General features: G+C 39.6%; 1 protein-coding gene and 1 pseudogene across 2 annotated transcripts; both read right to left on the bottom strand.

Annotated features, from left to right (window-relative positions):
- Positions 1 to 6118: 6118 nt before the first annotated feature.
- LOC110909359 (nuclear transport factor 2) lies at positions 6119 to 11019 on the bottom strand. Of its 2 annotated transcripts, none has more exons than XM_022154384.2 (10): positions 10860 to 11019; positions 10696 to 10759; positions 9207 to 9344; positions 8808 to 9096; positions 8491 to 8720; positions 7741 to 7915; positions 7531 to 7652; positions 7389 to 7454; positions 6749 to 6815; positions 6119 to 6636 (listed from the first exon to the last, which is right to left on the bottom strand). In XM_022154384.2, the coding sequence occupies exons 2-10, from the start codon at positions 10744 to 10746 to the stop codon at positions 6377 to 6379; spliced, it is 1398 nt and encodes a 465-aa protein (XP_022010076.1). In that variant the 5' UTR covers positions 10747 to 10759; positions 10860 to 11019; the 3' UTR covers positions 6119 to 6376. The 2 variants fall into 2 exon arrangements, with proteins under 2 accessions (XP_022010076.1, XP_022010077.1); XM_022154385.2 differs by having other exon boundaries at positions 10696 to 10768; positions 10860 to 11004.
- A 4385-nt stretch (positions 11020 to 15404) lies between these two features.
- LOC110944513 lies at positions 15405 to 111636 on the bottom strand (annotated as a pseudogene).
- Between the last annotated feature and the right edge of the window lie 3923 nt (positions 111637 to 115559).

Genomic DNA, 115559 nt, shown 5'->3' with positions numbered 1-115559 from the left:
TGTTTATCAAAAGATCGACCTGATTGTTAGGGTTTAAGTATTCAACTTTATTTTTGCACAAAACATAATTGATGAAAGTTAAAAGGAATTACTTGTGTCAGTGTATTGCATGATGAGAGGATATGCTGATAACTGTGGGATCCATAGGATTTGTTGTTCTAAGAAACTACTGAATATCAATAAACATTGCGAATATGGATTGTATGGGTTTAGGTGGACAATAATATTGACAAGCTTTGTGTTTGTTTAGAACAACGGTGTATCTCTCAGTAAACTAATATGACCCTCTTGTACGTTTTCTCACAAAAATATATTATTTCTTTAAATATTGTTGCTTTACATTTACTTAGCATATTCAAAACTCAAAAATATTTTATTATTAGCTTGTGTGTAAATCTTCTGTATTAAAATGATAATATTTGAGTGTGAATAGTACTAACGAGATTTTCAAGACATTGTTTGTGTGTGTGAACAAGTGATTGACCTCAGAAGTTGTTAGAGTTAAATCCCAAAGAGATAGAAACTATTAAAATGCATAATATTTTAATATTCTTTCCTTACTCTCGACCATTGCACCATGATATTGTTATTTCCATATTTTTGTTGCTTCCTTTTCAAGGCTTTCCTTTCTTTATTTTTGTATTGCCTATTTAGGCTTATTTACTTGTATTCACAGAATCATGAATTATTATTGATGCCAAAACTTAAATGGTATCAGAGCGAGGCTACTACCCTGCTCGACAAACAAATCCAAAACTCTACTATCTCACTCTGATCGACATCCATGGGAGATAACTCATCCAACGATTGGATAGTTGATTCGGGTTGTACCGAATACATAACGTATCAAGCCGAATGGTTAGAAGACATGATGACATCCACTTGTGAACCTCCTGTCATGATCCCGAACGGTGATTCCATACCTGTCATGGGTAAAGGAAGTTGTTGTTTACCAAGTGGAAAGAAAATTATGGAGGTGTTGCATGTTCCAAAGTTTAAGTGTAATCTTTTATCGGTGAGTCGTTTAACGAAGGATCATCAATGTGCAGTAATTTTCCTTCCCGAATTATGTTTCATACAAGACTTGCGTTCAAGGGAATTGATTGGAATGGGTAAATGTGAACGTGGACTATACCGGATCAAGATGGTGGAGAATAAAAGAAAGGCTATGATGGCTTCGGTGGAGGTATGGCATAAGAGGCTTGGTCATACTTCTAGTAATAAACTTTCTCATTTTGATTTTGCCAAGAATGCTTCTTTTAAAACTGTTGATTGTGATTTGTGTGCTAAAGCTAAACACACCCAATTGCCTTTTCCTATAAATTCTATAAAAAGCAAAGAATGTTTTGAATTGTTGCATTGTGATATTTGGGGAAGATATAGAACTCCCTCGCTTTCTAGGGCAAACTATTTTTTAACAGTTGTGGATGACTATAGTCGATCCGTTTGGGTTTTCCTACTAAAAAGCAAATCTGAGGCGAGTGACCGTCTAATATTTTTCCACAAAATGGTCAAAACACAATTTGGAAAATTGATTAAAAGAATCCGTTGTGACAATGGGGGAGAATTTGTTTCAAACCGAATGCACAACTTTTATGCCGAACAAGGTATAATTCTCGAGACCACTTGCCCACACACACCGCAACAAAATGGTGTTGTGGAACGCAAGCACAGACACTTACTCGAGACTGCACGAGCCCTAAGATTTGAGGCGAATCTGCCAACAAGGTTTTGGGGCGAGTGTGTCATAACAGCTGCCTATATAATCAACCGTCTCCCGTCGAAAACCATCGACAACAAAACACCATTTGAAATTTTATTTGAGCAAAAACCTGAGTATGAAAATATGAAGGTTTTTGGTTGCCTCGCCTATTTTCGAAATACTGACATGAACGGGGACAAATTCGAATGGAGGGGGAAACCCGGAGTGTTTTTGGGTTATCCACCAGGAACGAAAGGATACAAAATATACGATATTACTTGCAATAAAATGGTAGTGTCAAGAGATGTGAAATTTGTTGAAAACGTCTTCCCTTTCGGGAGCTCAGATCGTATTGACAAAGAGAAAAATAAGAAGCTTTTTGATTTCCCACCTTGGTATTACAAGGAAACCGATGAAGCCAATCAAGAAATCTTGGGCCAGACTACACATATGAGTGGGCCTGAACCACTGGACCCGAACAACACAACCCTGGTTGAAAGTACAAATGGAATAAATGATAATGGGCCGACTGTTTCTGACGAAGCCCAAGTGCAGCAAAGTAACCAAATAGTGGACGATCAGGTTGAAGCCAATACTGAATCAAATCACCATACTGAAAACCAAATGGAAGATGAAACAATCCATACAGAACCACAACCAATCAGACATCAAAGAGTCAGAACTCAACCAAAACGACTTGGTGATTTTGTTGTTGATCTCCCACCATCCATAGATCATACCATGTCCACTTCCAGTCAAGAATCCTCAATGGTACACCCTTCATCCAATTATGTCTCTTACGAAAAAATTTCTAGCTCTCATAAAGCTTTTTCGGCGGCCATTGATTCCCACGATGAGCCAAAAACTTTTAAACAAGCTGTGCAGGACGAAAGATGGAAAGACGCAATGAAAAGAGAAATACGTGCTCTTGAGCAGAATGGAACTTGGACACTCGAAACTTTACCGAGTGGAAAAAGAGCCATTGACTCAAAATGGGTATACAAAGTAAAGTAAAGTATAAACCGAATGGCGAAGTAGAAAGATACAAGGCAAGACTAGTAGCTAGAGGTTTTACACAAATGGAAGGTGTTGATTATCATGATACATTTGCCCCAGTTGCTAAGTTGGTAACAGTCCGAACGCTCCTGGCCGTGGCCACCAAACGAGATTGGATAATCCAACAGCTAGATGTGGACAATGCTTTCCAACACGGCGATTTAGAAGAGGAAGTTTACATGAAAATACCCCAAGGATTTGTCGATAAAGAAGAAACGAGAGTATGTCGGCTAAGGAAATCAATATATGGTCTAAAGCAGGCGTCACGCAACTGGTATAATAAATTTACAATGGCCCTCCTTGATATCGGTTACCGACAAACTAGGGCTGATCATTCCCTGTTCATATACAAGGCCGGGGACGTCTACGTTGCATTATTGATTTATGTCGACGATGTTATAATAGTGGGAAATAACAAAGATAAGATCCAGCAAACCAAATCCAACCTTGATCAGAGATTTAGCATAAAAGATCTTGGGAACCTGAAATATTTTCTGGGAATAGAAGTGGCACGCACGTCTGAAGGCTTGGTGCTCAGCCAGAGAAAATATACCTTAGACATTCTCAAGGATAGTGGTCTGCAAGGCTGTAGACCAAGCTCATTTCCTATGGAACAAAACTTAAAATTAGACAAAGGAAGTGAAGAAGACAAGGTTGATGCTAATCAGTATAGAAGACTTGTGGGAAGGTTACTATATCTTCAAGCAACACGACTAGACATAGCCTACTCAATTAATGTTCTTAGCCAGTTTGTGGCAGACCCAAGGAAGAATCACATGGATGCAGCCACAAGGGTCCTTCGTTATCTCAAGACCACTCCGGGACAAGGAATCCTTTTACCTAAAAACAGTGGTACTAATCTTGTCACTTATTGTGACTCGGACTGGCTTGGATGTCTATTCACAAGAAGATCCCGAACGGGTTACTTACTTCTTTTATTAAGAGCACCCATTTCCTGGAAGTCCAAGAAACAATCTGTAGTATCTCGTTCTTCTGCTGAAGCAGAATACCGAGCCATGGCAACTACGGTAAGTGAAATATTGTGGGTTCGATGGCTACTTGAAGAGTTCGAAATGCCACCGACGGGTCCAACACCTTTGTCCTGTGATAATCAGGCGGCTCGAGACATAGCCAACAACCCAGTTTTCCATGAACGAACAAAACACGTGGAAAGAGACTGCTATTTTGTGCGAGAACGGGTAGACTCAAATGAGATTCAACCAATGAAGATTGATTCAAAGTCACAAATCGCAGACTTATTTACAAAACCCCTTGGAACGCGACAATTAAAGAGTTTGCTTGTCAAGTTGGGCGTTCAAGATCTACACGCTCCACCTTGAGGGGGAGTATTAAAATGCATAATATTTTAATATTCTTTCCTTACTCTCGACCATTGCACCATGATATTGTTATTTCCATATTTTTGTTGCTTCCTTTTCAAGGCTTTCCTTTCTTTATTTTTGTATTGCCTATTTAGGCTTATTTGCTTGTATTCACAAAATCATGAATTATTATTGATGCCAAAACTTAAAGAAACCGCCAGAGTCAAATCATTGAAGATTGAAAGTTAGAGGAATTTTGAAAGCATCGGGCAAGGGGGAATTTGTTAGTACACTTGAAGATGTTATTTCGAATGATTTATGACTGATGATTGAAGATTTCTAGCCATGTCCAAGGGGGAATATGTTAGTGCATTTTATGTATGTCCATAACTTAGAAATCTTGCACAGATCATACAGTCGTGTGTTGTATATGTTAGGACAGAGTTTCGGAAAGTTTGTTAGGGTTAATGTAATCATGCATGAGAGATGCGTGATGTGCATAATGTATGAGACATACGCAACGCATGTCTCATGCGTGAGTAATAGTCATGCGCTGCTAAGGGAAAACATGTCCCATGCCCTATATAAAGGGGAGACATGCGCCACAGGTGTTATTCGTGCATCCAGAACCATTTTGTCAAATTCATCACGTGTAACGAAACTCTGTCCGATTGGAGATTGAATAAGATCAAAACGTTTATTTACATGATCTTTACACAATTACAAGTTACGATAATGGATTTCGCACTTTATTGTAACAAAAAGTAGAATCACGTGTTCTTAGAAGCCTCACGGTTTAGAACAATCTCCGCTCGACGGACTTTAAAAAACTTAAAATGTATTAAAAAGGCTTAAAATATATAACAAAAATTTTAAAATATATATAAATTCATTTAAAATCGGGCCCTAATATATATGTATATTAAAATATTTATAATAAGATTAAAATACATAATAAACATTTTAAAAATATAAAAAAATTATTTTTCTAAAAAAAGAATTCGGGCCCTCTAGAAATTTGGGCCTCAGGCAATTGCCCGACCCGCCCAACACAAAATGCCTCACTCTCCTCTCTACAAGAAAAGAAAACCCTAGGTTTTAATGCTAATGCTGGTTAGTGTTTTTTTTTTCTTTTTTTTTTTTCGTAATGCGTCTTTTTATCAAATCTCGAATTTTTTAACTTTGTGTTTCTTTTGATCAATTTTTTAATTGTTTTTTGATTCTACTTTGTGTTCTTGATATACTTGTGCTCTTACATTTGTGTTTCTTTTAAATTTATTTATTTATTTTTGTATGTAAAGATTGCCCCCCTTTGAAGTTGCCCCATTACCTTGGGAAGACACATGGTTCTTTCGATTCCCAAACCGATCCTGTTGTCTTGTGTGCTATGGCACTGAAAGATGATGTTGTTGCGTGGGTGTCTTACCATAAAACTATTGGTAATGGTACTTATGACCAGCTTCGATCAGTCCGACTTGGTGGCCTAAACAATGTTGTTGAGGTAAGTTTTGTGTACGATTATTAATACTTATCACTAATTGCAACTTTTGTCTTTTGAACAAATTTGTAATGTAATAAATTTGAGCTTGGACCACAAATAATTGTCATTGCTATGCAGTATTTTGATACGTTTTTTAATCAAAAACTGATGAGTCTTTTATGGTACCGCCGAGAGACCTTCGTGCGTGGAGTTCTGCATGTATCTGCGTGATCTACAAGGTTGTCAACGGGTTTGACTACCCTATCTCGAAATGGGCTGGTGTTTTCACCAAGGATACAAATCGTAGTACAATTGAAATCAACCTTGCAGAGCGGAGAACAACGCTAAAAAGCTAATGATACGCATCTTAAAAGGTTAGCATAAAAAACCATCAGATCCTTTTGGATTTACCCATTGGTTGCCCTAGCTATAACGTTATCGAACTGTAAATTAGATCCTTTCATCAAAGTGAGGTTAGATGCTTGACAAAAACCAAATGAGAATTGTTGGTAAGACGAAACAAAAAAAAAAAAAAAAAAACTTTCAACGAATCCGACAAAACAAAAACAATACAATTCACGACTACAACTATACTACAAAGTAAAAAATCATAAAAAAAATAAACCTCTTTTCTACCCATCTATTATCACCGTGAAAGAACATATGCCAAAACAAACGTTAGAAAAAAAAATCCTTAAATAAACCAATAAGCCGTTATTAATATATTATTTCTACTACCTAACCGCTGCAACTTTAAAACGTGAAGCCAAAAAACCAGCCATATGGGCATGAACCTGGTGAGGTAAAAGCAATATCTCACTGTGTTGTACTTCTGGTAGTTCCATTAACATCTCCACGATTCACACGACCGTAGTCTCTTTGATATCCATCACCACCGCGATTTGAAGCTGGTCCTCCCCGGCTGCCACCACCTCTGTTACCATAATCATTCCTGCTACCGCCAAAATCACCGCCACGATTGTAACCTCTGCCACCTCCATAGTTTCCACGATTTCTCATGCCATCGGTTCTGAATCCGGGTCCTCTTCCACCCACAAATCTTCCCCGATTTCCTCCTATAAACAGTCAGGTGGTTAAAAAATAAATTGATAGCACAAGATATTCCATACACTTGTTATTACACAAGATAATATTTTTTTTTAAATTCATTATCATCTAAAAACATACCTCTAGAGTTCGTGGATCGCTTCTCTTCAACAGCAGCATTTTTTCCATTGATTGTGATTGGCGAAGCCTGAACACATTAATACATCCGGTAAACTCATTTTTACCCAACCAAACTGACGATATATAAATGACCCATTTTGACATGACCCAGCCAAGCCGGTTTTGCTACGCTTAGTATAAACTAGGGGTGCAAACAAGCCGAGCTGAGCCCGAGCTCGACCAGGCTCGATATCGATTAACTTATGAGAGCTCGAGCTCGGCTCGGGCTCGGCTTATTTATTATCTATTACTTAATTAATTAATATATTAAATAAAAACAATATAAATAATATATCGTTTAGGCTCGCGAGCTCGATAAGTGAAGCTCGGCTCAGCTCATTTACTAAACAACTTTACATGCCAGGCTCGAGCTTGGGCTCGATAAATAAAGGAGCTTTATTTCAGGCGCAAGCTCGGCTCGGGCTCGTTTATTTATCGAGCCAATCTCGAGCAGCTTGCGAGCCGCTTGGCTCGTTTGCACCCCTAGTATAATCTAAACGATCACTTTTACAGATGGTGTAATAATTACGAAGAAACAAAGCATACAATAGGTGACCTTAGTTCTCCGTTAAAAAATGAAAAAAAATAACTACAAAAATACCTCGATGGCCTTTTGAACTGCTTCAGGTGTCTCAAATTCAACAAAACCAAAAGAAAATCCCTGTTGCTGCAAAATGAGTTTCAAGTGAGTAAAAAATTAAAAAGAAAAAACAAACATTTATACAGAATGAGTCATTACATACCCTGTTGCTTCGAACTTGGATACCATTAGGTTTAATAGGCCCAAACTTCTTGAATTCCTCTTCCAGCATTGCATGTGTAGCACTCACTGGGAGACCCTTGATATACACAGAATAACCTTCAACTGTAAAAACAGAAAATATATATTAAATAAAAGTATAAAACTCATGCATGAACACAGAAGAGCCCACAGGATGAAACCGTATGCATACCTTCTTCCTCATGAAGACCATTTTCGACAGCATCCCCGTTGGAAGCCGCTGGTTCATTAGCTACAGTAGTTGCAAGAGCATTATGCAAAGGTTGTTCTTGTTTCTTTGGTTGAGGTTTTCTGGGTGCAGGTGCTGGAGATGAAAAGGATACACCATTTTGCTTCATATCCATTACCTTAAACACAGCAGACATATCATAGGACATAAATGACTGTTTTTTCTTTGTTTAGAGGTAAAACATAAAAAAGTTCATACAACACAGTGTCCCTAGCTTGCTTAGATTAGGGTTTGTCTTTATCTCTAACGGGTCAAATGAAAAAAAAACGAGGGGAACGGGGGATGAATGCAATTTACAGGTCAAACGAGTTGAAAGTCGACAAAAGTTTAGATTTAAATGCATGACAAAACACGTGCCCTCTTGCTTACTCAGATATAATCCATATAAACTGTTTATAAGACAATTGTCTTATCTCTAATGGGTCATATGAAAAAAAGCCTAAAGAGAACGGGTACTGATGAATGGATTGAACAGGTCAAACAGGTTGAAAGTTGACCAAAGTTCAGATTTAACGAATGCAGCCTCCTAAATCGTTTTATTCGGAGAATTACACTAAAGGTTATGTTTTAGTAACAGATTTATTTAAAAATGAACGGAATTTAAACCTTCAAGCTGAACCCAACCAGTTTGAATTATGCCTATGGATGTGTGTTGTTTACTGTAACTGATAATATCAATAACAGGCAACTTACAATAGAAGCATATGACTTCTTTGGTGCTTTCTCAATTTTGGTCTGAGATTCAGCTTCCACCGGTGATGAATCCTGCACTTCATCAACAACCTTAAGAACTGGTTCTTCCTCCTTTTCTATCGGTACGTCTCCATTCTCCACAGGAACAACCTTTTCTGCATGAGATTCATCTGCCGATACACTAGCTTGCTCAGAAATATTGTTCTCTGGCACCGGAACAATTTCGGTAACTGCAGATCATTCAACTTAAAAAAATATATGAGAGAAAATTAATTAAGATAATTTCGTTAAGCTAATCATGTATAATTAGCAGTCACCTTGCTCGGGAGTTACAGAAGCCAGTGCATCCTCATCAGAAGCATGGTCTTCTCCATGATGATTAGCATTCTCAACGTAACGGAACATGTCATTTAACACAAAGTAGCCTTTGTCTTGAGGTGCAAGAAAGAATGATTGTGTGAAATTCTGAGGAATATCATCCTTTCCAGTCAGATATCCGGTTACCAGAACACTGACTCCACCGTTCATTGATTCTTGTGCATCAACGGTTCTGATTTCAGCCCTGAAGTCGCCGTAGTTAAGTGACAGTATTTTGTCATTGATTGCCTGCAAGTCAATACCAGCGAAAGAATCAGACAAGCAACCTGAAGAACTATACTAAAACACAGAGACTCGTCACTTAATATATGAATGGAAAAGATCGACGGAGACCATACGTCCATAGTAGTAGTCATGCTCATAGAACCATCTTCTTCGGGGCGACCAAGTTTACTGATATCCTGATAGAAACGATGAACTAGCTCAGATGACTGGTGCAGTACATGATAATACTGCTGAACAAACGCATTCCCGACCTGTTTATTGCCAAAGAGTTTGAAAGCATAGTTGTTAATGGCGATTAGCGACAAATAACGATAAGGTACCTATATGCTACATAGCGAATAGCGATAATTAGCGGGCGGCTATTTTATAACTAGCCATACACTAGAAAAAAAGTTTTAAAAATTTTAATATGTATATTATATCAAAATACCACGGTATATATGCTATTTTACATGTATATTTAACAAAAACCTAAAATCCAGCTATTTTATGGCTGTGTTTAATTGCTATTTATATTCAAAAAAATAAAAAAAAAAAATTGTCGCAATCTATCGCTATCATGGCTATCTATTGCTACAACCCTAATAGCGAGCCTAGACCTATACGCTACATAGCACACTATAGCGATCGCTACGCTCGCTATTGACAATTACGTTTGAAAGAACAATCAAATTCATTTACATACAAATTAAAATGAAATAAAGCAAGTTTAAACATCCAACGAATTGCAATATAACATTTTCCAAAATCAACTATCTCTTAGTGTACTATGTATTCCAACTAGCATAAAAAAATTCGGAGTTTCAGACTAAACTTTCAACCGGTTAGCTCTCCGTTAAACACGGCTAGGGATGTTCAAACGAATTAAATTTCAAATTTGCAACTTAACCGAATCGAAATTGGATTTTTAAACCTGGATTCGAATTCGAATTTCAAAATCAAATTCGAGTCCAATATGAGATTCGATTCAAATCCGAATTCACCCAAAGACATAACTTATTTTAAGACTACTACAAACTTAATGAAATTGAACACTATAAATACAAATCTATAAATACAAATCTATAAAACTAATACCATTGATATATCAAATAGCCAAAATCATAATTGTAGCATCCCAAATACATTAAACCAGCCAGTAGCCACATAAGAAAAAGTTCAAAATAAAGTGGCATATATAATAAGATATATTCAAATTCGGATTTCAAATCGAAAATCACAAATCCAGATTTCGATTTCAGACTTCAAATCGAATTTTAAATAGGTATTTTTTATTCAAAACGAATTAAATTTTAAGTTTTTCGAGCCAGATTCGAATAATGAACCCTCCTAAATACGAACAATTAATGACAGAACTCTAAATAATCACACAATTTCATACTTATATTACATACGTTAAAACTTTCTATAATTTGTCATAGATTTAATTCATTCATTCAAATTTAAAACAACTGAGAAGACATAATGCAGAATCATGAAATCTTCTTCGAAAACAGTACGGCTAAAATTTAATTCAAAAGCTCACATCAATAACAGTCATACACAAAATCTCAAACAGTCATACATAAATAAACATACAAAACTTATTAAATCGATACATACAACTTGCGCAGATACAGGTGCCTGCGACGCTGCTGCAGCCGAATCCGCCATTGTTAATCAACACCTAATCAACCTCAACAATAACACCACCAGTCATTACAAACATCCAAAACAACAGAATAACACTGAAACTATTAACAAAAACAGAAGAAGATAATCCGTACCGGAATCACGATCGATGTGCGTGCAGATCGATGGTGAAGTTAGAGAGAGAAAGAGAATCTGTAAGCTTTCTCTCTCTCTCTACTTCTTCGTTACGTTAGGGTTTGTTGTTGTTTAGGCGGATGGATCTCCAAAGAGTGCGTGAAGGGTTTCAGGGAGTTTATATATAGTACGGAGAATGAGATTTTTCTTTTTAAATTGCATTATTTTCTTCGAATATCTTCTAAAAATATAGGTAAATTACTTTTTGAGTGCATGTGTTACAGTGGTTTTATCAAGATCAAAAAGTTTAACGTCTTGAGTCTTTAAAGCCTCTCTTTTTTATCATTTGAGTCCAATTTTCTAACTAAGTTAGAATTATTTTGTTAAAATTTGTTAAATGACCAAATTATCCCTATTATTAAAAAATAAAAAAAAACTATACTTTTTTAGTTTTCTCTTACTCTCTCTCTCTTATTCTCTATCTTCAGATCTGCATTTATCTAAGTCACTCAGTCTAACCTCATCATCTTCTAGGTTTCTAATCAAACAATCTTGCAACAACAAAAAAAAATGGAAGAATCAGGAACCACCAATCAACAAACCGACTCAAAATACTCATTCAATTATCAAAAACTGGAATACGAAACACCTCGCTCATGGAATGCCGGTGATTTCGAACGTTGTCGCCCCATTACCACCACCATCCCACTAATCCTTGGTTCCTCACCGGCGCCGGAGCTTCTCGCAACGGGTAACCGAGTTCGCGAAGCTCTGGATCTGAATTTTGAATTCGAACGATGGAGGATAAGGAACGATGGCGGATAATGATGGAGGGTGCAGGGTTTGAGAAGCCATCGTCGCCCCCGAACAGATCTGAAGCCATCGCTACCCCCGATAACCACCAGAGCAACCGATGTTAATCAGTTTCGTTCAGTTGACCCGATTTTGACCAGGTTTGACTGATTTTTGAGATCGATTTTGGTGTTGGTTTATTTTTAGATCGATTTTTTTTTGTGTGTGTGAAGTTAGTGGTAAATTTTCTCAAACACAAGCAAAACTCCGGCGGCAGCGTATTAAACCTCGAATCATGTTTTCTGCAACTTGAATTTTGTAGCTTTCTGAGCATTTGAGCGGTGTAATTCATGTTATTGACATCTGTTACCATTGTGGTGATAGTGGTGTATGGTTGCAGCCTGCAGGTGAGGTGGTTGTGGTTGTCAGGATGAAGTGTTGTACGGTAAAGATGTGTGATGGCTAGGGTGGTTCTTGGTGGTGTTTAGAGAGAGATACTGATGAGTGGGTTTGAGTGTTTGTAAAAGTGAGATAAGGTTTATATTTCTATTTTTTTAAATACATGACTATTTTAGTCTTTTCATTAGAAACTAACAGAATATTCAAACGGAGTTAGAAATTTGGACTCAAATAGTTAAGAAATGAGGTTATAGGGACTCAGGGCGTTAAACTTTTTAATCTTGGACTCAAGTGGTTAAAACCACTATAAGACAGGGACTCAAAAAGTAATTTACCCAAAAGTATATATCAGATTTCACAATGGAAATTGAAATATCAAATTTACATGTTTTTTTTAAACTAATATGTGTTTATGGGTTGTGCACGGAAAGAATGAGGATGGGATATGGCTGGCAATCCTGATACGAACACAATAACACGACACGAATCTACAGTAAGTTAACAGGTTGCATGTTTAACCTTAATAGGTTTCGTGTCTATAACAGGTCGACATGATAAGACCTGTTTAATTTCGTGTCGTGTTCGTGTTTACTTGTTTCGTGTTCGTGTCTTATCGTGTTCGTGTCTTAACAGGTCGTGTTCGTGTCTTAACAAGTCATGTCAGACACAATATGACTTGTTAAGACTTAAGACCATTATACAACACCTGTTAGACCTGTTAATGTCTAAATATCAAACATATAGTAACAAGCCGTGTTCATGTCTTAACATGTCGTGTTCTTGTCTTAAAAGGTTGTATGATACGTCTGTAAATTTTTCGTGTCTTAACGGGTCGTTTCGTGTAACCTGTTTATTATCAGGTTCGTGTTCGTGTTTGAAAATTTTGACACGATAAGATTTCGTGTCGTGTTCGTGTTTACCTATTTCGAGTTCGTGTCTTATCGTGCTCGGGTCTTATCAGGTCGGGTTGACACGATATGCCAGCCCTAGGATTGGACTTTTTTAAGTCTATAAAACATGCTTTGTAACTATAGAACGTGTTTCGATTTAACAAACATCGAAAAAATGATAGAACAAATGCGTAGTGTTTTACACTAATTAGGTTTAGAGTTTTAGGCGATGTGTTTAGTTAAGACTTTAGAGTTTACTATTTGTGTTTGATTGTTTCAATCACCATTTATATGTATAAATCATTGATGGATTGGCTTATTTATGTATAAATCACTAGACTATGACCCGGGAACCTTCCGGGCAAGAAAATTAATTTTAAAATATTAAAATTGTGTTGTTATATTACATTAAAAATTATGTTTACAAATGCTTTACTGATTCATGTCATCTATAATTTAATTGACTTATGTAAGAAAAATTGTTCTTATTAATTTCTTATTTTTGCCATTTATTGATTAAGGATCTTCTCAAAGACGAAGGCATCTGTGTTACTTCAACGGTCTTGGAATAATTTTCCCCAAGTAATACAGATGTATCATCAAGTACCCTATATGCTAATAAAGTTAACAGAAGAAATCGTAAACTGCTTGATGTTTATGACTCGCGAACTTCGCGGGCAGGAAAATTCAATTTTAATCAATAGATTTATGTCATAAAATGACATAAAAAAATATGTTTTTACAAATGTTTTAATGAATTATGTTATTTTTTTAATTCAATTGACATATGTAGATGAGATAATGTCTAACAAAGGACGGTAATAACGAAACTATCACCCACGACTACCGCGCATTTTACTCTAATTTTTGTTTTATCTTGGGCTCTGATGAAACACTGGTTAACACGAGGTTATCCCAGCTGGTCGTCTCGTTAAGGGTGGTTCAACCTCTTTCTTCACTCGTCGTTTAGCTGATCTCTCAAGTAATATCTTATAAAACAACACCGGTGACTCGCCACAAGGAGGGGAATAGGGGGTTCTCCTTGTGACCACTCTCCGACGTGAGAATAAGTATTGCTCTGAGGATAATTTGTGTTAAGAGTAAGAGAAGGAGAAAGCGGATCCTTAAACCTGGAGGTGGAGTCCTCTATTTATAGCCGGAGGATGAAGGAGAAGGAGGAGGCCTGCTAGCTAGCCAGTGCTCGTCAGCTGTCAGACCATCTCACAAGGATAAAATGGTCATTTAGATGAAACGGGTCAAAAGGTGAAGAAGATATCACCATTTGACAATATCGACTAATGATTATTTGTCGAGTTATATGCTCACAACAGTGAATAGCGAATGGATAATTGTGTCGCTATTAATTAGCGGTTATTAAAGCAATGTATTAAAATGGGTTTATACTTTGACCCGAGTCAGGTATGTGTAAATAAGATTTTAACTAAAATGTGTGTTTTTGGTCAAGTATGTTATTGAAAGTCCTTCGTCGTAAAAGGAGGGACTAAAGTTGACCAAAACGCCATCGATCGATAAACCGGGCAAACGACCCTTAAGGGATGTTTGAAAATAAATTTGATGATCGAGTAAGTCTTTGATAAGCGTATAAGTAAAGGCATAAGCCCCTTTGGGTCAAATGCCTCGAAACAAGTCTTTTCGTAAAATTTCTAGACCAAAGGGTAAAATTTCTAGACCGCTTTGGTGCGAGATCTGGGACCATACCCCTTCAAATGGTTACATACAAGATGTTGACTATGACTTGGATTATCTTGAATACAACATTTAACCAATGATGCCAAGAAAAATTAACTTCGGAATTTTTATTTTATACCTTTTTACTTTAAAAAAATAAATATGCATGCATAATAGTGATACATTTATAATAACATTTTTTTGGCACACCTCATATTAAAATTGCCCATTTCTCGTCTCCGAACAGACCCGCATAGACCCAAACAACCCCTTTATTAGAACACCTCATATCTTCTTCAACAACAATAACCACCTTTTTGAAGAGTTTCTTGTTCTCGCGATTAACTTGATTCAAGAACGCATCAGTCAATTGAGTAAATCATTCGCTCAGAGAAATCAGTACCAACAGTCGTCAACTATTTATCCAATTGACATTCCAGTTGTTCATTGGGTCCAAAAGCTTGTAGTATATCCTTAAATAACAAAAAAATCATTATAAACCCTCTTTCATGCTTGCCAGTGCCAGATAAGGTTTAACTAATGATATAATCAGCTTAGAGGTGTCAATATCAAAGAAATGGGCTGCTGCATTTCATTGATAACAAGCCAAACTAGTTCAGTTTTGAATATATAAGCTAAAAGTGAAAAGATTCAAACGGGCCAAAAATCACTAAATTTGTCATTAAATGTTTACAAAATATTCACCAGTCAGCCTGACCTGTCTAGTTTGGACCTGCAACAACAACGTACATGTTTTAACCCAAACCCACACCCGACCAGTCCGTTTTTCCCACTTCAGATGTAGAAAGGAAAGAAGAGCAATACCTTATACTTCAGATGCTTTCCCCTCAAACCAATGACAATATTGCTGGTATCTTTTCTCATTTTTGCAGGAATCAAAGTAGCGGTTTCTGGTTCTACTGATTTAGCATCATCAGAGTCTTCAAACATTTCTTGATCCTCATTAACACGAACATCATTTGATTCATAGTCTTCTTTGTGAGAACCCGAACTCTCAAGGTTAGTACTGTTTAGTCTCTTGATTCTAACTCCTCTCATTATCCCTCTGTAACATTTCTCACTATGTTAAACTTGTTAAACGTAAATGTATCGGGTACGAGTGAGTGTGTACTTGGGTATTATTGTGTCAAGAGGTTAGTAGGGGCCGCATATATCCTTGAACTACCTCGGCTAGTGTCATGGCCCTAGCCCCGGTTTGACCCGGTCCAGAGCCGCGGGACAGGAATCCCGTGGTATTTAATTTAGGCGACAGCGGAAGTCTTTAATACAGGATCTTTTAATACTAAAATGCCCGTTTGATTTATTATATAATTTAGGGATAAAACCCTGTAATTTACAATAAAGTGATTTCACTGGGAAATCTTTATTTTTACAAAACATGTTTCTTTATTTTATTTTGAGCCACTTCCTTAAGCTTGTAGTGCTTCATGGCACTTTTTCCTGGATCACAACAGATCACTTGAAACATGTTTGAAAAAGGTTTTTGTCAGCCGGGAAATACTGAGTGAATCATTCTTTTTGTCTAAAACAATACTTAGTTATAATTTACAGTATTAAGAGCGATTACAATGTTTCTGTTTATCAACCATATACCCACAGTATTTGACACTCGACCACCTATTGGCTATCTCGTTGTCCAATTGGTGTCTGTGACTGTGGTCATATCACCCCTTGGCTAACTCGTTGTCCAATGGTGACGGTTATCAAGTAATGTATACAAAACCCCACATACCGGCTGTAACTTGGTGATTACAAAGACTTAATCCCTGTAATTATAACTTTGAAATAAATAGAGTTTTGTAAATAATTTGATAAAAAGAGAATGACTCACATTGCAGATTTATACGGGCAAGGCAAGGCTTAGCCTATTGATTATCCTGATAACCTAATTTAAATAACAATGCACACGAACCAGGTTAGTAACTAATACAGCATTTACGACAACTCACGAGATCAAACCCTCACAATAAATGACAAAGTGCAATACTTAAACATCCATCGAATTAACGACGAATGACAAAGTATAAACCCTAATTTGAGCAGCACTTAAACATTCATCGGATAGTTTTAATCGATCGGACATTGAATCGTAACAGCGATCGAGTTAATACCCGGTATCGTAGCAGTACCTCACTATACGAATTTATGATTTTGAACAGCCTAACTTCGTTTTTGAAAGTTTTCGTCGACACGGAATGAAAGCCCCTGAGCTAGGCTATTTATAGCCTGAAAATGGGTTTTACGCGGCCCGCGTAAACCCACACATACATCTTACGCGGCCCGCGAGGCCGCCTAGTCTAGGCGTAGGTTTGATTGGTCATGAGTAGGTCCCCAGATGGTCAACACGTGGCCCCGGAATACTTATCCGGTCAAACTTAAGTTGACGTGACCCGCGTAAACATACCTTTTGTTTTACGCGGCCCGTCTGGAAACCTTAAAACTTATCCGGTTAGTTATCGAGTTGTAGCGGCCCGCGTAAGCCATAGGCTTACCCTTACGCGGCCCGTCTGAACCCAATTTTCTTGATTTTTCTTGATTTTTCATGAACAGTAGGGTTTCAGGGTCCGATTTTGTATTTATGGGTTATTTAGGGACATTTTTGAAGATCCTTACATCCTCCCCACCTTAATTAAAATCTCGTCCTCGAGATTTATTGAAATAAGTGAGGATACTTTCATTTCATCTCTGATTCTATCTCACAAGTATATTCAGGTCCTCTTTTTGAATCTCACTTGACTTTGACCAGCACTAGTCTTTTGTGCTTGAGAAATTTGACTTTTCTGTCTTCTATCTGCAGTGGCTTCTCTATAAATTTTAACCTTTCATTTACCTCTACATCTTGAAGAGGTACTACCAGGGATTCGTCTGACAGACATTTCTTGAGGTTGGATACATGAAATACATCATGTACCCCAGCTAGTTCTTCTGGTAGTTGTAAACGATAAGCAACTGGTCCTATTTGTTGAATTACTGAAAATAGTCCTACGTACCTTGGACTCAGCTTTCCTTTCTTACCAAATCGTATGATTCCTTTCCAAGGAGAAACTTTTAAAAGTACCTTGTCTCCGACTTGAAACTCTAGCGGCTTGCGGCGATTGTCTGCATAGCTTTTCTGACGATCTCGAGGCGTTTTCAGTCTTTCTTTGATTTGAGTTATCTTGTCAGTGGTTTCTTGCACAATTTCAGGTCCTGATAATTGACTTTCTCCTATTTCTGCCCAACAAACTGGAGTTCGGCACTTGCGTCCATAAAGTGCTTCGAATGGGGCAGCTTCGATACTTGAATGATAACTATTGTTATAGGAGAATTCAATTAAAGGTAGGTGATCATCCCAATTTTCCACCGAAATCAATCACACATGCCCGGAGCATGTCTTCCAAAGTTTGTATCGTTCTTTCACTTTGTCCGTCTGTTTGTGATGATATGCAGTACTTAAATTTAGTCGGGTTCCCATTGCTTCTTGAAAATTAGTCTAGAAATGGGAAGTGAAATGACTATCTCTATCCGATACAATGGAGAGTGGAACTCCATGTAGGGATACTACTTCGTCTACATACAACTTGGCTAATTTCTCCATGCTAAAGGTTTCCTTTATGGATAGAAAGTGAGCTGCTTTGGTTAATCGATCCACAATTATCCAAATCGCATCATTACCTTTTCTGGTTTTGGGTAACTTAGTAACAAAATCCATTGTTATGAGTTCCCATTTCCATACAGGCATTTCTAATTGTTGTAGCAGTCCCGAAGGTTTCTGATGTTCTGCCTTTACTTGTGAACAAGTTAGACACTTAGATACATATCTAGCTATTTCCTTTTTCATACCTATCCACCAGAAATTATTTCTTAAATCTTGATACATCTTATTGCTACCAGGATGCATGGTATACCTAGATTTATGTGCTTCTTCTAAAATTTTATCTCTTAATTCTCCTTGCTTAGGTACCCAAATTCTTTTCTTATGGAATCTCCAAATTCCATCATTTCCTTGCTCTAGTTCCTTTATATATCCTTTCATTCCTTCAGCATCGTCCTTGATTGCTGTTTCCTGAACTTTCTTCAATTGTTCAATTAAATCTAATTGCAAATTTAATCTAAGCATACGAACTCGTCATTGCTTCTCATGATACTTCGACTTAAGGCATCCGCAACTACGTTTGCTTTTCCTTCATGATACTGAATATCACAGTCGTAATCACTTAGGATTTCCATCCATCTTCTTTGCCTCATGTTTAATTCTTTTTGCCCAAATATGTACCTTAAGCTTTTGTGATCCGTATATACAATAAACTTACTTCCATACAGATAATGCCTCCAAATCTTAAGGGCAAAAATTATTGATCCTAATTCTAAGTCATGAGTTGTATAATTTTCTTCATGCTTTTTCAATTGCCTTGATGCATATGCAATTACCTTTTTGCGTTGCATTAATACACATCCTAATCCTAACTCAGAAGCATCGCAGTATACTTCAAAATCTTTCGTTCCTTCTGGCAAGGCCAGAATTGGAGCATTTGTTAACTTTTGCTTTAGAATCTTAAAAGCCTCTTCTTGCCTGGGTCCCCATTCAAACTTTACTGCTTTACAGGTTAGCTTAGTTAGTGGCACAGCTATTTTAGAAAAATCCTTAATAAAGCGCCTATAGTATCCAGCTAATCCTAGAAAGCTTCTAACTTCTATGGCTGATTGCGGGACCTTCCATTTGGTAATTGCTTCTATTTTAGCAGGATCTACATGAATACCTTCGTGATTCACCACATGTCCTAAAAATTGCACTTCTTGCAGCCAGAATTCACACTTTGAGAATTTGGCGTAAAGCTTCTCTTTTCTTAACAATGTTAAGAGTGCATGCAGGTGCTGACAGTGCTCGTCCTGACTTTTAGAATAAATAAGTATATCGTCAATGAAGACAATTACGAATTTTTCCAAGTATGGTTTATAGATCCTATTCATCATATGCATGAATGCTGTAGGTGCATTCGTTAGTCCAAAGGGCGTGACTGTAAACTCATAATGACCATACCTAGTTCTGAAAGCAGTTTTAGGTATGTCCTCCTCTTGTACTTTCAATTGGTGATATCCAGAGCGCAAGTCTATTTTAGAAAAATATCTAGCTCCTTGAAGTTGATCAAAAAGATCATCGATCCTACGTAATGGGTATCGATTCTTAATTGTAACCTTATTCAGTTCCCTATAATCGATACACATTCTCATCGATCCATCTTTCTTTTTCACAAACAACACTGGTGCTCCCCACGGGGATGAACTAGGTTGTATGAAACCTTTGCTTAGTAATTCATCTAACTACTTTTTCAATTCTAGCATTTCTGTGGGTGCTAATCGATAAGGTGCCTTAGCTATTGGTATAGTTCCAGGAATTAGATGAATCCTAAATTCTACTTCCCTATCAGGTGGTAATCCAGGTAATTCTTCTGGGAATACATCAGGATATTCTGAGACTATTGGAATTTCCTTGAGTTCCTTATTCTTAGTGTTAATGATTACTGAAATCATATACACCATTGCATGTTTTCTTGAATAACTGGCCAACTTTATTGTTGAAATAAATTTCAATGGTTTTCGTGGCTTATCTCGTGTAATTGAAATTATTTCTCCTGTAGGGGTACGAATTTCTACGGAATTCTTATCACAAAGGATTCGAGCATGGTTGGCTACTAACCAATCCATTCCTAATACAATATCGAATCCGGCTAATTTCATAGGTAGCAGGTTTGCAGAAAATTTATGGCCTAAAAGTTCTATTTTCCCTTCTTGCAAAACCTTATCTATATTAACAGAATTTCCATTTGCCGTTTCGACTGTAAAAATCTGCCTAAGATTGGTTAAAGGTAACTTAAGAGCTTGGCAGAATGAAGTATTAATAAAACTTTGGTTTGCACCAGAGTCAAATAATACTTTTGCATACACACTATGCACTAGGAACGTACCAGCTATCACATCTGGAATGAGTTATGCTTCTTGAGTAGTCAGCTGGAATGCTCTGGCATTCTTCTTAGTAGTTCCGTCGGTCGTCTTAGCCTTGTTGTCTGCTGGTTTAACCAATTTGGGACATTCAGTTTTGAAATGCCCGGCTTCTCCACAGTTATAGCAGATCCTGGTCTTTTTCCTACAATCTTCCTTACGATGTCCTACAACTTTGCAAAAGTTGCAGGGTTCATTGCGTTTTCCAAAATGTTTCTTTCTGCAATTTCTGTAGAAAGGTGGAGTGAAAGATTGCCCGGTTCCCTTCTTCTTACTATTATTACCCATACGAAATCCTTGGGTAATTTTCTTAGCCAACACCTTCTTCCGGTTTTCTTCTCTTGTGCGTACCAGTTCATCAGTTAAGGTGTTAGCTAATTCTACCGCATCGTCAATAGTGCGAGGTCTCGCAGCTTTAACGATATTACGGATTTCACCAATTAATCCTCAAATATAGCGAGAAATGAGTACCGGTTCTGGCGAAGCCAGTGTTGGTACCACTCTAGCATATTCGAAGAAAGTTGACGTATACCCTCGACAATCTACACCCACCATCCGATGGGTTAGGAATTTATTTGCCATTTTTTCTTTTTCATATTCGGGACAGAATTTTCTTTCCATTAACTGCTTAAATTCTTCCTAACTTATGGCATAAGCCATATTTCTTCCTTTTGCTTGAAGTACCGTATTCCACCATTCTAGCGCCCCTTCTTTGAAAAGATGCGACGCATACATGACCTTATCTTCTTCGGGACATTTACTTATCATAATTACTGCTTCGGTTTTCTCTAACCAACGCAGTGTCGCAGTTGCCCCTTCGTTGCCTACAAATTCAGCTGGTTTACAAGCAAGAAATTCTTTATAAGTGCAACCAGGCGTTGCAGCTTTCATTTTCTTAAGAAGTGGGGCTTGCCGTGGATCATTGTTGTGATTATCATGATTGCCGCCTCCGTTTACACTATTACTGAAGTTATCTTCTTGAGTACATTTACTAGGTATAATTTGTTACGGTTCAGCAGGTTTCTGAGTAGCAGCCAGGATTGCTGGAATAGCATTGGCTATCCCTTGAGCAACAATATTCTCGATATCTTGCTTAGTCATAAATTGATTTTCCTGATTTTGCTCGGATTGGTTTACTTCATTAACTGGTTCATTATCAGCGTTTTCCATCTGATAATTATTATAGGTGTAAACTATTAGCGTCAAATAATTAATAATATAACAAAACAATTGCACATAATCACATAAATCTTTCCACACACGTATAATCAAAATTGTCGATTTCTCGACTTTCATTTTTATAGATTATGTTAGGCATCCGTACACACTGTTTATCTTACAATGTTTTATTTCTATTTTACGAAGTTATATTTTTGTTATTACTATTATTATACAAACACAACCTTCCAACCCCACTATTCCTTTGTCAGCTGGCATTTTAGTAGCGACGTTCCCTTTCGTCGTATTTCCAGGAGATTTGTTCTCCCATTTCCCGGATCCTATTCCCTGTATCTATCAGCTCTTCGCCAAACTGGCGGAGTTCGGCTAAGTTTTCGTTGCTCATCGGTGGGTTTGGTATAGGTTCTGAGTCGAACTGAGGGAGAAAGGTATAAGGGCTATTTAGTAGGTTTTGAAACTGCCAGTCGTTAGTCCACCACTCGTCCATTCCTCTTAAAGGTTGGGCGTGGATTAGAGGGTCTGGAATAGCTGGTTCAAAATTTATTGGAAGTTGGGTTTCAGCAGAATAAGGGTAGAGGTTATTGTTAATAGGCCTGATGATGTCACAGCTTGCCAGTATACGATCTAATTCTTCCTGTAGTGGCAATTCCTCGATTTGCCTAGAACTTTCCCCGATTTCTTTTCCTTTTCCTTTATCCAGAGGATTTTCTACTTTTGGAATTCTCCTAGTTGCTGGTTTCCTCCTACGTACTTTTCTCCAGCCTACATATCTTCTTCTTTTCTTAAGTTTTGCTTTCTCTGGAGGTGGAGCTTGAAATTCCATAGGTTCCTCCACATCGGCAAAGTAACCAGTGAAGTCGTTGGAAACTTCAATTAGCACAGGATAGAGATTGAGATTCTGAAGGGCTTCAGATAACTCATTCATGATGTTTAGGATATATGCAAAATGCACAAAAATGCTAAGTTAAAATTTTATAACAAAATTTCACAAATAAACATTTAAGTATTATTGTATACCGGGTAATTAATTTAATACAAAGGATAACTGAAATTTGAAACACAATAGGGTTTATCGTAACTTATTTATTTACGGGATAACTTTTCTTTAGAGTTTCTGGCTTGTAGGTAGCATAGGTACTAATACTGATTCAGGGTCCTAACAATTTTTTTTAAAGATCGGTATTTACTGCTACAGTGGCTAACATGTAAAGATCTGCCCATTTTTCATCTAATTTGTCTTTCCAAGGTGGATCATTGCCTATTTCCTGGGTTTCCGGATTAAACCTCACTTTCTTTGGTTGGGATTTCTTTCCTTTCTCCTGACTTTTCCTAATAATCAAATTTCTTTTATTGGGAGAAAGTGGCTTTTCAAACTGGGCTTTACGGACAAATATTCCTTCACCCATATCAGCTGGGTATTTTGAGGAAGTTCCTTTTTCCTTAGGTGAAGTATCTAATCTATGATAGATAGCCGAAAGTCTTTGTTTACCCATACTGTAACTAACAAATAATCAGTTAATAAAACACATAATTACAGAATTGGCAATCAGAAATTTTAAGTATTCCCCAAATACTTTAATAGGCTTAAATCAGTGGCTCTGATACCACCTTTTCCTGTCACGGCCCTAGCCCCGGTTTGACCCGGTCCAGAGCCGCGGGACAGGAATCCTGTGGTATTTAATTTAGGCGACAGCAGAAGTCTTTAATACAGGATCTTTTAATACTAAAATGCCCGTTTGATTTATTATATAATTCAGGGATAAAACCCTGTAATTTACAATAAAGTGATTTCACTGGGAAATCTTTATTTTTACAAAACATGTTTCTTTATTTTATTTTGAGCCACTTCCTTAAGTTTGTAGTGCTTCATGGCACTTTTTTCCTGGATCACAACAGATCACCTGAAACATGTTTGAAAAAGGTTTTTGTCAGCGGGGAAATACTGAGTGAATCATTCTTTTTGTCTAAAACAATACTTAGTTATAATTTACAGTATTAAGAGCGATTACAATGTTTCTGTTTATCAACCATATACCCACAGTATTTGTCACTCGACCACCTATTGGCTATCTCGTTGTCCAATTGGTGTCTGTGACTGTGGTTTATCACCCCTTGGCTAACTCGTTGTCCAATGGTGACGGTTATCAAGTAATGTATACAAAACTCCACATACCGGCTGTAACTTGGTGATTACAAAGACTTAATCCCTGTAATTATAACTTTGAAATAAATAAAGTTTTGGAAATAATTTGATAAAAATAGAATGACTCACATTGCAGATTTATACGGGCAAGGCAAGGCTTAGCCTATTGATTATCCTGATAACCTAATTTAAATAACAATGCACACGAACCAGGTTAGTAACTAATACAGCATTTAGGACAACTCACGAGATCAAACCCTCACGATAAATGACAAAGTGCAATACTTAAACATCCATCGAATTAACGACGAATGACAAAGTATAAACCCTAATTTGAGCAGCACTTAAACATTCATCGGATAGTTTTAATCGATCGGACATTGAATCGTAACAGCGATCGAGTTAATACCCGGTATCGTAGCAGTACCGCACTATATGAATTTATGATTTTGAACAGCCTAACTTCGTTTTTGAAAGTTTTCAGCGACACGGAATGAAAGCCCCTGAGCTAGGCTATTTATAGCCTGAAAATGGGTTTTACGCGGCCCGCGTACCCACACATACATCTTACGCGGCCCGCGAGGCCGCCTAGTCTAGGCGTAGGTTTGATTGGTCATGAGTAGGTCCCAGATGGTCAACACGTGGCCCCGGAATACTTATCCGGTCAAACTTAAGTTGACGCGGCCCCCGTAAACATACCTTATGTTTTACGTGGCCCGTCTAGAAACCTTAAAACTTATCCGGTTAGTTATCGAGTTGTAGCGGCCCGCGTAAGCCATAGGCTTACCCTTACGCGGCCCGTCTGAACCCAATTTTCTTGATTGTTCTTGATTTTTCATGAACAGTAGGGTTTCAGGGTCCGATTTTGTATTTATGGGTTATTTAGGGACATTTTTGAAGATCCTTACATCCTCCCCACCATAATTAAAATCTCGTCCTCGAGATTTATTGAAATAAGTGAGGATACTTTCATTTCATCTCTGATTCTATCTCACAAGTATATTCAGGTCCTCTTTTTGAATCCCACTTGACTTTGACCAGCACTAGTCTTTTGTGCTTGAGAAATTTGACTTTTCTGTCTTCTATCTGCAGTGGCTTCTCTACAAATTTTAACCTTTCATTTACCTCTACATCTTGAAGAGGTACTACCAGGGATTCGTCTGACAGACATTTCTTGAGATTGGATACATGAAATACATCATGTACCCCAGCTAGTTCTTCTGGTAGTTGTAAACGATAAGCAACTGGTCCTATTCGTTGAATTATTGAAAATGGTCCTACGTACCTTGGACTCAGCTTTCCTTTCTTACCAAATCGTATGATTCCTTTCCAAGGAGAAACTTTTAAAAGTACCTTGTCTCCGACTTGAAACTCTAGTGGCTTGCGGCGATTGTCTGCATAGCTTTTCTGACGATCTCGAGGCGTTTTCAGTCTTTCTTTGATTTGAGTTATCTTGTCAGTGGTTTCTTGCACAATTTCAGGTCCTGATAATTGACTTTCTCCTATTTCTGCCTAACAAACTGGAGTTCGGCACTTGCGTCCATAAAGTGCTTCGAATGGGGCAGCTTCGATACTTGAATGATAACTATTGTTATAGGAGAATTCAATTAAAGGTAGGTGATCATCCCAATTTTCCACCGAAATCAATCACACATGCCCGGAGCATGTCTTCCAAAGTTTGTATCGTTCTTTCACTTTGTCCGTCTGTTTGTGATGATATGCAGTACTTAAATTTAGTCGGGTTCCCATTGCTTCTTGAAAATTAGTCCAGAAATGGGAAGTGAAATGACTATCTCTATCCGATACAATGGAGAGTGGAACTCCATGTAGGGATACTACTTCGTCTACATACAACTTGGCTAATTTCTCCATGCTAAAGGTTTCCTTTATGGATAGAAAGTGAGCTGCTTTGGTTAATCGATCCACAATTATCCAAATCGCATCATTACCTTTTCTGGTTTTGGGTAACTTAGTAACAAAATCCATTGTTATGAGTTCCCATTTCCATACAGGCATTTCTAATTGTTGTAGCAGTCCCGAAGGTTTCTGATGTTCTGCCTTTACTTGTGAACAAGTTAGACACTTAGATACATATCTAGCTATTTCCTTTTTCATACCTATCCACCAGAAATTATTTCTTAAATCTTGATACATCTTATTGCTACCAGGATGCATGGTATACCTAGATTTATGTGCTTCTTCTAAAATTTTATCTCTTAATTCTCCTTGCTTAGGTACCCAAACTATTTTCTTATGGAATCTCCAAATTCCATCATTTCCTTGCTCTAGTTCCTTTATATATCCTTTCATTCTTTCAGCATCGTCCTTGATTGCTGTTTCCTGAACTTTCTTCAATTGTTCAATTAAATCTAATTGCAAATTTAATCTAAGCATACGAACTCGTCGTTGCTTCTCATGATACTTACGACTTAAGGCATCCGCAACTACGTTTGCTTTTCCTTCATGATACTGAATATCACAGTCGTAATCACTTAGGATTTCCATCCATCTTCTTTGCCTCATGTTTAATTCTTTTTGCCCAAATATGTACCTTAAGCTTTTGTGATCCGTATATACAATAAACTTACATCCATACAGATAATGCCTCCAAATCTTAAGGGCAAAAATTATTGATCCTAATTCTAAGTCATGAGTTGTATAATTTTCTTCATGCTTTTTCAATTGCCTTGAGGCATATGCAATTACCTTTTTGCGTTGCATTAATACACATCCTAATCCTAACTCAGAAGCATCGCAGTATACTTCAAAATCTTTCGTTCCTTCTGGCAAGGCCAGAATTGGAGCATTTGTTAACTTTTGCTTTAGAATCTTAAAAGCCTCTTCTTGCCTGGGTCCCCATTCAAACTTTACTGCTTTACAGGTTAGCTTAGTTAGTGGCACAGCTATTTTAGAAAAATCCTTAATAAAGCGCCTATAGTATCCAGCTAATCCTAGAAAGCTTTTAACTTCTATGGCTGATTGCGGGACCTTCCATTTGGTAATTGCTTCTATTTTAGCAGGATCTACATGAATACCTTCGTGATTCACCACATGTCCTAAAAATTGCACTTCTTGCAGCCAGAATTCACACTTTGAGAATTTGGCATAAAGCTTCTCTTTTCTTAACAATGTTAAGAGTGCATGCAGGTGCTGACAGTTCTCGTCCTGACTTTTAGAATAAATAAGTATATCGTCAATGAAGACAATTACGAATTTTTCCAAGTATGGTTTACAGATCCTATTCATCATATGCATGAATGCTGTAGGTGCATTCGTTAGTCCAAAGGGCATGACTGTAAACTCATAATGACCATACCTAGTTCTGAAAGCAGTTTTAGGTATGTCCTCCTCTTGTACTTTCAATTGGTGATATCCAGAGCGCAAGTCTATTTTAGAAAAATATCTAGCTCCTTGAAGTTGATCAAAAAGATCATCGATCCTACGTAATGGGTATCGATTCTTAATTGTAACCTTATTCAGTTCCCTATAATCGATACACATTCTCATCGATCCATCTTTCTTTTTCACAAACAACACTGGTGCTCCCCACGGGGATGAACTAGGTTGTATGAAACCTTTGCTTAGTAATTCATCTAACTACTTTTTCAATTCTAGCATTTCTGTATGTGCTAATCGATAAGGTGCCTTAGCTATTGGTATAGTTCCAGGAATTACATGAATCCTAAATTCTACTTCCCTATCAGGTGGTAATCCAGGTAATTCTTCTGGGAATACATCAGGATATTCTGAGACTATTGGAATTTCCTTGAGTTCCTTATTCTTAGTGTTAATGATTACTGAAATCATATACACCATTGCCTGTTTTCTTGAATAACTGGCCAACTTTATTGTTGAAATAAATTTCAATGGTTTTCGTGGCTTATCTCGTGTAATTGAAATTATTTCTCCTGTAGGGGTACGAATTTCTACGGAATTCTTATCACAAAGGATTCGAGCATGGTTGGCTACTAACCAATCCATTCCTAATACAATATCGAATCCGGCTAATTTCATAGGTAGCAGGTTTGCAGAAAATTTATGGCCTAAAAGTTCTATTTTCCCTTCTTGCAAAACCTTATCTATATTAACAGAATTTCCATCTGTCGTTTCGACTGTAAAAATCTGCCTAAGATTGGTTAAAGGTAACTTAAGAGCTTGGCAGAATGAAGTATTAATAAAACTTTGGTTTGCACCAGAGTCAAATAATACTTTTGCATACACATTATGCACTAGGAACGTACCAGCTATCACATCTGGAATGAGTTATGCTTCTTGAGTAGTCAGCTGGAATGCTCTGGCATTCTTCTTAGTAGTTCCGTCGGTCGTCTTAGCCTTGTTGTCTGCTGGTTTAACCAATTTGGGACATTCAGTTTTGAAATGCCCGGCTTCTCCACAGTTATAGCAGATCCTGGTCTTTTTCCTACAATCTTCCTTACGATGTCCTACAACTTTGCAAAAGTTGCAGGGTTCATTGCGTTTTCCAAAATGTTTCTTTCTGCAATTTCTGTAGAAAGGTGGAGTGAAAGATTGCCCGGTTCCCTTCTTCTTACTATTATTACCCATACGAAATCCTTGGGTAATTTTCTTAGCCAACTCCTTCTTCCGGTTTTCTTCTCTTGTGCGTACCAGTTCATCAGTTAAGGTGTTAGCTAATTCTACCGCATCGTCAATAGTGCGAGGTCTCGCAGCTTTAACGATATTACGGATTTCACCAATTAATCCCCAAATATAGCGAGAAATGAGTACCGGTTCTGGCGAAGCCAGTGTTGGTACCACTCTAGCATATTCGAAGAAAGTTGACGTATACCCTCGACAATCTACACCCACCATCCGATGGGTTAGGAATTTATTTGCCATTTTTTCTTTTTCATATTCGGGACAGAATTTTCTTTCCATTAACTGCTTAAATTCTTCCCAACTTATGGCATAAGCCATATTTCTTCCTTTTGCTTGAAGTACCGTATTCCACCATTCTAGCGCCCCTTCTTTGAAAAGATGCGACGCATACATGACCTTATCTTCTTCGGGACATTTACTTATCATAATTACTGCTTCGGTTTTCTCTAACCAACGCAGTGTCGCAGTTGCCCCTTCGTTGCCTGCAAATTCAGCTGGTTTACAAGCAAGAAATTCTTTATAAGTGCAACCAGGCGTTGCAGCTTTCATTTTCTTAAGAAGTGGGGCTTGCCGTGGATCATTGTTGTGATTATCATGATTGCCGCCTCCGTTTACACTATTACTGAAGTTATCTTCTTGAGTACATTTACTAGGAATAATTTGTTACGTTTCAGCAGGTTTCTGAGTAGCAGCCAGGATTGCTGGAATAGCATTGGCTATCCCTTGAGCAACAATATTCTCGATATCTTGCTTAGTCATAAATTGATTTTCCTGATTTTGCTCGGATTGGTTTACTTCATTAACTGGTTCATTATTAGCGTTTTCCATCTGATAATTATTATAGGTGTAAACTATTAGCGTCAAATAATTAATAATATAACAAAACAATTGCACATAATCACATAAATCTTTCCACACACGTATAATCAAAATTGTCGATTTCTCGACTTTCATTTTTATAGATTATGTTAGGCATCCGTACACACTGTTTATCTTACAATGTTTTATTTCTATTTTACGAAGTTATATTTTTGTTATTACTATTATTATACAAACACAACCTTCCAACCCCACTATTCCTTTGTCAGCTGGCATTTTAGTAGCGACGTTCCCTTTCGTCGTATTTCCAGGAGATTTGTTCTCCCATTTCCCGGATCCTATTCCCTGTACCTATCAGCTCTTCGCCAAACTGGCGGAGTTCGGCTAAGTTTTCGTTGCTCATCGGTGGGTTTGGTATAGGTTCTGGGTCGAACTGAGGGAGAAAGGTATAAGGGCTATTTAGTAGGTTTTAAAACTGCCAGTCGTTAGTCCACCACTCGTCCATTCCTCCTAAAGGTTGGGCGTGGATTAGAGGGTCTGGAATAGCTGGTTCAAAATTTATTGGAAGTTGGGTTTCAGCAGAATAAGGGTAGAGGTTATTGTTAATAGGCCTGATGATGTCACAGCTTGCCAGTATACGATCTAATTCTTCCTGTAGTGGCAATTCCTCGATTTGCCTAGAACTTTCCCCGATTTCTTTTCCTTTTCCTTTATCCAGAGGATTTTCTACTTTTGGAATTCTCCTAGTTGCTGGTTTCCTCCTACGTACTTTTCTCCTGCCTACATATCTTCTTCTTTTCTTAAGTTTTGCTTTCTCTAGAGGTGGAGCTTGAAATTCCATAGGTTCCTCCACATCGGCAAAGTAACTAGTGAAGTCGTTGGAAACTTCAATTAGCACAGGATAGAGATTGAGATTCTGAAGGGCTTCAGATAACTCATTCATGATGTTTAGCATATATGCAAAATGCACAAAAATGCTAAGTTAAAATTTTATAACAAAATTTCACAAATAAACATTTAAGTATTATTGTATACCGGGTAATTAATTTAATACAAAGGATAACTGAAATTTGAAACACACTAGGGTTTATCGTAACTTATTTATTTACGGGATAACTTTTCTTTAGAGCTTCTGGCTTGTAGGTAGCATAGGTACTAATACTGATTCAGGGTCCTAATAATTTTTTTTAAAGATCGGTATTTACTGCTACAGTGGCTAACATGTAAAGATCTGCCCATTTTTCATCTAATTTGTCTTTCCAAGGTGGATCATTGCCTATTTCCTGGGTTTCCGGATTAAACCTCACTTTCTTTGGTTGGGATTTCTTTCCTTTCTCCTGACTTTTCCTAATAATCAAATTTCTTTTATTGGGAGAAAGTGGCTTTTCAAACTAGGCTTTACGGACAAATATTCCTTCATCCATATCAGCTGGGTATTTTGAGGAAGTTCCTTTTTCCTTAGGTGAAGTATCTAATTTATGATAGATAGCCGAAAGTCTTTGTTTACCCATACTGTAACTAACAAATAATCAGTTAATAAAACACATAATTACAGAATTGGCAATCAGAAATTTTAAGTATTCCCCAAATACTTTAATAGGCTTAAATCAGTGGCTCTGATACCACCTTTTCCTGTCACGGCCCTAGCCCCGGTTTGACCCGGTCCAGAGCCGCGGGACAGGAATCCCGTGGTATTTAATTTAGGCGACAGCAGAAGTCTTTAATACAGGATCTTTTAATATTAAAATGCCCGTTTGATTTATTATATAATTTAGGGATAAAACCCTATAATTTACAATAAAGTGATTTCACTGGGAAATCTTTATTTTTACAAAACATGTTTCTTTATTTTATTTTGAGCCACTTCCTTAAGTTTGTAGTGCTTCATGGCACTTTTTCCTGGATCACAACAGATCACCTGAAACATGTTTGAAAAAGGTTTTTGTCAGCGGGGAAATACTGAGTGAATCATTCTTTTTGTCTAAAACAATACTTAGTTATAATTTACAGTATTAAGAGCGATTACAATGTTTCTGTTTATCAACCATATACCCACAGTATTTGTCACTCGACCACCTATTGGCTATCTCGTTGTCCAATTGGTGTCTGTGACTGTGGTCATATCACCCCTTGGCTAACTCGTTGTCCAATGGTGACGGTTATCAAGTAATGTATACAAAACTCCACATACCGGCTGTAACTTGGTGATTACAAAGACTTAATCCCTGTAATTATAACTTTGAAATAAATAAAGTTTTGGAAATAATTTGATAAAAATAGAATGACTCACATTGCAGATTTATACGGGCAAGGCAAGGCTTAGCCTATTGATTATCCTGATAACCTAATTTAAACAACAATGCACACGAACCAGGTTAGTAACTAATACATCATTTAGGACAACTCACGAGATCAAACCCTCACGATAAATGACAAAGTGCAATACTTAAACATCCATCGAATTAACGACGAATGACAAAGTATAAACCCTAATTTGAGCAGCACTTAAACATTCATCGGATAGTTTTAATCGATCGGTCATTGAATCGTAACAGCGATCGAGTTAATACCCGGTATCGTAGCAGTACCGCACTATATGAATTTATGATTTTGAACAGCCTAACTTCGTTTTTGAAAGTTTTCGTCGACACGGAATGAAAGCCCCTGAGCTAGGCTATTTATAGCCTGAAAATGGGTTTTACGCGGCCCGCGTACCCACACATACATCTTACGCGGCCCGCGAGGCCGCCTAGTCTAGGCGTAGGTTTGATTGGTCATGAGTAGGTCCCCAGATGGTCAACACGTGGCCCCGGAATACTTATCCGGTCAAACTTAAGTTGACGCGGCCCCCGTAAACATACCTTATGTTTTACGTGGCCCGTCTGGAAACCTTAAAACTTATCCGGTTAGTTATCGAGTTGTAGCGGCCCGCGTAAGCCATAGGCTTACCCTTACGCGGCCCGCCTGAACCCAATTTTCTTGATTTTTCTTGATTTTTCATGAACAGTAGGGTTTCAGGGTCCGATTTTGTATTTATGGGTTATTTAGGGACATTTTTGAAGATCCTTACAGCTAGGTAGAAAATGTTATTGAGCCAAGTGATTGTAATCAACAACTTTCCACATGCACATGCATTCAGATGGGAAATTGCTAACAAACTGTCCTATTTAACCAAGCACATGGGCCGCCATTCTCAAACCCTGTCGACTCGATTATTTATAACATTTCAAAAGGGATGACCAATTGTGATTGGGCCAAAGCATCCACTAACTTGTCTTGGATGAGGAGACCTTGTATAGATGGCCGACAACAAGCAAACAATTCAATTCACTCTGAAATATTATTGGGCCACCACTATTAATAAACAATCTCGGCCCACACCTCTAGTCGACGAAAAGCAATGGGTGTTTCGCCACCCTCACTTTGGACGAAAGGTGGACTTTCGTCAAAAAGGTGTTTCGCCATAGAGGGGCCTCGGCCCAAGTCTTGTCAAGCCCAAACACCCTTAACTTGTAACGTAGACATATGAGTATTTCACGATTTCGAAAATACACAGACGAAAACCCTAGTGCTAACCCATCCCTCTCTAGTCGGCGGCAACACATCTCTCTCATCTCCTTCGTTTAATATCTGGTATGTATATTTATTATGTGATTATATTAGTTATGTGATCGTAATAAACTGTGTATTAGATCTAGACTTGTTGGTAAGTAAAATCGATGATATGCATGCTGAATCCGATGCTAATTTATGATGATTGACTGCTAGTATTGTCACAAGATTTTGATTATATGAACACTAGTAAACTGACTTGGTATAATGAGTAGTGATCTGTGATGCATTGATGGTGCAACTGATTAAAGCATGATGATGAGTATTTGGTGTATAATAACGTAGTTTGATGTGTTGATTATTATGATAATGTGACTGCTAATGATAGATCTTAATGACGAAATTATCAGACGCTGGATTAGGGTTATTATTCTAATTTGCTGATGATGGCGATTAGGTTGATGTGATTGAAGCAGTAGCATATTAGGGTTTGCAGGTGCATGATAACTGTCTGATGTTACCACGACGAAACAGGGGGGTTTCGCCAACACTTGGACACGACAAAACATAGGGGTTTTGTCGTATGTGAACTCCATGAAACATGGGATGTTTCGTCGTGTAAGAATACGAACTGGACAGTAGGTACCTATAGTGCTGACTTCGGATGTGTTTGTAGGATGTAGAATTTGAGTTGTTCATGATGACTTGTGATGTGAATATTTGGTTACATGGAAACTGTTATTGATTAATGAGAATGACTGACTCACTGTTGAATGCTAATATGTGATATGCATGCTATGTGTTATACAGTAACCTTGTGATGAACAGTAGGTGTTGTGATGTAAGAATAATAGGTACTTACATGTGTACACTATCCATACTGCATGTCATTGATGATAAGAAACTTGGTGTGAATGATTGGTATAACAAACCCCACCTGTTATGTTCTGTTTGACTAGTGATAGAAACATGAGATGTAACTTGTATTGGAAAGATGTACTTGCTATACTTTGAACTGGTGTATGTGATGCAACCTGTATGGAAACAATAACTAGTTAATCATGAAACTGATGTTCATTGGTAACCACGTTAGGGTTGGTTGATTAACTTGGAAACTGGTAACTAAACAAACCGAGCAAACCAAGGTGAGTTCACTGCTCTTTTCCAAGCATGCATCCCGGGAAGGGATATTGGGTAACATTCCAGGGAGGAATGCCAGTGTAACACCTCGAATTTTTGTGTCCAATAATGTGTTAACACGTGTCATTAGTTACACGTGGCATTGATATTAAATAAAGGACTAATGTTGACAAACCTTGAAAGTATATAAATTCGAGGGTTATAAATGTCAAACAAGGGTAAATATACTGTATAGTAACCCTAAATAATGCTTGTACCTTCAAACGAATAAATCATAGATCGTACGGAAGCGAAACGCGGAAGAAAGTGAGAGATTACAAACCACAGGGGTTAACTGTGTCAACATGTTTAATTATACCTCTGAGTGACCCTTTAACGTTCCCAAGGCTTTGTAACAGTGTAATACACTCACTAGAATGCAATATATAAATTTCGCGAAGTTCCGTTATAAAACGAGAAAGTTACGATCGAACTCGTATGAGAAGGGTTAAAAGCGTTAATAATATAATTTAAGGTTTTCCGGATAATAAATAAATTAACCGGGGGCTTAACAATGCGGGTAAATAACGCGAGGTCCTTAACTGTAATTAACCGAGGGCCAATTCGCAAAGTTACCCCTTCAAACCCGAAAGGTCAGGTAATTAATTACCAAGATTTTCTAATCATTACAAAAAGATTTAGAAAGATTTATTTTTAACCCCTTATGGACCGTAAAGGGTATGCCTTACGGACCGTAAGGAGGGGGAATGATTGCTGATGATCCGCCTGTGGCTTACGGACCGCAAGGCCGAAGCCATACGGTCCGTAAGCTATGCCCAGCGACAGAAAGTTGGCTGTTGGCTGATTTAAACGGCAAAACAACTAAGGATGGGTTTCTCAGGGTCATGGCGGCCCCCTACTTGACCCATAACCCTCTAGGGCACATGCCATCCATCCATGATCAGTTGTAGAGTGTTGTGTAATGATCTAAGGGCTTGTCTTTGACTATAAATAAGCACCTTGTGCTCATAAGTTTCATCACAACCCAACAACACTTCTCTGGTCATTCTAAGAGCTCTCAAGCACTCTTCTTTGTTCTATAAGCAAGTCTCAACTTCTGTAAGTCGTTTAGATCTTTTGTAGTTCAATTTATACTTAGTAAATAGCTAAAAACCAAACCGTCGTAAATACGGTTTGACTTCAAAATAAATCCGTAATGGCTCAGGCTTATGACGGATCAAAAGTAGTTATGAGTTGGTGATGCGTGTCAGTGTGTATATGTTTTTAATAAATAATTAAGCCCTTTTTACACTTTTAACCAAGTTTTAAATTTATAAAACACGATATTTACTAACACTAAACACACATATGGGCAAGTGCACCCATCGTGGACGTAGTATAGTGTTGGTAAGATACCGAGGTCGTCCAAGGACACAAGAGCTTTTAATACCGGTTTATCCTCAACGTCTAACCAAATCAAAAAGTTAGAAAAATGTTTTAAACTAAGAAAAATAAAAACTAACTAAATGCTGAAAAATAAAATAAAAATAAAAACAGATAGACAAGATGAATCACTTGGATCCGACACGTGTATTAGTATAACCTTTGATTATTTTTGCACTTTTGCACTTGTTTAAGAGATTATCTTAGTTATTGTAGTAGGCCCCTCTTTTGAAGGCGACGTTACCCTCAACCCAGTAGTTTGAGTCAGCAAGGATACAATCCTAAAGGGTCGGATTATTGAAAGATAATGAATTAAGTTATTAATGCAAATTATGGTAGGCCCCGCTTTTGGCGGTGACGTTACCCTCGGCTAAGTAGTCTGAGTCAGCAGGGATACAGTCCTAAATAGCCGGGTTATAGTATTAATAGTAGTTAGCTTATGAGGGGGTCAAAGAGTTTGGATCCCCGCCATCCAATACCTATGGGCATTGAAGGGGATCCTACTAAATTTGACCCAGGTCCCAAGCAGGACCTCTAAACGCTGAACAAGGGCAAGACCCTTACCAAACCGTTCCCTTAACCCCCGACCAGGTAGCCAACATACCTCCATATAGACCGTGGAGATATGAATGGTGAAAATCTTTTATTTTATATAGACAGTAAAATAATGCCAAGACACCACGGACAAACGATAAGGAAAGATCACCTTCAACATAAGTAACTAGTTATTAAAGTCATTAATACAAAACCAAATAAAAAGTGCAAAAGATTAAAAATAAAAAGTATTATACTAAACACTTGTCTTCACCAAGTGATGTAAGAGACTTAGGCAAACATGGCCTTGATTGTCAAGAACTCTTACGATCAATCTTGGATCCCGAGACGACTCACACACTCTACGATGGACAATGGATGATGGTGGTGGATGATGGTGTTATGGTGGTGGATGAGGTGTGAGAGAGGTGGTGTGCCAAGGGATGGGAGAGAATGAAACCAAGCTCCTCTATTTATAGGCTGGACAGAACGCTGGACACGGCCCCGTGTCCGCTGGACACGGCCCCGTGCCCGTCTGACACTCTCTCTCTTCATTAATTGTAATTGCGAATTACAATTAATGCGCCTGCTGTTCTTTCAACACGCCCCCGTGCTCGCTGGACACGGCCCCATGCCCAGCAATGGAAGCTTCTACTGGTTTGTCTTATCTGCTGCTTCCTGGGCACGCCCCCGTGTTCGCTGGACACGGGGCGTGTTCAGGCTCTGTTTTCTTCTCTTTGTCTTGGGAGGTGCCCTTGAGGGTCCGGGCAGTCCACTTTTGTTCCTTTTCTCGTAATTATGGTAGAATTAGTGGTCTTTTTGCTTCTTTTGTGATTTTGAGCTCATTTCATCCTGAAAATACAAAAGGAAGACAAAAACACTCTTTTTCCAACATTAGTACTTAAAAAGGGTTAGTTTTATGCCTTAATTGATGTGTTTTATATGTTGCATTTTACACACATCAAATACCCCCACACTTGAACTTTTGCTTGTCCTCAAGCAAAACTCTTTTAATGTGGCTTACACTCCCAAATGGAATAGGTAGAAGAGAAGTTTTTTTTTTAGCTTGTCCTAGAGTGTCGGGAATCCAAGGTTTGTATAGGTTTTATTTTTATTTTATTTACAATCCTATTCGTCATGATTTATTTTGAACTTTTCATAAGATAAACTACTTATTTGGGCATAACATGCCTTTTTTAAAATTCCATTTATATACAAGTTCACATACCTCACGGGAGATCACTCAATCACTCGGCCGAAGGTGTATATTTAAGTGAATCGCTCGAGAGCGGCACGGACTTACGTTTTCCATAGGCTTGCCAAGCGATCAATCCTCCTCCTTTTTAACTTTTTACCTTTGTAAACATCAAGAGGACTTTTGGGGTGAAGGCTTGGGTTTAAAGGTGGGTAGTTGGTTAGTGGTTAGTAAAAAGGGCGAAAATCGTAACAAGTGTCGGTTTTCATAAAATACCTTGTTTTTAGTGACATTTATTTTTGAAGTATTTCTCCAAACAAGCTTTTGTAGCTTTTGTTTGTTTTTGACTTCATTATTCATATGTTTTTTTTTTTTTTCGTCACGTAAAGGGTATGTTTATGAAAAACCGAGCTTGTTACTAAAATAAGGGTGAAAAAATGAAAAAGGTTTTTGGTGGGTAAAAAAAATTGTTTTGGGGGTAATGAAATGAAAGGTTTAGGCTCAAAGGGGTTTTTCTAGGGGGATTTTGGGTAGGTAAAAAAAATGAAAAATAATGGTTTTGAAAGAAAAATAGTTAGTCCTAATGCCTCCATCATTTACTTACTTGGGTTTAAGTTGGTAAGGACCGGGAATGTATCGTCGTGGCAAGTTCTAGATTTGTAAAGACCGAGCGGCTATTCACACAAGAAACGAAAAATGAGCATTTAATCTAAATATGTATATTTTTATGCTCAATAAAGGCTCAAAACTCACTTTTGTGGGAATGGGTTTTTAATGTGACCAAGCATATATAATCGAATTTTTAACTAGACTTGTTATACCGTTTCATAATTTTCTTATGTTAGTTCTTTTTATCACGACGCTATCGGTTGTAAAAAAAAATATAACCCTTTTATAACTTGTTATTCCCAACTTAAACTAAGACAAGTAAATAAAAAAAATGAAAAAAGTTTTTGAAAAAAATTTGGGGTGTTTAGCGGTTCCAATAGAGTTTTGTGTAAGGCTTGTTTTAAGATTTTGCAAAATTTCAAGGTTTTAGCATTCCCCCCCACACTTAAATTACACATTGTCCTCAATGTGTCCAAAAATAAAGTTTTTGGTTGATTAGAATATGTAAAAGTGTGTTTAAAAACAAAGTTTTGTGTTACTGGCGCTCTGGACACGGCCCCGTGTTGACCGGGCACGGCCCCGTGGTCAAGTGCCAGTAACAAAAATTATAGAATTGAAACAGAAGCCTGGACACGGGGGCGTGTCCGCTGAACACGGCCCGTGTCCAGTTACCTGAACTGGGTGATTTCCTGCAGGGGGCTCAGCACGGGGCCGTGTTGGTTGGGCACGGCCCGTGTGGAGCCTTCTGTTATGGAGATTTTTGTCGGTTTGTTCTGTTTTTCTGCATGGTTCCATTTTTTCTCGTTCCCTTTTTCATCCATTACCACCATGAGTCCATAAATCATAAAAACCATCATAACATTGCCAATAGAGAGACATTACATAAAAAAAAATTACATAGATATTAAGCTTATGGAGTTCTAGCCCTATGTTTTATTTTAATGTAGCAAAATTTCCAAGAATCTACTGATCTTGGTTAGATAAGGCTTTGTAGAGCTCCACCTTTCGGGTGCATTTCTCCTCATATGTCGGCAAGCCACTCCTCTACCTCCCTTGGAAGGAGGAAGGAGGGCTCGTTTGCATTTGTTTGAGGAGTTTCAACTTCCGCTGGAACTTCTTGTGGGATTTCCATAGGAGGTTCCACGGGGAGGTCTCCCCACCCGGTAGGGTTGTTAGTACCGAGTGCTAAGTTCCAGTCTTGCTGTGGAAGAACTGGTTCCATAGGAGGTGCCACCAAAATGTTTAACCTTTGGTGCAAAAGGTTGATCTCTTGGAAGCTGCTTTCCAATCCCATTGTAAGATCGTTAATACGGTCAATGAGGACCTCCTCCACAGATGTCATTTCGTCGAGAGCTTCCCTTAGCGCTATCACGTAGTGCACAAGTGTAGCTTCAACGGAGGGCCTCCTTCCCCTTCGGCTGTTTGAGGAATGAACGGATGATGTTTCGCTGTTTTCACTCGCCATTCTACGAAAAATAAACCAAAAATAGTTTATAAGACGAAACAGCTTCTGGACACGGCCCCGTGCTCACTGAGCACGGCCCCGTGTTCATCTTTCTGCAGAATTTTGGAGCAAGGAATTTTGGTTTTTTAAGTTATTTTCTGAGTTTATGCAAGTTTTTTGACAGTAAATAACTCTAAACAATGTTACATAACATGTTTTTACCAAGATTCCATGACCAAAACTCCTTGTTTCCTACCATAAAGATTGAAAATTCAAACTTTTCATGGTGGCTTTTGAAGAAAGATGAAGAAGAAGGAAATGTCTAGAAGAGGAAAGGACAAGATGAGTTGTTGGAAACTTCTTTTAGACTTACCTAGGATTGTTTGAGAGAAGATTCCTTCAAATCTCTGTCCCTAAGTTGGTCCAAATGTGCAGGATTTTTGGCTGCATTTATAGAAAATGACAGCCTGCTGAACACGGCCCCGTGTCCGCTGGACACGGCCCCGTGTGCAGAGAAAATTCTGACACAGTTTGTCCGTATTCTGACGTCATGATCAGAGGGGAATCTTTTGATGGACACGGGGGCGTGTTGGCCGAGCACGGCCCCGTGTCGGAAAGCTGACTTATGAAGTTTTGTCTTTAAGGAGCTAATTTGTATCGGGTGGCTCCTGACTTGTTGGAACAACCCCAAAGTGCCTAAGATACCTTAATTGTCCTATACTAAGGCGAGAACGCAAGAGGTTGTCGGTGAGGGTAATTCCTATTTTTATTCTAGGTGGACAAGTCCAACCCTTTCCCGGGCTCTCGTTAAAGAAGGTGTATGCCGAATCGCTCAGGTCTATGTATGCACCGAACGAGGTCGATGGGGAGTCCTTCACGGCACAATCGGCACAGGGACGACTATCGTCCGTGTCTTGTTTATGAAGAAAGGTATTTTCGGGAGTAACGGGGTCGTCGGAATGCGGTTCCAACATTTCCTCATGGTCATCATCTTGGGATGGATCTAAGAAATCCTTCCTAAGTTCTTTTGACCAATTTAGAAGTAGTTCTTCTAGTTGAAATAGCTCGTCAAGGAGCATTTCTCCTAGAATATCTGGCTGGGCGCATTCAAGGGAGAAATAATGTTTATTTTTACTTTCGCCCCTCTTAAGGTTACAAGGAATTGGTGGGTCTATATAATGTGGCCTATAAGTGAGGAAGAAGCATTTTAATTCCTCATGTTCGCCTCCACATATTCGACACCACAAACCATAAGAGTGCCGAAAGTAAAAAGAATCATTATCACTCATGTTTGTATCAAAAATTACCAACCGCCGGGATCAAACGGTTCTGTTTTCAGCAACTGAATCTTGGGCACGGAGGCGTGTTGAGTGGACACGGCCCCGTGTTTAGCCTACTGTCTGATATAAAACAGGATTGCCAGTTCCAATGATTGGGCACGGGGCGTGTTCAGCGGGCACGGCCCCGTGCTGAGCTCTGCAGAAGCTGAAAAATCTAAAAAAAATCCTAAAAATTAAAGAAAAATAAAAAGATGATTAGGCCGTTGATTCCTAACTTTCTTAAAATCCTTGTGTCCCCGGCAGCGGCACCAAAAACTTGATGCGTGTCAGTGTGTATATGTTTTTAATAAATAATTAAGCCCTTTTTACACTTTTAACCAAGTTTTAAATTTATAAAACACGATATTTACTAACACTAAACACACATATGGGCAAGTGCACCCATCGTGGACGTAGTATAGTGTTGGTAAGATACCGAGGTCGTCCAAGGACACAAGAGCTTTTAATACCGGTTTATCCTCAACGTCTAACCAAATCAAAAAGTTAGAAAAATGTTTTAAACTAAGAAAAATAAAAACTAACTAAATGCTGAAAAATAAAATAAAAATAAAAACAGATAGACAAGATGAATCACTTGGATCCGACACGTGTATTAGTATAACCTTTGATTATTTTTGCACTTTTGCACTTGTTTAAGAGATTATCTTAGTTATTGTAGTAGGCCCCTCTTTTGAAGGCGACGTTACCCTCAACCCAGTAGTTTGAGTCAGCAAGGATACAATCCTAAAGGGTCGGATTATTGAAAGATAATGAATTAAGTTATTAATGCAAATTATGGTAGGCCCCGCTTTTGGCGGTGACGTTACCCTCGGCTAAGTAGTCTGAGTCAGCAGGGATACAGTCCTAAATAGCCGGGTTATAGTATTAATAGTAGTTAGCTTATGAGGGGGTCAAAGAGTTTGGATCCCCGCCATCCAATACCTATGGGCATTGAAGGAGATCCTACTAAATTTGACCCAGGTCCCAAGCAGGACCTCTAAACGCTGAACAAGGGCAAGACCCTTACCAAACCGTTCCCTTAACCCCCGACCAGGTAGCCAACATACCTCCATATAGACCGTGGAGATATGAATGGTGAAAATCTTTTATTTTATATAGACAGTAAAATAATGCCAAGACACCACGGACAAACGATAAGGAAAGATCACCTTCAACATAAGTAACTAGTTATTAAAGTCATTAATACAAAACCAAATAAAAAGTGCAAAAGATTAAAAATAAAAAGTATTATACTAAACACTTGTCTTCACCAAGTGATGTAAGAGACTTAGGCAAACATGGCCTTGATTGTCAAGAACTCTTACGATCAATCTTGGATCCCGAGACGACTCACACACTCTACGATGGACAATGGATGATGGTGGTGGATGATGGTGTTATGGTGGTGGATGAGGTGTGAGAGAGGTGGTGTGCCAAGGGATGGGAGAGAATGAAACCAAGCTCCTCTATTTATAGGCTGGACAGAACGCTGGACACGGCCCCGTGTCCGCTGGACACGGCCCCGTGCCCGTCTGACACTCTCTCTCTTCATTAATTGTAATTGCGAATTACAATTAATGCGCCTGCTGTACTTTCAACACGCCCCCGTGCTCGCTGGACACGGCCCCGTGCCCAGCAATGGAAGCTTCTACTGGTTTGTCTTATCTGCTGCTTCCTGGGCACGCCCCCGTGTTCGCTGGACACGGGGCGTGTTCAGGCTCTGTTTTCTTCTCTTTGTCTTGGGAGGTGCCGTTGAGGGTCCGGGCAGTCCACTTTTGTTCCTTTTCTCGTAATTATGGTAGAATTAGTGGTCTTTTTGCTTCTTTTGTGATTTTGAGCTCATTTCATCCTGAAAATACAAAAGGAAGACAAAAACACTCTTTTTCCAACATTAGTACTTAAAAAGGGTTAGTTTTATGCCTTAATTGATGTGTTTTATATGTTGCATTTTACACACATCAGTTGGTATTTATGTGGGTAATAAACCTCTAAAAGGGTTCCCTCTGATCACCACTCTAACTAGCTCAAATGTCGAGTCAAACGAATGCTTAAAAAGTCAATAGAAAGCTATTTTTGCGATTCTTACATAATCTGTAATGCATATGCTATGGAACCTGTTTAGACACTCATAAAACATGATATTAAGTATATAAACTTGTTTGCGCTCGTTTGAATCGACCATTTGCTATATTGACCCGGTTCGGAGCCGAATGTCGCAAAAGTTTGACTTTTGCTTTGACTTCAGTTCTGACCCGTTTTAGTGAGGTATAGATATGCCTTAGGACTCTCTTCGGACCAGGTTACATGATGGTATAACCCTCTGTGACCGGTTTATTGGTTGTCCGAGTCTTTTACGCATTTCCGTTAATCGCCTAAAAGTTGACCGTAACGCCCTTTTTAAAATAAAACGAGTATTTCGGACACGTGAACGGACCATAACCTTGCTTACTAAATTATAAGCATGTCCTTAAAGTTTCACGTCAATCCGAGGTCTAGAATGAGAGTTATGCTAAATGGCGCATTTATAAGAAACTTTTGTAATAAACGGCGCAATTAGCATAACTCCTATCTAAACCAAGATTTCGTCACCAAACCTTTTACCCACTGTTATAAAATAATATTTTGGGATTTTAAAGATTTTTAATTATTTTTACCTTGCTCATAACCTGCGGTTATGGCTACGGTTCGGTAAATACCGAATATGCCCTTTTCGGCCAAAACATGAGTTCTACAAGGTCTTTTGACCCGATTCCAGTTGCTACTGATTTTATATAATAAATAAAGTATTTTAGACTCTATAAACTGTTCGGGAAACTCAGATTTCCTGTAGAACTCGAAAAGCTCTTTAAAAGTCTTTAAAATGACCGAAAAACCCCTACGGGGCGTAATATTAACTTAAACTCGTTACGGGCATCACGAAAGGTATCCTACTGATACCACAACCTCTTTAAGGCATGTTGACTTAGGAAATAAACGTAGGACTCTCATGGTTAACCGTTTTGCCTATTGTGCGCACGGTTCGGCTTATGGAACTAGTTTTCATAAATTAGCCGACATGGGTCAAACCGTATTATTTTGACTCCGAAACCCAGAGTGTGAACCTTAAACCCATATAAAACAAGTCTCTAAACTTGTTGGGTCAGAATCACACTCCATTCTCGGTTTTTGCCTTTTCGCACGATTAAACCGTATTTATATTTCGGAACCAACCGGTCTAGGCTACGACCAATATAAAGACTCGTTAGGATTCTAATAGGTTAATTAAAACCTTCGTTCCAGAATAGGAGCCCCAGTAAAAGCTATCGGTGATTTAATCAAATTAAGGATAATACTTGCAAAGGTAAATACTTTTAACTTAGTTTCCCTATACGGGCTTGGGATACGGTATAATATTTACCGCTTGATTGAGCATCATATCTTCCATCGCTTAGGTGGTTAATTGAATAATATGATTGGCTCATTTAAACAGTTTTGTTTCTTAAAAGCCTTTGGGGGGTTAATGACCGTTGTCCCGGATATCCTTGGCATCATTTTACGAAATGGCCACGACCTCGACATCCCGGTGTAGGCGTACACCCGGTATATTATGTCGACATTATTATTATTAAAAGACGTAGCCGTTGGTTTTACACTACGGTTTTACGCAATGTGGTGTGTCTATTAATCTTTAACCCGGACAGGATCCGGGCTACTGAACGCATAAAAGGACATGTAATTCGTTCACAAGATTTTAATAATTTTCCCAAGTTATAAAAGAGTTTGTGCTTCGTGCATTCAAATCAATTTTAATAAACATTTTCAAATGTGTCAGTTGAACGTATTTACCAGTGTAAACTGACGTATTTTCCCAAAAAAAGATTAAGTGCAGGTACTATACGAAATTGGCTGGTAGTAGCTTCCTAGCATCGTGATAAGTCTCGCAAGCTTGATGCTGTATCTGACTGAACAATACTTTATTATTATTTTGATCCCCTGTGGAAACAATTCGACTTCTGTAATACATTTGATATTACATTCAAAGGTTGAATTATATTTATCTTTATGCTTCCGCTGTGCATTTATATAATTGTGTGGTTTGACTATATTGTTGCCAACTACGTCACGGTAATCCCCCACCGGGCCCACCGGTGATACACGTGGAAATCGGGGTGTGACAGGTTGGTATCAGAGCCAACATTGAGTGAATTAAACACTATCCTAACATGTTTAATCTCAGTGACACAATTGCACATACTTGAGTCTAGACAAGAACTTAGGACAAATTCGAATTGTTATTCCAATTTTGTCTTTTTCTTTTATTATTGGTATTTAAAGTTTTATAAAGCAGGAAACATGCCGCCAGTGATATTCCGAGGAAGAGGAAGGGGAAGAAGAGGTAGAGGAGAGATCGTTACTCATCACGATCACGAAGCCGGACCTTCAGGTACGCGAGCTCCTTCAACTACAAGGAGTGAAGAACCGCAGAGGCGAAGAGACCTTTACGAACCTGCGAGGCATTCCACCTCGCACAGCTCGACGCCATCATACCGGCACTCATTCGGGCCAAATTCCGAGAATGACTCCAACAACCCGCAACCCTCCTTCATACCGCTACAACGTTCGGTATCGCACCGGAATTATGACGACCCTACTCCATACTTCATAGGTCAGTTTAACCCAGCTGACTACATACAGGAACCTTCAGGCTTTGTTCCATTAGGGCCACAAGATCACTTCTCCGAAGATCATATGGACGAAGATACGGATCCGACAGAACCTGCTCGTGGTACGCCCACGCATCCGATAGAAGTCTCTGATGGGTCATCCTTCCATTGCACACCCTATCAGGGACCAGATAGTTTCCAAGCGTTGTTCGACCGACATGAGTGGTACTACACACCACCTCAACAGACATCACAACAACCGCCGACATCCACAGGATGCCTCTGAGGATTCACGCTTTGTGGCAGTTACGCCACCACCTCCGCCACCGGCGCAACCAGTAATGCCTGATCCGCCAAGGCGTAGGAGGTCAAATGCTCGTATATCCACACGAGGAGGAGGGGGTATCCACTTCAGCACCCCTCGACAGTCTAGTAGTAGCCACTATCCGCCACTACAAGAAGAAGGACCTTCAAGTCCTATACAGGAGGCGAACTCCGCACCAGCTGCGCCAAATTCGCCACCATTTGGGTATGACCAACCCATACCTGCTTACACGGGTCCAACGGCTTACAACCCGTTCGAACCGTCGCAAGCGCATTACAACTACAATTATGAGCGCGACCCATATGTGGTGTCAGCTAGATATAATGCACGCTATCCTGACGGAGCTCATGGGAACATGGGAGCACCGGACTACTCAGCTCATGGGTATCCAATACCTCCTAGACCTCCAGTTCCGCAACAAGCGCCACAACCACGTTTCTCTCCTCCTGAGCAGGTAGAGATACTCCAACGATTGGATCGTGTGGAGAGAGAGTTCGAGGAAGAGAAAAAGAGCCACCGAGGATTTCTCAAGGGCTTGGCGAACCTACTAAAGGGCAAAAAGAAGAAACGTGACCACTAGCCCTTAATAGTTGTACTAATGTAATTTCTACTTTGAAATAAGTCCCTGCGGGGACATTTATCGTATTGCAGTCCCTACGTGGACTTATCTTTTAGTCCTTGTATGGGCACTTATCTTGTATCAGTCCCTGCGTGGACTTGTCACTTATTTTAAAACCTCTAAGTAGGTATGTACTCGTTTAAAGTCCCGTTTAGGGCAATATGTAATAGTATTTGAGATTTTGGAATGTATGATATGAGTTTTGTTTTAATATATATGAAATAAATCAAAACCATTCCTTTTAAATTGATCTGCCAATATAAAGAATCTTAGAGTGAAACCTAGCCAGGTGTCTTTTAAGATCCGGCCAAGATGGTACGACCAAATTAAAAGATTCAGATTCCCTGATAACCTCTGCAAGCATGTTGACGATCATGGCAGATGTGATTCGTTAAAAATCACACACGTCATTCTTATACAATAATCCTTTAAAGGATTTCAAAGACCCAACTAAATGATTTATAAGTCATGGGCAAAGATCATCAATAAAGGTGATCAAATTATTAAAACATCCATTAGAGATGTAGTGCCTACGGGCCAACCATATTAAAACATCCATTAGTGGTGTAGTGCCTATGGGCCGTAATAATTGTCTTATAAGGACAGAAGACAGTGGTGATCTATGACTCTCTGTCAGAAGGAGATAAAAGAACTATGGTTCAAATCTCTATGCCTTTGATTCTCTGAAATCTCGGCTAATATTATAAAACATCCTCGTGATTAGGCTTTACGCCGCCAATATTATTGTTATAGCTAAAATAGGATATATTCAAATCCTAAAACTAAGTGAGTAATAAGTTAATCAGATATGGTCTCTGTTACCATGATTAACAAAATTGTCATAAGAGACAACTCCATAATAAGCTCTAAATAAAATTTTGTTATCTTCTGTAACAGATTCAAGTTACAATGGCGGATCCCAATGGAGAGAATAGCCATACAAATGAAGATGACTACGACAATGCGCCAGTGCATCTGACAGGCGCACAGTTAAAGGCTCTAATTGACAACGCTGTTCAGGCAGCTCTGGATCGTCAATATACTGAGTCTCAAGGCAGAACCGTATCAAAACCACCCTCCAAACCAAAGTCACAATCCAAACCACTCTCCAAACCCAAGAAAGATGACGATAATCACTCGTCCGCTGAAAATAGTATTCGTCGTGAACGAGAATATACTGATGCGTCCGGTGCCAAGGGTTGCACCTACAAGTACTTCGTATCTTGTAAGCCCTGGGAATTCACAGGGGAGAAGGGTGCTGTTGATTGTATCACCTGGCTGGATGAGATGGACACTATTGTGGACATCAGTGGGTGTGCGGAGAAGGATGTGGTGAAGTTTGTGTCACAATCCTTTAAGGGCGAGGCCCTAGCGTGGTGGAGAGCGTTGGTACAGGCATCCGGTAAGTCTGCTCTATACAAGATGACATGGGAGGAATTTATTGCTCTCATTAAGGAAAACTACTGTCCTCAGCATGAGGTAGAGAAGATCGAGTCTGACTTTGTGTCACTGGTGATGACAAACCTGGACTGCCAGGCCTATTTGACGAGCTTCAATACGATGTCTCGCCTGGTCCCGTACCTTGTGACACCAGAGTCCAGACGAATCGCCCGTTTCATTGGGGGCTTAGAGCCTGCTATAAAGGCGAGTATAAAGGCCTCTCGGCCGACGACCTTCAGGTCAGTAACTGACCTCTCCTTGTCTCTCACTTTAGACGCTGTCCATCTGAGGACGCTAAGGAGCAAGGAGGCAGAAAAGAGGAAACGTGAGGATGATACCTCACGAAGGTCAGGAAAGAAACACCGTGGAAACGGTGAGGGCAAAAGAGGGGCGGAAGCAAAGAAAGATGGCCAAGCTGGAGAAAGGCCCAAATGCAAAATCTGCCAGAAACCCCATTCTGGAAAATGTAGGTTTGGGTCAAATTCACAGTCCCAGCCAAAGTCTTTTGCCTGTGGACTATGCAAGTCCAAGGACCATAAGACGGTGGATTGCAAGAAAATCAAGGATGCAACATGCTATGGTTGCAACGAAAAGGGGCATATCAAGAGCAACTGTCCCAAGAATGCCAGGAAACCAGAAGAGAACAAGAAGACGAATGCGAGAGTCTTCCGTATGGATGCAAAGGAGGCAGTGCTGAACGACAATGTTCTTACAGGTACTTTTCTCGTAAATAATATATTTGCAAGAGTACTTTTCGATTCAGGCGCTGATAAATCCTTTGTGGACCAAAAATTTTGCGAACTATTGAATATGCCTATCAAGACCCTAGACGTAAAATACGAGGTAGAGTTAGCAGACGGCACGATAGAAACCGTCTCCACTATCCTAGAGGGATGTGAAATATCCATTAAGAACCATTCTTTTCCTCTATCTCTACTTCCATTCAAACTAGCGGGTTTCGACATTGTTCTAGGCATGGACTGGTTATCCCGTAATCAGGCCCAAATCATTTGCAACAGAAGGCATATAGTGCTAAAGACTCCGAGTGGTGAATCGCTTACCATTCGAGGTGACACGCAGTATGGATTACCCGAGGACGTATCTATGCTCAAGGCTTCTAGATGCTTGAACAAAGGCTGTGTCATTTACATGGCTCAGGTGATAATTGAAGAGCCCAAGCCGAAGATAGAGGATCTTCCTGTTATTTCTGAATATCTCGAGGTTTTCCCCGAAGAACTACCTGGTTTACCACCAGATAGACAAGTGGAATTCAGAATAGATATCATACCAGGAGCAGCTCCTATAGCTAGAGCGCCTTACAGGCTTGCTCCGACGGAAATGAAGGAATTAAGGACCCAGTTGGATGAATTGTTGGCAAAAGGTTTTATCAGACCTAGTTCGTCTCCCTGGGGAGCACCTGTCCTATTTGTAAAGAAGAAGGACGGATCGATGCGGTTGTGCATCGATTACCGTGAGCTGAACAAAGTTACCATAAAGAATAGATATCCTTTGCCAAGGATCGACGATCTGTTCGATCAACTGCAAGGAGCGAGCTATTTCTCGAAGATCGACTTGAGGTCGGGCTATCATCAGCTAAAGGTCAGAGATGAAGATGTGCATAAGACAGCATTTAGGACTCGCTACGGTCATTATGAGTTCCTAGTGATGCCTTTTGGGCTCACGAATGCACCGGCTGCGTTCATGGATCTCATGAATCGCGTCTGCAAGCCGTACTTGGACAAATTTGTCATAGTCTTCATCGACGATATCCTCATTTATTCAGAGAACCAAGCTGACCACGAGAAACACCTCCGTTGTATTCTCGAATTGCTACAGCGTGAGAAACTCTACGCTAAATTCTCCAAATGCGAATTTTGGCTACGAGAGGTTCAATTTTTGGGTCACGTTGTAAGTGAGCGTGGTATCCAGGTGGATCCCGCTAAGGTGGAGACAGTCATGAACTGGCAAGAGCCAAAGACGCCTACCGAAATTCGTAGTTTCCTGGGGTTAGCAGGATACTACAGGAGATTTATTGAGAATTTTTCGAGGATTGTTGCGCCCTTGACTTCCCTAACCAAGAAGAAAGAAAAGTTCATTTGGGGCCCAAAGCAGCAAGAATCCTTCGAAATCCTGAAACAAAAGCTGAGCAACGCACCTGTGTTGACCTTACCTGAGGGTACAGAAGAATTCGTAGTTTACTGCGATGCATCACACACAGGCATGGGGTGTGTGCTTATGCAGAAGGGCAAGGTTATTGCCTACGCTTCACGACAATTAAAGGTGCACGAAAAGAATTACACCACCCATGACTTGGAGTTGAGTGCCGTTGTATTTGCACTGAAATTGTGGAGGCATTACCTCTATGGTATTAAATTTGTGATTTATTCTGATCACAAAAGCCTTCAACATCTGTTCAACCAGAAAGAGTTGAACATGAGGCAACGCCGTTGGATGGAAACATTGAATGATTATGATTGTGAGATCAGGTACCATCCCGGCAAAGCGAATGTAGTCGCTGATGCCTTGAGTAGAAAGGAAAGGGTGAAACCTTGTCACACCCCGATTTCCACGTGTCTCACCGGTGGGCCCGGTGGGGGATTACCGTGACGATGTTGGCAACAATATAGTCAAACCACACAATTATATAATGCACAGCGGAAGCTTAAGATAAATATATAAACTTCAACCTCTGGTTGTAATATCAAATGTATTACAGAAGTTGAATATATCCACAGCGGATCAAAAAGTAATAAATATTGTTCATTCAGATGCAGCATCGAGTTTGCGAGACTATGTACGATGCTTAGGACGCCTATACCAGCCCATTACGTATAGTACCTGCATTTAATCTTTTTGGGGAAAATACGTCAGTTTACACTGGTAAATACATTCAACTGACACATTTGAAAATGTTTATTTAAAATTGATTTGAATGCACAAGGCACAAACTCTTTTATAACTTGGGAAAATTATAATAAAATCTTGTGAACGTTTTACATGTTCTTTTATGCGTTCAGTAGCCCGGGTCGTGCCGGGTTAAAGATTTATAGACACACCACATTGCGTAAAACCGTAGTATAAAAACCAACGGCTACGTCTTTTAATTTAATGTCGACAATATATACCGGGTGTACGCCTACACCGGGATGTCGATGGTCGTGGCCATTTCGTAAAATGATGCCAAGGATATCCGGGACAACGGTCATTAAACCCCCCAAAGGCTTATAAGAAACAAAACTGTTTAAATGAGCCGATCATATTATTTAATTAACCACCTAAGCGATGGAAGAATATAATGCTCAATCAAGCGGTATGAATATACCGTAACCCAAGCCCATATAGGGGAAATAAGTTAAAGTATTTACCTTTGCAAGTATATTTCCTTAATTGGATTAAATCACCGATAGCTTTTACTGGGGCTCCTAATCTGGAACGAAGGTTTTAATTAACCTCTTAGAATCCTAACGAGTCGTTATAATGGCCGTAGCCTAGACCGGTTGGTTCCGATATGTGAATATGGTTTAATCGCGTGAAAAGGCGAAAACCGAGAATGGAGTGCGATTCTGACCCAACAAGTTCAGAGACTTGTTTTATATGGGTTTATGGTTCACACTCTGGATTTTGGGGCTCAAATAATATAATTTGACCCGTATCGGCTAATTTATGAAAACTAGTTTCATAAGCCGAACCGTGCGCGCAATAGGCGAAACGGTTAACCATGAGAGTCGTACGCTTATTTCCTAAGTCAATATGCCTTAAAGAAGTTGTGGTATCAGTAGGATACTTTCCGTGATGCCCGTAACGAGTTTAAGTTAACATTATGCCCCGTAGGGGCTTTTCGGTCATTTTAAAGTCTTTAAAAGGGCTTTTGAGTTCTACAGGAAATCTGAGTTTCCCGAACAGCTTATAAAGCTTAAAATACTTTATTTATTATTTAAAATCAGTAGCAACTGATATCGGGTCAAAAGACCTTGTAGAACTCATGTTTTGGCCGAAAAGGGCATATTCGGTATTTACCGAACCGTAGCCATAACCGCAGGTTATGAGCAAGGTAAAAATTATTAAAAATCTTTAAAATTCCCAAAATATTATTTTAATACAGTGGGTAAAAGTTTTTGTGACGAAATCTTGGGTTAGATGGGTGTTATGCTAATTGCGCCGTTAATTACTAAAGTTTACTTTAAATGCGCCATTTAGCATAACTCTCATTCTAGACCCCGGATTGACGTGAAACTTTAAGGACATGCTTATAATTTAATAAGCAAGGTTATGGTCCGTTCACGTGTCCGAAATACTCGTTTTATTTTCAAAAGGCCGTTACGGTCAACTTTTAGGCGATTAACGGAAACGCGTAAAAGACTCGGATAACTCATGAACCGATCACAGAGGTTTATACCATCATGTAACCTGGTCCTAAGAGAGTCCTAAGGTATATCTATACCTCATTACAACGGGTCAGAACTGAAGTCAAAGCAAAAGTCAAACTTTTGCGACATTCGGCTCCGAACCGGTTCATTATAGCAAACGGTCGATTCAAACGAGCGCAAACAAGTTTACATACTTATTATCATGTTTTATGATTATCAAAACAGGTTCCTTAGTATGTACATTACAGATTATGCATAAATCGCTAAAATAGCTTTCTGTTGACTTTTTAACCGCACGTTTGACTCGATATTTGACATAGTTAGAGTGGTGATCAGGGGGAACCCTTTTAGAGGTTTATTACCCACATAATTACCTACTCAAAACTACTTTTGATCCGTCATAAGACTGAACCATTTGCAAGTTATTGTAATGACAACCGTTAGTTACGACGATTGTGTTTATAGGCTAAAACTATGGAATGTAAGACCAAAATGGGTATGAACGACTTGCAGCAGTTGTATCTTGCTTAGAGAGCAAAAGAGAATGCTAGAGAGCTTCTTAGAATGATCAGATAGTGTGTTTTGTGTTGTGTGAATGTTATGAGTTCAAAGTGGCTATTTATAGTGAAGTAAAGCTCTCTAGTTCACTACACAACAACCTACACTGATCATGATGATGGGTAGATGTCTCCTGAGTGATATGGGTCGAGTAGGGGGCGCCCATGCCTCATTTATTGGAGGTTGATCGTTCATAATGCTCAAAAGTCAAGAAAACACCAACTTTCTGCATCTGGGCGTCTCACGCGACCCGCATGGGAGTTCCCATGCACTTTTACGCGGGTCGCCTGAGTTTAAGAAATCAGACGCGTAATTGAGGTGGCTCGCGACCCGCCTACACTTAGGCTAATACTTAACGCGGGTCGCGAGAGGCCAGATTTCCAGAAACTTTAAATCTTTTGAAATGATTACGAAATCTGGTAATTAATAACGAAATCTTTCGTAATGATTTACCTGACCTTTCGGGTTTGAAGGGGTAACTTTGCGGTTTGGCCCTCGGTTATTTACCGATAGGGGCCTCGTGTTATTTACCCACATTATAAAGTCCCCGGTTAGTTTATTAATTATTCGGAAAGCCTTACTTTCATTATTGACGCTTTTAACCCTTCTCATACGAATTCGAGTATAACTTTCTCGTTTTAAGACGGAACTTCGCGGAATTTATACATTATATTCTAGTGAGTGTATAATACTGTTACGAAGCCTTGGGAACATTAAAGGGTCACTCAGAGGTATAATTAAACATGTTGACACAGTTAACCCCTGTCGTAATCTCTCACTTTCTTCCGTGTTTCGCTTCCGTACGATCTATGATTTATTCGTTTGAAGGTACAAGCATTATTTAGGGTTTCTATACAGTATATTTACCCTTGTTGACATTTATAACCCTCGAATTTATATACTTTCAAGGTTTGTCAAAATTAGTCCTTTATTTATTATAGATGCCACGTGTAATCGAATGACACGTGTTAACACATTATTGGACACAAAAATTCGAGGTGTTACATCCTCACCCCCTTAAAATAGATCTCGACCCGAGATTTACTCAAATAAATAGGGGTACTTTTCTTTCATTGTAGCTTCGACTTCCCACGTATATTCGGGACCTCTACGAGCATCCCATTTGACCTTTACAATCGGTACGTGCTTTCTTCGAAGTTTCTTCACCTGTCGATCTTCAATCGACACAGGTCTTTCTATGAACTTTAAGCTCTCATCTATATGCACATCTGTGTGTGGAATCACCAATGATTCATCGGCGAAGCACTTTTTGAGATTGCAGATGTGGAACACATTGTGAATTCCATTGAGCTCTTCAGGTAAGTTCAACTTATAGGCGACTGACCCGACCCGTTCAATGACCTCAAAAGGTCCTATGTATCTCGGACTCAGTTTGCCTTTCTTGCCGAAACGCATCACCCCCTTCCAGGGTGATACCTTAAGTAATACCTTTTCACCCACTTCGAAGTGAAAATCCTTACGCTTTGGATCAGCGTAGCTCTTCTGCCTATCGCGGGCAGCCTTGAGACGTTCCCGGATCTGGACAATCTTGTCCGTCGTCTGGAAAACTATCTCTGGTCCTGATAATTGGACCTCTCCTACTTCCGCCCAACAAACAGGCGATCTACATTTCCTACCGTATAATGCCTCGAAAGGCGCAGCCTTTATGCTGGTGTGGTAGCTATTGTTGTAGGAGAATTCGATCAGGGGTAGGTTCTTATCCCAGTTACCACCTAAATCGATCGCACATGCACGAAGCATGTCTTCTAGCGTTTGGATAGTACGCTCACTTTGACCGTCCGTCTGTGGATGGTAAGCCGTACTAAAGTTTAGACGCGTGCCCAGAGATTGCTGGAAACTCTTCCAGAAGTGAGATGTGTATCTAGTATCCCTGTCGGAAATAATAGACACAGGTATGCCGTGTAAGGCTACAATCTTATCAACATAAAGTTGGGCTAACATATCGGAGCTATACGTCTCCTTGATGGGTAGAAAATGAGCTGATTTAGTCAGCCTATCGACTATGACCCATATTGTATCGTTTCCTTTCCTGGTTTTGGGTAACTTGGTTATGAAGTCCATAGTTACGCATTCCCACTTCCACTCGGGAAGTTCAGGCTGTTGTAGCAAGCCAGACGGCTTTTGGTGCTCGGCTTTGACTTGAGCACAAGTCAAGCACTTTGCTACATGGGCGGCTGCAGACTTTTTCAAGCCTATCCACCAATAATTTGCCTTTAAGTCTTGGTACATCTTGTCAGCACCAGGATGGACTGAGTATTTGGAACTATGGGCTTCCTGGAGGATAACATCTCGTAGTCCTCCATAAATCGGGACCCATATACGTCCGTTCAGTCTAAGGATTCCATCCTTGCTAGGAGTCAACTGCTCCTCAGTTACTCCTAACTTTTCATCAGGATAATTAGCTTCCAACACAGCCTCTCGCTGTGCAGCTAATATCCTTTCAATCAAATTGTTCTTGACCTCAATGCTCTTGGCATTGATTCGAATGGGTTTTACTCTTTCCTTTCTGCTCAAGGCATCGGCGACTACATTCGCTTTGCCGGGATGGTACCTGATCTCACAATCATAGTCATTTAAGGTTTCCATCCAACGGCGCTGCCTCATGTTCAACTCCTTCTGATTGAACAGGTGCTGGAGGCTTTTGTGATCAGAATAAATCACGAACTTAATACCATAAAGGTAATGCCTCCATAATTTCAGTGCAAATACAACGGCACCCAACTCCAAATCATGGGTGGTGTAATTCTTTTCATGCACCTTTAATTGCCTTGAAGCATAGGCAATCACCTTGCCCTTCTGCATAAGCATACACCCCATGCCCGTGTGTGATGCATCGCAGTAAACTACGAATTCATCCGTACCTTCTAGTAATGTCAGCACAGGTGCGTTGCTTAGCTTTTGCTTTAGTATTTCGAAGGACTCTTGCTGCTTTGGGCCCCAAATGTATTTTTCTTTCTTCTTGGTCAGGGAAGTCAAGGGCGCAGCAATCCTCGAAAAATTTTCAATAAACCTCCTGTAATATCCTGCTAACCCCAGGAAACTACGGATTTCGGTAGGCGTCTTTGGCTCTTGCCAGTTCATGACCGCCTCTACCTTAGCGGGATCCACTTGGATACCATGCTCACTCACAACGTGACCTAAAAACTGAACCTCTCGTAGCCAAAATTCACATTTCGAGAATTTGGCGTAGAGTTTCTCACGCTGTAGTAATTCAAGAATGCAACGGAGGTGCTTCTCGTGGTCTGCTTGATTCTTGGAATATATAAGGATATCGTCGATGAAGACTATGACAAATTTGTCCAAATACGGCTTGCAGACGCGATTCATGAGATCCATGAACGCAGCCGGTGCATTTGTGAGCCCAAAAGGCATCACTAGGAACTCGTAATGACCATAGCGAGTCCTAAATGCTGTCTTATGTACATCCTCATCTCTGACCCTTAGCTGATGATAGCCCGACCTCAAGTCGATCTTCGAGAAATAGCTTGCTCCTTGCAGCTGATCGAATAGATCATCGATCCTCGGCAAAGGATATCTATTCTTTATGGTCACTTTATTTAGCTCTCGATAGTCGATGCACAACCGCATCGATCCGTCCTTCTTCTTTACAAATAGGACTGGTGCTCCCCAGGGAGATGAACTAGGTCTGATAAAACCTTTCGCCAGCAGTTCATCCAACCGGGTCCTCAGTTCTTTCATTTCCGTTGGAGCTAGCCTGTAAGGTGCTCTTGCTATCGGAGCCGCTCCAGGAATGATGTCTATTCTGAACTCTACTTGTCTATCTGGTGGCAAACCAGGTAGTTCTTCAGGAAAAACCTCAGGATATTCAGAAATGACAGGAAGATCTTCTATCTTTGGCTTCGGTTCTTCAATTATCACCTGAGCCATGTAAATTACACAGCCTCTGTTCAAACACCTTGAAGCTTTGAGCATAGATACGTCCTCGGGTAACCCGTACTGCGTATCTCCTCGAATGGTAAGCGATTCACCACTCGGAGTCTTTAAAACTATATGCCTTTTGCCGCAAATGATTTGGGCCTGATTACGGGATAACCAGTCCATGCCTAGGACTATGTCGAAACCCGCTAGTTTGAAGGGAAGTAGAGATAGAGGAAAAGAATGGTTCCTAATGGACATTTCACATCCTTCTAGAACAGTTGAGACGGTTTCTATCGTGTCGTCTGCTAACTCTACTTCGTATTTCATATCAAGGGTTTTGATAGGCATATTTAGTAGTTGGCAAAATTTCTGGTCTACAAAGGATTTATCGGCGCCAGAATCGAATAGTACTCTTGCAAATATATTATTTACGAGAAAAGTACCTGTAAGCACGTTGTCATTCTGGACCGCTTCCTTTGCATCCATGCGAAAAACTCTCGCATTTGACTTCTTGGTCTCTTCCGCCTTCTTGGCATACTTAGGGCAGTTACTCTTGATGTGCCCCTTTTCATTACAACCATAGCAGGTTGCATCCTTGATCTTTTTGCACTCCACAGTCTTATGATCCTTGGACTTGCATAGTCCACAGGAAGGAGTCTTTGATTGCGACTGTGAGTTCGAGGCAAATCTGCATTTCCCAGAGTGGGGTTTCTTGCAGATTTTGCAGTTGGGCCTTTCACCAGCTTGCCCATCTTTCTTCGTCTCCGACCCTCTTTTGCCTTCACCGTTTCCACGGTGCTTCTTCCCTGATCTTCGTGAGGTATCATCCTCACGTTTTCTCTTTTCAGCCTCCTTGTTCCTTAGTGTCCTCAGACGGACAGCGTCTAGGTAAGAGACAAGGAAAGGTCAGTAACTGACCTGAAGGTCGTCGGCCGAGAGGCCTTTACACTCGCCTTTATTGCGGGCTCCAAGCCCCCAATAAAACGGGCGATTCTTCGAGGTTCTGGGGTCACAAGGTACGGGACCAGACGAGACATTGTATTGAAACTCGTCAAATATGCCTGGCAGTCCAGGTTCGTCATCACTAGTGACACAAAGTCAGCCTCGATCTTCTCAACCTCATGCTGAGGGCAGTAGTTTTCCTTAATGAGAGCAATGAATTCCTCCCATGTCATCTTGTACAAAGCAGACTTACCAGATGCCTGCACCAACGCCCTCCACCACGCCAGGGCCTCGCCCTTAAATGACTGGGACACATATTTCACCACATCCCTCGCTGCACACCCGCTGATGTCCACAATAGTGTCCATCTCATCTAGCCAGGTGATACAATCAACAACACCTTTCTCCCCTGTGAATTCCCGGGGCTTACAAGATACAAAATACTTGTAAGTGCAACCCTTAGCACTGGATGCATCAGTATATTCTCTATCGCGATGAACGCTGTTCTCAGTGGACGAGTGTTTGTCGTCGTCTTTCTTGGGTTGAGAGGGTGGTTTGGAGTGTGTCTTTGGTTTAGAGGGTGGCTTTGACACGGTTCTGCCTTGGGACTCAGTATATTGACGATCAAGAGCTGCCTGAACAGCATTGTCAATCAGAGCCTTCAGTTGTGCGCCTGTCAGATGCACTGGCGTATTGTCGTAGTCATCATCATTAGTATGGCTATTCTCTCCATTGGGATCCGCCATGTAACTTGAATCTGTTACAGAAGATAACAAAATTTTATTCAGGGGATTATTATATAATTGTCTTTTATGACAATTTGTCAACCATGGTACAAAGACCATATTTGGTTAACTTATTACTTCATTACATATTAGGATTTGAATATATCCTATTTCAACTATATATAAATAGTATTGGCGGCATAAAGCCTAATCACGAGGATGTTTTATAATTTTAGCCGAGATTTCAGAGAATCAAAGGCATAGAGACTTGAACCGTAGTTCCTTTATCTCTTTCTGACAGGGAGTCATAGACCACCACTGCCTTTTGTCGTTATAAGACATTTATTACGGCCCATAGGCACTACACCTCTAATGGATGTTTTTAATATGGTTGGCCCGTAGGCACTACATCTCTAGTGGATGTTTTAATATGGTTGGCCCGTAGGCACTACATCTCTAATGGATGTTTTTATAAGGTTGGCCCGTAGGCACTACATCTCTAATGGATGTTTTAATAATGCTGGCCCGTAGGCACTACATCACTAATGGATGTTTTTAATAATACTGGCCCGTAGGCACTACATCACTAATGGATGTTTTAATAAGATTGATCACCTTCATTGGTGATTTAACCCATGATTTATAAATCATTTAGTTGGGTTTTGAAATCCTCAAAGGATCATTGTATAAGAATGACGTCGTGATTTTAACGAATCACATCTGCCATGATTGTCAACATGCGTACAGAGGTTAACAGGGAATCAGAATCTTTTCAATTAGGTCGTACCATCTTGACTGGATCTTAAAAGACACCAAGCTAGGTTTCACCTTTTAAGATTCTTTATCTAGGCAGATCAATATAAAAGGAATGGTTTTGATTTATTTTATACATATTAAAACAAAACTCATAACATACATTCCAAAATCTCAAATACAATTACATATTGCCCTAAACGGGTCTTTCAAATAGTACATACCTCCATAGAGGTTTAAAATAAGTGACAAGTCCACGCAGGGACTAATACAAGATAGGTGTCCATGTAAGGACTAAAAGATAAGTCCACGTAGGGATTGAAATATGATAAGTGTCCACGCAGGGACTTATTTCAAAGTAGATATTACATTAGTACAACTATTAAGGGCTAGTGGTCACGTTTCTTCTTTTTGCCCTTTAGTAGGTTCGCCAAGCCCTTGAGAAATCCTCGGTGGCTCTTTTTCGAACTCTCTCTCCACACGATCTAGTCGATGGAGTATTTCTTCCTGTTCAGGAGGAGAGAAACGTGGTTGCGGCGCTTGATGCGGAACGGGAGGTCTGGGAGGTATTGGATACCCATGAGCTGAGTAGTCCGGTGGTCCCATGTTCCCATGAGCTCCGTCAGGGTAGCGCGCATTATACCTAGCCGACACCACATATGGGTCGCGCTCATAGCCGTAGTTGTATTGTGCTTGTGACGGTTCGAATGGGTTGTAAGCCGTTGGACCCGTGTAAGCAGGTATGGGTTGGTCATACCCAAATGGTGGCGAATTTTGTGCAGCTGGTGCGGAGTTCGCCTCCTGTATAGGACTTGAAGGTCCTTCTTCTTGTAGTGGCGGATAGTGGCTACTACTAGAATGTCGAGGAGTGCTGAAGTGGATACCCCCTCCTCCTCGTGTAGACATGCGAGCATTTGTCCTCCTACGCCTTGGCGGATCAGGTATTACTGGTTGCGCCGGTGGCGGAGGTGGTGGCGTAACTGCCTCAAAGCGTGAATCCTCAGAGGGATCCTGTGGATGTCGCGGTTGTTGAGATGTCTGTTGAGGTGGCGTGTAGTACCACTCATGTCGGTCAAACAACGCTTGGAAACTGTCTGGTCCCTGATAGGGCGTGCCATGGAAGGATGACCCATCAGAGACTTCTATCGGATGCGTGGGCGTACCACGAGCAGGTTCAGTTGGATCAGTATCTTCATCCATATGGTCTTCGGAGAAGTGATCTTGTGGCCCTAATGGAACAAAGCCTGAAGGTTCCTGTATGTAGTCAGCTGGATTAAACTGACCTATGTAGTAGGGAGTAGGGTCGTCGTAATTTCGGTGCGATACCGAACGTTGTAGAGGTATGAAGGAAGGTTGTGGGTTGTTGGGATCATTTTCTGAGTTTGGCCCAAAGGAGTGCCGGTAGGATGGCGTCGAGCTGTGTGAGGTGGAATGCCTCGCGGGTTCGTAAAGATCTCTTCGTCGTTGTGGCTCTTCGCTCCGTGTCATCGAAGGATGTCTTGTACCTGATGGTCCAGCTTCGCTATCGTGATGTGTCACGACTTCTCCTCTGCCTCTTCTTCCCCTTCCTCTTCCTCGGAATATAACAGGTGGCATTTTCCTGCTCCAAAACTTATTAAAATCGAAATGAAAGTAATGACAAAAAGGAGCATTAATCCGAATTTGTCCTAAGTTCTTGTCTAGACTCAAGTATGTGCAATTGTGTCATTGAGATTAAACACAATAGGATAGTGTTTAATTCACTCAATGTTGGCTCTGATACCAACCTGTCACACCCCGATTTCCACGTGTCTCACCGGTGGGCCCGGTGGGGGATTACCGTGACGATGTTGGCAACAATATAATCAAACCACACAATTATATAATGCACAGCGGAAGCTTAAGATAAATATATAAACTTCAACCTCTGGTTGTAATATCAAATGTATTACAGAAGTTGAATATATCCACAGCGGATCAAAAAGTAATAAATATTGTTCATTCAGATGCAGCATCGAGTTTGCGAGACTATGTACGATGCTTAGGACGCCTATACCAGCCCATTACGTATAGTACCTGCATTTAATCTTTTTGGGGAAAATACGTCAGTTTACACTGGTAAATACATTCAACTGACACATTTGAAAATGTTTATTTAAAATTGATTTGAATGCACAAGGCACAAACTCTTTTATAACTTGGGAAAATTATAATAAAATCTTGTGAACGTTTTACATGTTCTTTTATGCGTTCAGTAGCCCGGGTCGTGCCGGGTTAAAGATTTATAGACACACCACATTGCGTAAAACCGTAGTATAAAAACCAACGGCTACGTCTTTTAATTTAATGTCGACAATATATACCGGGTGTACGCCTACACCGGGATGTCGATGGTCGTGGCCATTTCGTAAAATGATGCCAAGGATATCCGGGACAACGGTCATTAAACCCCCCAAAGGCTTATAAGAAACAAAACTGTTTAAATGAGCCGATCATATTATTTAATTAACCACCTAAGCGATGGAAGAATATAATGCTCAATCAAGCGGTATTAATATACCGTAACCCAAGCCCATATAGGGGAAATAAGTTAAAGTATTTACCTTTGCAAGTATATTTCCTTAATTGGATTAAATCACCGATAGCTTTTACTGGGGCTCCTAATCTGGAACGAAGGTTTTAATTAACCTCTTAGAATCCTAACGAGTCGTTATAATGGCCGTAGCCTAGACCGGTTGGTTCCGATATGTGAATATGGTTTAATCGCGTGAAAAGGCGAAAACCGAGAATGGAGTGCGATTCTGACCCAACAAGTTCAGAGACTTGTTTTATATGGGTTTATGGTTCACACTCTGGATTTTGGGGCTCAAATAATATAATTTGACCCGCATCGGCTAATTTATGAAAACTAGTTTCATAAGCCGAACCGTGCGCGCAATAGGCGAAACGGTTAACCATGAGAGTCGTACGCTTATTTCCTAAGTCAATATGCCTTAAAGAAGTTGTGGTATCAGTAGGATACTTTCCGTGATGCCCGTAACGAGTTTAAGTTAACATTATGCCCCGTAGGGGCTTTTCGGTCATTTTAAAGTCTTTAAAAGGGCTTTTCGAGTTCTACAGGAAATCTGAGTTTCCCGAACAGCTTATAAAGCTTAAAATACTTTATTTATTATTTAAAATCAGTAGCAACTGGAATCGGGTCAAAAGACCTTGTAGAACTCATGTTTTGGCCGAAAAGGGCATATTCGGTATTTACCGAACCGTAGCCATAACCGCAGGTTATGAGCAAGGTAAAAATTATTAAAAATCTTTAAAATTCCCAAAATATTATTTTAATATAGTGGGTAAAAGTTTTTGTGACGAAATCTTGGGTTAGATGGGTGTTATGCTAATTGCGCCGTTAATTACTAAAGTTTACTTTAAATGCGCCATTTAGCATAACTCTCATTCTAGACCCCGGATTGACGTGAAACTTAAAGGACATGCTTATAATTTAATAAGCAAGGTTATGGTCCGTTCACGTGTCCAAAATACTCGTTTTATTTTCAAAAGGCCGTTACGGTCAACTTTTAGGCGATTAACGGAAACGCGTAAAAACTCGGATAACTCATGAACCGATCACAGAGGTTTATACCATCATGTAACCTGGTCCTAAGAGAGTCCTAAGGTATATCTATACCTCATTACAACGGGTCAGAACTGAAGTCAAAGCAAAAGTCAAACTTTTGCGACATTCGGCTCCGAACCGGTTCATTATAGCAAACGGTCGATTCAAACGAGCGCAAACAAGTTTATATACTTATTATCATGTTTTATGATTATCAAAACAGGTTCCTTAGTATGTACATTACAGATTATGCATAAATCGCTAAAATAGCTTTCTGTTGACTTTTTAACCGCACGTTTGACTCGATATTTGACATAGTTAGAGTGGTGATCAGGGGGAACCCTTTTAGAGGTTTATTACCCACATAATTACCTACTCAAAACTACTTTTGATCCGTCATAAGACTGAACCATTTGCAAGTTATTGTAATGACAACCGTTAGTTACGACGGTTGTGTTTATAGGCTAAAACTATGGAATGTAAGACCAAAATGGGTATGAACGACTTACAGCAGTTGTATCTTGCTTAGAGAGCAAAAGAGAATGCTAGAGAGCTTCTTAGAATGATCAGATAGTGTGTTTTGTGTTGTGTGAATGTTATGAGTTCAAAGTGGCTATTTATAGTGAAGTAAAGCTCTCTAGTTCACTACACAACAACCTACACTGATCATGATGATGGGTAGATGTCTCCTGAGTGATATGGGTCGAGTAGGGGGCGCCCATGCCTCATTTATTGGAGGTTGATCGTTCATAATGCTCAAAAGTCAAGAAAACACCAACTTTCTGCATCTGGGCGTCTCACGCGACCCGCATGGGAGTTCCCATGCACTTTTACGCGGGTCGCCTGAGTTTAAGAAATCAGACGCGTAATTGAGGTGGCTCGCGACCCGCCTACACTTAGGCTAATACTTAACGCGGGTCGCGAGAGGCCAGATTTCCAGAAACTTTAAATCTTTTGAAATGATTACGAAATCCGGTAATTAATAACGAAATCTTTCGTAATGATTTACCTGACCTTTCGGGTTTGAAGGGGTAACTTTGCGGTTTGGCCCTCGGTTATTTACCGATAGGGGCCTCGTGTTATTTACCCACATTATAAAGTCCCCGGTTAGTTTATTAATTATTCGGAAAGCCTTAACTTTCATTATTGACGCTTTTAACCCTTCTCATACGAATTCGAGTATAACTTTCTCGTTTTAAGACGGAACTTCGCGGAATTTATACATTATATTCTAGTGAGTGTATAATACTATTACGAAGCCTTGGGAACGTTAAAGGGTCACTCAGAGGTATAATTAAACATGTTGACACAGTTAACCCCTGTAGTTCGTAATCTCTCACTTTCTTCCGTGTTTCGCTTCCGTACGATCTATGATTTATTCGTTTGAAGGTACAAGCATTATTCAGGGTTTCTATACAGTATATTTACCCTTGTTGACATTTATAACCCTCGAATTTATATACTTTCAAGGTTTGTCAAAATTAGTCCTTTATTTATTATAGATGCCACGTGTAATCGAATGACACGTGTTAACACATTATTGGACACAAAAATTCGAGGTGTTACAAACCTATTCGAATCAATGCCAAGAGCATTGAAGTCAGGAATAATTTGATTGAAAGGATATTAGCTGCACAGCGAGAGGCTGTGTTGGAAGCTAATTATCCTAAGGAAAAGTTAGGAGTAACTGAAGAGCAGTTAACTCTTAGCAAGGATGGAATCCTTAGATTGAACGGACGAATATGGGTTCCGATTTATGGAGGACTACAGGATGTTATCCTCCAGGAAGCCCATAGTTCCAAATATTCTGTCCATCCTGGAGCAGACAAAATGTATCATGACTTAAAGGCAAACTATTGGTGGATAGGCTTGAAAAGGTCTGTAGCCGCCCATGTAGCAAAGTGCTTGACTTGTGCTCAAGTCAAAGCTGAGCACCAAAAGCCGTCTGGCTTGCTACAACAAGCTGAACTTCCCGAGTGGAAGTGGGAATGCGTAACTATGGACTTCATAACCAAGTTACCCAAAACCAGGAAAGGAAACGATACAATATGAGTTATAGTCGATAGGCTGACTAAATCAGCTCATTTTCTACCCATCAAGGAGACGTATAGCTCCGATATGCTATCCCAACTTTATGTTGATAAGATTGTAGACTTACACGGCATACCTGTGTCTATTATCTCCGACAGGGATACTAGATACACGTCTCATTTCTGGAAGAGTTTCCAGCAATCTTTGGGCACGCGTTTGAACTTCAGTACGGCTTACCATCCACAGACGGACGGTCAGAGTGAGCGTACCATTCAAACGTTAGAGGACATGCTACGCGCGTGTGCTATCGATTTAGGTGGTAACTGGGATAAGAACCTACCCCTAATCGAATTCTCCTACAATAATAGCTACCATACCAGCATAAAGGCTGCGCCTTTCGAGGCATTATACGGTAGGAAATGTAGATCGCCTGTTTGTTGGGCGGAAGTAGGAGAGGTCCAATTATCAGGACCAGAGATAGTTTTCCAGACAACGGACAAGATTGTCCAGATACGGGAACGTCTCAAGGCTGCCCGTGATAGGCAGAAAAGCTACGCTGATCCGAAGCGTAAGGATTTTCACTTCGAAGTAGGTGAAACGGTGTTGCTTAAGGTGTCACCCTGGAAGGGGGTGATGTGTTTCGGCAAGAAAGGCAAACTGAGTCCGAGATACATAGGACCTTTTGAGGTCATTGAACGTGTCGGATCAGTCGCTTATAAGTTGAACTTGCCTGAAGAGCTCAATGGAATTCATAATGTGTTCCACATCTGCAATCTCAAGAAGTGCTTCGCCGATGAATCATTGGTGATCCCACACACAGATGTGCATATAGATGAGAGCTTAAAGTTTGTAGAAAAGCCTTTGTTGATTGAAGATCGACAGGTGAAAAAGCTTCGAAGAAAACACGTACCAATTGTAAAAGTCAAATGGGATGCTCGTAGGGGTCCCGAATATACGTGGGAAGTCGAAGCCACAATGAAAGAAAAGTACCCCTATTTATTTGAGTAAATCTCGGGTCGAGATTTATTTTAAGGGGGGTGAGGATGTAACACCTCGAATTTTTGTGTCCAATAATGTGTTAACACGTGTCATTAGTTACACGTGGCATTGATATTAAATAAAGGACTAATGTTGACAAACCTTGAAAGTATATAAATTCGAGGGTTATAAATGTCAAACAAGGGTAAATATACTGTATAGTAAGCCTAAATAATGCTTGTACCTTCAAACGAATAAATCATAGATCGTACGGAAGCGAAACGCGGAAGAAAGTGAGAGATTACAAACCACAGGGGTTAACTGTGTCAACATGTTTAATTATACCTCTGAGTGACCCTTTAACGTTCCCAAGGCTTTGTAACAGTGTAATACACTCACTAGAATGCAATATATAAATTTCGCGAAGTTCCGTTATAAAACGAGAAAGTTACGATCGAACTCGTATGAGAAGGGTTAAAAGCGTTAATAATATAATTTAAGGTTTTCCGGATAATAAATAAATTAACCGGGGGCTTAACAATGCGGGTAAATAACGCGAGGTCCTTAACTGTAATTAACCGAGGGCCAATTCGCAAAGTTACCCCTTCAAACCCGAAAGGTCAGGTAATTAATTACCAAGATTTTCTAATCATTACAAAAAGATTTAGAAAGATTTATTTTTAACCCCTTATGGACCGTAAAGGGTATGCCTTACGGACCGTAAGGAGGGGGAATGATTGCTGATGATCCGCCTGTGGCTTACGGACCGCAAGGCCGAAGCCATACGGTTCGTAAGCTATGCCCAGCGACAGAAAGTTGGCTGTTGGCTGATTTAAACGGCAAAACAACTAAGGATGGGTTTCTCAGGGTCATGGGCGCCCCCTACTCGACCCATAACCCTCTAGGGCACATGCCATCCATCCATGATCAGTTGTAGAGTGTTGTGTAATGATCTAAGGGCTTGTCTTTGACTATAAATAAGCACCTTGTGCTCATAAGTTTCATCACAACCCAACAACACTTCTCTGGTCATTCTAAGAGCTCTCAAGCACTCTTCTTTGTTCTATAAGCAAGTCTCAACTTCTGTAAGTCGTTTAGATCTTTTGTAGTTCAATTTATACTTAGTAAATAGCTAAAAACCAAACCGTCGTAAATACGGTTTGACTTCAAAATAAATCCGTAATGGCTCAGGCTTATGACGGATCAAAAGTAGTTATGAGTTGGTATTTATGTGGGTAATAAACCTCTAAAAGGGTTCCCTCTGATCACCACTCTAACTAGCTCAAATGTCGAGTCAAACGAATGCTTAAAAAGTCAACAGAAAGCTATTTTTGCGATTCTTACATAATCTGTAATGCATATGCTATGGAACCTGTTTAGACACTCATAAAACATGATATTAAGTATATAAACTTGTTTGCGCTCGTTTGAATCGACCATTTGCTATATTGACCCGGTTCGGAGCCGAATGTAGCAAAAGTTTGACTTTTGCTTTGACTTCAGTTCTGACCCGTTTTAGTGAGGTATAGATATGCCTTAGGACTCTCTTCGGACCAGGTTACATGATGGTATAACCCTCTGTGACCGGTTCATTGGTTGTCCGAGTCTTTTACGCATTTCCGTTAATCGCCTAAAAGTTGACCGTAACGCCCTTTTTAAAATAAAACGAGTATTTCGGACACGTGAACGGACCATAACCTTGCTTACTAAATTATAAGCATGTCCTTAAATTTTCACGTCAATCCGAGGTCTAGAATGAGAGTTATGCTAAATGGCGCATTTATAAGAAACTTTTGTAATAAACGACGCAATTAGCATAACGCCTATCTAAACCAAGATTTCGTCACCAAACCTTTTACCCACTGTTATAAAATAATATTTTGGGATTTTAAAGATTTTTAATTATTTTTACTGTGACAACTCGAATTTCCAAGATTCTTATTTCGCATTTATTGCACGTTCAAGTATTGTTTAGCTGTTTAAATTACACAATTGATTACTTTGGAATTGTTTACGTTTTGGTATAATGAAGTGTATTGTGTGACTGTGCATGACTATGTGTTAATTATGATAAACTTGTCAAATGTGTAAACTTGGTGGTGAAACTGTGTAATTAATTGGAATAGTGCACTATTGTAAAATATAATACTTGAGGATATAGAGGACAATTAGTGGAATTCTAGTAATACATAACCCTAAACTCCTTCACTAATCATTTGGCACAAAAACCAAAGCACGTACATTCATCTCTCTAGCAACCATCATCACCACCATCATTGGCACAAGGCATTCATCACTTTCGATTCCTCTATTTCACTAAAATCATTCAAGGTAATCGTTATTGATCATTGTAATGCATGTAAACCCTAAATGATTGTTGATTGTATCGATTCATGATTCTTGTAATTCTTGAAAAACCCTAGATTATCTTATGAAGGTTCTGCGTTTTAAATTGATATTGAATATTGTGATGATGATGATTATTTACATACTTGATAAATTGTTCTTGGGATTGATTGTTGATTGAATTAGAAATGGAATTGCCGTTATGCGTTGATACATAAGGAATTAGGGTTTTGAGTCGTATGAGAACGTAACTGATATGATGCTCTTCTGTATTGGAATTCATGTTATTAATTGTCTGAGTTATCATAATTGTCTGACTTTAACCCATGAAATGTTACCCGAATATGTTAATAGGTTGCCTGAGTATAATATAATACCATCCAGTCCGAGGTTATTAAATGAGAACATGTCTGAGGTTATCTAATGAAAACAAGGTCCGAGTTTAAGTAGAAGCAAAGGACCGAATTTATTTGATGAATAAATAAGAACCGAGTTTGATATTATGTCATTGGGCCGAGTTTATTGATTGTCACATAGGATCCGAGTTTATTAAAAATTGCATATGGTCCGAGTATAAGGAACACATATGGACCGAGTTTATCAAAACCACTTAGGATCCGAGTTTATTAAGATTGCATTGAGTCCGAGTTTAGTAATCAGCATGCTGTCCGAGTTTAGTGGTCATCATTTGTCCGAGTTTAATGGACTTCCCTGCCCGAGTTTGTCGATTAGAACCCCATCACCTGGTCCGAATTTATTGACATTTTGATTCCTGAGTTTAACTAATGGCTGGTCCGAGTTTATTGAATCATGCATGGTCCGAGTTTCTCATGATGCATAGGTCCGACTTTTTGTGTTGATGTAGCCTGAGTTTTTAAGGCTTCAAGCTGATGTCCGACTTTGTTAAGGGATCTATGAGGTCCGAACTTATTTTCAATACAAGGTCCGAGCTTTGTGTCCTAGTGTAGTGTCCAACCCTCGTATGCTTTTCATGATTCGAGTTCTAGTTGAGTATATAGTCGAGTTGTAATTGTGACAAGAATGCATAATCTGACTTTTACACAAGGATATAATATCAGACTTTCATTGATGTATATATATATATATTGCCTGAATTTCATATGTAATGTATGTCTGAGCCTCGTGATACTTGCATGACCTGAGTTTCATTCATGTACAACCTGTCTGAGTTTTAATAGAATATTTTACGGTCTTGTTTGAAGAATAACATGCTATCGTAGGCTGTATATGACTTGTATATAATTGATGATACCGTAAGACGCTGTATGTATGAACTATCTGTATCATATCATCCTACACACACAGTTATCACACGAATCACAACTGTTTAGACATCAATGATTTGCAAATCCTAATTTGATGCAAACACTTACATCGTATCATGTGCAACACATCCTAGGTCGTGTGTTACGGACTTAGAGATTTATAAACCCTAGAAGCAATAACATACCGAGCAAACCAAGGTGAGTTCACACAGCCAAGGCATGGGGTTCCCAGGGTGGGAATGGGATTTGATTATTTACTGGTACTTATCTATACTGGAACGTAGTGATGTGATTTGATGAACTATGGTACATTCTCCGCTGATTGAACTACGACTAGACTAGTAACACTTATTGAACTGAACTTCGCACACCTGCCAAGGGTTGGCCGCGATATTATGACTGACTTCGCACACCTGCCTTTGGAAGGCCGCGAACTGTAATTTACATATCTTCGCACACCTGCCTGGTAGGCCGCGATACAGATAAACCTAGTCTAGAACACTTGGGATGAACATCCCCTAATATCTTCGCATACCTGCCTGGGAGGCCGCGATGGAAACTAATACGATACGTGACATAACAAACGAACATACTACTACTCACGCTATACTATTACTGAACTGCTAAACTGTGAACTCGCTCAACTAGTTTGTTGATCCTCTGTTACATGCCTTGCAGGACATTAGGTACATATGGAGCTTGCACAGGGAGGAGCAGGTCGTTGTGGAGATTGGATCGTGGATGTTATGTTATACTTACAACATTTAAACTATTTGCATACACTGGATATCATTATTACGCTTCCGCTACTTGAAATATGTTTTGTTGGAACATCAATCGTATTGAATAATTGGTTTACATTTATTATACTTGACATTAACTACATGTTCGATATGATTGGTGGCTTGATCCTGGTCAGTCACGCTCCCAAGCGGTGATACTCCGCAGGTGGATTTTGGGGGTGTGACAGATTGGTATCAGAGCCATTGGTTATAGAGAACTTGGTTTTAATATGGGAAAACGATTTTATTAAAACCAGACTATAACCAGAACAGTGCTCTCAACGATCCACAACGACGCTTCGCTCCACGTGCAAGACTCGACATCCTAGGTAATAAGGTTTATGTTTATTACCTGCTTGCTAGAACTGCATAGAACTTTGCTCGTAGTATGCTTACATTACTTTGCTCACTACTTGTTATTGCTTGAGAACACCTATGTGCTTACACTTTTCTGTCATCGCCCTGCTCGCGAACCACTCTCACTTGCCTTACTTTTACTATGAAGATCATGTCTGGAAGAGTTAGCATGACACAAGCCCAGCTAGAGGCTTTCGTTCAAACTCAAGTTGCTGCAGCACTTGCAGCTGCTCAAGCAGGTCAACACGCGCAGCAGCCTGTCTGCACATTTAAGAACTTCATGGACTGTCGTCCAAGCTCATTCAGTGGCACCGAGGGGGCAGTGGGACTCCTCCATTGGTTTGAAAAGCTAGAGTCAGTATTCGAAATGTGCGAGTGCCCTGAGGCTCGCAAGGTCAAGTACGCCACAGGCACTTTGGAAGGAATCGCGTTGACTTGGTGGAACGCGCAAGTACAGATCTTAGGGTTGGCAGCTGCTAACGCCACACCCTGGAACGATTTCAAGGAACTTATCAAAAGGGAATATTGCACGCGTGAAGATATTCACAAGTTGGAAGACGAGCTGTATAATTTAAAAATGGTTGGATCTGAGATCGAAGCGTATACTAAACGGTCAAACGAGCTGGCCGTGCTGTGTCCAACTATGGTAGACCCTCCGTACAAGCGCATTGAGATGTATCTCAAGGGATTGGCGCCAGAGATCCAGAGCCATGTGACATCGGCCAATCTTGACAACATTCAGGCCATTCAGCGCCTCGCTCACCGTATTACAGATCAGGCAGTGGATCAGAACAAACTGCCAAAGCGTGTCAAGGCTACTGCTACTGCTGTCACTACTTCTACTACTCCCAGTGACAACAAGAGAAAATGGGAGGGGGATTCCAGCAAGGGATCGGTTTCTGTTCAGTCTCAGCAGCGCAAGACAAATGACTATCAGAACTCGAGTCAGCAACCATCTGGCAGTCAGGGGCAGGGTGGATATCGGGGAATTCACCCATTGTGTAATAAGTGCAACCGACACCACAGCGGAAGATGTCGCAGGGAACAATGTCAAAGATGCCTCAAGATGGGTCATGAGGCTAAGGATTGTAGAAGCTCTCGGCCAGCAAATCAGAACCAGCAACTTCCGCCACCAGTTCCTCAAAACCCGCAACAGCAGCAACCACAGCGTGGAAACCGGGGATGTTTCCAGTGTGGGGCAGAAGGTCATTACAAACGCGATTGCCCTCAGTTGAACCAGAACCAGAACCGCAACAATAACCAGGGAAACGGGAACAACAACAACAACGGGGGAAACAACAACAACAATGGCAACGAGGCAAGAGGTCAAGCTTTCGTGTTAGGACGAGGGGACGCAATGAACGATATTTGAACTTTTAACTTATTTTGGGTTTTCATTGTTATGTTTTCGCTACTCAAACAAAGTTTGGTTTGAACATTGATTGTATTGGGTTTATGAATTATTTTAACTTCTATACTTTATGTTTGATATGATGGATGGTTTGATATTATTGAGCGCACCTGCCGTATTTATGGACCTTATGAACCGGGTGTGCAAACCCTATCTTGACAAGTTCGTCATTGTCTTCTTCGACGACATTCTAATCTACTCCAGGAGTCAGGAGGAGCACGAACAGCACTTACGTCTTATATGCTGACACAGAAAGGTGTCACCTACCGTTGGGGAGATTCCCAAGAGACCGCTTTTCAGTACCTAAAGGATAGGCTTTGCAGTGCACCTATTCTCTCATTGCCGGAGAGCACAGATGACTTCGTGGTTTATTGTGACGCATCGATACAGGGTCTTGGTTGTGTGTTGATGCAACGGGATAAGGTTATTGCTTACTCTTCGCGGCAACTCAAGATTCATGAACGGAACTACACGACGCATGATTTAGAGCTGGGAGCTGTTGTTTTCGCACTTAAGATATGGCGACACTACCTGTACGGTACCTGGTGCACCATTTACACCGATCACAGGAGTCTCGAGCATATTCTTAAGCAAAAGGACTTGAACATGCGTCAATGAAGATGGGTTGAACTTCTGAATGACTACGAATGCGCCACCAAGTATCATCCAGGCCAGGCCAATGGTGTGGCCGACGCCCTCAGTCGAAAGGACACCCTACCTAAGCGCGTGCGAGCGCTACAGCTTACTATTCAGTCCAGTCTTCCTGCACAGATACGTGATGCTCAGATAGAAGCATTGAAATCCGAGAACGTCATGGCTGAAGCCTTACGCAGTTCAAGGCAACGAATGGAACAAAAGGAAGACGGCGCCTACTATGTAACGGGACGTAATTGGGTCCCACTTTATGGCGGTTTACGAGAGCTTGTTATGGACGAAGCACACAAGTCTCGCTACTCGGTACATCCAGGGTCGGACAAAATGTACCACGACATCGGAACTACTTATTGATGGCCTAGCATGAAGGCCCACATTGCAAATGTTTGACTGGTACTTCAGCAGCCTAAGATACCTCAATGGAAATGGGAAGAAATTTCCATGGATTTCGTTACAGGCCTACCTAGATCCCGGCGTGGGGAAGATACTATATGGGTGATCGTGGATCGACTCACCAGGTCTGCACACTTCCTGGCTATAAAGGAAACGGATAAGTTCTCCACTCTCGCAGACATCTACCTTAAAGAAGTTGTTTTGAGGCACGGGGTGCCCACCTCCATTATTTCGGATCGGGATGCACGATTCACGTCAGAGCTATGGCAAGCGAAGCACGAATATTTCGGCTCACGATTAGACATGAGCACAGCACATCATTCTCAGACGGATGGGCAGTCTGAGCGCACGATTCAAACTCTTGAAGACATGCTTCGGGCATGTGTTATCGATTTCGGCAATGGCTGGGAAAAGCACCTCCCTTTGGTGGAGTTTTTGTACAATAACAGTTATCACACCAGCATTCAAGCCGCTCCATTCGAGGCATTGTACAGACGTAAATGCCGGTCACCTCTCTGTTGGGCAGAGGTGGGGGATAGTCAGATCACGGGTCCAGAGATTGAAGTGGATGCCACAGAAAAGATTGCACAGATACGACAACGCATGGCGGCAGCTCGTGACCGTCAGAAAGCCTACGCGGTTAAGCGTAGCAAGCCTTTGGAATTTCAGGTCGGGGACCGGGTGTTATTAGAAGTCTCACCCTGGAAGGGTGTGGTTCGATTTGGTAAACGAGGCAAACTCAATCCACGGTATGTTGGACCGTTCGAAATCACTGAAAGAATAGGCCAAGTAGCCTACAGACTGAACCTACCAGCTGAACTCGGTGCAGTTCACAACGTATTCCACGTGTCGAATCTGAAGAAGTGTCTGTCAGATGAGACCCTCATAGTTCCTTTTAAGGAACTCACTATCGACGAGCGGTTGCAGTTCGTCGAGGAACCAGTTGAAATCACGGACCGGGATGTGAAGGTCCTCAAACACAAGAGAATCCCTCTTGTTCGAGTTCGTTGGAACTCCCAACGTGGCCCAGAGTACACCTGGGAACGCGAAGACCAGATGACAGAAAAGTACCCCAGTTATTCGAAAACAATGCAACCACTACTGAGGCTGAAGCTACTACTACTGAATTTCGGGACGAAATTCCAAATCAACGGGGGGATGATGTGACACCCCGGGAAAACCAGTGAACGATATAACTTACCTAGCTTCCTCAGTGAGTGCGTACCAAATTTCGGGACGAAATTTCTTTTAAGTTGGGGATAATGTGACAACTCGAATTTCCAAGATTCTTATTTCGCATTTATTGCACGTTCAAGTATTGTTTAGCTGTTTAAATTACACAATTGATTACTTTGGAATTGTTTACGTTTTGGTATAATGAAGTGTATTGTGTGACTGTGCATGACTATGTGTTAATTATGATAAACTTGTCAAATGTGTAAACTTGGTGGTGAAACTGTGTAATTAATTGGAATAGTGCACTATTGTAAAATATAATACTTGAGGATATAGAGGACAATTAGTGGAATTCTAGTAATACATAACCCTAAACTCCTTCACTAATCATTTGGCACAAAAACCAAAGCACGTACATTCATCTCTCTAGCAACCATCATCACCACCATCATTGGCACAAGGCATTCATCACTTTCGATTCCTCTATTTCACTAAAATCATTCAAGGTAATCGTTATTGATCATTGTAATGCATGTAAACCCTAAATGATTGTTGATTATATCGATTCATGATTCTTGTAATTCTTGAAAAACCCTAGATTATCTTATGAAGGTTCTGCGTTTTAAATTGATATTGAATATTGTGATGATGATGATTATTTACATACTTGATAAATTGTTCTTGGGATTGATTGTTGATTGAATTAGAAATGGAATTGCCGTTATGCGTTGATACATAAGGAATTAGGGTTTTGAGTCGTATGAGAACGTAACTGATATGATGCTCTTCTGTATTGGAATTCATGTTATTAATTGTCTGAGTTATCATAATTGTCTGACTTTAACCCATGAAATGTTACCCGAATATGTTAATAGGTTGCCTGAGTATAATATAATACCATCCAGTCCGAGGTTATTAAATGAGAACATGTCTGAGGTTATCTAATGAAAACAAGGTCCGAGTTTAAGTAGAAGCAAAGGACCGAATTTATTTGATGAATAAATAAGAACCGAGTTTGATATTATGTCATTGGGCCGAGTTTATTGATTGTCACATAGGATCCGAGTTTATTAAAAATTGCATATGGTCCGAGTATAAGGAACACATATGGACCGAGTTTATCAAAACCACTTAGGATCCGAGTTTATTAAGATTGCATTGAGTCCGAGTTTAGTAATCAGCATGCTGTCCGAGTTTAGTGGTCATCATTTGTCCGAGTTTAATGGACTTCCCTGCCCGAGTTTGTCGATTAGAACCCCATCACCTGGTCCGAATTTATTGACATTTTGATTCCTGAGTTTAACTAATGGCTGGTCCGAGTTTATTGAATCATGCATGGTCCGAGTTTCTCATGATGCATAGGTCCGACTTTTTGTGTTGATGTAGCCTGAGTTTTTAAGGCTTCAAGCTGATGTCCGACTTTGTTAAGGGATCTATGAGGTCCGAACTTATTTTCAATACAAGGTCCGAGCTTTGTGTCCTAGTGTAGTGTCCAACCCTCGTATGCTTTTCATGATTCGAGTTCTAGTTGAGTATATAGTCGAGTTGTAATTGTGACAAGAATGCATAATCTGACTTTTACACAAGGATATAATATCAGACTTTCATTGATGTATATATATATATATTGCCTGAATTTCATATGTAATGTATGTCTGAGCCTCGTGATACTTGCATGACCTGAGTTTCATTCATGTACAACCTGTCTGAGTTTTAATAGAATATTTTACGGTCTTGTTTGAAGAATAACATGCTATCGTAGGCTGTATATGACTTGTATATAATTGATGATACCGTAAGACGCTGTATGTATGAACTATCTGTATCATATCATCCTACACACACAGTTATCACACGAATCACAACTGTTTAGACATCAATGATTTGCAAATCCTAATTTGATGCAAACACTTACATCGTATCATGTGCAACACATCCTAGGTCGTGTGTTACGGACTTAGAGATTTATAAACCCTAGAAGCAATAACATACCGAGCAAACCAAGGTGAGTTCACACAGCCAAGGCATGGGGTTCCCAGGGTGGGAATGGGATTTGATTATTTACTGGTACTTATCTATACTGGAACGTAGTGATGTGATTTGATGAACTATGGTACATTCTCCGCTGATTGAACTACGACTAGACTAGTAACACTTATTGAACTGAACTTCGCACACCTGCCAAGGGTTGGCCGCGATATTATGACTGACTTCGCACACCTGCCTTTGGAAGGCCGCGAACTGTAATTTACATATCTTCGCACACCTGCCTGGTAGGCCGCGATACAGATAAACCTAGTCTAGAACACTTGGGATGAACATCCCCTAATATCTTCGCATACCTGCCTGGGAGGCCGCGATGGAAACTAATACGATACGTGACATAACAAACGAACATACTACTACTCACGCTATACTATTACTGAACTGCTAAACTGTGAACTCGCTCAACTAGTTTGTTGATCCTCTGTTACATGCCTTGCAGGACATTAGGTACATATGGAGCTTGCACAGGGAGGAGCAGGTCGTTGTGGAGATTGGATCGTGGATGTTATGTTATACTTACAACATTTAAACTATTTGCATACACTGGATATCATTATTACGCTTCCGCTACTTGAAATATGTTTTGTTGGAACATCAATCGTATTGAATAATTGGTTTACATTTATTATACTTGACATTAACTACATGTTCGATATGATTGGTGGCTTGATCCTGGTCAGTCACGCTCCCAAGCGGTGATACTCCGCAGGTGGATTTTGGGGGTGTGACATTTACCTTGCTCATAACCTGCGGTTATGGCTACGGTTCGATAAATACCGAATATGCCCTTTTCGGCCAAAACATGACTTCTACAAGGTCTTTTGACCCGATTCCAGTTGCTACTGATTTTATATAATAAATAAAGTATTTTAGACTCTATAAACTGTTCGGGAAACTCAGATTTCCTGTAGAACTCGAAAAGCTCTTTAAAAGTCTTTAAAATGACCGAAAACCCCTACGGGGCGTAATATTAACTTAAACTCGTTACGGGCATCACGAAAGGTATCCTACTGATACCACAACCTCTTTAAGGCATGTTGACTTAGGAAATAAACGTAGGACTCTCATTGTTAACCGTTTCGCCTATTGTGCGCACGGTTCGGCTTATGGAACTAGCTTTCATAAATTAGCCGACATGGGTTAAACCATATTATTTTGACCCCGAAACCCAGAGTGTGAACCTTAAACCCATATAAAACAAGTCTCTGAACTTGTTGGGTCAGAATCACACTCCATTCTCGGTTTTCGCCTTTTCGCGCGATTAAACCGTATTTATATTTCGGAACCAACCGGTCTAGGCTACGGCCAATATAAAGACTCGTTTGGATTCTAATAGGTTAATTAAAACCTTCGTTCCAGAATAGGAGCCCCAGTAAAAGCTATCGGTGATTTAATCAAATTAAGGATAATACTTGCAAAGGTAAATACTTTTAACTTAGTTTCCCTATACGGGCTTGGGATACGGTATAATATTTACCGCTTGATTGAGCATCATATCTTCCATCGCTTAGGTGGTTAATTGAATAATATGATTGGCTCATTTAAACAGTTTTGTTTCTTAAAAGCCTTTGGGGGGTTAATGATCGTTGTCCCGGATATCCTTGGCATCATTTTACGAAATGGCCACGACCTCGACATCCCGGTGTAGGCGTACACCCGGTATATTATGTCGACATTATTATTATTAAAAGACGTAGCCGTTGGTTTTACACTACGGTTTTACGCAATGTGGTGTGTCTATTAATCTTTAACCCGGACAGGATCCGGGCTACTGAACGCATAAAAGGACATGTAATTCGTTCACAAGATTTTAATAATTTTCCCAAGTTATAAAAGAGTTTGTGCTTCGTGCATTGAAATCAATTTTAATAAACATTTTCAAATGTGTCAGTTGAACGTATTTACCAGTGTAAACTGACGTATTTTCCCAAAAAAAGATTAAGTGCAGGTACTATACGAAATTGGCTGGTAGTAGCTTCCTAGCATCGTGATAAGTCTCGCAAGCTTGATGCTGTATCTGACTGAACAATACTTTATTATTATTTTGATCCCCTGTGGAAACAATTCGACTTCTGTAATACATTTGATATTACATTCAAAGGTTGAATTATATTTATCTTTATGCTTCCGCTGTGCATTTATATAATTGTGTGGTTTGACTATATTGTTGCCAACTACGTCACGGTAATCCCCCACCGGGCCCACCGGTGATACACATGGAAATCGGGGTGTGACAGCCAGGTTAATGGGATGTTTGTTATTACTCAGTTTCTATCATATAAGACCCCTTACATCTACCGATTGTTGCCGTGAAGGCAACGAGGTATTTAGTTGATAGCGCTATTAGGTTTGGCACCCTCACACCGGGCCGGAATGGACGGGCGTGAACTATTTACCTTGACCACTTGACCAATGCTTTGATAGAGGCATTGGGGTTTGGGCAAACACATCTAGTAGCCACTTACGGTAATCGAGTTAATAACAACATTAAATCAAACCGTTGAACTGTCTTGCGTCTTTAGCTTGTTGTTAATTACTAACCAAAGATGTAACACCTCGAAAATTCGTGTCCAATAAAATAAAGACACGTGTCACGTAAGACAAACGTGTCAGGAACCCGGATCAAATAAAAGATGTAAGGTAGGATTTACAAAGGGCGTCATGTTAATAAAATACCTCTGAACGACCCAAGGGCGACATGTTATTAAAATACCTCTGAGCAATCCAAATTATAAAATCCCAAGATACTTAAATCATTTGATAAACATCTGATATATTAGCTGGTTGTTTCTAAATAAATAAAATTCCATCTTTTATATGGAAATTGGGTCATTAGGAATGTTACTACAAAATTCTAATTTAAATTCTTCATTAAAGAAGTTGAGTTTAGTTAATAAGGCATGGTCAACTTTCATAAGAATCCAAGGTGAATTCTTGAGATTTTCCGTAACTTCAAACTTTCCACAAAAAGCCAAGAGGTGTAAGTGCATGCAAGGCATGCAAGGACTGAGAAAAAGGGGACCGCCAGCAGATTAAAGGACCCAAGATTCGGACTTGTAAGATTGCATGGTCAAGGCTTGAAAGTTTGCAAAATTTTTGTCCTCAGACCATCGGTTACGGACCGTAAGGGTCATAGCTTACAGTCCGTAAGGAGCATGTCTAGGCGATTTCAGCAAGGGTCGGTTATGGACCGCAACCGTTCAAGCATACGGTCCGCAAGAGGTGCATACGGACCGCCAGAGCTTAGGCTTACGGTCCGTAAGCCTGTCGCTGGCAGCAGAAATTGGACAGCTGCCTGTTCAGCCAGTTGCATCGCCTTAGTAATCTAGTTTTCGAAATCAGGGGCATAATAGGCAGTATTTAGCTACATAGGGGCACCTGGGATCATCTCTCAACACTTGTAGACCTACTTGGCTTGATCTTGTGGCATCTTGGTCACTATATAAAGGAGTGAATGTTGCAACATTTGATCATTCATTTTGCAACCCACTTGGAGCATCTTTGGAGCTTCTCTGGACAGCAATCAAGTTTCCCTTAGGTCCCTAATCCTATTTAGGACTCTTGTAAGTGTCCTTAATCCTTTCTAATCCATTTTAGCTTAGTTAATTAGCTAAAAGTCAAACCATCGTAATTAAGGTTTGACTTCGAGGTTAGTCAATAATTAGTCAGTCAAATCTCGAATTAAAAATACCTATAAGTAGGTAATTATGTGGGTAACAAACCCTTAAAAGGGTATTTCCAGACTCCCACTCTAACTATGCAAATTGTCGAGTCAAAGCTTACTTTAAAAAGTCAATAGAACGCTTTATTCAATATTAATGCATAATTAGCAATGTAGGATACACGCAACCTGTTTGATCACTAATATAACTTGGTAATTAATATAAGAACATGTCTAAACATGTTCAACTCGACAATTTTCAGTTTAGACCCGGTTTGGAACCGAAAGTCGCATAGTTTGACTTTCGCTTTGACTTTCAGTTCTGACCCGTTTAAGCCAAGTTTAGGATTGCCTTAGAGCTTCTTTTGGACCTATTTACATGTTAGTATAACCCTCTGTGATTATACAACTTGGTTCATTAGATATCCTATTCACATACATGTTTCCGTTAAATGCTTATATGTTGACCATTATGCCCAAATGACCTTAAAATATGATTTTTGAAAATGTAAAAGAGTAGATATCTTAGTTACTGAATTATAAAATTATACCCAAATTTTGACATCAGTTTGAGGTCTAGATTAAGAGTTATGCTCATTAGCGTAATTAGAAGCTTTCTTAGTAATTAATTGGCGTAATTAGCATATAGCCTATCTAAACCCAAATTTTTATATCAAACTTTATACCCACTGATATATAATAATATTTTGGGATTTTTAAAGAATTTTATTTATTTTTAGGCCGAGCGTAACTTAGAATTTTAAACTTAATTCGGCTATTGCCGGTTTTACCCTTTTAGGCTATAAAACGAGTTTTATAAATCCTTTTGACCCCAAACCTTTTTCTACTGATCTATTATATTAAATATATTATTTTGAGCCTTCTGGAATTATAAAAATATCAGTTTTTCTTTTAAAACCCGGAAATGGCTCCAAATCGCCTTTTTGGGCATTTTTACGTATAAGGGTTGATACCTACTGATATATTCAGTAAATTTTTATATTATAACAGTAAACTAAAGTTTTAACTCAGGTTTCTAGTTTTGACCTTTTATGCTTATGTGAAATTACCAAAATGCCCTTTCGGTGCATAGGATGGTTATAATTAATAAAATTCACATATATATGATACCCTACTGTTATAACATAATAAATTAAGTATAATTACTGGTTTATTCAGATATGTAACTCAGGTTACTAGTTTAACTCTTTTATACCCTTTAAAATGACTAAAATACCCTTTCGGGGCATAGTTTGAGTTAAAAACCACTTTGGGCATAATATGACCTATCTTACTGATATAACAACATATTTAGTGCATATTAACTCAGGAAACTTGTATATAATCATTATGGTTACTTGTTACGCACTTTTGCGTTTGGATCGGCTTATGTAACTAGTTTACACATATTAGCCGAAACGGGTCAAACCATATCATTTTTGTCTTAAAATCCAGAATGTGTTTGAGTTACAAACAAGCATGCAAGCTTGTCGGGTCAAAACCACATTCTAAACCGGTCTAAGCTTAGGCTAAATTAAAGACCCGTTAGGATTCTAATAGGTTATTATAAACCTTCGTTCTAGAATAGGAGATCCTGTAAAAGAAACTTGCACTTGCTTGTTGTGGTTTGTACTTGCTCAGGTAAATACTTTTAACTTATTTTCCCCTATACGGGCTTGGGGTACGGTATATAAAATACCGCTTGGTCGGGCATTTGACCTTAATCGATTAGTGGTTAAGTATTATCAAGATGACCCGTTTAAAAATTTGTTTTACGCCTTTGGGAGTTTAATGACCATGTCCCGGATATCCTTGGCATCATTCATGAAATGGCCACGACCTTGACACGCGGGTGTAGGCGTACGCCCGACAATGTGTCCATATTTATTAAGGTATAACCGTTGGTTTCCCGCCGCGGATTTATACTATGTGGTGTGTCTATTAACCTTAAACCCGGCACGAACCGGGCGACTAAACGCATAACAAACATGTAATTCTTTTACACGTTTAAATTTGATTAATTATCCCAAGTTATAAAAAGTTTTGTGCCATGTGCATTCAAATCAATTTTTAAAACGTTTTCAAAATGAGTCAGTTAAATTGTATTTACCAGTGTAAACTGACGTATTTTCCCCAAAAAGATTAAGTGCAGGTTCTACACGTAATAGGCTGGCCTTTCCTTAGCATCGTTTAGAGTCTCGCAAGCTTGGATGCAATAAATCTGTTGAACAATTTCTCCTTTTTATTTTGATCCGCCTGTGGATCTATTTCAACTACATTGTGATACTTAAACATTACAATAATCATTTGGTTGGAATAAATCTATCTTTTTGCTTCCGCTGTGCATTATAATTTGTGTTATTTGACTATAATGATATCAATTACATCACGATACTCCCCCGTCGGGCCCACCGGTGACACGTGGAAATTAGGGGTGTGACAGGTTGGTATCAGAGCCAACACTGAGTGAATTAAACACTAGCCTTTTGTGTTTAATCTCAGTGCACAAATTGCACATTCCTCGAGTTCTGAGTCTAGACAAAGAACATAGGACAAACTCTGTTTTGTTTTTGTTTTATTTGGTCTTTTATTTTTATATATGTGTCATTATATTAATTATGCTTGCAAGTAAGAATGCCGCCAAGGTTTTTGAGAGGAAGAGGCAAGGGCCCAGTTACGGGCCATGACCATGAAGCCGGGCCTTCACACCGGCGTACCCCATCTATCACAATGAGCACTAGCCCTCAGGAGCCATGGAGGGTATACGTAGAACCCGGGAGGCGATCGGTCTCCTTAAGCTCCTCACCGTCTTATTTGCATTCTTTCGGGCCGCAATCCGAAAACGAGCCCGACCACCCTCCGCCTTCCTTCATACCGTTGCAGCGGTCGAACTCGCACCATTCTTTTGGTGACCCTACCCCTGCTTTCCAGAGCCGGTTCAACCCGGTTAATCTTTTTCAAGAACCCGTGGGTTTTAACCCACTAGGACCCGATGATCACTTCTCGGGTGAAAATGACATGGATGAAGATACGGATCCCATGGAGCCTACCACAGGGACCCCGAACCATCCCATCGAAATCTCCGATGGGTCATCTTTTCATGGATCGCCTTACCGCGGTCCTGACAGCTACCAGGTGAGGTTTAACCAGTGGGACTGGTATTTCACGCCCTCTGAACACTCATCCCCATACCACCAGCAGCAGCAACAGCAGCGGGATCCTTCCGAGGATTCTCGATTTGTGGCAGTCACTCCGCCACCACCACCACCAGTGGAACAGCAACCGCCTCCGGAGCCACCGAGACGGAGAAGGTCAAACGCACGGATGTCCGTGCGAGGAGGAGTCCGCATCAGCACTCCTCAGCCCTCGAGTGGCAGTCATTATCCGCCACTCCAAGAAGAAGAAGACCCGCAGATGGGGGGTCCATCAAACCCCATCCCAGAGATCAACTCTGTGCCTATGGCGCCTCCATTGGGTTTTGATAACCCAATCCCTGCCTACGCCGGTTCAGCGGCGTATAACCCTTTTGAGCAGCCGGCTCATACCCATTACGACTATGCCAATGTGGACCCATAACAGGAGGCGTGGGACTACAACGCGCATCACCCAGAGGGACCCTATGGTGGTCTTTGGACCACTGGTTACCCAACTTATGGGTTCCAGCGTCCGTCACCTCCTCAACCTCTGTATCAGCCACCGCAGCCACAGTTGATCCCGCCAGAGCGCCAGCAAGAGGTCCTTGAAAGATTGGACCGATGTGAACAGGAAATTTGAACAGAGCGCAGTAACACTCGAGGCTTCTTCAAGGGGTTGTCAGACTTGATCAAAGGGAAGTCCAAGAGAAGGGGTCATTGAAGACCTTTGTAGTTTATTTTATTTAGTTGTAACCAAGTCCCTGCGCGGACTTTTGTTTCTGTACTCAGCCCCTGCGTGGGCTTATCTTTTTGTATTCTGCCCCTGCGTGGGCATGTCTTTTAGTTGACCCCTACGTGGGTTTAATTGTTTGTTTTTCGCCCGTGCGAGGGCATGTTATTTTTGTAGAAGTCCCGTTTAGGGCAAGATGTACTGTTTAAATCTTAATGAGACGTTTGATTTAAAAATTTTCATTTTTGCTTATTGATTATTATGTGCATAATCATGAAATATAACATAAATGAAATTAACTTTTTATTAAGAGATCTACCATTATACTAAAATGGCAAAAATCTAAAAAGGGACAAGACCTAGCCATATGTCATCTTAAGACAAGACCAAGATGGTAGTTCCATAATTAGATTTAGATCCAATTTAACATCTCAAATTAGGATTGCTCTGCGTTAATTATTAAAAGGATCTTGGGGGGTAAAACCTAGCCACGTGTCATTGTAGGCATGGCCAAGACGGTAGAACCTGTCCAAAGTATTCCAAATTTTATTAACATCTCTGAGTATGTTAACATTCTTGGCAAACTGTGAATCAGTAAAGTCACACAGGCCATCTTTTGAAAAGGTTTAATTTAAATTCCCTTAATTATGTAACCGCCCCTTGTGGACAAAGTGCCTCTGGGCAATAATTAAATGTCCTCTGGGACTAAGGACAGTGGTAGCTTACGACTCCCTGTCAAGAAAAGGTGATGAACTGTGGTTCAAACCTAAATACCTAGATACTGTAAAATCCTGGTTGATAATTAGATTAAATTGTCCTTGTGACTAGGCCTTATGTGCTATTATTAATTTAAAATTTAGGGTAATGATAAAGATCCAAAAATTGTAGCAAATTAACCTAAAATGGCAATTTAAAACCATGGTTAATAAAATATAAAATAATGTAAAAGCTCTTAAATAAAACCTTGCCCATTATTTTTATATTAGCAATTGAAGCTACATGGCTGGGTCGGATGAAGCGAATAGTCATCCGGCGGAAAACCACAATAACACTAGAATACAGTTAACTGGCGCGGAGCTGCAAGCGCTAGTGGATAATGCTGTCACAAAAGCTTTGGATAGACAGAACAGTGAGTCCTCTGGGACCCAAAGTAGAACCCTGTCTACACCACATTCTAAGCCTAAGACCCATTCTGAGGCTCACAACAAACCACTACCTACCCCACCTAAGTCTAAGAAGGGTGAGTGTAAGAAAGATGATGATCGACATTCTTCAAATGAGAACAGTGTTCACCCCAAGAAGATAGTGTTCGATAATGCACCTCGCGCTAAGGGATGCACATACAAGCACTTTGTTTCATGTAAGCCCTGAGATTTTACTGGGGAGAAGGGCGCTGTGGATTGCATGACTTGGCTGGATGAAATGGACACTGTTGTGGACATTAGTGGTTGTGCTGATAGGGACATTGTAAAGTTTGTATCCCAGTCATTTAAGGGTGAAGCCCTAGCATGGTGGAGATCATTAATTCAAGCTTCGGGAAAAGTTCCATTGTACAACATGTCTTGGGAGCAATTTGTTGCTCTTATCAAAGAAAATTACTGCCCTCAGCATGAGGTTGAAAAGATAGAGTCTGATTTTCTATCTCTGGTCATGAAGAACCTGGATTGCCAGGTTTATCTCACGAGCTTCAACACTATGTCAAGGTTGGTTCCTTATCTGGTGACCCCGGAACCCAAGAGAATCGCACGTTTCATTGGGGGTTTGGCCCCCGAAATAAAAGCAAGCGTGAAGGCCTCTCGGCCTGCTACATTTAGATATGCAGCTGATATATCTCTGTCCCTCACACTAGACGCAGTGAGACAGAGATCATTGAGAAATACTGACGCGGAGAAAAGGAAACGTGAAGATGATAATTCATGTCGGTCGAACAAGAAGCACAAAGGAAACCATGACCACAAGAAGGGGTCTGAGACCAAGAAAGATGGGCATCAATCGGGTGATAGGCCCAAGTGCAAGGTTTGTAAAAAGCACCATTTCGGAAAGTGCAGATATGAACAGAAATCCCAATCCCAGCCTAAGGCATGTGGGATTTGCAAGTCCTCTGAACACAAGACCCTTGAATGCAAAAAGCTAAAGGATGCAACTTGCTACAGTTGCAATGAAAAAGGGCATATCAAGACCAACTGCCCAAAGCTGGCAAAGAAAGCTGAGGAAGGGAAAAAGACCAACGCCAGGGTCTTTCAAATGAATGCTCAGGAGGCCATCCAGAACGACAATGTCATAACCGGTACGTTCCTCATTAATGATGTTTTCGCAAGAATATTGTTTGATTCTGGAGCAGATAAATCCTTTATAGATAATAAGTTTTGTGAGTTGCTAAGATTGCCTGTTAAAACCTTAAGTGTGAAATATGTAGGGATGACAAAAATACCCGAGCCCGACGGGTATACCCGAAACCCGACACAAATGGGACGGGTATACCCGATACCCGACGGGTATTGGGCCGGGTATGGGTTTAGTTTTAAAAAATTTTGCGGGTATGGGTCGGGTATGGGATTAGGTGATACCCGACCCGATTACCCGAAACCACATACCCGTTTACCCGAACTATATACCCGAAGTTTTTAATTTATATTTTTATTTTCCATTAACACTTATCTATTAGTGATTTATTTTAGTATGTTCATTATATGAAAAAATAAATTTTCTTTTAGCATATGTATTTGATGATAGTATTTATATTTTGTATGTTGTGAAGTATATACATATAAGTGTATAAATATTATAAAGTTATTATTAATTTATGCTAAAAGTTATATGTATGTAATGTATGTTTTAGTTTATAATAGTTGTTGCATAAATAAAATTATATAATAATCATAATAGTAAAAAATGTATTTAGAAATTCCAGTATATATTTTTTAACAAACTAATGGGTATACCCGATACCCGCGGGTATACCCGGTACCCGACGGGTAATTACCCGACATATACCCGACGGGTATTGGGTCGGGTATGGGACACGATTTTACAACCGGGTATGGGTATGGGATTACCAATACCTGACCCGAACCCGACCCATTGCCATCCCTAGAAATATGAGGTGGAATTAGCTGATGGGACCATGGAAACAGTTTCGACTATGTTAGATGGATGTGTCATATCCATTAGGAACCACTCTTTTCCCTTGTCCCTCCTTCCGTTTAGGTTAGCCGGTTTCGATGTAGTGATAGGTATGGATTGGTTATCGCATAACCAAGCCCAGATTGTGTGCAACAAGAGGCAAGTGGTGATCAAGACTCCGTCTGGTGAACCACTTACCATTCAGGGAGATACTCAGCATGGATTGCCTAAGCAAGTGACTATGCTAAAGGCATCCAGATGTTTGAAGAAGGGCTGTGTCATTTATATGGCACAGGTGACCATTGATGAGCAGAAGCCCAAGATTGAAGATATCCCCGTTATTTCTGAATACCCCGAAGTTTTCCCGGAAGAACTACCTGGTTTGCCACCAGATAGACAAGTAGAGTTCAGAATCGACATCATTCCAGGAGCAGCACCTATTGCAAGAGCACCATATAGGTTAGCACCAACAGAAATGAAGGAATTAAGGACGCTGTTAGATGACTTGCTAGCCAAAGGTTTCATTAGACCTAGCTCGTCTCCATGGGGAGCACCAATCTTATTTGTCAAAAAGAAAGATGGGTCGATGCGCTTGTGCATTGATTACCGTGAGCTTAATAAGGTCACTATCAAGAATAGGTATCCCTTACCCAGGATCGATGACATGTTCGATCAGCTACAAGGAGCAAGCTACTTTTCAAAGATTGATCTGAGGTCAGGCTATCATCAGTTGAAAGTTAAAGAGGAAGATGTACACAAAACTGCATTTAGGACTCGTTATGGTCATTACGAGTTCCTAGTGATGCCTTTTGGGCTCACTAATGCACCTGCCGCATTCATGGATCTCATGAATCGCATCTGCAAGCCCTATTTAGATAAATTTGTCATTGTCTTCATCGATGACATTCTCATCTACTCAAAGAACCAAGCTGATCACGAGAAGCAACTTCGATGTATTCTTAAGCTGCTTCACCAGGAAAAGCTCTATGCCAAATTTTCCAAGTGTGAATTTTGGCTTCGAGAAGTCCAATTTCTTGGACATGTTGTAAGCAAGCATGGTATCCAAGTAGATCCCGCTAAGGTGGAAGCTGTCATGAATTGGCAGGAGCCGAAGACGCCTACGGAGATTCGCAGTTTCTCAGGACTAGCAGGATATTACAGGAGATTTATTGAAAACTTCTCAAGAATTGCAGCACCCCTGACTTTGCTGACTCGCAAGAATAGCAAGTTCGATTGGGGGCCTAAGCAGCAAGAGTCATTTGATATTTTGAAGCAAAAGCTGAGTAACGCTCCAGTGTTGACGTTACCTGAAGGAATTGATAAGTTTGTGGTTTATTGTGATGCATCACACACCGGTATGGGATGTGTGCTTATGCAGAAAGGCAAAGTCATTGCTTACACTTCACGACAGTTAAAAGTGCATGAAAAGAACTACACCACTCACGATTTGGAACTGGGTGCCGTTGTATTTGCACTGAAGCTTTGGAGGCACTATCTGTATGGAACCAAGTGTGTGATCTATTCTGATCACAAAAGCCTTCAGCATCTGTTCAATCAAAAAGATTTAAATATGAGGCAGCGACGTTGGGTGGAAACTTTAAATTATTATGATTGTGAAATAAGATACCATCCAGGAAAGGCTAATGTAGTCGCAGATGCCTTGAGCAGAAAAGAGAGAGTGAAGCCAATAAGAATCAATGCCAAGAGCATTGAGATCAAGAACTGTTTGAATGAAAGGTTGTTAGCTGCACAGAAGGAGGCTGTGTTGGAAGCTAACTACCCCATTGAAAAGCTAGGAGTAACTGAAGAACAGTTATCCTATGGCAAGGACGAAATCCTGAGATTAAATGGAAGAATATGGGTTCCTGTTTATGGAGGACTTCGAGACGTCATCCTTCAGGAAGCCCACAGTTCCAAATATTCTGTCCATCCTGGAGCGGATAAGATGTACCAGGATTTGAAGACAAACTATTGGTGGATAGGCTTAAAGAAGTCTATAGCTGCCTATGTAGCTAAATGTCTGACGTGTGCTCAAGTCAAGGCTGAGCATCAGAAGCCGTCAAGTTTGCTACAACAGCCAGAAATACCCACTTGGAAATGGGAAATGGTGACGATGGATTTCATCACCAAATTGCCAAAGACAAAGAAAGGGAATGATACTATATGGGTCATAGTTGATAGACTGACTAAGTCAGCGCATTTCCTACCCATTAAGGAAACTTATAGCTCCGACATGTTAGCCCAATTGTATGTCGATAAGATTGTGTCTCTACATGTAGTACCAGTGGCTATTATCTCTGACAGAGATACCAGATACACGTCACACTTTTGGAAAAGTTTCCAACAGTCTTTGGGCACGCGCTTAAACTTCAGTATGGCTTACCATCCTCAGACGGATGGGCAGAGTGAGCGTACCATACAAACTCTATAAGACATGCTTCGTGCATGTGTGATTGATTTAGGAGGTAGCTGGGATAAGCACCTACCTTTGGTCGAGTTCTCCTACAACAATAGCTACCATACCAGCATTCAGGCTGCACCTTTTGAGGCATTATATGGTAGAAAGTGCAGGACGCCCATCTGTTGGGCAGAAGTAGGAGACACTCAATTATCAGGTCCCGATATAGTCTTTGAGACAACGGACAAGATTGTCCAGATTTGCGACCGCCTAAAAGCTGCCCGGGATAGGCAGAAGAGCTATGCTGATAAAAGGCGAAAACCTCTCAAGTTCGAGGTTGGTGATAAAGTTTTGCTCAAGGTATCACCTTGGAAAGGGGTGATGTGTTTTGGCAAGAAAGGTAAGTTAAGCCCAATGTATATAGGACCATTCGAGATCATCGAATGTGTAGGGTCAGTGGCTTATAAGTTAAACTTACCTGAAGAGCTCAGCAGTATTCATAATGTATTCCACATCTGCAACTTGAAGAAATGTCTAGCTGATGAATCGCTAGTCATACTACACACAGATGTGTACATAGATGAGAGCTTGAAATTTATGGAAAAACCTGTGTCAATTGAAGACCGACAGGTAAAGAAGCTTCGAAGGAAGCATGTGCCTATTGTCAAGGTCGAATGGGATGCCCGCAGAGATCCCGAATATACGTGGGAGTTAGAGTCCACGATGAAAGAAAAATACCCTCAATTGTTTCAGTAAATCTCGAGGTCGAGATTTCTTTTAAGGGGGTGAGGATGTAACACCTCGAAAATTCGTGTCCAATAAAATAAAGACACGTGTCACGTAAGACAAACGTGTCAGGAACCCGGATCAAATAAAAGATGTAAGGTAGGATTTACAAAGGGCGTCATGTTAATAAAATACCTCTGAACGACCCAAGGGAGACATGTTATTAAAATACCTCTGAGTGACCCAAATTATAAAATCCCAAGATCCTTAAATCATTTGATAAACATCTGATATATTAGTCGGTTGTTTCTAAATAAATAAAATTCCATCTTTTATATGGAAATTGGGTCATTAGGAATGTTACTACAAAATTCTAATTTAAATTCCTCATTAAAAGAAGTTGAGTTTAGTTAATAAGGCATGGTCAACTTTCATAAGAATCCAAGGTGAATTCTTGAGATTTTCCGTAACTTCAAACTTTCCACAAAAAGCCAAGAGGTGTAAGTGCATGCAAGGCATGCAAGGACTGAGCAAAAGGGGACCCCCAGCAGATTAAAGGACCCAAGATTCGGACTTGTAAGATTGCATGGTCAAGGCTTGAAAGTTTGCAAAATTTTTGTCCTCAGACCATCGGTTACGGACCGTAACGGGTCATAGCTTACGGTCCGTAAGGAGCATGTCTGGGCGATTTCAGCAAGGATCGGTTACGGACCGCAACCGTTCAAGCATACGGTCCGCAAGAGGAGCATACGGACCGCAAGAGCTTAGGCTTACGGTCCGTAAGCCTGTAGCTGGCAGCAGAAATTGGACAGCTAGCTGCCTGTTCAGCCAGTTGCACCGCCTTAGTAATCTAGTTTTCGAAATCAGGGGCATAATAGGCAGTATTTAGCCACATAGGGGCACCTGTGATCATCTCTCAACACTTGTAGACCTACTTGGCTTGATCTTGTGGCATCTTGGTCACTATATAAAGGAGTGAATGTTGCAACATTTGATCATTCATTTTGCAACCCACTTGGAGCATCTTTGGAGCTTCTCTGGACAACAATCAAGTTTCCCTTAGGTCCCTAATCCTATTTAGGACTCTTGTAAGTGTCCTTAATCCTTTCTAATCCATTTTAGCTTAGTTAATTAGCTAAAAGTCAAACCGTCGTAATTAAGGTTTGACTTCGAGGTTAGTCAATAATTAGTTAGTCAAATCTCGAATTAAAAATACCTATAAGTAGGTAATTATGTGGGTAACAAACCCTTAAAAGGGTATTTCCAGACTCCCACTCTAACTATGCAAATTGTCGAGTCAAAGCTTATTCAATATTAATGCATAATTAGCAATGTAGGATACATGCAACCTATTTGATCACTAATATAACTTGGTAATTAATATAAGAACATGTCTAAACATGTTCAACTCGACAATTTTCAGTTTAGATCCGGTTTGGAACCGATAGTCGCATAGTTTGACTTTCGCTTTGACTTTCAGTTCTGACCCGTTTAAGCCAAGTTTAGGATTGCCTTAGAGCTTCTTTTGGATCTATTTACATGTTAGTATAACCCTCTGTGATTATACAACTTGGTTCATTAGATATCCTATTCACATGCATGTTTCCCTTAAACGCTTATATGTTGACCATTATGCCCAAATGACCTTAAAATATGATTTTTGAAAATGTAAAAGAGTAGATATCTTAGTTACTGAATTATAAACTTATACCCAAATTTTGACATCAGTTTGAGGTCTAGATTAAGAGTTATGCTCATTAGCGTAATTAGAAGCTTTCTTAGTAATTAATTGGCGTAATAAGCATATAGCCTATCTAAACCCAAATTTTTATATCAAACTTTATACCCACTGATATATAATAATATTTTGGGATTTTTAAAGATTTTTATTTATTTTTAGGTGGAGCATAACTTAGAATTTTAAACTTAATTCGGCTATTGCCGGTTTTACCCTTTTAGGCTATAAAATGAGTTTTATAAATCCTTTTGACCCCAAACCTTTTTCTACTGATCTATTATATTAAATATATTATTTTGAGCCTTCTGGAAATGGCTCCAAATTGCCTTTTTAGGCATTTTTACGTATAAGGGTTGATACCTACTGATATATTCAGTAAATTTTTATATTATAACAGTAAACTAAAGTTTTATCTCAGGTTTCTAGTTTTGACCTTTTATGCTTTTGTGAAATTACCAAAATGCCCTTTCGGTGCATAGGATGGTTATAATTAATAAAATTCATATATATATGATACCCTACTGTTATAACATAATAAATTAAGTATAATTACTGGTTTATTCAGATATGTAACTCAGGTTACTAGTTTAACTCTTTTATACCCTTTAAAATGACTAAAATACCCTTTCGGGGCATAGTTTGAGTTAAAAACCACTTTGGGCATAATAGGACCTATCTTACTGATATAACAACATATTTAGTGCATATTAACTCAGGAAACTTGTATATAATCATTATGGTTACTCGTTACGCACTTTTGCGTTTGGATCGGCTTATGTAACTAGTTTACACATATTAGCCGAAACGGGTCAAACCATATCATTTTTGTCTTAAAATCCAGAATGTGTTTTGTAGGATCGTTTGCTGACCCGAACGAGTCGTTCAGAGGTTGTCTCTTGCGTTTCAGATGCGGAATAATAAGAAATGCATGTAGAAGTAGCTTAGTCTTCTCCCTAACTGCTTGTTTTATTGATTTGAAACGTTTTACAGCTCAATCTTCACACCGGCAGAGCCTCGGCGTGGAATTCGACAACAACGTTATGAGGTCCGCTCGAACAACCCCTATATATAGACATTTGGGTCCGCTTATGTGTCACATGACCATAAGAGCGAACCACCCAAGTTCACATAAGCGGACCAACATGTACCTTTAAGCGAACCTAGATCCTCATGTCCATATGAGCGGACCTAGCCTATAAAACACATACAGACTCCTGTTTTCTCGTATTTCGCGCCCTAAGCTATACAATACAATGTAAAACCTGATCCTAGACAACCTAGACGTAATCAACAGATGCAGTGCACTAACAGACTCCCCCTCAGATGTTGATGGAGTCGCCAATACACCCTGACTGCAAAACTGTGTCTTCACATCTTCAGTCTAGATCAGTCTCTGGGCTTTTTCTTCTCTCGTTCTTCAGACTCCCCCTCTCGATTTACTGGCATTCATTTGTTCTTTAATAATATCTTCAGGATCGTTGCCTGGCTTTAAAACACTCTAATTCACTTGATCAGATCTCTTGATTCCTTAAGTTCATCAGCGTCAGCAGTTGAAGTAATCTTCAAAATCAGAAACTGGCTCTACTCATGCTTTCAGGATTGATCAACCTGGCTCCAACAGAGATCTTCAGGAATCGAAACCTGGCTACCTGCACAATCTTAACCCAGAAATAAATTTTCTAATTTTATCACATATCAAATACCTGTGTACCAACACATGACTCCCCTCATAAGCACCAACTAACATATAACTGTGCACCAACACAATCTTTCTCTCAACTATCTATAATGAACCACTTGAAGAAGGTTAGATTAACAAAAATAGTTAGATTTACACAAACACTCCCCCTCAAATTCTGCTCATCATGTTTAGCACTCGGAATTTTGAAAATCAGTTTTCCAACATCAGTTGTCGAAAATCTTTTTGACTTTTTCAAAATTTATGCTAAAACACACTAAAATCTTTTTTTAGATTTTTCTGAGAGATATTACCAGACACCACTTGTAGACACAGACATGCAGAAATGTAATATTTACAAATCATATTTTTGAGAGTTCGTGTAAGAGGATCATATCAGTTTATGAGACATGTCACTAACACCGTTAAGCTGATTTCATTTTCAGTTCTAAACAATTTACCTAGATTGTCAGTATATCGGTCCACTGAATTTTTTACACAAAGTTCAATTGATCCGAGATACGACATTAATGTTTTATGCACTTAAACTTATCCGTGTGTCTCACTACTTGAATATACTCCCGTATCCAGATCCCAATATTCAGTCTTACAGGTGAGTATACCACAGCTGATATCTGTATAGGGGATAGGTGCGAAACCGTGAGAGCTCAGGTCAGAACTTCCGTTCAGCAGAGAGATGACGGCTCGACTTTTGGTGTGTCCCCTTTAGAGGATCTTTTTATTTCAACAGCAGCGACTATCAATTTTATTGTTTCATCAGCATGCTGAGGGTGAAGCTATGTTTCAAGCTTTTTGCGAAAAGCATTATCCGGGGACTAGGTCAGTACTTCCATACAGCAGAAGTCCCGGGATAATACCCCAGATATCACTGAGCATAAAGACCTAGTATCTCAGAATAAGGGACCTTTCAAACAAGATTTCAGGGGTTACCTATATATCCAAGTTTGTGTTAACCCACAGAACAAGCAAGTTTGAAATTTTAGATTTATATCTCGTCACAATTTACTAAATGTGTAAAAACCTACTGACATATCCACAGTAAGATTGTTTATCACATTTTATCTTTACATTTCTTTAGCATGTTGTGACAGCCTACTGATGTACTATCATTTCCTCTTTTCACAACGAAACTCATTTTTGATTTTTATCAAGTTTTTGGCTTTTTCAAATTTTCAAATGTTTTTGGATTTTCTGAAAAATTTCTTACTCCCCCTAAAATGCAAACACATTTCAAAGGAAAATTTGAAAACAACTAGACTCTGACCCAATTGAAACATAAAATGCAAAACAAATTGTACAGAAACTGACAACTGATATCGAATCACATCAAATCTCCATTCACTAGGCATAAACAATCAGAACTCCCCCTATCACAAACCATTTTCTCATTTTAGATCTCAAAACACTTAAGTTTGTTTTAATTAAAATGATTTTTCCGGAAGATGAATTTGTGTTGATAAAAACCACTTGTAGGTCTATCATTATAAAAACGGGGATGTTCTTGTTCATTTCTTGTCAGATATAGTAAATCAAGTACAATTTAATGTCCCTGATTTACCATTTGCATTTCAGAACCTTCTGTACCACTTGTAAAAATACAAACATCTCAAAATATAACCACAAATACCACTTGTAAATCAAAAGTACCACTTGTAGATTGTACTGTAGGAATGAGACGTCTACATAAACCTTTTTACCACTTGTCGAATAAGACAGAAAGATGCTGATTCCTGCTTCTCAATTACCAACCTGGAAGCTCCGGCGTAGTCCTTTCACCTGTAAAATTCAAACACTATTCAAAATCTTTCAAACAAACTTTTCAAACACTAGAATGATGCCGATTCCTGATCCACGATATAAACTTGGGATCTCCGGCATAGTCCTTCGACTATCATGGGAAACAGACTTCCATCCAAGTCTTCTCAGACTTGATGGCTTTCAGTTCTTGCGCAGTGGGGTTGTATGTTGCCTTTTTAGTTGCGTAAAAGTCTTTAACCCCCTTTGCTCTCCCGCTCAACATTTTCCCAAAAATCTTTTTAACATTCCCATTGAATGTTTTCTCGACATCAAATTCATCTTTTTCTTTGTAAAATTGATTCGAAATCTCAGTTTTTCCCACTTTCTTCTTCACTTCCTCAAACTTCAATGATGGAAACTCCTTATCATTCACTAAAATCTTCTTCTCAACCTGTGGCTCTTCTGGCTTTGTGGAACCAGATTCATCGCCGACATTCACATCATCCTTCTTTGCAACCCACACCTGGTTGTCTTTTCCTTTCTTTTCATACCTATTCTTTTGTGAACACTCCCAACCTCAAATTTTGAATTCTCAAAAATTTTAGGCTTATTGGTTGGTGATTCGGCATCAACAACTTTTTCTTTCATTTTCTGAGAAACTCCCTGTTTTGTGTTAGCGTTCTTTGTACAATTCCATGCAATGTGACCTACTTCATTGCATCTGTAACAAGTTCGAGTCTCTCTTTGGTAACAAATATCAGCTCCATTCTTCTTTTTCTCAGTAAGAAACTCCTTGTTTGACTGTCTCCAGAACGGTTTCTGCTGTTCTTCCTCAGCACTTCCACCTGACACAAATCCAATTTTTGTTTTAGAATTTTTCATATTTTTATCATTTTCTGGTGGAACAAAACCAAGACCTTTCTTTTTGTAGCTCCGATTCTGGTTAGGTTTCTTTTGAAAACCAAGACTAGAATTTTTGCCCTTTTTCTTATTTATACGTTGTTGAACTCTAGAAGTATATTTTTTAGGTTTTTCAAAACTTTTCAAAACTTTTAATTCAGGAATATTAATTTCTATTAGTTTGAACGTTTTGTTTATTAGTTCCGTTTTAATACTCATTATCGGGAACTCTTTATTGTAATACAATTTGTCAAAACCATTCAAAGTGTAAACAACTTCAAATGTTTCATCATTCAAATCTGCCTTTGATAATAAAAATTCTTTACTATAAGATCGTTTGACCGACAAATTTTCCTTGTTGACTGACTTTGACTTTCCAAACCCAGATTTCGACTCAGACTCCTCATCAGTATCCAACACCTGATCGACCACCTTTTTGATTAATTCAGACTTATGATCAGTATCGGACGAGGTATACGTGACATCAATGTTATCTGGTAAAACGTCAGTTGTGTCGGTTTTAAGCTTTATATTGACTATTTTTCCAATTGCTCCTCATTTGGTCTCCTAGGAGAATAACCATCCCAAATCGGAGGCGGACATTTGTTATAACTAACAGTCGATTTCTTACCACAGTCTTTCTTTTCTTTCGGCTTCTCATCTTTAAAAGCTTCCATACCTGCAACAGTTGGGTAAATACGGTCAATGAGATAATCAGAACTAGAATAACTTTGCAGTAAACGTCTAATTCTCTCATTCTCGATCTTTTCTGTCTCCAACTCTTGCTTCCACTTAGCACTCTCTTCGATGTAGAAATTGATTGCTTTCTGCTTTGTCATCATAACAGCATTCATCATCGTTAGTGCTTGCTCTCTCTCTGAGTTTGTCTTTTGGAGACCAGTTACTGTTTTGTTCAAGATATCGTATGATTCTTTCACATAGTTGAGATTGAACAGTAACTGCTCCTTCTTCTTCTCATACTCAGCAATAATGTCGTCTTTTGCAGCACATTCTTTGCATGCTTCTAAACACTTTTCGCAAGGCTTGAAGACTTCAACAATCTTCTCAACTTCAATTGTTTTAACAACCTCAATCACCTTTTCTTCTTCTTTCTCAACCTCGGTAATCTTCTCAGCAACACCTTCAACATTCTGAACATCACCTTCAGATTCCTTCTGTTGCTCTTTAGCAGCTCTTTTCTCTTTTAGTTTCTCTATTCGATCTGCAAAATAGAAATGAAAACTTTCAGGAGACAGATGAGATTTAGCAACATTTATATGTTTCTCTTCCTCATCATCACTGCTACTATGATCTGGTGATTGATCAAATTTTACCAATTTATCAGTATCACCCTCTGATACATCAGAAACAGTCGGTGTTCTATCAAACACAACTTCCTTTTCTGTAACATTTTCGTTTTGTACATTTTCATCAGAACTCTGGAAATCTTCATCTGAGCCCTGTAAACCTTCATCTGAACTTTCTGAAACTTCCCCAGAATGTTCTGAAAGTTTATCAGTACTGTCTGAATTTTCATCAGATAACACAAACTTTTCATCTTCTCTTTTCAAAGTCTCTTCAATTGATCTCATCCAAGTAGCAAACAAATCTGGCTCTCGGACGATCTTAGCAATGAAGGCTTTGAATTCTCCATTCTCATCCACAAACATATCCCAGCTGAAACCTTCTGGTAGTTTCTCATCATCTTGATTGATAATGCGTGCTGCTGTGGCTTCAGATGATATGTAATTACTCCAGCTGAAATCTACCAAACATGCTCTTTTGGGATATTCAATCTTTCTCCCGTGAGCTGTCTGTGGTTCTTGGGATTGACCGACTTGCTGATAGATAGCTTTGCGGTAGTAGTCATCTTTTCCGAATGGATTCTGTGCTCCGCTAGCTTCTCTTCCTTTGCACTCCCGTTTGAAATGGCCTTTCTCCCTGCATCGAAAACAAGTAACTTTAGATTTATCAAAACCTAAAGTTGATACATGAGCATCTAGAAAGTCATTTCTCCCGGTAATGGTTTTGAATTTCTCAGCTCGTCGAAGAATACTTGCAAGACACCATTTGATATCCATGAGTTCCATTTCCTCGGCGTCTATTTGATCGTAATCCTCTTTGGTAAGCATAGGATTTCCGATCCGACCAGCAACCAGACCTTCATAGGACAACAGAACAGAACCCAGAAGTGCCATGTGGTCTTTTGCAATGTCTTTAGAGAAGCTTTGACCTTCTGGAAGGTTGAGAGCTATGTTGCATTGAATCACGTATCCATTTTCGGTCTTTGTACTTTGAGACTGAAAACTCGTGTTTGTCTCTTTCGGATTCACACTTGGAAATGATGAAAACCCGCTGCTACTCTTATTCGAACCCTGATCAGCTTTATCTGATGAATCTCCAGCACTGAAAGCGGTTTGAATCTTCGGACTTCTTTCAGACTCAGTGGCTGGAATACTACCCCTGTAGTACATATTCACATCCTGTTGACCACTCGGACTATTCATCCTCGCGATCTTTTGCTGTTTAAGATCCTGACTTTCAATTTTCTCAATAAACTGTGAGATTGTTAACCCATCATACACACCAGTATTCTTCAAGATCATCAAATATGTTCCCCACTCTTTCTGAGGTAACGCGTCCGCCAACTTATCCACCCACTCCTCGCGACCTTTTTCCACTCCCAACATAGACAGTGATCGCACCAAGTGACAGTATCTCTCGATCAGTTTTTTAGTATCCTCTCCTGGCAAACTGCTAAACAGATCAAACTCTTTCTTTAATAAAGCTTTCTTGCTCTTGATCATGTTCTCACTTCCCTCAAATTTAACCCTAAGAGCATCCCATATTGACTTAGCAGTTTTGTCGTGCTGTAACAAGATGAATATATCTTCCTTTATCGCCTGCTGCAACAAACTGATCATCATTTTCTCGGCTCTATACATCGCTCGTTCTTGATCAATGAATTCGGATATCTCTTTAATAACTTGCAAATCTGTTCGAGGCAAAGTGTACTTCTTCAATATGCACTCCCACGATCTGAGATGGTTTGCCTGAACCCAGTTTTCAAACCGATCCTTCCATCCATAATACTCCTCGATACTCATCAACCTAGGGGGCTTTTGAGTCGTTCCCGTCTCATTTTCTAAGTTCATTGCTTGAGCAATTGCGGCTGGAGTAGTCGATGATGCAAACGCGTTGTAGAACTCGGAATCCATATTGACTTGGCACGTTTTTCAAAGCAAGTGACAGAAAAGCAAACTGAAAGTTTCAAATAAGCGAACTGATATTGACCACACAAGCGAACCACACTATGTTCTTTGGAGCGAACCAGAATGAATCTTTGGAGTGGACCTCTTTGGATAACTGTCTTTGGAGCGGACCAGAAATATACACTGGAGCGAACCTGAATGTGACCTGATAAGCGGACCTGGAATGTACTTTGGAGCGGACCAGAAGCAAAGTTGTACAATCGAGCGAACCAAACTACTAATCTGGAGTGAACCAGACTCAAACTTGTACCAATAAGCGAACCAACCACGACCAGAAAAGCGAACCAGACTGTGACCTAAGAGCGAATCTCGATGACGTAAGTACGAGCGGACCACCTTTCGAACCTGATTTGACCCATCATAAAACTGTATTTCGACCTGAAACTTTCAAGGGTTTGTCTTTGATCAATTTTGCACAATCTGTGAGCTTTTGAACGAAATTAGACCGTGAAATCTCCTGGAAATGAGAAACGAAGGTGTAGAAGTAAGAAGAAACGATGAAAAACAGCTACAATCTGCAGAAAACCTCCTCCCAAGCTCTGATACCACTTGTAGGATCGTTTGCTGACCCGAACGAGTCGTTTAGAGATTGTCTCTTGCGTTTCAGATGCGGAATAATAAGAAATGCAAGTAGAAGTAGCTTAGTCTTCTCCCTAACTGCTTGTTTTATTGATTTGAAACGTTTTACAGCTCAATCTTCACACCGGCAGAGCCTCGGCGTGGAATTCGACAACAACGTTATGAGGTCCGCTCGAACAACCCCTATATATAGACATTTGGGTCCGCTTATGTGTCACATGACCATAAGAGCGAACCACCCAAGTTCACATAAGCGGACCAACATGTACCTTTGAGCGAACCTAGATCCTCATGTCCATATGAGCGGACCTAGCCTATAAAACACATACAGACTCCTGTTTTCTCGTATTTCGCGCCCTAAGCTATACAATACAATGTAAAACCTGATCCTAGACAACCTAGACGTAATCAACAGATGCAGTGCACTAACATGTTTGAGTTACCCATATTAAACAAGCATGCAAGCTTGTCGGGTCAAAACCACATTCTAAACCAGTCTTCGCCTTTCATGCGATTAAACCATATTCATTCTTGAAAACTAACCGGTCTAAGCTTAGGCTAAATTAAAGACCCGTTAGGATTCTAATAGGTTATTATAAACCTTCGTTCCAGAATAGGAGATCCAGTAAAAGAAACTTGCACTTGCTTGTTGTGGTTTGTACTTGCTCAGGTAAATACTTTTAACTTATTTTCCCTTATACGGGCTTGGGGTACGGTATATAAAATACCGCTTGGTCGGGCATTTGACCTTAATTGATTAGTGGTTAAGTATTATCAAGATGACCCGTTTTAAAAATTTGTTTTGTTTGTTTTACGCCTTTGGGAGTTTAATAACCATGACCCGGATATCCTTGGCATCATTCATGAAATGGCCACGACCTTGACAAGCGGGTGTAGGCGTACACCCGACAATGTGTCCATATTTATTAAGGTATAACCGTTGGTTTCCCGCCGCGGATTTATACTATGTGGTGTGTCTATTAACCTTAGACCCGGCATGAACCGGGCGACTAAACGCATAACAAACATGTAATTCTTTTACAAGTTTAAATTTGATTAATTATCCCAAGTTATAAAAAGTTTTGTGCCATGTGCATTCAAATCAATTTTTAAAACGTTTTCAAAATGAGTCAGTTAAATTGTATTTACCAGTGTAAACTGACGTATTTTCCCCAAAAAGATTAAGTGCAGGTTCTACACGTAATAGGCTGGCCTCTCCTTAGCATCGTTTAGAGTCTCGCCAGCTTGGATGCAATAAATCTGTTGAACAATTTCTCCTTTTTATTTTGATCCGCCTGTGGATCTATTTCAACTACATTGTGATACTTAAATATTACAATAATCATTTGGTTGGAATAAATCTATCTTTTTGCTTCCGCTGTGCATTATAATTTGTGTTGTTTGACTATAATGATATCAATTACGTCACGATACTCCCCCGCCGGGCCCACCGGTGACACGTGGAAATTAGGGGTGTAACAAAAGATGGAAAGAATGCCGAGGAATGCATTGACTGAACCAAACCGAATCAGCCCAAGCAATCCTGGCATCCCTGTTACGAAGGGTATTCCAAGCTTCCCATGACCGAAAGTGATGAAGATTACCATCAAGGTCTTTCCAGCGACACCGATCAGCCATGTCAACTAAAAGTTGAGGAGAAGCAATGTTTATAAGGACTGGAAATAGATCAAACCAAGCTTGAGGCCATTTCCATTGGCCGACTTCATTGATAAGCTCCGCAACAGTGGTACTAAGATTAAATCCTGCATTAGCTATAGCACAAGGAGTAATAAAGTGACGAAGAGGACTACAAGAACACCAGTTATCACTCCAAGCATTCGTTTGACAGCCGCTTTGAATAGACGTCCAAACATAAGGCCGAATCTGATCACGAATAGCAAGAATTTTCCTCCACGCCCAGCTTGCACTACCACGGTTTTTTACAAGCTTAATGGTTTATGTACACATGTTTTACAAAACACTTAACAGATGAATTATGCTTCCACTGTATACAATGAATGACATGAAACGTTTGTAACACTTTATGTTAATGAATGAAAGCTTTATTTAATATATTTATGAGTTCAATGTGATTGGTGCCTTGGATCCTGGTACGTCACACGCCTCGCGGGGGTTTCCGCATGTGGTATTTTGGGGGTGTGACAGTTTGGTATCAGAGCCACTGGTTATAGTGAACTTGGTTTTAAAACGTTTTCTATAAAACCAGACTATAACCGAACAGTTTTGACAACAAGAATACGACCATGACACTCAGCTCCAGATAGCAAGGTTCGTCTCTCGTTTACTCATTCTACAGAATAACTAGTGAACACTTACATATGATATTGCATGTGATTACACGTTTAGCACAACATTATGAATTCATGTATTACTTGCATGTGTTATGTGACTGATAGAGTGGTATTTCCCAAAACATTCATGACTCACGTTTCGTAATGCTCTTTGTTGCTACTTGAGTTTGAGGAACCATTTGACATGAGTTAGGAGGAGCTGAGATAAGCATGCAAATCACAACATTATTGTGGGTGCACACATAATAATAGTGTGGGGTGCATGCGAGTCCCAGTGAGGCTTAACAAGTGAAAAAGGGATTCCGTCCTGTTATTAAATCGATGTGAAACACAACAGTCTATAAGAGTCATAGCAGTGATTGTCTCTTACTTGAACGTGATCTTTTCACTCCACTCTGAATCCTTACGAACCTCGATGCTATCGAGTATTACCTGAGCACCCATTTGAACGCCTAGCGAACCGTGTGGAATGATATGTGCTTGTGCGAACATCCCTGAGATGGATGTCTCAGCGTCGAAATTCTTGGTCTATACCTTCCTCGCCTATCTTTGTTTGTTGGAACTTAGCGCGTTGACGCCTTAGGTCCCGAAGTGCGATCACCCTGCAACACTCTCACAACATACCGTGTATTGTTCAACCAACTTGCTAGATCGATGGACAAGAGGATGAGAGTAGTACTTTACCGACTTCAGTATTTGGACGGCCCGGATTACCAGCAATGAACATCAGCAATTTGACTCCAATTGAATCTTTAACCCTAGCCAGCGGCTCATGGGAGTCAACTCTTACGAATCAATCGGAGCATGAGCGATGACAACTGATTATAGTGTGAAGTGTGTGACTACCAGCACCGTGATTAGCGCTTTAGAATGTGACATAGAATGCGAGAGGATGGACTTGGTTAGTGAAAGATCGTAGGGCTCCGTTTCAAGAAACGACATTAGAGACAACAGTCACGACAACATCAAGGTATTTGTAATCATGGCCTACAGTAGGGAAATGGAGGAACTTACGACATGGGTTGGCCGTTGTTAGAATCAAGACGACAGCAACCAAGGGAACGACGGTAGTACTCATAACAGAAACAACACTGGAAATGAGGCTCGTGGAAGGGCATTTAGAATTGGCGTGGGCGATGCCAGGAGTTTAGCAACAAGGTAGCCTGCACGTTCTTGGTAATTAATCGCTTCGTCTCTATTCTGATTGACCCTGATGCTTCTCGAAATCAAACCTGTTGTGGAATCGGCCGATGGCAAGACAATTAAAACCTCGTATATTCGTTGGGATGCAAACTCGACCTTGTGGGACAAGTGATCGACGTCAACCTTCCTTCTGCTATCCTTGAAGGTTTCGGTGCAGTAGTTGTGTAAGTTGGTTATCTAGATATCGCGTAGATACCCTGTGGGAAGAAAATTTTGCGTCGCTTTATACCTTGAAGTGCCAGAGTGGTGTAAAGGTTAGTATCATCTCAGCAAAGAAGGCCAGAAGTGTCTACGGAAGGATACCTCGCTATGTTAGCATACGTTACTGATGAGGTGAGGATTGAGGATCCACCAATTGTTCGTGATTCCTCTCGGCGTGCTACTCGAGGAACTTTCAGGTTTACTTCCACAACTGTTAGGCAGAATCTCAGATTGGCCTCACGCCAGAGGCAGCCTTAATTCTTCGTACTTCTTACTGTCTTGGGCCAGGAGGGATGCAAGGACTGTCCAATCAACTACAGAGACTGTGTGACAGAAATTTTGTCGGACCTTGTTTTCGCTCCGGGGACCCCATTTATATCCGTGAAGATAAGCCTTTTCGTATGCATACTGATTATCAAGGACTCAACAAAGTGGCAGTCAGGAATCGTTGCCTGGCCATGTATTGACAACATGTCGACTAGTTACGAGAGTCAAGCTCCCATTCGAGGATTGGCTAACGAACAAACTATCATCAGATGGAAATCCAATGGGAGAACGCTCTTAGAACGACATATCAAACGCAATGCGGCCAATGCGACTTTGTACACCATGACCATCGAGATAATCAACAAACCAGCAGCTTATGGACCACAAGAATCGACCGTGTTTATTGATGACGTTTCGGGTCATTTCCTGGAGGAAGGGACATCATGGACAATATCTGTATTTTATCTTAAAGCTCCTGAGGGAGGAGTCATTACGTGTGAAGCCTTGTTATATGTAACATCTAGATTCGAGAGATGCATTTTGATCATGTAACCAGCGATGTGGGAATACGCGTGGATTGTGCTAGGATCCATTTAGTTAGAAACTGATTGGCACCAAAGATTCCTTCGGGGCACAACAATTTCTTGGTTTCAGTGGATGCTGTTGTAGATTCATCACAGGGTTTTCGAAGATCGCGCAGCTTAACTCCCTTAAGCACAGCAGGGTGCTGTGTTCGCGGGAGACAAAACAGGAGAACGTCTTTTCAGCTTTCGAATCCCAACTCTGCAATGCACTGAGCATCGTCTTTACCCGAGGGTGCGGGTGATTTAGTGGTATACCATGATGGTTCAAATCAGAGCCCCAGTTGCACGCTGATGCAACACGAGGAGGTGATGGCTTACATGGTGGATTAACAGGAAGAATTGCATGACTCACAACCTGGGGTGGAAGCCACGATCTCGGATTTGAGCAGGAGGCATTACTTGGACGGTACCAAATGCATTACTTAGACCGATCGCAAGGGCCTCCCGTGTATCGTTGTTTCGAAAAGAGCTAAAGTATCCAATGACATCGCTGGATGGAACTTTTGAATGATTACGACTGTGAAACCTGAACGTGCACGAGCTTTGCAGCTCACTATCGACTTCAACTTACCTGATCAGGCCCGCTCTGTTCAAACTGGAGAACTGAAGGAATAGGATTTTCAAGTTGAACCCATGCGAGGCATGGAAAAGCAACCTTTGGCAGGTCGGATGATATTCACTACCTCACGAAATGAATGTGGATCTCATTATACGGCAACTGTAGGGAAACTGTGTTGAGCAAAGCACACTGGCCTCGATGTTCTAGTCGTCTGGGTTCTGATAGGAGATGTTGGGATTTATAAATCTTGTATGGATGACCGGGCACGAAGGCCCACATAACAGTGGTTGTGAACGATTTTGACTTGTGCGAAAATCAAGGTGGAATACCAGAAACCCTCTGGTTTGGGTCAGCAACTGGAAACACCCACACGAAAATGGGAACGGACCGCCACAAATTTTGTCACTGGCCTACCTAAATCTCAGAACGGAACCGAGATCACCTGAGTGATCGTTGATTGTCTCTCGTAACCAGCACACTTTCTTGCAATCAAGGAAACCGACAAGTCTTCTCAGCTTGTGAACATTCCTCTGAGAGAGGCGGTTTTTAGGCACGAGGTGCCAACTCCTGATACCTTTGATTTTGACCTATACCTGATTTATGGCAGACAAAACATAACACCCTCGACTCACGTCTAGACATGAGCATTGCCTATCACCGTAGGACAAACGGTCCGAGTAAAATGAACCATCCTGACACTCGAAGACATGCTGCGAGAATGTGTATGATTAACTTTAGCAAAACTGGAAGGACACTTACCTTGGGATGAGTCCTACTGCAGCAGTTACCATACTAGTATTCAGACAGCTCTGTTTGAGGCATTGCATGGACGACAAAGCCGATCTAATTGTTGAACAAAGGTGGGTGACAACCTAATCACGGGTCCAGGTCTGGTACTCGAAACTCTTGGGAAAATTGTTTAGATTGGAAATCGTGTGGCGACAACGCGTGATCGCCAGGAAACCTGATAACTTAGGAAACACTGGGAGTTCGCTGCAGGCGAACGTGTCATATTGAAAGTCTCACCCTGGGAGGGTGCGGTACGCCTTGGGAAGCGAGGCAAGCTTAGCTTACGTTTTGTTGGGCCTTTCAAAATTCTGGAACGTATTGGCACAGTGGCGTACAAGCTCGAGTTACCTGTCGAGTTGGGTAATGTCCATGATGTTTTTTGTGTGTCACAACTAAAGAGGTGTTTGTCCGATGAAACACTTGTTGTACCACTCCAAGAACCGAAGATCGTCGTCAGCTTGCACTTTGTCGAAGAACCCATCGAAATCGTGGAGCGGGAGGTTAAGGTTCGTAAGCATAGTCGACAATCATGAGAGTTCGTTGGAACTCAAGACGTGGACCAGAATTCACGTGGGAACGTAAAGATCTGATAAAACTCTAATATCCTCAATTGTTCAGGTGGTTGAACCAACTTTTGCTGTCATTGACGAATTTTGGGACGAAATTCCCTTTCAAGTTGGGGATGATGTGGCACCCGAGGAAATCCACAATCATCCTTATCTGACACCCCGTCACTTTAGGATTACTTATCAAATTTCGGGACAAAATTTCTTTCAAGTTAGGGATGATGTGACAACCCGAACTCTCAAGGTTAGTACTGTTTAGTCTCGTGATTCTAACTCCTCTCATTATCCCTCTGTAACGTTTCTCACTATGTTAAACTTGTTAAACGTAAATGTATCGGGTACGAGTGAGTGTGTACTTGGGTATTATTGTGTCAAGAGGTTAGTAGGGGCCACATATATCCTTGAACTACCTCGGCTAGGTAGCAAATGTTATTGAGCCAAGTGATTGTAATCAACAACTTTCCACATGCACATGCATTCAGATGGGAAATTGCTAACAAATGGTCCTATTTAACCAAGCACATGGGCCGCCATTCTCAAACCCTGTCAACTCGATTATTTATAATATTTCAAAAGGGATGACCAATTGTGATTGGGCCAAAGCTTCCACTAACTTGTCTTGGATGAGGAGACCTTGTATAGATGGCCGACAACAAGCAAGCAAACAATTCAATTCACTCTGAAATATTATTGGGCCACCACCATTAATAAACAATCTCGGCCCACACCTCTAGTCGACGAAAAGCAATGGGTGTTTCGCCACCCTCACTTTGGACGAAAGGTGGACTTTCGTCAAAAAGGTGTTTCGCCATAGAGGGGCCTCGGCCCAAGTCTTGTCAAGCCCAAACACCCTTAACTTGTAACGTAGACATATGAGTATTTCACGAGTTCGAAAACACACAGACGAAAACCCTAGTGCTAACCCCTCCCTCTCTAGTCGGCGGCAACACATCTCTCTCATCTCCTTCGTTTAATATCTGGTATGTATATTTATTATGTGATTATATTAGTTATGTGATCGTAATAAACTGTGTATTAGATCTAGACTTGTTGGTAAGTAAAATTGATGATATGCATGCTGAATCCGATGCTAATTTATGATGATTGACTACTAGTATTGTCACAAGATTTTGATTATATGAACACTAGTAAACTGACTTGGTATAATGAGTAGTGATCTGTGATGCATTGATGGTGCAACTGATTGAAGCATGATGATGAGTATTTGGTGTATAACAACGTAGTTTGATGTGTTAATTCTTATGATAATGTGACTGCTAATGATAGATCTTAATGACGAAATTATCAGACGCTAGGTTAGGGTTATTATTCTAATTTGATAATGATGGCGATTAGGTTGATGTGATTGAAGCAGTAGCACATTAGGGTTTGCAGGTGCATGATAACTGTCTGATGTTACCACGACGAAATAGGGGGGTTTCGCCAACACTTGGACACGACGAAACATAGGGGTTTCGTCGTATGTGAACTCTATGAAACATGGGATGTTTCATCGTGTAAGAATACGAACTGGACAGTAGGTACCTATAGTGCTGACTTTGGATGTGTTTGTAGGATGTAGAATTTGAGTTGTTCATGATGACATGTGATGTGAATATTTGGTTACATGGAAACTGTTATTGATTAATGAGAATGACTGACTCACTGTTGAATGCTAATATGTGATATGCGTGCTATGTGTTATACAGTAACCTTGTGATGAACAGTAGGTGTTGTGATGTAAGAATAATAGGTACTTACATGTGTACACTATCCATACTACATATCATTGATGATAAGAAATTTTGTGTGAATGATTGGTATAATAAACCCCACCTGTTATGTTCTGTTTGACTGGTGATAGAAACATGAGATGTGAACTTGTATTGGAAAGATGTACTTACTATACTGTGAACTGGTGTATGTGATGCAACCTGTATGGAAACAATAACTAGTTAATCATGAAACTGATGTTCATTGGTAACCACGTTAGGGTTGGTTGATTAACTTGGAAACTGGTAACTAAACAAACCGAGCAAACCAAGGTGAGTTCCCTGCTCTTTTCCAAGCATGCATCCCGGGAAGGGATATCGGGTAACGTTCCAGGGAGGAATGCCAGGTTAGTGGGATGTTTGTTATTACTCAGTTTCTATCATATAAGACCCCTTACATCTACCGATTGTTGCCGGGAAGGCAACAAGGTATTTAGTTGATAGCGCTATTAGGTTTGGCACCCTCACACCGGGCCGGAATGGACGGGCGTGAACTATTTACCTTGACCACTTGACCAATGCTTTGATAGAGGCATTAGGGTTTGGGCAAACACATCTAGTAGCCACTTACGGTAATCGAGTTAATAACAACATCAAATCAAACCGTTGAACTGTTTTATACACACATCTGGTAACTAAACGCGTTAATGAAACTTTGAACTCACCAGCGTCGTCTGACACACTTGTCTGCATGCTTGCAGGTCTATAGGCTTATATCATTTGGAACTTGCTGTCTGGGAGGCTGGAGTGGTCATGGGTCGAGATACATGGAATCTCAATACAAGCTTAATGGTTTATGTACACATGTTTTACGAAACACTTAACAGATGAATTATGCTTCCGCTGTATACAATGAATGACATGAAACGTTTGTAACACTTTATGTTAATGAATGAAAGCTTTATTTCATATATTTATGAGTTCAATGTGATTGGTGGCTTGGATCCTGGTACGTCACATGCCTCGCGGGGGTTTCCGCATGTGGTATTTTGGGGGTGTGACATTCTTCTTCTTCAATTTGATCTTCACTTGCATTAGGCAACAAAGACAACTCATTTTGCAATATGGCAAAATCTGATAATACAACATATGATTTTCTATCAAGTAGCCTCTTAGCAATATCAAATGGAAACCACCTGGAAGTAGTAGATGTGTTGTTAAAAGTTAAGTGTTTAATGGTATTAACAAATTACAACCCGAATTGGACTGTCTTTTTATCATTTGGTATGAAAGAATAACTTACTTGTAACAAAGTGGACAAAGAAGCTCAGATGGACGATAAGCTACTTTATACCTCATCTTGTTGCAGGAGTGAATATAGTATCCAAGATAATAATACTGCAAGCTCAGACACTGTCTTTGACTTTCTTTGACCCAATTTATTTCTTGTAGTGCTGAGTACTTACCGAGTGACAAAAAGGCAAAATCAGGGTCCCAAAATAGATATTTACTAGACAAACATTTAGGGAGAATATCTATCACACCTACCGCAACCAGTTTGCCATTAACCAGATATTGTTGATGAAAAGAACCAAACCCACATGAAGGAACACTACCATCTCCATTTGATTGAACAAAAATTAGGGGACTGTCAGTCAAGAATTCCGTGTAAGAACTTTCAGTCACATGATCTGGTGTATCATTATGCACTTTAATATGGTATTTCGGGTATAATTCATATTCTTCTGGGTCAAAAGCTGACCTTTTTAGACGAATCTCAAGATTCTGTCTTTTGACCTGAAACTTTTCAGGAATCTTTGAAGAACTCCCTTTAGAAACCACATGTTTTCCCACTGTTACATCTTGTGTTTCGGCACAATAGAAATTAATATGTTCATTGCAAGCTTTTACAGACAAACTGAGAGCTGATGCTGACTTATTTAAATGTTTTGATAGCATTTCTACAACTAATGATAAATCTTTTCCTGTGCCAACATTCTTTTGGGCCTGCCTTAAAGCAGCAGCAATTTGAAAAGAAATGTTGTAGGTATACACAAGACCTTGAGCTTCTTCTGCTTGTAACTTCCTCTTGTTTGGTGCAACACTTCTGACAGAAGCTTTAGGGAATTGAATTTCACTAGGAAGTTCCCCTTGTTCTATGCATGTTAATACACTTGAATTAATCTGGTCAGACAGATAGTCAATCATTTGGTCAATGTGGTTTGATTGTAACCTGTTAGGGTTATCTACTATGATATCCTTTTGTTCATCTGAATTCTTGATATTAAGTGAACCATCTAGAAACCTACAATCAAGTTGATTATTAGATAACAGAATGCCACTATTATAGCAATTAATATATAGAGTATCTATCTCAGAAAATAAAATTAAATCACATCTGCATTCGTTTAGCTACACGAACTTGTTCTTTAGAAGGGACGAAATCACTTGCCTTCAACAAATTGTATAAGATGGACAACACATTTTCTCCATTTCAGGTTTGTAGATAATACAACCTGATCTCCTCCAACCTCTGTCAAGAAGAGCTGTCAACAAAAAAAAAAGAATCATAATGAAAATCCTCTGACAATAACCACAACAAAGTACACATACGAACCTTGGTAGTCATGAACAGTCAAACTATGTGCCCATAAACCTGCAAGATCAATAAACCGAAATTTGAATTGAAACATGCAGATAGAGCTTTGTATATTCTATGTTCTAGCTGCATATACACATTCGGAGGACAAAAAAGCACAATTATTTAGAGAACCCATATTGGCGATATCCTTCAAATAATCAAAAATTGTAAACGATATTTTTCTACCATATAATGTCTATTGTTGATAATCTCCCGCTTCTCAGCAGGTTAATGAATATACAAACGCCGTCATCAGAACATAAACGGGATGCATAATTGTTTAACAAGGTTATAAGCTGACCATCTTAAGCAACAAAAAAGAAGGGATTAAGTACTTCAACTACAAAAAAAAAATTAGGGACTTGTACATGGCTGCTTTTGTTTTTAAGTTATCCTTGCAAGTTGCAACATGATGTTTTTATCCAGCTTATTCAATCATGCTAAAATCTATATACCTATTTTCTACAGAAAAACCTCTCGGTCTGCTATTATTTTATCATACGCATGATCTTGTTCTTTTACCCAGACCCCAAGCAGTCAACACAAAAACCTTAAATCTCCTATCAAAACTGACTAGTCCTCTGGTGATTTACACATCGATGGTTAAAACAATGGACTTCTCAATTTTAAAATTTTGGCCTATAAACTTACTTAATTGGAATGAAAGAATATATTTATATCAATTAAAAGATCACATAGTTATCTTTGTGTCTTAATATTGCACTAACAACAAATTTGGTAAGGAACCAGATGTCTTTGTGTCTTAATATTGTTTTCTTACACACCAACTTTAAAGTAACTTTTTAACTACATGTAGTAGCTAAAACTATATGACCAAAAGTTACAACTTACAATCAAAACTTAGGTACCTTTTAATGCACTAAGCCACTAAAACACGAAGATCGCAGATCACATCCTTATCTAAAAAACTATACACATAAACCTAACTGGTACGGAGATCGCAGATGGCATCATTGTCTAAAAAAACTATACACATAAACCTAACTGGTAAGTGAAATCCATAAACTAACTGTGAGCAATACTGGTGTTGGATCGAGATTTGCAATAACCGCAAGAGCTTTTCAGGCGACCATATTCATCAATGACGCTTTCGTCTTTACCATTGTCAATGGTACTACTGCTACTGCTAGCTTCGCTCTTGACATTCATCTTATCCGCCATATGTACACGATCGTTTTCAAATCTCCATTTCAATAGACAAAATAAATAATTGACAGTGTCACGACTAATATTTGCTTGCCATCATCATTTTCATTTCCATGTACACTTAAATCTTCAAAGAGTGAAGAATCTGGAAGTTGGAAATCAGCAAATTCCTCCTCTGATGATTTGGAAGACAAACGGAAATTATCATAAAACTTTGTAGTTAGAGTTTAATGAACCAACTTTCAACCCAGAAATAATACTCCATAATTAGGGGTGTTCAAGATCGGATTATCCGTTTTTTGGATATCCAAAACTTTCGGATAGTGAATATTAATATCCGTATCCGAAATTTTACAGATTCAGATATTTAAATGGATATCTGAATTTATAAAAAAAATCAAAAATTCCATTTCGTGCATAGATTAAAACTAAACATGTATTCGATTTTCCAAATTTCCAACACTGAAAACAAAAAACATTCATAAATCTACGTTCGAATGCGATTATTTACTAACTTTCTAATATTTTTACTATATTTAAATTAAACATAGTAATCATAAAACACACACACACACACACTATTTTTTAGTTTTCGAATATCGTATGATCCGATTATCCGAACTTTTTAGAAATCCGAATCTGCAAATTCGGATTATCCGATTTTCAGATAGCCGAAGTTTTGGATATTTTGGATACGAATTTTCGGATATTTAAGATTTGGTTTCGGATCGAGATTTTTTAACACCCCTTTCGTAACTTCATATTTATTTTAGTTCATAACTCAAACCAGGCATGCTTTAATTTTTAATTTGCCACATTTTGCAGCGAAAAATATGTATTACAAAAGAAGTAGACTAAAAACTAAAAGTAACGCACATGAATAATGGAAATAACCACCTTGCTAAAATACCCAGAAAAAAATAACTAAAGATCAATTCTTATAAATTATTTTGCAACAATATTACAAAAAAATCAATAGAATCATAGAAAGTAATTTATATCAGTCATAAAATGCATATAATTAGCAAAATAGATAAGTATAACTTTAGCATACTGAATCAGCTGAATTAAAAAGCATATAACCAACACAAGATTTTGTTGAACTTACCGTTCGATTCGTCTCTGATTCTTGGTAGTCACCTCAGTGAATTGAGAGAATAGAACTGTTGACCTTCTGTAAATCGTTTTGAAAAAGTTAGCGTAAAAAACTTCTAATTTTGACTTTTGGCTGTTGACTTTTGACTTTAGGATGAATCAGAGACTGATTTAAAAATATGGGCCTAATTTAGAATTATGGGCTTATTAATTGGGTTAAACCATGGGCTTCTTAAGTTCTTAATTCCTGCTGGTAGAGGAGTACTAGAGGTGCATAAACCGGTTTTTTTAGCACATATAGGTTCGGTTTCAAACCGGTTTGGTTTTTGTCAATAAGTCGAAATTGGTTTTTGCCCAAACAGTTTTCCAAGTGGAAAAGGATCGTTTTTGGTTCGGTTCCAAACGGGAATCAAATGAGGGTTTCTCAAACCAGTTCCAAACAATTTGTTCCTATGTAGGGTCGGCTCTGGGTTACACACCGGTTCCAGTTCCGGAATGGGTTCTTTTTGTGCACCTTTAATTCCTAGTTGGGTTGCATAAGTGGTCTTTCTATCCAAAGCCCGAGCTCATTTAGTTAAAGAGTTTTATGTAATCTCAACTCGTCTCATGCTTTTAACAATCCGATTAACGTCTATGAAATTTTAAAAGGCCATATCTATTTTTAAAGGTACATCTTCACCAATTAATTAAATTTTATAATACAAAGAAAACGTATGCTTGTTAGGCAAGAAATCAAATTATCAAACTTTTTATTTAGTTTTGTTTTTCTACTACATTTATTTAGTTTTGTTTTTTACTACATTAATAGGCAAATAGTTTAACTTACCAATAGTGCATTGTAACCCAAACTTCTTGAAGAAATATGAATTCGCTTCGCTTTCCATGGCTCGCCACCAATAGTCTTTGATAATGCATTCGGTGCAAAGCTTGCTAAGTGTTCGATTGAAAACTGGAAATTTTATGTTTATTTTTCCAATTAAAAGCACAAGAGTATCGAACATCGTCATTAAACTCAAAAAGGTATTCTTCACCATTGTTAAAACGGTTTAAAATCAAGTTGTTCGTTATCCCTTCCGCATCCAACCACTAGGCCATCAAGATGATAATTTTCAACATGCACCATATTTCTTGGGAATGTGGCTTCTAAAGCTGGCGATGTGATTTCGATCATAAGAAGGAGAAACCAAACAATTTCAAGACATTTTTTAGGATGGAATTCAACTTCTCTTCTAGTTTTTTTTTATGTAAAACTCAGATCTATTGAGTGAATATATAGGCTAGAAGATGAGTTACCTCATTTACTGTAATATAACACGTACATAATCGAATACAAAGGAAAAATAAATAATAAGTGTAAGAAGAATTTTAGTCTATTGACCTAAGATTTGAAAGGTTGAGGTTAGTTTTAAAGAAAAGAAGGTAATGGAAGGGTATAAAAGGAATCCTACATTTACTTATTTTCTCTCTCCACATGCTAGGCACAGGTCAATTCCCCCATCAATTTAAAACGTCTATAATTTTTTCATACAACATTTAAAAAAAAGTTCACCATAAAACAAGCGTTTTCTTTTTTATCTTTGATATGAGCATGATATTGCTGTAAACAAAATAAAATAAAAAAATTCATTTTTACTGGGTTTCTTTTGCATTGTGTTAAAAGTTCTGATCATTGTGTCTTTTAACTGGGTTTTGTTCATTACGTTTTTACCAGGACTTCTATACGTTGTGTTATTATCAAAACTTATAACACAATGTTAATTTGGGTTCAGACCACTGCGTTTTTATCAAAACTAATAACACAATTTATGACACAATAAAGATTGTGTTATATTTGGGTACTATATATACTGTGTTATAGGTTCTGATCATTGTGTTTATTCTGCTATCCATTGTGTTTTAATATATTGTTCATTGTGTAGTAGTCTGTTGTCTATTGTGTTTTAGTGTGTTGTCCAATGCGCCTTTTATTTGCTTTCACTAATTGTGTCTTTTATCTGTCGTCATCAATTGTGTTTTTAGTCTACTTTCCATTGTGTTTTTAGTTTGATAATCATTGTGTTTTACTGTCACACCCCAACCGATGGCGGAATCATGCCGCCGTGGCACTGAGCGAAACAGATTGTTCAGAAGTTTCCATAACAACTATTTATATAATCCAGTTAAAGATACGTCCCATACCGTATCCTGAATAAACAAATACATTATTACAGACAATATCCAAACAAGAAATTCTGCTCCGACAAGTCAGATTTAAACATAACAAAACTAAATATTGTTCAAATGCTCCTAAAGACCCGGCCTGACAAGATCTACAGACAACTATGCTCTAGTTGCTTTTTCCTGACAGACAACTATTTTTTGGGGGCCTCTAGAGCTTTATTCTAGCCTCGCTTTCCTAGCAAGCAAACATCTTAAACACCTGTCACATACGTTAAAATTTAGTCAATACATATAATGTAAAGGTGAGCATACAAGTTTGATATTAGCATATAGAGTTCGAAATAGTTTACGCATAACCAGCACGTACACAGACGAAAACGAAGCATGTTAATTATCGACATGGACATATCAATACCAGTGACTGCGGGTTGACTGTCCGAGACAGTTCGCAATACATGATTACCACTGTAATCCATGCAAGTAATTGTCCTTAACAACCCCCGTGAAAACGGGTGCTGAGTCCAAACTATAGTACTACGTCGTTAAGGCAGGTAGACAACATTCCACGTGTAAACACAATCAACAAGCATTCATTTAGTCACGTAATACATGCATATTGGTTAGCGTTCAAATAGTTTGAGTAGTGTGATTGATTGTGTCTTGATATAAGTAACGTATGTAACACCCAAAAGTGCTAAAAGCAAAA

This window comes from Helianthus annuus, chromosome 6 (assembly GCF_002127325.2).
Source record: "Helianthus annuus cultivar XRQ/B chromosome 6, HanXRQr2.0-SUNRISE, whole genome shotgun sequence".
In the NCBI taxonomy this organism is placed as follows: Eukaryota; Viridiplantae; Streptophyta; class Magnoliopsida; order Asterales; family Asteraceae; genus Helianthus; species Helianthus annuus.
The sequence above is the reverse complement of the archived record's forward strand: the minus strand, read 5'-3'. Positions and strand labels throughout refer to the sequence as shown.

Bases quoted from the DNA above. Each gene is read 5' to 3' on its own strand.
- LOC110909359 (XM_022154384.2), bottom strand. From the start codon at position 10,746: ATGGCGGATTCGGCTGCAGCAGCGTCGCAGGCACCTGTATCTGCGCAA. The intron at 9,345-10,695 runs GTATGTATCGAT...GGCAATAAACAG, and splicing joins CACCTGTATCTGCGCAAGTT to GTCGGGAATGCGTTTGTTCA. The intron at 7,916-8,490 runs GTAAGTTGCCTG...GCTGTGTTTAAG, and splicing joins AGAAGTCATATGCTTCTATT to GTAATGGATATGAAGCAAAA.